Source organism: Sorex fumeus, unplaced genomic scaffold (genome assembly GCF_029834395.1).
Source record: "Sorex fumeus unplaced genomic scaffold, SorFum_2.1 ptg000131l, whole genome shotgun sequence".
Classification (NCBI taxonomy): Eukaryota; Metazoa; Chordata; class Mammalia; order Eulipotyphla; family Soricidae; genus Sorex; species Sorex fumeus.
This window is the reverse complement of record NW_026606188.1, coordinates 5,171,292-5,315,470: the sequence shown is the minus strand read 5'-3', so window position 1 is coordinate 5,315,470 and position 144,179 is coordinate 5,171,292. Positions and strand designations below refer to the sequence as shown.

General features: G+C 39.2%; 1 protein-coding gene across 1 annotated transcript; it reads left to right on the top strand.

Annotated features, from left to right (window-relative positions):
- Positions 1-38,902: 38,902 nt before the first annotated feature.
- Positions 38,903-139,159, top strand: LOC130046079 (solute carrier organic anion transporter family member 6A1-like). Its single transcript, XM_056138990.1, has 7 exons — positions 38,903-39,017; positions 40,007-40,092; positions 70,664-70,808; positions 80,526-80,721; positions 88,764-88,917; positions 102,685-102,872; positions 139,048-139,159. Exons 1-7 carry the CDS (start codon positions 38,903-38,905, stop codon positions 139,157-139,159), a joined length of 996 nt encoding a protein of 331 aa, XP_055994965.1.
- The last annotated feature ends 5,020 nt before the right edge of the window (positions 139,160-144,179 follow it).

Sequence of the window (144,179 nt, the reverse complement as noted above, 5' to 3'; positions counted from 1 at the left end):
GGGCTGGAGTGATAGCACAATGGTTAGGGCATTTGCCTTGTACGCGGCCAATTCTAGTTCTGTTTCCAGCATCCTATATTGTCCCCCGAGCACCACCAGGAATATGAGCCAGAAGTAACCCCTGTGCATCGCCGGTTGTGACCCACAAAAATTAATTAATTAATTAATTAATTAAACACACATCATAGAATATTCTATTTAGATACTCAATAAAATACATACAATAGGCTAATACAGATATTTTATAAGTTTGCATCTTTTAGATTGAAGAGATTGCTTGTGTTTGTCTTGATCAACTGTAAGCAGTCTTGATCAACTTTTACATTATATATCTTCTTTGCTTTTTAAAGTCAGAAGCTCAATTAAATCAATTCAACAAGAAAATAAAATTTATTGGCAAATAAAAATATTATCCTAAATATTCTGTAGGCCAATGCTGCTTTAGGATTTAACTCCATCTAGGAAATCTTTTTTTTTTCTTTATCTATTGACTCTGCTTTCCTCTGCCTTGGCCTCAAATGCACATTCTTAATGTGGCATCAGTGTTGACCTTGGAAGGAATAGATTTATAATCTGCTGGATCCCCACTCAAAAAGGGAACTCCTTTCATTCACAGTTTGTATTATTTCCAGAAGAAAATGGATTGGCTTTGCTTGCGTGAAGTATCTGTTCTTGAGTAAACCATTATTTTCAAAACATTTGGCTCTTGCTTGGCCTAACCGGGTTGGTTGGGATTGCCACATTGCTAGAAACATATGCAATAGGTGAAAGTTCTAAATTGCTAAAGGTTAAGTTACTAGAAGAGAAGAAGCAATATGGATCTACTGACAAGGCACATTCGCCTGAGATTCAAAAGTTTTCAGGCCCTTCCAGGTATTCTATGAGCATTACAATGATAATAGAAATATTATCTGTTTTCTTTTATCCAGAAAGCAATTTAATGAAGATGAATCAAGGAGATCCTGTTAATTATTCACTATGTCCATTTAAAAAGACAAACAGTAGTATTTTCTAATTATATCTGATGAATTCTAAATTGCTTCTAGTGATCAGTTAAGTATGCCATTTAGTTTTAAATTAAAATATTGTAATATAAAGTAGTTGTGGCATATATAATACTGAATATAAAACATACCTAATGAACTAGTAGACATGAAAAAATATTCACTGTCACTCATTATTATGGAAATGAAAATCAAAACGATGAGCCATCATCTCATACCAGTTAGAACAGCACATAGCAAAAAGGTCAGAAACAACCAATACAATAGTGAGAATGTAGAAACAATCCAAATGTTCAACTACAACGGAATGGATTAAAAAGTTGTGGTGTACAAATAGTGGGAACTGTAAGAGGAAATGAAGGTCCAGTTTGCAACAATCTGGATGGAATTGGAGGGTAACATGTTAAGTGAAATTAATCAGAGGGCAAAGGAAAAACACTTCCTGATCTCACTTGTTTGTGAACTACGGAAAGAAAAAAACCCAAGAAAATAGATGTACTAGACAATAACCCCTGGCCATTGGAATTAAGAAGCAATTACCAAACAGTTGTGGAAGAAGTTCAGACTAGTAGATATACAGGCATAATACTGGAGGGTCATGGGCATTTTGGTGGTGGAGGTGTCAAGTAGTTTTGCATATTATTAATACCATAAGCCTTAACATTATTGTCACTATCTACACTACAATGAATAGAATTACTTAAATAAAAATACTCCCCCCTTCTTAGTTATATGTAAACTCAACTCCTCCTCCAGGCTGATTTTTCATCTCCTTCAGTCTTACTTTATTCCTGTGGAAAAGTATTTGAAATTCCTCAGGTGTGCTCTTTTTCTATCCATTAGCATGCTTTTATTTCTGTTAACATATATTGGCCTTTGTCTGACATGTAAACACTTGATTGTAAGGCAATCTACCCAGGCTGCACTCTTTATATTGCCCTAACTTCGATTCCTTTTCCTCCACTACTGCTACAATAGCTTTGAGGCTAGGAAGGATGAATTTACCAATTAACACCTCTAGGATTGTTACCTTTAAACTATATTTGCAGAGAGCAAGTCAGTCAAGTAATGCAGAACTTGTAAATGATAATGTCAAAGCAGAAAATCTTAAAATATGCTTAATGAGTGAACGAATCTCTGAAAATCACTTTAAATATTATGCATGACTGTGTGTTTACTAAAGGACTGTGGTGCTCTATATCTCTCGCCACCCGTGTCTGGTGGTCTCCACCGCTTCCCCCACCCCAGGAAGGCCAATGACGATGGGCAGGCCAAGGAAGGAACGAGAGCCAGGCTGGTTGGTATCAGCTGCAGTTTATTCCAATCTCCTCTCTATTCTCCTCTGAATCTCCCTAGCATCCCCCCTCCACGATCCCCCTCATTCTCCTCTTGGATCCTGCTCCTTCATATTTATCCTTCCTGCTTCTGCCTCCCCATTCTACTTCATTCCCCTTTGGGATTCCCCTTCAATCTCCTTCTAGCTCCTCCAGCCCACTCTTATGGCCTAGTTAAATCCCAAAGCATGAAGGGTTGGGGCTTACACATAGGTGTGGTCATACTGATGTAGGCAGATAGATAGGGAAAGGCTCTCTGCAATGAAACAAAGTCTCATAGAAGAAGAATTCTAGAACCAACCCACCCTGTGGAGACAGAGAATAAGGACTTGATAAGACCATCCCCAGACCCTGAAGATATGGGCCTCCTCCCCATGAAATTCCTCCTTTCCGAGAACCCCCCTTTCAATCCGGTTGACTCCAGCGACCCAGCCCCAAGGAGATTCCAGAACATTCTGAGTCAGAAGGATCTATAAGAACCAGCTCGAGAGCCCACTTGGCGCTCTCTCCACCCTAGGAGAAGCCCGCGTTCCCTCTGGACGCGTTACCCCCTCTCTCTCTCTGCCCCGCTTATCTGCTTATCCCTTTCTCTCCCTCTCCAAAAGCCTCCAAATAAAACCTGTTACTTCACTGCTCGTCTACTCCTGAAATTCTTTTCTGCGAGCGAGACAAGAACCCCAGAAACCTCGGGTAAGGCTTGGGACTGGTCTCTCCTTTCCTGCAAAGAGCAAATTCTCGCCCCAGCTGGAGTCCGTGGCTCCCCGAGCAATCGGGTGGCGGGGATTAACTCCCGTGCTGAGAAGATCAAGCGGACTTCAGGTGTGGCTTGACGGCCACCTTGTGGGGCTGACGGGGCTTAGGCCCGTGCCGAGTAGGTGCTCACTGCAGACTTTACCGGTCCTAGCCTACCCAGGGTTCCGGGTGGCAGAGGTGGGTGGGGAGAAAGTGGCCGTCTTTCTCCTCCCCACTTCACATAAGTCACCCGTGGGGCCCACCGACATCAATACAATCAACAGAGGTAAAGTCCTTCCCTCCTGGGAAGCTTCTTCTAGGACAAATTCTCAATCAGCAGGACAACCCACCCAAAAGCGGAATCCCATGGGTGTGTTTCTCCTTTCCTTGTACAAAAAAAATATATATATATAAACATTCATAATATTAATCATTCTGTATGGCACAGTAAGAGATGCATTAAACTTATAGAATTGTTCTCCTGGAGTCATCTCGCTATAGATCTCAGACTGCGGTGCTCAGGCCAGATTAGTGTTGGAGTACAAGGAGTTTAGGCTTATCAGGTTGTACCCATCACATTGCTCCCGAGTCACTCCCATTGCTTTGTTTGTCTGTAACCACTTCTATGCTCTCCTCCTCAACTAGTTAATCAGCTTTTCCCCTAATCAGAATCTGTAAGGTCCCATCCTTCTAGAACACTGAATTTATATTGTAAGTTAATATTGCTTTTCTCCTCTCCTTATGTCTTTTTTTTCAATTTTTATTAGTGAGACATCATGAGGTACAGTTGTAGACTTACAAATTTTTGTGCTTGGATTTCAATTATACAATAATCAAATACCCATCCCTCCACTAGTGCCCATTTCCCACCACCACGGATCCCAGTATCCCTCCCACCCCCCCACCCTGCCTCTCTGGCAGGGCATTCCCTTTTGTTCTCTCTCTTTTATTGGGTGTTGTGGTTTTCAAAAGAGGCAATGGGTGACAATCATTTTTGGTCTAAAGGGTGTTGGGAGGGTCCTTATGTCTTTTTTTTTATAATTTCTTTTTGATGTCAGTGGACCCCACGGGTGGCTCACGTGAGTTGGGAGGAGAGAAAGATGGTCACTATCTCTCACTCTGCCTCTGCCATCCAAGAGTCCCTGGGTAGGCTAGGACCGGTAAAGTCTGCAGTGAGCACCTGCTTGGCATGGGCCTAAGTCCCGCCAGCCCCACAAGGTGGCCATCAAGCCACACCTGAAGTCCACTTGGTCTTCTCGGCACGATTGCTCGGGGAGCCATGGACTCAAGTTGGGGTGAGAATTTGCTTTTTGCAGGAAAAGTCCCAAGCCTTACCTGGGGTTTTTAGGGTTCTTGTCTTGCTCGCAGAAAAGAATTTCAGGAGCAGAAGAGGAATGAAGTAACAGATTTTATTTGGAGGCTTTTGGAGAGGGAGAGAAAAGGATAAGCAGATAAGCGGGGGAATGGAGAGTAAGAAAGAGAGAGTAACGCGTCCCGAGAGAATGCGGGCTTCTCTGAGGGTGGAGAGAGCCCCAAATGGGCTCTCTTGAGCTGGCTCTTACAGATCCTTCTGACTCGGAATGTTCTGGAATCTCCTTGGGGCTGGGTCGCTGGAGTTAACCAGATTGAAAAGGAGGTTCGAAAATTTTCGAAAAAGAGGAATTTCATGGGGAAGAGGCCCATATCTTCAGGGTCTGGGGATGGTCTTATCAGGCCTTTGTTTTCTGTATCCACAAGGTGGATCAGTCCTAGAATTCTTCTTCCATGAAACTTTGTTAATTCAAGTTTCATCACCAAGGGCCTTTCCCTATCAACCTCCCTACATCATTTTGAATAGTTTACTTTAATGCATTGTCCTTTTTGTATTGAAAGAATCCATATTAGGGCATCAAATTTTTGTGTACTTCAGCTAACTTGCAACATTGCTTTCTGTAAAACTGCTTGGCTGCTTTGCACCTGGGGGAGAGGGGACTTGGAAAGTGAACAGGGCTTAACTTCTTTCTAAACCAAGTGTGACAGGATTCAGGTGTATTTACTGTTCCTGAAATGTATTGTCTCAGTAAAGCACCCTGCAGATTTGGGTAAAGGATAACTCAGGATGCGGGTGGTCGGGGGAAATTGCCCTTTCCTGGAATGTATTGTCTCACTAAAGCACCCTGCAGACTTGGGTAACTCAAGAGGATGGTCAAGGGAGATTACCTAAGGCTTAATGATTCCAGCTATAACCTTGCTTGTGCTGACAATCGATGTACGTAAATGCTGATCTTTGAATCTATAGGCTAAGGATTGAGGTACTTTTAAATGGATTGGTTAAGAAAGTATATGTTGTTACAAATCTGTTGGCTATGAAATGTGCGGGCTTTGCTGTAACGGCCAGTGAAGGCCTATATAAGATCCCCTTTGAGGAAGTTCGGGGCTCTCTCAGCCACTGCCCATTTTTGGGGTATGCTGCGGAGCCCCAGCATGCTGGTCTAAATAAACCCCGTTTTTACTCCTGCAGGAATTGTGTCTATCTGGTCTCTCCGCGCCTCCCAGGGCTAAGGAACTCCCGATCCCAACAGTATAGGTACCGGAAGACAATTAATATTATACTTTATAACTTAGGAGTTAATTCGCTTTGAATATTATTCACTCCCAGGCATCTGCTTTCTCAGCTTAAGCCTCAGTTGCCCTCACTTCCTAGCGCCCCAAAAGCAGGGTCCCGATGAGGGATTGAATGGACCCAGGAAAAGCTGTGAGCTACCCTGGAATTGAAATGGGCCAGGCCAAAGTGCCACGATTCTTAACTATAGGTTAAGAGTTTGATCATAGGCAAATGCTGTCATGATCCAAAAGTAACAACGAGATTAGGACCCTGCTAAGAATAGGAAAGATATCTGGCCTGAGCACTGCAGTCTGAGATCAAGATAGCCCTAGGAGAGCAATTCTATAAGCTTAAAGTATTTCTTACTGTGTCCATACAAAATGATTTCTATTATGTATGCTTATATGTTGGTCGGACAAGGAGAGGAGAAACACACCCAGGGAATTCTGTTCTAGGGTGGGTTGATCTGCTAAATGAGAATCTGTCCTAGAAGCAGCTTTCCCGTGTGTCCTGACTAGCTTGGATGAGACTGAACATTTCTCCCCTTCAACTGCCTTCAGTAAATAATTTCAGTATATTGTAAGAGGCAGTTTCCCTTTTCTCACAGAAACCTAGCTGGTCTTAGATATGCAGATCTCAGGTGCTAGCCAGGCCTGATCTTTGGGATGTGGATTCCAGACTCTTGGCAGGCTAGTCTTTGGGATGCAAAACTCAGATACTTGTCTTTGGGATATAGATTCCAAGCTCTGGCAGACTGGACTTTGGGATGCAAATCCATGTAGCTTGTGAAAGTGCTTGTGAAAGGTTCCAGTCTTGGTTTTGTATCTTCTTTCCGGAGGCCAAGATTACTGGCCTGCAGATGTAAAGAAACAATGTATATTTTGCTGCCTCAATGTTCTTTCGGTAACTCCTTTTGATGACATCACTGTACAGCACCCTTTAGAGGTACCATGATCTATATAAGGGAGATTTCAGGGCTGTCTAGGGGACACGTGCCTGAGAAAACGGGGGTGATGTGCTGAGAGAACCGAAGAGACAGGTCTGAGAGAATGGGGACAGAAGCTGAGAGAACAAGGGAGCACAAGCTTGAGAGGTCTTGGGACCTCTATGACATACACTTCTTCCATGTAATAAACTGCTACTAAGACCAACCAGCCTGGCCCTCGTTTCTTTCCTTTGCCTGACCATCGCCATCCACCTCCCTTGAGTGGGGAAATGGCCTGAGACTACTGAACGCAGGCGACAGGAGAGATAGGCCGCTGCCGTCCCTTGGCCCATCCTTTTGTGTGTGTTTAAACAATTAGTCTTTCCTAACCTTAGCATGGTCCTAACCTCGTCATAACATTTTGGATCATGATAACATTTTTTATGACCATGCTCTTAACTTATGGTTAAGTATTCTGGCACTTTGGCCTGGCCCATTTTGATGCCAGGGTAGCTCACAATTTGCCCTGGGTCCATTCAGTCCCTCGTTGGGACCCTGTTTTTGGGGTGCTAGGAACTAAGGGCCACTAAGGCTTAAGTCGAGAAAGCAGATGCCTGGAGTGAAAATTAGTCGGAGTCGATTAACTCCCAAGTTGAAAAAGCATAATATTAACTATATTTCTGTGTCCAAACAAAAAAGGACATTGCTTTAAAGTAAACTATTCAAAAAACATAAGGAGAGGAGAAAGGCAATATATAAATACTGTCCTTAGAAGGATCTGATCTTATTGTTAGGGACGGGCCCAAAATGGACCATGACCAGAATTAATTTAGCTTAGCTTAATAGGAACCTGCATTGCAAAATAACTGGTTTTTCAAGGAACAGGTCTAGATAAGCTTTTTCAGATCCGCTTTACAGGAGCCTGCACTACAAAATAACTGGTTTTTCTGCCCCTGAGCAAGAAATTCAGATATAGGTACTGGAAGGGTGGGGGTCAGACCAGATAACCGGATGTCTCTCACAAGACCCGTGTTGCAAGACCCAGGACTGCCCTAAAAAACAGGATGTTCCTAAGCACTGACACAAATGCTGATCTTTAAACTATAGGCTAAGAAGTGATGTACCCTTAATTGGATTGGTTAGGAAAGTATCTGTTATTACAAATCTCTTGGCTATGAAACGCACGGGCTCTGCTGTAACAGTCGGTGAAGGCCTATATAAGATCTCCTTTGAAGAAGTTCGGGGTCTTTACCCAACCTACCAGACCTGTGTGTCTGTGTAGGCGGTGGGACCCTGGCTAGCCAGTCTTACAATAAACTCTGCTTGCTGTTTGCAGTCTCTTGAGTCTCTTTGTCGTTAAAGGGAGATTTCGATCCTTGCCCTAACACGTATAAGTTAACAGAGTCTGATTAGAAGACAAAGGTGATTAACTAGTTAGGGAGGAGAGTGCAGAGAAGAGGTTACAGATAAACACAGAGGATTGGGAGTGACTCAGGAGCACTGTGATGGGTGTAACTCGATAAACCTAAGCTCCCTGTGGCAAGGAAGAAAGGACAAACCAATGTTATCCTACACATGACTTCTTGGGAAAATTAAGAGATAAAATTTTATTTCTAACTATAATATATATACTAACATATAAAAACTTGTTATAGAGATGTGACATATACAAAAAATATATCAATAATTTATATATAATCTCAGCACATTAATTCACTTATTAAACAAAGCTGAGGGCTGGAGAGTGAGTAAGGTCAGGCAGGAGGGTCCGCGTTGATTGGCCTCCTTAATCTAGACCCACTAAAAGGTCACTTTGCGTAGAGCAGACCCAGTACCAGGGGCCAAACGTCCTTTACTCCGGTTCTATTATAAATTCCTCATCCACACTCAAAAGAATACTGTGTAGCCAGATCCTATAAGGAGAGTCCCGGCTCTGGTCCCTGTCCAAATGCTTGGTCCAGAATGCTTGGTCCAGAGGGAATCTGACCAAGAGTCAAGCTGGGTTCAATCCTTAGGGACCTGTGAGAACCACTAGGAAAGATCCCTGAGCACAGAATCATGGATAAGACCCAAGGCACATCCGATATGGCATAATCCTCTCACCCCCAAAGAAAAAGAAACCAGTAAGTTCTTAATTCATGAGCACAATGTCAATTGGTCAGAGACTTTAGAATAAAGGAAGGGTGTTTTTCAGGAAAAGATGTAAGTTTCTGGGATAGAAACGAAATGATCTATTTGAACCAGAGCAATGTATTCAAATCTGTGCATAGCCACATAAGCACCCTGCTCAATCTATGCATTTAACATTTAACTTTTTATTTGAGGCAGGAGTCAAATTTCTGAAAGCCTACATGCAGTTGAATCCTTTCTTTCCCAAAATGTCACATGATGTTGGTCCTTTATATTTCAGGAGCCAGGGCTTCTCACTGTGCTATTGCTAAGCTACTGTTTGCTTCTGTTAGAAATTCACACTGTGCTTAGTGAAGTTTGAAGCATATGCACTCATAGCTGGCAGTATGGGTGACTTTGGCTTGAATAACACTAATAATCAAAGCAAAGCTTGAAATGCATCCACCACAATAATATTCTAGAGAATGGAAATAAAGATTTAATATATTCACTCAAAAATAAAAGAAAATGTAAAATGGCTTTAATGTACTAGACTATTCTTAAGCCTTTGCTTCTGTATAAACCAACATCCTTATCTTCATAGTTAGAAATGTAGCCCCAGTTCTTGTGACTGCTCAGGAACAAGAAAATTGGTAGTACACTGCAAAGAATTGATAAGGTAGGAAACTCAGCTTCTATTCTTCCTTTCACAAAATAACAGTATTACTAACAAATAGTAATCCATCTACTTTAAACAACATGACCAAAAAGGTCCCTGCCTCTAGAGGAGAAAGTGCCCTACACAAACCAACTTCCTAATTAATTCTTCCATTGTGCATGTATTTTGTGTGTGTTGTGAATATAATACATATGGCATAAATACTTTGCCTATAGATTGCTAGTTGAGCCTAAGGATGATCTCCTGTCTTATTCACTATGTTCTTGTAGAATGGTTTAATACACACTTTTAATTTCTAACTAGAACACTGGCATTATCCTCTGCATTTTATAGGTAATGGAGCTAAGATTCAGATGTTAAATATTTCCAATGGCAGAACAATAATTTTGTGTTCAACAAGATGAATGCTTCCTGATGAAACAGAGTTTTGTATTGTTATAAACATAAAAAGGTACCAAATGAAATTCTGTAGAAAAGTAAAAATGCACTTAAATTGCCTCCAAACAAAAATATTTATTGAAATATTGGACATCTGGGTGATCAATCATATCAAATAGTATACTTCAAACCTAAAAGAAATTGTGTAGTGTTCCTATTCTATGTACAATATTTTAAACTTTAAATCATAATTTTCCCATTTTGGGCTAAAAAAATCATACTTTAATCTGGCTATCTTTTTCACTAGAGAAACACAAATTTGGATTAGGGCATTTGCCTTGCAAATGACTGATCTTGCTTGAGCCCTGGCACCTTGAATGGTTCCCCTGAGCCCTACCAGGAGTGATGCCTGAATGCTGAGACAGGAATAAACCCTGTGTACCACTGCTGTGGCCTGAAAACAAAATAAAAAGAATGAAATGAGCTAATATAGTGGTCGTGATCTCTAGACACTAGAGTGCTACCAACCACTTTTAAAAATAGGGAGAGTTTAAAAGAATCCTTTCTGAATTCTACACGCCATGTGTACTCTGCTTGAGAACACATGGCCAGTGAAAGACCGCAGCAGAGCAGGAGGGCCTATTTTCCACTTATTTTACAACTTTTATTTTCCACATTCCAAAATAAGCTACATGTCCTTCCCATCACAATATTACTATGCATAAAGTTCATTTAATTTATAAACATTCAAGTATCCATTGAAGAAACTTGAGAGAATAGATTTTATCAGAGTTGAGATTGTGAGTGACACTAGAAGGAAGATTTAATTAAGTTTTTAGTTTGTAAATTACCAGAAACAATAGGAATGATAAGGATGGAGAAGTTTTTTCCTCACTTATTTATATATATATATATATACATATATACACATATAAAACTTTTTTCACTTGTTATGTGACCTGGCTCATAGTTTCAAAAGTTATTTCAAATATATTTACACCTATAAAATATGTTTGCATTGCAATATATGGATTTATACTATCATATGTGATGAATTGAAGATCAGTAATATCAAATTACTTTATGATGAGTCTCAAAAGCAAAGAGCCATCACTGATTGCAGGCGCGAAGTCTTCCATCAAGCGGAAACTGCAGAGATATGGATTTCACCTCATGCTGTTTCATTGTAAGCAGAGATTTTGTGGGCTATATTTAGAGAAACTCTCTCTGAAAAACACAAAATTTACTTGCCATGCTGGATGAAGCCTATAGTGTGCTCAGGGCTTCCTCCTGTCTCTGCTCCAGGGTCACTCCTCGAGGTGCCTGAGGGAGTCATGTGCAGTGCTGAGGGCCAAACTGGGGTTATTGGGCAAGGCAAGTGACTTAACCTCAAAACTACCTCTTCAGCTCCTAGACCTTGCAGTTTTAAAATTTCAGATTCTATTTGTTTCTATAAATGAGGAAACTCAAACTTACCTTTGAGATCAGCTTTCTCTTTAGCTTCAGGAATGAAGTATAAATCACTTTCTCTAGCTATTTTCTTGTGGTAATACACTACCTATACTTAAATGAAGGGATCTAATATAGAAGGAGTAAAGTTACTCTTATTATTTTTTATAATTAAAATTTAATATAGTTAAACAATATTTTTAAAGAGAGAGAGAGAAGGAAAAAATGCCAACCATAGAGGTGGGAGTGAGGGTGGGAGAAGGGAAACTGGGGACAGTGGTGGTGGGAAATGTACACTGGTGAAGGGATGGGAATTTATATGACTGAAGTTCAATCATGAAAAACAAAGCAAAGCAAAACAAAACAAAGACAAAACCTTTATTCTACTCAGAAATGGAACCATATATCTGAAGTTTGTTTCTGAATGAATGAAAATTTGCCCCTTCTCTCCTTTTGAAGTGTTGTTCTTTAATTCTGAGTATGACTGGGACAGTCATGCTAAAGGATACTCAGGTGTGCCGGGGCTAAAGGCAATGTGGCAAAAAATAGGGAACTAAAAGTGGAGCTGGGTCCCATAAGGACACTGTCGTGGCTTGGTCCAGAGATCCTGGGATACTTCCATATAGTGTCCAGTTTTGAGTTCCCTGAGATAATCCTCTCTTCTAATCTCAAAATTTTGGGGTATAGGCTAGAGTGATGGTATAGTGGGTAGGTCATTTGCCTTGCACACCTCTGACCTGAGTTCGATCTTTGCTGGCACCCCATTTGGTCCTCCTGATCCTGCCATGAGTGATCCCTGAGTGTAGAACCAAGTGTAAGCCCTGAAAATCTCTGGCTAGCACACAAGCAAACAAACAAACAAACAATAAATAAAATAACCCAGAAACAACGGTGGGGGGAGTATGTTGAATTATATAGATTTTCCTTTTCTTTGTGAGTTGCTAATACTTGTGTTAGCATTAGCAACTTGTCCTCTTTGCCCACAATTTTTTGATTTAAGTAATGGAAGTTCCATGTCCCACGAAACCCACATATTCAGGCAAAACAAAATGAATACTTGCTGTCAGAAGAATCTATACTTGCTGTGAATCTGTTGAGAAAGTTGATGACAGCCTGGGATAGCGGATTACAGGTCCATAGAGACAATCTTCAGAAGGGATATGCTCTATAGTCTTTACATGAATCAGATAGCAGTTCAAATATGTTTTGGTACTACACTTTGGGATGCTAAGGGTCTATTACTGGCTCTGTTCTCAAGGGTCATTGTCTGTGGTGATCAGGGGATCACATGGCACAGGAAAAAACCTGGGTTTCTGGGTAAAGTCATTATTGTATCTGGATAGAATTATTATTTACTAAATCACGGTAAATCCTTTGATTTTCCAGTTACAATTTTACCTCAATATCTTACTGGTTTTCTCTTTTTTTCCCCCTGGATTGATTGATTTTTATTCGATTATACAGTATCCAACAAACTGCCTTACATATTTTATAGGCATATGAGATTTATTTATTTATTTATTTATTTTTAATAATTTATTTCTTTATTGAATCACTGTGGGAAAAGTTACAGAGCTTTCGGGTTTAGGTCTCAGTCATGTAAATATCAAACACATTTCCCTTTACCAATACTTATTTTTAACCGCGAACCCCAATAGAACCCCACCTCCCACCCCTCCCAATTCCTGTGAGGCAGGTGAGTTCTAGTTAATACTCTATCTACTTTGACTAGATACATTGTTTCGATAGAAGATGCACAATTATTGTTTAGAGTTTACGACCCCCCCCCAATCAGATATGCTGAAACAGCGTTGTGAAATGATTTGCTTTCTACAGCTGGGTTTAAGAATAAAATGATGTCGCGGCCGCGCGGTTTTGGATTTCTGCTATTTTACTTATTAACCCTGGAAGTATTTCTATTAAAAGTTAGATAGTTAAGAGATTGGTTTCTGTGCTCTGGAGTCATGGCCGTGCCGGAGAGTCGCTCGTGGGGGGCAGCTGGTGACCTCGGTCGGGCGTGAAGGACGGCCCAGAACGCCCCCCTTCCCATGAGGCCCCTGCCGCCCCCCACCCCCGGCTCAAACCTGCTGTCCACAAGGCTCCCGTGCGGCCGCCATCTTTCTTTCCAGGCATATGAGATTTAAATCACATTTTTTTTTTTTACTATTTTCTAATTTTATTTATTTATTTCGAATACCCATCCCTCCACCAGCACCCATTTCCCACCACCACGGATCTCAGTATCCCTCCCACCTTCCATCCCCCCCAATCCCACCCTACCTCTGTGGCAGGGCTTTCCCCTCTGTTCTCACTTTCCTTTTGGGTGTTGTGGTTTGCAAAAGAGTTAAGTTTGATTTTCAGGGAGAAACGTTGGATGATTTATTTTCCATTGATCACTTTGTATATAAGGAGATGTGCTTATATACAAAGGTTTGGAAAGAATGTCCTGGTGCCTACTTGCAGGCTCATGGTCATCGGGATTCTATCTGGAGAAGGTGGGATGCAGCACCTACCCCATCTGGGGCCTCTCGGTGATATCGGCTCTGTTTGGGACCTGGAGCATTCTCCGAGAGCTGTTGGCGCACCCCAGCCGGTTTTCTTCTTTGTTGCACTGTTACTGAACCTCTTTTTAATGAGACCCATGAATATGTGACATTGCTGATTGTATTTTTGTAAAAATGTTTTCATGCTTTTGAATATTTTTAATATTTATAGACTGTGTTATCATTCCTAAGGGTCATTTTAGAAATTCATTCATGAGAAAAGTGTGGATTTTCTATAATATTTTTCCTTATCAGAGTTGGAGAAAGAAACAATGAATAAGAAAATTGATTGAGCATTCCTAGAGTGAGGAAGCCCTTCTAACCCTTCATCTTTACTCTCAGGCTTTTATTCTGTTCTGTCTGCAGAATTCATCATCTTAACCAATGACACTGTGGTGGGTTGAAAGTGGACAGGATTTTCAGAGCACACGAGTAAAAGCATCTACTGATCAATCCGTCTCTTACCAACATGGAATTCCATTGTAGGCTTAATTATACCTCATTTTGATCCGGAAAGACTTTCTGTGATTTTCTTCAAAATACCAATGATGACTTCCTAGGAAGAAGTGGTTGATGGAGTACAATCGGATTATATGTGCACATATATGTATATGTTGTACAGTCTGTATTGATCACTTGATAACTTGACATCCCGTTACTCATCGATTTGCTCGAGCGGGCGCCAGTAATGTCTCCATTTGTCCATGTCACATGCTAGTATAGCTCAATGGCGTCTGCTCCTTCTAGGAAAACGAAGAGCCTCATACCGATCGTTCAGGGTCTTGACAAAGAAGTCTGACCATCTCGTAGGTTGGTGGCCATAAGATCTTTTGATATCCTGTGGAATCCAGTCAGTAATAGCTCTAGTCCAGTGGTCTTCTCCAAATCTCATTACATGTCCAGCCCATCTGATTTTTGACACCTTGGCAAACGAGACAGCATCCCTGATTCTCAATTGTTGATGGAGATTGGAACTCCAGATTTCTTCTCTCGCTTGAGTGAAGCGTGATACTCCAAGCATAGCTCTTTCGATTCCTCTTTGGAAGACCCGAATAGCATTATCATCCTGTTTTCGGAGGGCTCAGGTCTCTGAGGCATATGTTAATGCAGGAAGAACAGTAGAATCGAAGAGATGTGCCCAGAGCTGGAGGGTCTTCATCCTCTTAGCTATTTCTTCGACGCTCTTGAGGGCATTCCAAGACACTCTCTTCCTCCTGCGCAACTCAGGTGCCAGGTCATTCATCATGTTGACTTCTCGACCTAGGTACACATAACTGTTGCATTGGAAGATGGTCGTTCCATTGAGAGCGAATGGAACATCAGGAACAAGACCGTTTCTCATAAACATTGTCTTTGTGAGGTTCAGCTGGAGTCCGACCTTTCCACACTCACGGTCGAAGTCGGTCAGCATTTGTGCTGCTTGGCTAATGTTTGGTGTTATTAGAACAATGTCATCAGCAAAGTAGAGGTGGTGTCTCTCTAGAAAACAGAAACCAGACAGCATTCTATCATTTCCTTTCCAAACCAGGAATTGATAAAATAAGTAATGAAAACATAAATAAAATAAATGAAGGGAGAAAGAGGCACGTAAAGAGGATAGTTAGCAAAGCTAGAGGCTGCTCTCTTGCTTGCTGTACTGAAGTGGAAGAGTGAGAAGTCCAGGTTCTAGAAGCACCAGGCTAGTGTGTGGGGACAGAAACTAGGCTCAGAGAACTGATGACTTTGTGGCATGAGAAGCCAAAGAACAGAAAGAAGAAGCGAAATGCCCTTATTTATTTCTTTGTCCAACCTTCCCACTCACCAGATCTAGTACAAAGTCTGGCAACCACAGCTTGCAGTATCTACCCCATTTGAATCATGCACAGAACAACAGAAGGAGACAGAAGTAGCGCAAGGAAATAGGCCAACACCTGTGCATGACTTAGGGAAAAGCACAATAGGTCGGTCTATGTCAAATGATCACTTATTCCAATTTTAAGTATCAGCAGCCATTCATATTTGTTAATTACTAGAAAATGTAAAGAAAAGACTCATATATTATGCACCAATATCATGAATCCGATCAAAATATTTTAACCAAAGGCCTCTCCTACTTTGAATTTCTTGAAACAATCTCTAATTGAAAATAGATCATCTTCTTTTCTTTGAGTTCTGTTTTTAACATTTTAAAATTTGGGGTTTGAGGCCATATCCAACTATGTTGCTGGGGATTGAACCTGAATTGACTGCATGTAAGGCAAAAGCCCTACCTGCTGTAGTATCTCTCTAGCCCAATCTTTTTCCTTAAAAACTTTATTCAAGACTCACTTTCAATAAATAGACTCTTTGCTGGAGTGATAGCACAGCGGGTAGGGTGTTTGCCTTGCACATGGCCGACCCGGGTGTAATTCCTCCATCCTCTCAGAGAGCCCGGCAAGCTACCAAGATTACCCCTCCCACACAGCAGAGCCTGGCAAGCTACAGGTGGCATATTTGATATGCCATAAACAATAACAACAAGTCTCACAATGAAGACGTTACTGGTGCCTGCTCAAGCAAATCAATGAACAAGGGGACAACAGTGCAATGCAGTTATAAAATCCTAGAAGAATGAAAAACATTTAGTTGTACACTGAACATAATAAATTGCTTGATTTCTTATAAAGAATTAGAAACAGATCATTAAATAATTTTTGGCTATAAAAGTTTTAAATAAATTTCTGAAAAAAATGTAACTAACATGTCAGTAGCTCATGTAATCTATGGAAATAATAATATTTTCTCTGTATCACTGTCATTCTATTGTTCATTGATTTACTCAAGTGGATGAGAGTAATGTCTCCCTTCATCCCAGCCCTGAGATTTTAGCAGCCTCTCCTTACTCGTCTTTCCCAACTATTGGAGGCTCTTTCAGGGTCAGTGGAATGAGACCTGTTATTGTTATTGTTTTTTGGCATATTGAATGCACCACGGGGAGCTTACCAGGCTCAGCTGAATAATATTTTAAGTAATATAAATAATTTTCTAAATAATAAAACAATATTTAGAAAATATTGTATGTGCATATTGAAGTATGTCCACTATATGGTGACTATATTATCTTGACCTATATATATATATATATAGTAGGAGTCTATATATATATAGACTCCTACATATTTCTTGAATAGAGAGAAAAGGAAGTCACTGTTGGCAATTAACTAGCAACTGAGACAAGAACTAGTAACTAGCAACTGAGACAAGAACTAGTATTTGCAAATTCAGGTGCTGGCATAAGATAAACAGTTTTAGCCAAACTGAGCATAGTGATTTACATTGGTCAGAGTCAATTCTCTTGACACTAGTTATTTTTGACTCATAAGTTGTAAGATAATACTACAAAGTCATCTGACAGAAACTCCTCGGGGTCTCATGATTTTGGAAAATACAAGATGGCATATACTTGTCACAATGAGACAGAGATCTGTGTCAATTACAGACTCAGATTAGTCTTTGCCAAGTCCACCCAGTCACTAACTTCAGCAATCCAAATCCTTCCAGAACCCTAATATTCATTCTCTTGTCCTATAGTTAGCTCAGAGAGGTGCTTCTGGTGTTATTGGTTGGTGAGTTTTTAACACATCAAAGAAAAACTTTCTTTTTCAAATCTTTAGAGAATGTGTCTTCACAATTGTTTATAATATTTAAAGTTTTATTTTGGAAAATAAAAATAAAATTTTATCAATATCGCAGAGTCCAGTCACAAATATAAATACTGACTCTCCTTGAACGAACTTCAGATAAGTTCCTCTGAGCTTTTCTAGGTCCTCATTATGAAGTTTGTGACCCCTCATGGGTGTCAGGGAGGAGAGAGACAGTCAGTTTCTCTCAACTTGCCTCTCCCACCCCAAGACTGGCTGGGATGGCTGGGAAGGCTACGACTGATAAAGTATAAGTAAGGCCTCAAGTTTGTCAAAACTCTAAACACTTTCTGAGGATAATATCAGAATAATAATCTCCCAGGATTCCAGGTACTTTGTCCTGTATCACAGAAAAGAATTTCAGGAGCAGGCAAGCAATGAAGTAAAAACAGATTTTATCTGGAGGGTTTTAGCAAAGGGAAGGAAGGAAAGTGGGAAAGAGAATAAGATGCTCAAGTGAGAAAATGGGCTTCTACAAAGTTGGAGAGAGCTTCAGTACCATCTGAAGAGGGGAGATGTGGTGCCACATGTGCTCGGCCACATTGGTACGAGCAGCACATGAGCTCAGGCAGCATATGCATGCCCTTCCTCTGTTCAACCTATCCCTGGTGGGGCTTCTACCTAGATAAAGTTCCTTTGCTAGGGTAGTTGCCAAGGGGAGAGAGTTGGGAGTGGTAATGTTCTTCTTTGAAGTTCCTTTCCTGGGCTTTTGTTTCTGCTGGAGTTTCTCTAGAAGGAGATGGGGGTGGGGTAGCTTTCTCTGAGTCTGTTACTGGCACTAGGTGATGGTCTTATCAGGCCTTAGTTCCTGTGTTTACAAGCCTGATAGCCTTAGAGCTAGGTCGTTTTATTACATCCTAGGAATTCCATTGCCTGGGAACCCTTCCCTATCTACTTGCCTACATCATTTACAGCTGACCTTTTACCTTTGGGCTAGCCTTCAAACTGCTTAAAGTTAGGGCTAGTGAAGAATTCTGCTGAGTCAGCACCCTGACCTTGATAGCTAATTATTCTGGGTATCTAACCTACAGTTTAGAAAGTTATTATCTTTCCCCACTTTTCCTGTCTCTTCAGGTCCACATCCACACTCCAGATCCTACAACCATCTTCCAATAAGTGCAGCCTCCTGGCTCATAGGCCCAGGGCCTTTTTGGTCCTGGAAACATATTATCCTCCACTTGGGGCCAGCAGACCTATAGGGACCCAGACCCCTCTGCAGGCTACATTCACACCCAATTTGCACACCCACCCTCTGCTATCCACACCACACACTTAAACTTCTTGCTGGGAATTCACCTGTCTCTCTGTTTACCCAGACTACATTAGCAAATCCCCACCAGCAGAATTCACAATCTACCTCCAACCCTGCCTTCCCTGAGAAAAGCCCCTACAAAATAGTGCAATGGCCAGAAAGAAATAAGCAGTAGCAGGATATAGCAAACAGCATATGGATCACTGCTCAGACCATCTGCTGGAGTTTCTCTGGAAGTGGGTGGGTAAAAGAGAAGTTTCATCCCTAGCACATAGGAAGCATCAGAGTAGAGAGAAAAAAAAATCAGTGCCTTCAGCAGATGGAACAGAGGTCTAGGTAAGGCCTCCAGCTTATCAAAACTCTGTTTAAGGATAACATCAGAATAATAGTCTCCTTACTGGCAACTGAAATGCAAAACATGCAAAAGAGCTGGGTGAGAGAGTCACTAAGTTCAAAGAAAAATTGATGAAACATTGAAAAGTTATTCAATTAGGACTAAAGAAATCACAGAATGCAGTACAGGGTCACAACAGCAGTATTGAGGAAGCTGAAAATGGAATCAGAATTTTGAAGATGAAACAAAAGACATCATAAAATAAGGGAAGCTAGAGAAAGGAGGTGTGAAAAAGCTGATGACAATATGAAGTATTTGGTGAACAAAAGAATAACTGAGTCATAAGAATAGCTGAAGGAGTCAATAAAAGAGAAAGAGAAAGAAGGACTAGTTAGAGATAAGGGTTGAGAACTTTCCCAGACTGAGGAGAAAGACACACCATGTACAGATCCAGGGAACTCACTTAGAACCTAACCAGACAAACTCAGAACAGAACAACTCCAAGACACACTATGGTAAGAAGAAGAGAGACAGTTGACAGTCAGTGCAAGATAAAAACACTCAAGTACAAAGGAAATGACATAAATGTCACAACAAATCTTTCACATGAAACTACAGGCAAGAAGGGAATAGGATAATATATTCAAAGTACTGAGTGAAGAAAATTTTTCACCTAGATTTTGCTATTCCTCTAAGCAGTCATTGAGATTTGAGGGAGGGAAAAATTCTCAATTAAACAAAAACTGAAGACATTTGCTAATAAAACAACTCTAAGAGGAATTCTGAATGACTTCCTGTAAGTTCTTATCCCTTCAGATCAGAGGGAAAGACCAAAGGACTAATGTGCCTGCTTTGCATGCAAGAAGCCTGCGTCCTACTGCTGCACTGCATGGATATCCGAATACCATTGAACAGACCCCAGAGTCAATACTAAAAATAGACCCTAAACACCATCAAGAGTGGTCCAATAGCAGGAAAGAATTTTTATCTGTCCAGATCTCTGTGTTTCAGGGTTTGCTTCAGCTTTACCTCTCTATTCTGTTCACTGAGAAAATGGCAATATTTGTCAGATGGCTGCCATTTGGTTGGTGATGGACACTGAATGTGGACATAACCAATCTTATAATCAAAGGGAAACAATTCCTCTCTGCCTCATCTGAGCTAAAAGAAATATTTTCCATAGATACTGAATATGTGTAAAAGTGACAGATGTATATTCACATATAAATAAATGACAGAATATGATGCTACAGCATTTAAGAAGAGTAGATATATTTATCCAATAGAGTACTTCGAGTGACAGTGGACTAAACAGGTAAAATTCATACTCTGGTTGCAATACTGAAAATTCTATTCAATCACTGGATCTCAAGAATCCATAGGACTCAAAAAGAAGAAATTAACAACAATAAGTAACCTTTTTTAGTTTGAAGAGTTCTAGTGTCTATTAAAAGTGAAAACAATATTTTAATTTAAAAGAGTACAGTTTCCTGCCTCTAAAATCTCACTGCTCCTGTGACCAAAATTCTAGTCGATTTCAATGACTACATTGATTCCTTTACTCCTACCTACCCACCATCGTCTCCCTATCTGAAACCCTTGTTTTCTCCCATAGATGTCTGAGTTATTTTTGTTGTAATTGGTTAGTTTATTTAGTAGAACACTAAGACTTTTAACACAAGGATGTTGATGCTTTCAAAGAGCAAAATAATTGGCTATGAAATTCTTCTCTAGCACTATAACCATTGCTCACTTCAAAAGCTGTTTGCACAAAGCAAAACACATAACATATTGAAGGCTCTAATTCTTTATTATCTGTAATGTTTTCTTATTCGTGAATCTACACCTCTCTCCTCCAGACAACTGCAAATGGAGACTAGTGTTCCTTCTTCTCTTTGGTATTCTATTAAGACACAAATTTCCACCACTTTAGAGATGATGATAAAGATCTTTTAGTGTTTGTTTCCTTTCCCCTGTCTCTAGGACTAACAAGATTTAGTAGGGGTAAATAAGAGGCCAGAACAGGATCTGAGCAATAGGACTGAAGTCATTTTCAAAATTATTTCTGCTACCATGCCTGTGTTATTTTCCCAGGGGACTGATCTCCATGAACTTTCCCCAGAAGGCTTGTTTATTGCTTGAATGAAAAGATAATTTAGTGGGAACTTGAAAAAGGAGCTTTAGCACCAAATAAAGGGTGTTGGGAGGATCCTCCCGGGATGGGAGAAGCATGCTGAAAGTGGACTATAGACCAAACATGATTGCCACTCAATGCCTCTTTTGCAGACCACAACACCCAAAAGGAGAGGGAGAACAAAAGGGAATGCCCTGCCATAGAGGCAGGGTGAGATGTGGGGGGTCTGGGGGGTGGGTGGGATACTGGAATCCGTGGTGGTGGAGGATGGGCACTGGTGTAGGGATAGGTACTTGATTACTGTATAACTGAAACCCAAGCACAAAAATTTGTAAGTCTACAACTGTACCTCATGGTGTTTCACTAACAAAAAAAATGAAGAGATAACACACTTAAAATTGAAGCTGATCTGTTTGTCACAACTAAATACGGTTAAATAGTTCGATTTAAAGATAGCGTTTATTTTTATTATGACATGAGTCTTGAAATTTGACCAGGGCTTTCCAACTCTTACACGACACTTCGGACTGGCTCATCCTTTGTGCGGTAGCTCCTCTTGTGTTTTGTGTGATCTCTGACTCCTCATGCTTCATTTTGTGAAAAATATAAATGTCACTAGACTTTGTGGAATACTACATTGTACTAAGGGGTAGGGGACAAAATCACTCTGACTGGGGACTCTTGAATTAGCCCTAATAGAGAATTCCAAATTTCTTATTTATTATCTTAGGTAAGGGGCTTTACTTCCCTGAGGCCATGTTTGCAAGAATGAGGCCAACTGCTAAATAATTGTTAAGAAAGTGCTATACAACAAGTGACAATTCTCCTTCTTTGTTTCATACTCCTTTTCATGAATATTTTGAAAATTCAATAAGTCATTCTGCTCCCTCCTAACAGTGGAAACATAAAAAGACAGTTTACTTTATGTCTTCCTGTGGTAAATAATTAGACTTACTTTTTGGTACTCGAGATGCCTCAAACATGTGAGACATGTAGCTACGAACCCACAGCTGAGACTTCCTCTTTTGTTCTTGGGCCACAGTCGATGATACCCCTGGGAATGCTCAGAATTAACTCCTAGAGGGCTAGTAGGGCCTTCCTATGGGATGCTGAGTATCGAACCCAGGACTACCCTGTGCAAGTCAAGTGCCCTACCCACTGTACTGTAGTGGGAGTTATAACTCCACCCCTGAGATTTCCCTTGGCACAGATTATGGGGCAGATTTCGAAACCTTGAGCGCCACTAGGTGTCACTCCTGAGCACAGAGCCAGGAATAGCCATCAAATTCGTTGAAGAAAACTTAGGCTAAACACCCCACTATACTTGCTTCGTTTTCCGTCTGTATTGGGGAGAGATGGGGAGGAGGGGAAGAACGACACCCAGCAGTGCTCAGGGTTTCCTTTAGCGGTGCTTGGAAGACCACACACAGTGCTGGAGACTGAACGAACCAGTGTCGCCTTGCTCCTGTACTATTTCCAAACCTTCACTAGCTTTTGTGGGAACATTGGGGATATATTAGGGGAATTCGACCCTACAGTAAAGGGAAGCAGCAGCAGCACCACCCAAAAATTGGATTACATAAAACTAAAAAGCTTCTGAATAACAAGATATATTATCATTAAAAATATGACTTCCTGGTGAATGGAGAGAATATTTGCATACCATGCATCTTCCAAATGACTCATATTCACAACATCTAAAGAGCTAAAAGAAATAAAAAACTATTCTACTTTTTAAAAGCTTTCAGGAGTATTAGTGCCCTTGGGAAAGTAAATTACACATAGGTCCTATGCCCTCATTTAAGAAGAAAACTAATAATCCTTTTCATCGTTGGCTAAAAATAGAGACCCCAGGGCTGGAAAAATAGCACAGAGGGTAGGGTACTTGCCTTGTACCCTGCCAAGCCAGGTTTTATTTCCAGCATTCAATATGTTTTCCCCAGCCCAAACCAGGAATAATTCCTGAGTGCAGAGCCAGAAGTTACCACTGAGCACTGCTGGGTGTGGCCCAAAACTCAAATAATAATCACTGTTACTGTCCTCCTGTTGTTCATTGATTTTCTCAAGCGGGCCCAGTAACATCTCCATTGTGAGACTTCGTTGTTACTGTGTTTGGCATATCAAATACATCACAGGGAGCTTGCCAGGCTCTGCCGTGCAGGTGAGATATTCTCAGTAGCTTGCCGGGCTCTACGAGAGGGGCGGAGGAATCGAACTCGAATTGGCCCTGTTGGCTGTGTGCAAGGCAAATGCCCTACCCTCTGTGCTATTGTTCCAGCCCCCAAATAATAATAATAATAATAATAATAATAATAATAATTGTTCTCAGAATGATAATTTCTCTGCGTAAAACACTTCACTCATGAATATTCATGTGGATATGATTTTATTTCCTTTGTTAATTTCTCCAAGTAGTAGTCTTTAAAAAAAAACCAAACTAACCCATTTATTATAGTCTAGCAATGTTTCAGATGGCAGATCTACTGCTCTTTCAATGCCTCTAGCCTTGTGATGGCATATTTGACCATGAAAGCACATGTGCCATTGTAGTTTCAGGAGACTTCTCCTTCTCCAAAGATGATTTTTTCTGCAGGAACCACAGTGCCTTATGCCCATGGCCCATGTCTTCATCTTGATTTGAGTACTTAGTGCTGAATGCTTTCAATTTTCTTCACCATCTTCCAGAGGAGGGTGCATTAAGGCGGCCCATTGTTGAACCATAATTCCCACCTTTTTGATGCCTTTGACCATCTTGTCCCCCTACCAGCTCTGGATGTAGAAAGCAGAAGTCTTTCTTCTTATCTTCCAAATTTCTCTGGATCCTTCAAAAATATTCAAATTGCTTCTACTGAGATTATCTCTCCTCAATGAAGTTAAATATGGGGAAACTGGGGAATAGAATCACAATCAAATCACCTTTTACCTTTCCTGACTTCCTAGGGGAAAAAAGTCAAATTTCCCTGCTAGCTTTCAGCACCCAACTCCTGTGCAGAGGTCATTTCCAACTATCACTGATATAGAGCTGAAAGTAGGTAAAGGTATATATATATTATATATAATATAATATATAATAATCTGTCAGTACTGGCTCTGTAAACTATAATTCCAAGGGAGGGAGGGGGAGGGGAGACAGACAGACAGACAGACAATGACAGACAGAGACAGAAACAGAGACAGAGACAGAGACAGAGAGAGAAATGCCTATCACAGAGCAGACTCAGGGATGGCAGGGTGAGGGGACAAAAAGTGGGGACATTGGTGATGGGAAGTGTACACTGGTGAAGGAATAGGTTTCAATCATGAACAACTGTGTAACTGTATCTCATGGTGATTCAATAAAAAAAAATCGAATAAAAAATTTTAAATTAAAAGAGGAGTGGTGAAACACACACACACGCACACACACACACACACACACACACACACACACACACACACACCCACTTCCCTGCTCATATCATTTCCCTTTGCTGTATGATGGTAATTCCTGCCCTTGTGAGTTGTCCTCACAGGTGCCCCTGCGCGAAAGCAAAGAAGGATAGAACACTGGCAGCTCTCCTAGTTCAACTGTCAACGTCAGTCCCAGTGCAGAGAGAAAGGTTTGTCCTGGCGGCTGGGGCTCTGCCCCCCGCTCCCACAGCGTCCCTGTGTCCGCGCCAGGCTGCCTCTCAGATGCAGGTACCATCCACTGAGCTGCCTACCCTTGGCCCTGGGCTCCTGGCGGGCGCCCCGCCACAGCCAGGCCAGGCCGTGCAGGAGGAGCGCAGGCCAGCCGCCCCAGGCTCCCGAGAAAGGTCTGCTGACAGAGCCCTGAGCAGGAATAAAAAACCGTCGATTCTGCTGTCGACATTTCCAGATGAAATGCACGACCACAGCAGTATGCGGCAAGAGGGATATACCATAGAGTTCCCGCCTCTTGACCCCCACAACGAGGAAAAGAACCGTTTTTGTTGGGAGTCCGTCTGCAGCATGAACTGTATGAAAAGGTGTCTGCCTTTCAGCAACATAAACTCCTTTGTGCTTCTATACTGCATCCCCATGGTGTGCAAAGGTGGGTTTGAGGACCGAGGGCAGGGGCGGCAGGGAGCCACTGGCACTGACCCTCTGAGGTGAGGACGCCTGAACAGGGAGGGGTACGTGCAGGGTCCAGGCAGTTGTGCTGATTCCAGGAGGCTGTGCGCTCTGGGATTGCGCTCAGGGCACCTGAGCGGCTCCTCTGGGCTTCTCCACCTCATTAGGCCCCTGATTCACACAGGCCTCTTCACCATGTGGGTGATGGTGAACTGCACTCCAGATGGCCAGCAGGAGGGAAAAGGTCACTGCCAACCCTGAGAATGTTGCAGCCGAATCCCTTAGGACTGAATGTTGAGAAGGAGGTCCCCCACCTCCAGGTTTGAGTGGCCTCTGCCCACAGTTTGGAGGATCCCTGGCAGGTGAGTCCTCCAAACTGGATAGAAAAATGCTCCTTTCTATCCCCAGCTTTAAAAGGACTGTGATTTACAATGCTGTCAGTGGTAAGATTTAATACACACATGCAATGTGGCAACCCCAGACCCACTACCAGAATGCCCACTTCCCTCTGGCAATGTCTCAGGGGACACCACTGAACTCCTCCTGCGTCTCATCATGGTCCTCTGTTCTGTAGACCAGTTCTCAGACCCTGATGTTTTTTGCCATGTGTTATTCCTTCACTATCATTCTTTATTTCTCACATATAAGAGAGATCATTCATGTATGTTCCATACATGAGAGATCATTTGGGACAGACTCTGCCATCTAGTGCCAATACTTTGCTAGTCTTTAATAACCTTCTTTTCCTAGACAAGTTATTCTATACATCACAGATTAGTGAGAAAACCTGGTATTTGTCCTTGTCCTTCTCACTTACTAGGACATTTTTCACATTGCCATATGCCCCTCCCCTTCAGAAAATTAGAAATACACTACCATCAAATTAGGAATTCAGAAACCTACTCAAATGTTGCCAACTACTTCAATAAATACAAAAATATTTTTAAATGTCTTCTTTTATCTTTTGTCCCAAATTCTATCCAGAAACAAGTGTTAAATTTTTCTGGTTGTATTTTTTTTTACTTTTTAAAAATAGACAGCACTCTCTTATGTTGATCTATTTCTTTCACTGTAATTCTATCGATCTTTCAGTATGTCAAGAATCAACTTGGGTATGTTTTATATTTACTTATAACCAGAATCAGTCTGACTGCCTGCTTTCTTGTCGCTCCCAATCCATTCTGTTATTTATTTTTTCAAAAACAAATTTACCTATGAATGGTTTTTTAAAGGTTCTAGTTTTTATAAAGTCCCATTTACTCATTTTTATGGTTCATTATTTTTTATTTCCATAAAAGTTTTTCCAAAGTCTATGGCACGAACATTTTCTATTTTATTTTCTCAAAGATTTGCGTTTTAGATCTGATATACAGGTAGCTGATCCATTTCAAAGGCCTTCTTTTTTAAATTAGAGAAAGAGCAAGGATTCATTAAGTTTCAAGCTTTTATTCCAAAATTGTTGTTGACAATACTATCTTTTCTATTCCATCGCTATAATTTGTGTAGCCTTTTGTTTTTCCATAGAGATCACATCTTCTTTTACTTAAAAACATGATAGTTAAGGTAATAGTGTTAAAAGGTGTTAATGGTAAGTTAGAGTTCGGTAATAGGTTAACAATTTTAACAGTTTTATGGTGTTTCCATACAGTGTACACTCAACCACTGACAAGTCCATGACCCTCTGCCCCTGTCTCTGGAACAACTCAGATCTGACCTTCCACCACCATCCCCCCTCTCTGGCCCCTGCTCCCCCCCATCCCCGCTCCTTTTCTTTCATTCTCTGTCAATGGACCATCATGGTTTGGGCACAGTCTGTTGGCTCTTCATATCACCCTTGGTCCGGCAACCTGCTCATTCCTTCCTCCCTCCCTCAACCTGGCACTCTCAGGTTTTTAACACAGTGCTAAAAGCTTATTATTGATTGGTGTTGTCCAGACCCTTGATTTTTTTTCTCTACATACCACAGATGAGGGAGATCACCCTGCATTTGTCCTTCTTCCTGTGTCTCATTAGCAAATCAAGTGCAAATGTTGATAGTTTAACTTCTCCTTGCTTGACTATATACACATGTGTTATATAATGCTAGAAATCACTATGCTAAACTTTGTACTTAGAGGATATTGCTGAGCTAGTCTGTAGGAATGTTTGCTTATAAATTCCAGCCTGCTTGCTTAGAGAAACCCTGCACAGTGCATAGTTTTATCTGTTATACGCAGAAATAAGATACTACGATTTTTTTTCTTCTATTTACCTTCTGATGTTGATGGCGGCCAGGAGCACCAAAAGGCCAGCAAGTTCCCCTGCTATTCTCTGTGATGATATTCCCAGTACATACAAAGAGAGTCACCACAAGGCTCCCGTGTGTGAGTTTCCAGAAAGCTTTGCTAGCCAAGCACTGCACAGACGTTATAACTGTTCAGTAAGTCTAGGCTGTTCCTCCTTAAAAAGCTCAAGATACTGGATCTCAGCCCAGGGTAACTGACTGCTCTTTACATTGGCTATATTGATATTATGTAGCTTTATCTTCACTTCTGACTAGTTAATCCTTACTCTGATTCCATGGTAGAGTTGATAATTATTTATATTAAACCTTTCTTTTAAAGTGCTTAATTCTGCCAGGGCCGGAGTGATAGTACAGCGGGGAGGGTGTTTGCCTTGCACGTGGCAGACCCGAGTTTGATCCCGGCATCCAGTATGATTCCCCTAGCACTGCCAGGAGTAATTTCTGAGTGCAGAGCCAGAAGTAACCCATGAGCATCTCTGGGTGTGACCCAAAAATAAAAAATAAATAAATAAATAAATAAAAGTGCTAATTTTGTCAATGGGAAACAAGTAGTAATTTTTGACATGCAGTGGCATCATGATAAGTCAAACTTCTGTGATTGATGGGGATGAAGGGCCAATTGAAGTACAACCTTGGAACCCCCCGAGCCAGATACACTTGCCTTATGGTAGTAGTGATGAATATAAGTACTCTGGTATTGAATGAAATCAGTGCCCATAATTACTTCATGAAGATGTGAAAATGACAAACATAGGCTATTAACTTTCAAGACAAATTATGGTCTGAAAATTCAAGGGCTCCTATCAAAGCTCTAAAATGAGCTTTCATGTATCTTTAACTATAGAGCTGACATTTCTGGAAGTTAAGTCCCAAAGGTTTTTTTTTTTTTATATTTAGTTTATTTATTTATTTTTTCCTTTTTTTTTTTTTACAGTTGTAGATTTACAATTTTTTGTGCTTGGGTTTCGATTATACAATGATCAGATACCCATCCCTCCACCAGTGCCCATTTTCCACCACCATGGATAATATCCCCCCACCCCCATCCCCCCATCCCCCCCGTCTCTGTGGCAGGGCAATCCCCTGTGTTCTCTCTCTCCTTTTGGGTGTGTGGTCTGCAAAAGAGGCATTGAGTGGCAAACATGTTCAGTCCATAGTCTACTTTCGACATGCATCTCCCCTCCTGGGAGGATCCTCCAAACATCCTTTATTTGGTGCTCCCTTCTCTATCTGAACTGCCCTTTCCTCTAGGATACCCGGCTGGCCTCTAAGTTATGGAGTAATCCTCCTGGTGCTGATCTCAGCTATTCTTGGGTATTAATCTCATACTTTGTTACTTTATATCCCCCAGATGAATGCAATCTTTCTATGTCTATCCCTCTCTTTCTGACTCATTTCGCTTAGCATGATACTTTCCATATTGTACCACTTGTATGTAAATTTCATGACTTCATCTTTTCTAAGAGCTACATAGTACTCCATTGTGTAGATGTACCAAAGTTTCTTTAACCAGTCATCTGTTCTTGGGCATTCAGGTTTCTTCCAGTTTCTGGCTATTGTAAAGAGTGCTGCAATGAACAAACAAGTGCAGATGTCACTTCGACTACACATTTTTGCCTCTCTGGGATATATTCCCAGGAGTGGTATTGCTGGGTCAAATGGGAGCTCAATTTCTAATTTTTTGAGAATCGTCCATACTGTTTTTCAGAAGGGCTGAACCAGTGGACATTCCCACCAACAGTGAAGGAGTGTCCCTTTCTCGCCACATCCACGCCAGCATCGGTTACTTTTGCACTTTTGAATGTGGGCCAGTCTCTGAGGTGTGAGATGGTATCTCATTGTGGTTTTGATCTGCATCTCCCTGATGATTAATGATGTAGAGCATTTTCTCATGTGCTTTTTTGCCATTCGGATTTCTTCTTTGAGAAAGTTTCTGTTCATTTCATTGCCCCATTTTTGGATGGGGTTGGATGTTTTCTTCTTGTGGAGTTTAACCAGTATTTTGTATATCCTGGATATCAACCCCTTGTCAGATGTGTATTCAGTGAATATCCTTTCCCATTCTGTAGACTGTCTTTGTATTTTGGTCACTGTTTCTTTGGAGGTGCAGAAGCTTCTTAGTTTAAGATAGTCCCATTTATCTATCTCTGTTTTCACTTGCTCGGCCAGTGGCATGGCATCTTTGAAGATACCATTAGCTTTAATGTCATGGAGGGTTTTGCCAACTTTATCTTCAATGTACCTTATGGGTTCTGGTCTGATGTTGAGGTCTTTAATCCATTTTGATCTTACTTTTGTACATGGTGTTAGGCAGAGTTCTGAGCCTATTTTTTTGCATGTAGCCGTCCAGTGATGCCAACACAATTTATTAAAGAGGCTTTCCTTACTCCACTTCACATTACTTGCACCTTTATCAAAGATTAGATTATCATATGATTGAGGGGAGATGTCAGTGTATTCAACCCTGTTCCATTGGTCTGCAGTTCTGCCTTTGTTCCAGTACCATGCTGTTTTAATTATTACTGCTTTGTAGTACAGTTTGAAGTTAGGGAGGTTGATTCCTCCCATTTTCTTTTTCCCAAGAATTTCTTTAGCTATTCGTGGGGGCTTATTGTTCCATATAAATTTCAGGAGTGTTTGCTCCATTTCTTTGAAGAATGTCATGGGTATCCTTATAGGGATTGCATTGAATTTATACAATGCTTTCGGTAGTATTGCCATTTTGACAATGTTAAGTCTCCCGACCCATGAGCAAGGGATATCTTTCCATTTCCTCATGTCCTCTTTTATTTCCTGAAGTAGCGTTTTGTAGTTTTCTTTGTACAGGTCCTTTACTTCCTTAGTTAAGCTGATTCCTAGGTACTTGATTTTCTGGGGCACAATTGTGAACGGGATTGTTTTTTTCATGTTGCTTTCTTCTCTCTCACTGTTTGCGTATAGGAAAGCCATGGACTTTTGGGTATTGATTTTATAACCTGCAACTTTACTATATGAGTCTATTGCTTCTAGGAGTTTTTTGGTGGAGGTTATTGGGTTCTCTAAGTAGAGTATCATATCATCTGCGAATATTGAGAGCTTGATATCTTCCTTTCCTACCTGAATGCCCTTAATATCTTTTTCTTGCCTAATCGTTATTGCAAGCACTTCCAGTACTATATTGAACAGCAGTGGAGAGAGTGGGCATCCCTGTCTCGTCCCTGATCTTAGAGGGAAGGCTCTCAGTTTTTCCCCATTGAGGATGATGCTTGCTGTAGGCTTGTGGTAGATGGCTTTAATTATGTTGAGGAAGGTCCCCTCTATACCCATTTTGGCTAGGGTTTTCATCATAAAGGGGTGCTGGATCTTGTCAACTGCTTTCTCTGCATCTATTGGTATAATCATATACTTCCTATCTTTTCTTTTGATGATATGATGGATTATGTTGATTGATTTTCGAATGTTAAACCATCCTTGCATCCCTGGGATGAATCCTACTTGGTCATGGTGTATGATCTTTTTGATGAGTAGTTGGATTCTATTTGCTAGTAGTTTGTTGAGGATCTTTGCATCTGTGTTCATCAGGGATATCGGCCTGTAATTCTCTTTCTTTGTGGTATCTCTGTCTGCTTTTGGTATCAGTGTGATATTTGCTTCGTAGAAACTGTTCGGAAGTGTTTTTGATATTTCAATTTCGTAGAAAAGCTTAAAGAGCATTGGGAGTAAGTCCTCTGTAAAGATTTGGAAGAATTCACTAGTGAATCCATCCGGGCCAGGACTTTTGTGCTTGGGGAGTCTTTTTATTACCATTTCAATTTCCTTGATGGTGATATGTCTGTTCAGGTATTCCAGGTCTTCTTGGTTCAGCCTTGGGAGTCTGTAGGAGTCTAGGAATTTATCCATTTCCTCGAGGTTTTGATGTTCCGTGGCATAAAGCTTCTCAAAGTACTCCCTGAGGATCCTCTGAATTTCTGTGGTTTCTGTTGTAATGACCCCCTTTTCATTTCTGATTCGGTTTATTAGGGTTTTCTCTCTCCCTTTCTTTGTGAGTTTTGCTAGAGGCTTATCGATCTTGTTAATTTTCTCAAAGAACCAGCTTTTGGTTTCATTGATCTTTCAGATTGTTTTCTGGGTTTCCATCTCGTTAATCTCTGCTCTGAGTTTTATTATTTCCTTCCTCCTGTTCGGGTTGTGCTCCTTTTTTTGGTCCTCCTCCAAGCTGTTAAGCTGTGAGGTTAGGTTACTTATGTGTGCTCGCTCCTCCTTCCTGAAGAATGCTTGTAGAGCTATAAACTTTCCTCTTAACACAGCCTTTGCTGTGTCCCATAAATTTTGGTAACTCGTGTTCTCATTTTCATTCGTTTCTAGGAATCTTGATTTCCTCTTTGATTTCCTGTCTAATCCACTCGTTGTTCAATAGTGCACTGTTTAATTTCCAGGTGTTTGATTTAGTTTTCTGTTTTTGTGTGTGATTTACTTCTAATTTCAGCGCATTATGGTCTGAGAAGATTGTTGATAGAATCTCTATCTTCTTAATTTTATGGAGGTATGTTTTGTGGCTCAGCATGTGGTCTATCTTGGAGAATGTTCCATGTACGCTTGAGAAGAATGCGTATTCAGCTTTTTGTGGATGAAATGTCCTGTATATATCTACTAAGTCCCTTTCTTCCATTGTTTCCCTCAGATGAAGTATGGCCTTGCTAAGCTTGAGTCTGGTTGATCTATCAAGAGGTGACAAAGCAGTGTTGAAGTCTCCCACTAGTATTGTGTTGCTATTGATGTGTTTTTCCAAATCTATGAGTAGTTGTTTTAAGAACTTTGCTGGTCTCTCATTAGGTGCATATACATTTATTATTGTAAGTTCTTCCTGTTGTACAGATCCTTTGATCAATAAGAAATGGCCTTCACTGTCTCTTATGACCTTCCTCACTCTGAAATCGATGTGGTCTGATATAAGGATGGCTACCCCAGCTTTTTTATGGGAGCTGTTTGCCTGTAGGATTGTTTTCCAGCCTTTGACTCTGAGTCTGTGTTTGCTTTGACTATTGAGATGCGTTTCTTGCAGGCAGCAGAATGTTGGGTTCAATTTTCTAATCCATCCTGCCACTCTATGTCTTTTAATTGGTGCGTTTAGCCCATTGACATTGAGAGAGATTATTGTTATGGGATTTTGTCCCATTGTTCTGTTAAAATTTGGTGTATTTGAGGGGCCTTTCTTGCCTTAAAGTAGCCCATTTAGTTGTTCTTGTAACCATGGTTTTGAGTCTATGAAGTTCCTGAGCTGTTGTTTGTCTGTGAAACTGTGTGTTGTTCCTTCTATTATGAATGAGAGTCATGCTGGGAAAAGTATTTTTGGGGAGGCATTTATTTCATTGAGTTTTTTCACTATGTCCCACCACTTTTTTCGGGCCATGAGGGTTTCATCAGAAAAATCAGCTGTGAATTTTAAGGATGCTCCTTTGTAAGAGATTTCTTTCTTCGATCTTGCTGCTTTCAGAATTTTGTCTCTGTCTAAGGTTTTGGTCATTTTGATCAGAATGTGTCTTGGGGTATTTTTATTTGGATTTCTTCTAGCTGGTACCCTTCGGGCCTCCTGAATGTGGTCACAAGTTTTCTTCAGCTCTGGAAACGTTGTAGCAATGATGTCTTTGACAGTTTCTTCTTCATCAAGGTTTTCTTCCTGTCCCTCTGGGACTCCAATAATTCTTATGTTACCCCTCTTGGCTTCATCACGATCTTCTCTTGCCATCTGTTCCCGAATTTGAGTCTCTTTACCATTTTCTGCTCTTTTCTGGAGAGTCTCTGAACTTCATCTTCGAGCTCACTGAATCTGTTCTCAGCAGCTCTTACTCTGCTGCTGAGGCCTTCCACTGAGCTTTTCAATTCGCCTATGAGATTTTTCAGGTCTGACATTTCCGATTGCATTTTCCTCATTTCTGCCTTCAGATCCTCTTGTCTTCTATTGGCATTGCTTTCCATTGTTTCTTTTAATTCCCTAAGCATCCTAAGTAGCTCCCTTCTGAATTCCTTGTCAGAGAGGTTGTCTAACTCTACAGTACTGTTGGTGTCATCTGGGCTAGACTCTTCAATATGAAAGTTTGGTGGGCTTTTCCATTGCTTTACCATTGTGAGAGGTGTGGTTTAGTCCTTCACGTTCACTGTTACTATACTGCTTGATATGCAGTGTGAGTTAAGATAGGCTTATGAGTTATTGGCTACTGTGTTTCTAGTGGCTGAGCTAAACTAGAGAAGTTTCCATCTAAGAAGGTAGCTTATGGTTCCTATGGCATGTGTAATGGGAAAATATTTCGCGGCCGCGTTAGCGGCCGCAGCTCCGGAAAGAGTCCCTGGCACTGGGCGAGGAGTTGGGAACGTCTCCTGTTTGGAATTGGAGCCGTTCAGCTTTGTTGCCCAGAGCTGGGCCTCCGTGCCCATCCCGTGCAGATCAGGGGAGAAAAACGGCTTTCTAGGAGCTTGATCTAGCTGTGCATGCCCAGAGAGGGTCCCAGGCCCGTGGGGGTGGGCTGTACCTGTTTGGAATTGGAGCCATTCAGCTTTGTTGCCCAGAGCTGGGCCTCCATGCCCGTCCCGCGCAGATCAGGGGTTGAAAACCGGCTTTCTAGGAGCTGGATCTAGCTGCGCATGCCCAGAGAGGGTCCCAGGCCCTTGGGGGCGGGCTGTACCTGTTTGGAATTGGAGCCGTTCAGCTTTGTTGCCCAGAACTGGGCCTCCGTGCCCGTCCCGCACAGATCAGGGGTTGAAAACCGGCTTTCTAGGAACTGGATCTAGCTGTGCATGCCCAGAGAGGGTCCCAGGCCCTTGGGGGCGGGCTGTACCTGTTTGGAATTGGAGCCGTTCAAGTCCCAAAGCTTAATTGGTGAATTTTCATAGCATTGGAATTCAGGATCTTATCAAATTTTCCTTGTATCTCTCCCATTATTACATTTCCAAAAAATATATTAACATTTTCAGTTATAGTAAACTCAGTTATGTTCAGTTTTTTATTTCTTAGGGGAGAATGTTGACTTTCAAGTATCTTACATGTGAAACTGCATAAAATTTTCTGTGTAGAAACATAATTTTATTTCTCTTGGGCTTTATCTACGAGTTAGAATTTCTGACCATATTTTAAGTCTATGATTAACTTTTAAGATGCAACATTGGTTTCTACATACATTTTATTCATTTCATTAACTTCCTAGTTACTTTAATTTATGAAAGTATAATGAATTTTGTCATTTTAATATTATTATGCTTTATTATATGTATATGGAAAATTACATTAATTCATTTTCCTATATTGAAATATTAAGTAGGCCTATGTTTTTGCACATTTAAAATTGATGAAACATTAAAAATAATCAGAGACAATTCATTTGAGGAGTATTGTCCTGTAAAGCATTCATCAAATAATTCTCCGGGGTATTCTGCTGAAATAGAATTAAAAAACATCCTCTACTTAGTAGTGTTTAAACTCACTAGATACATAGTAAACTTAGCAAGGTGAAAAAGAACAGTGGTGAAACTCCAGCAAATAACAAACACAAGCTTTCACATGTTCTTTCCCAGTGGCATAGTATGGATATGCTTTAAAATCTCAGCATCAGTGTATAATGACATTTGAAGAGTTGCCAAGAAAGCTTACATGAACCTTGGTACTTGTACCCGGGATTGTTTATTTTGTGAGTTTCATCCATCTGTGAGTTTCATCCATCTCAATATCCATTGAGACTCCATATTCTCACTCATATGTGTGATATGATATTGAGACTCGGATAATGAGACTCCATATTCTCACTCATATGTACATACAACATAAGGGTACTCACCATAAATTATATTGTTAACATAAATCGTGCAAACAAATGATAAAGTCCCTGGCATGCAAAACATGGGTATTTATCAGACCAAAGGTATAAACTTTTTGATCAAAAGTAGTGCATGATCTGAGGCCTCAGGAGTATAAAAGCACTAACTTCAGGTATCCTATTCTAAGGCTCCAAGTCAATTCCAAGTAACCAATCAAAAACCATTCTAAAGGTAAAGCCATTTTTTAAGCAAACAAGTCTGGTTGATTTTACTCTTTATTTAAAAAGCAGAATAAGTGACTTTGACAAAACAGAGAACATTTTATTTTTAAAAAAGCACAATTACATATGGCAATAAGATAATATTAAAGATAATTTCTCCAGAAAAATCTGTAGCATTTTAGTAGAGAAATGTGGATAGCATTAGAAAAGTTAGTAAATGTATATTAAGAATATTATTCCTTGGTACTCAGTTCTAAAGGAAGTTGAAATTTTGCCTCTTGCAGCCGCTTAAATAGAATGGGAGGGCCATGCTAAATATGTTCCTTTAAAATCATTTTTGATATTTACAGCATTCAGCCGAAGAGAAGGATAATATGGAGGGCGGGATCCACAGATCCCGAAGGGAAAAAAAAAAAACAGGTTCCAAAAAGAGCCGAGATCATCGGGAAGCCCCAGATGGGGTAGGTACCGCATCCCGCCTCCCCCAGATGGAACCCCGGTGACCAGAAGCCTCTACAACCACAGCTCGAGTATGCGGGAACTAGGACTTTTTCTCTATAGGACTTCTCTCTATATACAAAGTGATCCATGGGAAGTAAACCACCCAACGTTTCTCTCTGAAAATCATAGTTAAGTTTGGAGCACGGCCACAGCCCCAGAAACTCAAGGACTTAATGCATAACCCAGCAGCTTGGAGCAGAAAAGTGAATGGGCTATGCGTTAATCCAGGCCATCATGACTGTCCGGAGGGGAAAGAGTGTTGCCCCATTTGCCCTCTCCTCTCTGGAAAGAAAGATGGCGGCCACATGGGAGCCTTGTGGACAGCAGGCATGAACCGGGGGAGTGGGGGCGACTAAAACCTCATGGGAAGGGGGGCGTTCCGGTCCGTCCTTCACACCCTACCGAGGTCACCAGTTGCCCCCCACGAGCGGCTCTCCAGCATGGCCACAGCCCCAGAAGCACAAGGACTTAATGCAGAACCCAGCAGCTTGGAGCAGAAAAGTGAACGGGCTATGCGTTAATCCAGGCCATCAGGTCTGTCCGGAGGGGAAGGGGTGTTGCCCCAGTCGCCTTCTCCTCTCTGGAAAGAAAGATGGCGGCTGCATGGGAGCCTTGTGGACAGCAGGTATGAGCCAGGGGAGGGGGGGGACTAAAACCTCATGGGAAGGGGGGCGTTTTGGTCCGCCCTTCACGCCCTACCGAGGTCACCAGTTGCCCCCCCATGAGCGGCTCTCCAGCACGGCCACAGCCCCAGAAGCACAAGGACTTAATGCAGAACCCAGCAGCTTGGAGCAGAAAAGTGAATGGACTATGCGTTAATCCAGGCCATCAGGTCTGTGCGGAGGGGAAAGGGTGTTGCCCCAGTCGCCTTCTCCTCTCTGGAAAGAAAGATGGCGGCCGCATGGGAGCCTTGTGGACAGCAGGTATGAGCCGGGGGACTGGGGGCGACTAAAACCTCATGGGAAGGGGGGCGTTTCGCTCTGCCCTTCACACCCTACCGAGGCCACCAGTTGCCCCCCACTAGCGGCTCTCCAGCATGGCCACGTCTCCAGAGCACAGAAACCAATTTCTTAACTATCTGACTTTCAGTAGAAATACTTCCAGGGTCAATAAGTAAAATAGCAGAAATCCAAAACCAACATATAATTCTTGAACCCAGCTGTAGAGAGCAAATCACTTCACAATGCTTTTTCAGCATGTCTGATTTGGGGGGGGGGGGGTAAACTCTAAATAATAGTGGTGAATCTTTTATTGAAACAATGAATCTAATCAAAGCAGATAGAGTGTTAACTAGAATTCATCTGCCCCACAGGGACTGGGAGGGGTGGGGTGAGGTTTTATTGAGGTTCTTCATGGTAAAAAATAAGTTTTGGTAAAGGGAAATGTGCTTGATATTTGCATGACTAAGACCTAAACCTGAAAGCTTTGTACCCTTTCCCACGGTGATTCAATAAATAAATAAAAAAAATTTAAATCATTTTCATTTTTTCAGGGCACATCTGCTCTGTGTCCTGGTAATGTTGGCTTCATAGAAATTCCATGGAAGATTTCTCCTTGATTCCATTTTTCTGGAGGAACTTAAAGATAAGCAGTCCTGAGAGCTTGGAAGAGCTAGAGACCCGAGGCCTGCAAACAGGCTTTGCTTGGGGGAGAAGCTTTGACAGCTTTCAAAATTTTTTTATTAGTAATTAAAACATGAACATGCAACTTTTTAAAAATCTGGGAAAAACTCAAAAATTGGGAGATTAAATAATATACTTTCGAATAACCATTGAGACAACAGCCTATCTATAGGGCAATAAAGAGAAGACAGGGTAAGTCGTAGAAATTTAGTTATCAATATGAACTGCAGTTTCAGAGACTATTTGGAGAAATAAAAATCTGGCAATTATCCATTATTTTTACATATTTAATTTGTACAAACACACTTTAACATTTGGGGGCATATGTTGTGTCTTACAGTTTTTTCTCTTTCCCTTAATGTTTGGTAAGAGTATGAAGGAGAGAACTTCACAAATTTGCTTCTTTGTTACATAATACTGATGAATTTGATTGGGGGGTGGGCGGGATTGATATTCTAAACTCAAAGATAGATACTTCACTGACAGCACATTTTCCCCTCTGAGCACATCTGCAGTTAGCATTGAAGAAAGTCTTCATGGATAGAGTAAAATCTCCAAATCTTCTTTCTTTTTCATCTTGGTATGGCAGAAATGTAATGGTGTTATTTGATTATGGTTTCTTTTTCTATATATAATTCCCCAAAAGTTTTGGTTGGGACTATGACTTACTATTTATATATTTACTAATGTAAATTTTTATGTTAAAGAAAATCCATTCTGGGTTGTCATTAAACTACTATGATTAGCATTACCTTAAAATATTATGTTGAGAGGCCAAGAGGTATTACAGGGATTAAGGCTTTGCCTTGCATGTGGCCAACCTCAGTTTGAACTCTGATGCCACATATGTTCCCTTGAAGAGTATTCTCACGTCCTTGTTTTCCTTTGACTATGCACCTGCTTGCTTGTCTTTATGTCTCTTTGCTTGCTCCTTTTTCTATCTGGAGAAGCCTGTGTTCTCTCTTTCTTCATGTTGTTTTGGTTGTCTAGAGGTAAAACCCTGGAATTTACTAGCACTGTTCCCTCTTATCGTGGGAAAGTATTCTGGATAAGGTTGGTCGATGGTGGTCACTCTTCTCCCATTCTAGTCTCACCTTCCTCTCAGGCTTGTTCTTTGGCTTACGATGGGCATCTAGTGAAGCTTTGGAGGAGGTGCTCTTTTAATATTGGGCTTGTACAGCTTCTCACGTACTGGTCTCTTGTTAGAATTGGAGTAGGCCAATGGATAATTGTTGTAGTTGAGGTGGCTAGGAATTTTTCCACAGAATTAGGTTATAAAGGCTGGGGTGAAAGTCAAGAGCGATGGGAGTGGGAAATGTAACTGCCGCTTTAGGAGGCCACATCCACTTTGAGGATGCCACTCCCCCTACAGTGGTGGCCACGCCCCCAGCCAGTCCAGATGCTAGTCCACAGACTTGTTGGAGAACAGCAGCGACTAGTTGGGCTGGCACTCGCTGTGGAAGTGGAGGCAGGTGCCCCAGGCCGGGGTCCTGGCGGTGTCTGGGTTTCGGGGTCCTGAGTTTTCCTGTGTTCTCTCTTGAACACGCATTTCCGCTCTTTCTAATCCCTTGCATCTTTCTAAATTTTGTTCAATAAGAATTATATTGCTTCACTAAAAAAATTGTGAAAAAATTATTTAAGAGTCTCAGAAATGGCAATCTTCAAATACAGAATACAGGTTATGGAGAGAGAGAGAGAAGATAGGGATACACTTTGGATTTCAACTATTTTAACAATGTTTTATTTTGCTCACTGTATCACTGTATCACTCTCATTCCATTGTTCATCGATTTCCTTGAGCAGGCACCAGTAACGTCTCCGTTCGTCCTAGCCCTGATATTTTAGCGAGTGCCACATTGGAGGCTCTTTCAGGTTCCGGGGAATGAGACCCAACATTTTATTTTGTAATAGATAGTAAATAAGCCCTCCCGTTGATCGTCGATTTGCTCGAGCGGGCCCAGTAACGTCTCCATTGAAGACTTTGTTGTTACTGTGTTTGGCATATCGAATACTCTCGGTAGCTTGCCGGGCTTATTTATTATTATGTATTTCTTTTTATAGTTCAAATAATAATGCATTAAAGTAAATATCCAGTTTTTAGTGATATGATTTAAAAGATCACTATTCCGTAGTATTTGCAAAATAGCTACAAAAATTTAGTTAGAAAATATTTCAAATCTTTAGGTCCATTAGATTTGAGAAAAAGAACTGTGTTCCTTTAGACAAGTATTTTAGAGAGTATTTTAGGAAAAGAACACAATTATCAGTGTATTCTAATAGATTTTAGGCATTCATAATTCAAAATAAGTTTAAATCGGTCAAATTGTTTTGCTTTGTAACAACCATCACAGTCCTGTATTTTGTCTGTTAAATGCATTCTATTTACAGTTTTTTTTTCTCTTTTAGGTATTTTGATTAGTCTTGTGGATGTGACTGTTGGCATTTTTTATCAGGAAGATAGTATAAGCATCTACACGGCTTCAATAATATCAGTATGTAAAGACCTTTCAAGTTTACTGGCATTCCCATTTATGTTCTACTTTTTAGAAAAAGAAAACATATCAAGGCTCATTGCAGTGTCATCCTTTTTAGTAGGGTTGGCATCACTTTTCTGTGGTATTCCATACTTTGAAATAGGAAGTAATCTATTATATAAAGAATATGAAGGTAAGATCCTGTCATATATCAAACCATTGTTTATATACATTAGTGAATAACGGAACTTGAAATAGAATGTGACATATCCATCTATTTGTGTTCACTCCCATGACTAAGTTTTTAAAGCTAATTATAGCAGGCTAGTAACATATATGTCATTCTTTCATTCTTCCTGCTCATACACCCTCCCATATAAGAGGAGGCCCAGGGTAAAGAAACCACGTTTGAGGCACATTTCAAAAATTGCTTATATAATGCAATATCTTGAGAACGTTGGTGATTGCTTGTGCCTCCCACAATTATTCTCTTTATTTTTGCCCCATTACACATTTACACATACAGTCACACACACACACACACACATACATGCACACACTTACACTCAAAAAAGAAAAGCACCCATTTTTAAGCATCCCCTGTGATAAGATAGAAGCTTATCTTCTTTGGGGAGGGGGTTTCCAGGCAAAGCTCAGGAGCACCAGAGGAGAGAAGGGGGCTTACTGGTAATTCTTGATTATCCAGTGCCAGCAATGCTGGGCCTCCAGCACAATACTCAGAGATACTTGGGGGACAAGGGCTGCACCAGATGCTCAGGGGACCATGTGGTACTGGAATTGAACTTTTGTGGGGCACATATGTGTTCAATCAATATCCTCTTTCCAGTCATTGGAGTTGATCTTTTTTAATTTTTAATTGAATAACCATAAGTTAGAGCATCACAAAATCATTCATAGTTGTGTTTAAGTCATGTAATGTTACAACACCTATCTCTCCCCGGTGTAATTTTCCAGCACCAGTGTTGCCAGCATCTCCCACCCTTCAAGCCATCACCCCAACCCCAGCCTACCTCTATTTTGTAGGTACCTATCCTCTCTCTCTCTTTCTCATTTTAGGCAGTATGGTTCATGGTGTAGATGCTGAAATGTTAGCATCTGTACCTTTTAACTGCTTTCTTTCAGCAAGAACCTTATCTTTAACGTGGAACTTTTACTGTAAAATAATTGATGACTGCATATATATATATATATATATATATATATATATATTGCTTTTTGGGTCACACCCGGTGATGCACAGGGGTTACTCCTGGCTCATGCACTCAGGAATTACTCCTGGAAGTGCTCGGGGTACCATATGGGATGCTGGGAATTGAACCCGAGTCGGCCGTATGCAAGCCAAATGCCCTACCCACTGTGCTATCTCTCCAGCCCCGAACATATTTTTTAAAAAAATTTTCTCACAACTGTAGGACCTATAATATATTGGTGTTTCACAGCACAGTCTGTGATCCTATCGTGCCAGGTAACTTAAATAAAGAATTATAAAAGTTTTAATACACTGTTATGAACTTTAGAAAATTTAAACTGGGCTGATGTTTTGTTATAAAAAGCATGAATTTTTTGTGTTCATATACATTTATGCACATACTTATACTTGAAATGTATGCTCATGTAGTGTTAGCAAATTAATATAAAGTTTATATATGAAATATTGTGACTTATATATTAATGTAATTAAGATGCTTACATACTTTATAATTCACCATAAACTATGCATTGAGTGCCTGTACTTATAATGTACTGTGGAGTATTTGATTTATAAATTTTTTTAAATTTTTAGGATATATTTGTAATATAGTCTTTGTTTTTGTATAAAGACAATCTGAGTGCACTTGAACATGCCTTAGGAAATGAAGAGAATGTAGAACACTTTACTCTTATTCCCTGAACCTATTTTGAGCAGGAAGGGCAGAGAATTAGGAAGCGTGACCGGACAAGTTACCAGAACAGACACAATTTAATCTTCCTTCCTTTGTGCCCTTTTTTGGGTAATAGCTATATTATAAATGTTTTATTTTCTGAGTATACGTATGCAGCTTAACAATACCTTTCTGGGTATTTATTGGCTAGTCGTATGACTTAGTATCAGAGGAGGAAAAGTAAGTTACCTTATACTTTACAGCAGAAATGTTTGTTTTGTTTAAATATTTTTATTTTGTTTAAATAAGTTATTTGTATATCCTATTTTGTCTCTGTTCATACTTCAGTTATACATATGTATATTTTGGATTTTGTATTCTTTTTTCACTTGTCATTATCTCTGTTTTTAGGTCACTCCTATTTAGTTCCCTTTCAATATTTCCTGTTGCTATTATGCTTTCCTCTGCAAAGAGTATTTAAATCTCTTTGAAGGAGTCTATTGTCCACCACCTTCCAATTCATTGACTATCAGTCCTGTACTTCAACCAACATTACATAATGTGCTCCACAAGACCCTTGAGAAGTTAAAACTGATTAAATTCACTACCTCTTGAAAACACCTGTGTGACACACTCTCCTATGTAGTTTATAGATAACTACATTAAATTGACCATCAACCACACTCAATTTTAGTACATTTTCACTGTACTGAAAACTTCCTAAATATATATTTTTGTACCCTTTGATTATACCCACTATTTTCCCAACTCACTTTATAACAAACATGCATTTCTTTCGTCTCTTTGGACACTTCAATATACCAACATGTACTTTTTGACACTTTGCCAGAGTCTCTTATTATTTAGTTCATCTGTAGTTTATTTTATACACCTTACTCTGAAGTATTAGAATATTGTAAACATATTCCTTTCTTATTTGAAAGTGTCTCTTTATTTTCCTTTCTTATTTCTTGCCTAAAACGTTTTGATTCCACCACATATTTTTCCTTTATATATAGAATATTGTTGAATATTTCAGGGGAAAATTCCATAGCAAAATACCTTAGACCCATTTGTTACTATCAATCTTTGTGCTCTCAAAATTAATTCGTTGCTCTAATAAGTCCACTGACTCATTTATGATAAGGACTGTGCATATGTTTATAAAAAATAACGTACTCATATACATATACTGTTGGTTATAGTTACATATTGTAATAGTTGGGTCATCTCTTCCAGCATAACGACACATTTTCTTTTTCATTGCATTTTTTTGAGAACATGGTACCTGATTGTAAAATTACTGCATTCAACGTAAGTAAAATGTTGACTGAAAGTTTAAAAAGGATAATAATGCCAGTATCTTATAAAAAAGTAATATGCTTTTTAAATCAAATAGTTTTTTCATTGTATGTGTAACTTTTATTAGTCTAACAAAATATAATTATATTTTCTAAAGATACTTGCATAGAAAAGGAGATTCATGATTCTTCCAGTAAATCCTCAACAAATTTAAAACCAAACTATGTCTTATCCCTCATACTTGGGAACATATTACAGGGAGTAGCAACAATATTTCTTTATGATTTTGGAGAAGTTTTACTCAATAACAGCATCAACATACACTCAGCTGGTGTTTACCTAGGCAAGTCTTATTCCCCTTTAATATGACTGTTTATTTTGAATGTTTATCTAGTTTTTATATTTTCATGCAATTATCAAAGTTTATATAATGTCAATAACTATTGACCCTTATAACACTATGATAACTTATAATTGGTCTACTGAACTTTCAATCTAATTCTGAAGTTAACAGCAAAGATACTGAGAGATACCAAAAATTATTTTCTAAGTAATAAAAATAATACTCTTACATATGAAATGTACTTGATAATTATATCATATGTTTAATATCCAAATATATTGGATTGTTTTTCTGGGAAAAAATTTAGATGGGGTTGCATAAGGTTGTTGTTTATTCATATTTAGGAGACACAGCTGGGAAGTTACTTCCATTATCACACTAAAAAGAGAGAAACACTGTTTCAATGCCTCCTTATTCATAGATGTGGTCCTATTTGTTTATTTCTGAGCTTTTTGTTTGTTTGTTTTTTCCTAGTGGGTTCATTTCGTTGAAAATTCCTCAGGTCTTGGAGAACTTAGAGATTCTTGCCTGTTTTCCAGAAACCAGTTTGATATCTGTCACTGTCACTATCCTGTTCATCGATTTGCTCAAGTGGGCCCAGTAACATCTCCATTGTGACAATTGTTACTGTGTTTAGCATATCGAATACATCACGGGTAGCTTGCCAGGCTTTGCTGTGCAGGCGAGACTTTGCTGTGCGGGCGAGATACTCTCAGTAGCTTGCCGGGCTCTCCAAGAGGGTGGAGGAATCACACTCCGCTCGGCCATGTTGGCTGCTTGCAAGGCAAACTCCCTACCCACTGTGCTATCACTCCAGCCCGGGTTTAATATCAAAGCCTTTAATTCATTTTGAACTAGCTTTGGGTAAGTTGTAAGAGAGGAGTTACATTTAGTTAATTTGTCTGTGATTATACAGTATTTTCAGCACCATTTATTGAAGGGGTTTTCCTTGCTCCACTTTTTGCACCTAACCCCTGTAATATATATTAAGTGCCCATTCTTTTGAGTGTTATTCTTTTGGTTCTCAGTTCTAATGGAGTGACCTGCCAGTCTGTCTGTTTTCCAGTGCCAGGCATATTTATTATGACTGTTTGTTTTATTTTGTTTTGTCTTGTCAGGGCTTACTTCTGACTCTGTGTTCAGGGATCACCTCTCGGCTTAGGGGGGGCCATATGGGTTGCTGTGTATCCAACTTAGATTGAATCCAACACGTGGTGCACAGAAAACATCCTGCCCCACTTTGCTGTTGCTCTGCCCTGAGTACAGCAGTTTCCAACCCTCCCCTTCCCTCCCCTCTCATCCCCTCCTCACCTCTCTTCTTCTCTTCCCCCCCCCCCTCTCTCCTTTTGGACATTATGGTCTGCAATAGAGATATTGAAAGGTTATCAGGTATATCTCTTTACCTACTTTAAACACTCAGTTCCTGTCCAAATTGATCATTTCTTACTCTTACTTTGATATTGGTCTCTTCTCTATCCTGTCTTTCACCACACGCCCACCCCACTACCATCACCACACTTGTGGCAAACTTCCAAGCATTGATCAGTCCTCCTGGCCCCTGTTTGTATGAAGGATCTTTGCATTCATGTTCATTTTCATCAAGAATATTGGTCTGAGATTTCTGTTTAGTAATGCCCCATCAGCCGTTCATATCATAGAAACTGGGAGAGCTCCTTTTCCTTCCAGTTCCTGAACAGTGTGAGGATTTGTAGTAAGTCCTCTTTTTTTTTTCTTTTCTTTTTTTTTTCTTTTTTTATTAGTGAAAAACCATGAGGTACAGTTATAGGCTTACAAATTTTGTGCTTGGGTTTCAGTTATACAATGATCAAGTGCCCATCCCTCCACCAGTGCCCGTCATCCATCCCCACGGGTCCCAGCATCCCCCCCAACCCTCATTCCCCTCCCCCCCCCGTCCCATCCTGCCTCTGTGGCAGGGTATTCCCCCTTGTTCTCTCTCTCTTCTTTTGGGTACTGTGTTTTGCAAGAGAGGCATTGAGTGGCAATCATGTTTGGTCTATAGACTACTTTCAGCGTGATTCTCCCACCCTGGGAGGGTCCTCACAACACCCTTTATTTGGTGCTCTCTTCTCTATCTGAGCTTCCTTTTCACCTAGAGCCTGTGGCTGGCCTTCCATTCATGGAGCAAAATTCCTGGTACTAATCTCAGCCATTCGTGGGTGTTACTCTCCCTTTTTGTTGCTTTATGTTCCCCAGATGAATGCAATCTTTCTGTGTCTATCCCGCTCTTTCTGACTCATTTCGCTTAACATGATACTTTCCATGTAGTACCACTTGTATGTAAATTTCATAACTTCATCTTTTCTAACAGCTACATAGTACTCCATTGTGTAAATGTACCAAAGTTTCTTTAACCAGTCATCTGTTCTTGGGCACTCAGGTTTTTTCCAGATTCTGGCTATTATAAAGAGTGCTGCAATGAACAAACAATTGCAGATGTCACTTCGACTATACCTTTTTGCCTCTCTGGGATATATTCCCAGGAGTGCTATAGCTGGGTCAAATGGCAGATCAAATTCTGATTTTTTGAGAGTCGTCCATACTGTTTTCCAAAAGGGTTGGACCAGCCGGCATTCCCACCAGCAGTGAAGGAGGGTCCCTTTCTCGCCGCATCCGCGCCAGCACCGATTGCTTTTGTTCTTGTGGATGTGGGACAGTCTCTGTGGTGTGAAATGATATCTCATTGTGGTTTTGATCTGCATCTCTCTGATGATTAGTGATGTAGAGCATTTTCTCATGTGCCTTTTTGCCATTCGAATTTCTTCTTTGCGAAAGTTTCTGTTCATTTCCTCACCCCATTTTTTGATGGGGTTGGGTGATTTCTTCTTGTGGAGTTTAACCAGTACCTTGTATATCCTTGATATCAACCCCTTGTCGGATGTGTACTTGGTGAATATCCTTTCCCATTCTGTAGGCTGTCTTTGTATTTTGGTCAATGTTTCTTTTGAGGTGCAGAAGCTTCTTAGTTTAAGATAGTCCCATTTGTCTATCTCTGTTTTCACTTGCTCGGCCAGTGGCGTGACATCTTTGAAGATACCATTAGCTTCAATATCATGGAGAGTTTTGCCGACTTTGTCTTCAATAAACATTATGGATTCTGGTCTGATATTGAGGTCATAAATCCATTTTGATCTTACTTTTGTGCATGGTGTTAGGCAGAGATCTGAGCCCACTTTTTTGCAAGTAGCCGTCCAATTTTGCCAGCACAGTTTATTGAAGAGGCTTTCCCTGCTCCATTTCACTTTTCTTGCCCCCTTATCAAAAATTAGATGATTATATGTTTGGGAGGAAATGTCAGTATATTCAACTCTGTTCCATTGGTCTGCAGCTCTGCTTTTGTTCCAGTACCATGCTGTTTTAATTATTACTGCCTTGTAGTAGAGTTTGAAGTTAGGGAGGTTGATTCCTCCCATTTTCTTTTTCCCAAGAATTGCTTTAGCTATTCGTGGGGGCTTATTGTTCCATATAAATTTCAGGAGTGTTTGTTCCATTTCTTTGAAGCATGTCATGGGTATCCTTATAGGGATTGCATTGAATTTGTACAGTGCTTTGGGAAGTATTGCCATTTTGATGATGTTGATTCTCCCCATCCATGAACAGGGGATATTTTTCCATTTCCTCATGTCCTCTTTTATTTCCTGAAGTAGCGTTTTGTAGTTTTCTTTGTATAGGTCCTTTACTTCCTTAGTTAAGCTGATTCCTAGATACTTGATTTTCTGGGGCACAATTGTGAATGGGATTGTTTTCTTGATGTTACTTGCTTCTCTTTCACTATTTGCGTATAGGAATGCCATGGATTTTTGGGTATTGATTTTATAGCCTGCCACTTTACTATACAAGCCTATTGTTTCCAGGACTTTCTTGGTAGAGGTTTTAGGGTTCTCTAAGTATAGTATCATGTCATCTGCGAATAGTGAGAGCTTAATTTCTTCTTTCCCTATCTTTTGGATGCCCTTAATATCTTTTTCTTGCCTAATCGCTATTGCAAGTACTTCCAGTACTATATTGAACAGTAGTGGAGAGAGTGGGCATCCTTGTCTCGTCCCTGACCTTAGGGGGAAGGGTCTCAGTTTTTCCCCATTGAGGATGATGTTTGCTGTAGGTTTGTGGTAGATGGCTTTAACTATATTGAGGAAAGTCCCCTCTATCCCCATTTTGGCAAGGGTTTTCATCATGAATGGGTGCTGGATCTTGTCAAAAGCTTTCTCTGCGTCTATTGATATGATCATATGATTTTTATCTTTTCTTTTGTTGATATGATGGATTATGTTGATTGATTTCCGAATGTTGAACCATCCTTGCATCCCTGGGATGAATCCCACTTGGTCATGATGTATGATCTTTTTGATGAGTTGTTGTATTCTATTGGCTAGTATTTTGTTGAGAATCTTCGCATCCGTGTTCATCAGGGATATTGGCCTGTAGTTTTCTTTTCTTGTGGTGTCTTTGTTTCCTTTTGGTATTAGAGAGATATGGGCCTCATAGAAGCTGTTTGGGAGAGTTTCTGTTTTTTCAATTTCCTGGAAAAGCTTGAGAAGAATTGGCAATAGTTCCTCTTTAAATGTTTGGAAAAATTCGCTAGTAAATCCGTCTGGTCCTGGGCTTTTGTTTTTGGGAAGACTTTTGATTACAGTTTCAATTTCCTTGATGTGAATAGGTCTATTCCGGTACTCTATATCTTCTTGATTCAGCTTTGGGAGATGGTAGGAATCCAGGAATTTATCCATTTCTTCCAGGTTCTCGTGTTTCGTGGCATAGAGACTTTCAAAGTAGTCTCTGATGATCTCTTGAATTTCTTTAGTTTCTGTTGTGATATCTCCATTCTTATTTCTGATTCGATTTATTAGGGTTCTCTCTCTCTGTTTCTTTGTGAGTGTTGCTAGTGGTTTATCTATCTTATTTATTTTCTCGAAGAACCAACTCTTGGTTTCATTGATCTTTCGGATTGTTTCTTTGTTTTCCATGTCATTGATTTCTGCTCTAAGTTTTATGATCTCTTTTCTTCTGCCTGATTTAGGCTCTTTCTGTTGATCCTTTTCTAAGGTCTTGAGCTGTGAGGTCAAATTGTTTATGTGCATCGTTTCTATTGACTTAAGATAGGCTTGCAGGGCTATAAATTTTCCCCTTAATACAGCTTTCGCTGCATCCCATAAGTTCTGGTAGTTAGTGTCTTCATTCTCATTTGTTTCCAGATATCTTTTGATTTTATCCTTGACTTCGTTCCTGACCCACTCATTGTTCAGCATCGAGTTGTTTAATTTCCAGGTGTTTGATTTAGTTCTCCGTGTCTGTGTGTGATTCACTTCTATCCTCAGTACATCATGGTCTGAAAAGATGGCTGATACTATTTCTATCTTCTTGATTCTGTTGAGGTATGTTTTGTGTCCTAGCACATGGTCTATTTTGGAAAATGTTCCGTGCACGCTGGAGAAGAATGTGTATTCTTTCTTTTTGGGGTGTAAAGCCCTGTATAAGTCCATAAGCCCTTTCTCTTCTATTACTTCTTTCAAAGCCAATAATTCCTTGCTGGGTTTTGTTCGTGTTGATCTATCCAGAGGTGATAAGGCGATGTTGAAGTCTCCAAGTACTATTGTGTTGGTAGTGATGTCCTCCTTAAAATCTGTTAGCAGTTGTTTTAAATATTTAGCTGTTCCCTCATTAGGTGCGTATACATTTAAGAGTGTGATTTCTTCCTGTTGTACTTATCCCTTGATGAAGAGAAAATAGCCTTCACTGTCCCTTCTAATCTTTTTCAAGGTGAAATTAATGTTGTCAGATACTAGTATGGCCACCCCAGCTTTTTTGACGGAGTTGTGTGCTTGCAGGATTGTTTTCCATCCTTTGACTTTGAGTCTGTGTTTGCTCTGGCTGTTGAGGTGAGTTTCTTGTAGGCAGCAGAATGTTGGGTTCTGTCTCTGTATCCATTTTGCCACTCTGTGTCTCTTAACTGGTGAATTTAGACCGTTGACATTGAGAGAGAGAATGGTTATGGGGTTTTGTGTCATGTTTCTGTGCGGGTGTGTTGTGGTTGTAGGGTTTGTCTTTTCTTATAGTAGCCCCTTTAGGCCTTGCTTCAGGTTTGGTTTTGAGTCTATGAAGTTCCTGAGCTGCTGTTTATCTATAAAATAGTGTACTGTTCCTTCGATTTTGAGGGAGAGTTTAGCCGGGTAGAGTATTCTTGGGGAAGCATTCATTTCCGTGAGTTTCTTGACTATATCTCGCCACTGCCTTCGGGCTTGTAGGGTTTCCTCTGATAGGTCTGCTGTGAATTTAAGGGATGCTCCTTTGTATGTGATTTCTTTCTTTGCTCTTGCTGCTTGCAGTATTGTGTCTCTATCGGCAGTATCGACCATTCTAAGTATGATATGTCTTGGAGTGTTTTTGTTGGGGTCTCTTTTAGCTGGCACCCTTCGGGCTCCTTGAACCTGAATGGCTGCATTGTGGAGCTCTGGGAAGTTTTCAGCAATGATTTGTTTGACGGTGTTTTTTTCGTTGGTATTTTTTCCCTGAGGTTCAGGTAGTCCCATGATTCTAATATTGTTCCTCCTGGAATCATCTGCTAGGACTCTGATTCTCTGTAGAGCCATTTTGAGGTCCCTTGCCACTGTTTGTTGTTGCGTGTTGGCTTGTTGCAGCTGATCTTTCAGGTCACTGATTCTCTCTTCAGCTGCGGTTATTCTATTTTTAAGAGAAGAAACTGAGTTTCTCATTTCATCTATGGAATCTTTTAATCGTGACATTTCTGCCCTCATTTCTTCTCGTAATTTGTCGATTTTTTCTGTGGTGTTACTGGCTGTCTGTCTGACTGTTTCATTGAGTTGATTGAACATCTTGATGACTTCGTACCTGAATTCTATGTCAGAAAGGTCCCTTAGGTGAGCTGTATTGATAGAATGATCTAGGTTGTTTTCGTTGTTCTCCCCTTGTGTTGGAGATTTTCTTTGTTTCTTCATGTTGCTGAGTAGGTTGGGTTACTAGATTCCTTGGGGACTAGGTTCCTTAGTGTGGGAAAACAACCTGCGGCCGCATCAGCGTTGGCCTGCCTGAAATTAAGCTACGCCCACTTTTGAGGCCACGCCCACTTTTGAGGAGGCCACGCCTCTACAGAACCCTGGGTTTGGGATGAGATGGGCGCCGCCGTCAGGTCAGGAGTGAAGAGGACAGGGCAGACGCTCAAAACTGCTTCTCTTCAGGCATCTCGGGGGACACCTGGGGTCCTGCAGGGAAAGATGGAGGTCCCAGGGTCGCGAGCCAGCAGCTGTTCTGACCTGGAATTAAGATGAGATGGGCGCCGCCATCAGGTCAGGAGTGAAGAGGAGTAAGTCCTCTTTGAAGGCTTAAAAAGCACTGGCCCTGGGCTTTTTTTCTTGGGAGATTTTTAATAAATTCTCTCAAAGTCCTTGATAGCAATAAGTCTACCTAGTTTTCTACTTCTTCCTGACTCAGTCTCAGGGAGTCTGTAGGATTCCAGAATGTATTAATTTAATTTGCTCGAGCTCGAGCGGGCCCAGTAACGTCTCCATTGGAGACTTTGTTGTTACTGTGTCTGGCATATTGAATACTCTCGGTATCTTGCCGGGCTCTCCGAGAGGGGTGGAGGAATCGAACTCGGGTCGGCCATGTTGGCCGCTTGTAAGGCGAACGCCCTACCCGCTGTGCTATCGCATTTTCCAATTTAGTGGTGGAATGCACTCTGACAGTAGCTGACTAGGCAGGAGTCACAAACATGCCTGCTTGTGTTCTTGGGGTTTCTTGGGGTTTCTTGGGGTTCAGATGGTTTTTATCCAGCAGAGTCTAGTTTGGTCAGGTGGATGAGCTCTATGTGCAGGAACACCGTAAGTGGGAGATTACCTGGGTGGCTGGACCAATATCAATTCTTTCTTGGATTCTTGACCTAAAAATGTGGACTTGCTAATTCCCATTATTGCACGAGTCTAAAACATTTTAGACTTTATAACTCTTTCAAATCTGTCTATTAAAATCTATCTCTCAAAGTTTTTATCTGTGTGTGTGTATCAAAATCTCTCTCAGTGTAATTTTCTGGTGAATTCTGAGTAATCTAACATGGCTTAATATTTTTATAACTTAACATTTTCAGAACTATTTTAGTGATTTTAATCATCTGTGATAAAGATGACTTATCTGCTGTTCAATATTCATGTAGGCCTTGTGGAATCTTCAGTCCTCTTCGGATATGCTATGGGATTTGCAGTATCAGCACACGTAGTTAATCCCCCAAAGGATGCTTCTTTAAAGTAAGCCTATTTATTTATTTATTTATTTTTAGTTTACATTGTGTTAAATAATTTTTTAAAGGCTACAATATTTAGTAAATATTCATATCCAATTTATTACATGCCTTATGTGTATCTATATGTACAGATGAGTACTTCCAAATGACACATTTTTACTGCTTGAAATATCATTTTAAAAGCACTATTTATGACAAACTTACAACTACTTTACATATCATTAAAATAGCCAAAAAAATATTAGGGACCAGAGAGCTAGTAAATGAGTTAAGATGCTTCTCTTCTATGTCATGTGATATCAGTTTGATTCCTGATACAGCAGGATAATGTATGCATACCTGATCACCATCTGGAATGATCCCTGAGCACCATCTGGAGTGATCCCTAAGCACAGAGCTAGGAGTAACGCTGAAGTACTGCAGAGCATGGCTTCTCCAAAGAGCAAAACAAAAATAACAAAGTATAAAATTTATCTCCCTAACAATTTATAAGAATACAGTACAGTAGAATGTAGAGTTACTATATGTATATTATTGCAGAATAGGGCTCTAGAATTTTCATCTGGCAAAACTAAAACTCTTAATCCATTGCAAAACCCATTTTCTTTCTTCCTTTTTCAGTCCCTAACAATCATCATTCTATTTTCTATTTTTCAGTCTTTGACTTGGTTTCTGTAGATACTTAATATGTGAAATTATAGAATATTTGTCTTCGGGAGCAGGGATATCTGTGTGCATTTCACTTAACATAATGTCTTCAAGGTTCTCCCTACACGGCAATATTATATTTTCTTCTTTATTTTAGGAAATGTACTTAAAAATGTGAGGGTATAATAAAAGAGAGAGCATGGGCTTCTCCAGGGGTGAAAAAAGCCTCAAATCTATTTTTAAATTTTAGAGTAATTTTTATATTGTTTCCCATAATTTCGTGCACGTGTGTGTATATCTCTGTGTATTTGAGAATAGCATTCATAAAAGTAACAGGAGTCAAGTGATGTTTTATTGTGTTTTTGAGTCTCATTTTTCAGTTAAGTATGTTGATGTTAAGCACTTTTTCATATCCTTGTTATTGGTGTCTCTTTGGAGAAATATATGTTCAGATTTACCCCCAACTTCAAGTGATGTTTTTTGTTGCACTTAAGAGAAACTTTTAATTTTGCATAATATGTTTTCTTATGCCCTTGCTTTTTAATACTGGGCTGGAGAGACAGTGCAGCTGGTCACAACCTCTGTCTACTGCTGTGTATGCATATACATATACGCATATATGTATGTATGTTATATGTGCTCTCTCTATATATATGTATACATATACATATATACACACATATATATGCCATTCTCACAGGGTTGAGGTAATATCTCAGAGTGGTTTTTACTTACATTTAGAAATTATAAGTGGCTTTCAGCACTTATTTATTTGCTGATTGCCATGTGTATGTCTTCTTTGGAGAAAATTCTACGCTGATCTTCTCCCCATTTAAAAATTAATTTTGTTTAATTAGATTGAAATCTTTATATATTTTGAATATTATCAGCTGATTTGGAGTATGATGTGCAATTATCTTCCAGGTTCTAGGCAGTTCGACCATTTTTGTGGTAGCCTTTTTTTGCTATACAAGTCTATTCATTTTTTTTTATAATTTTTATTAGTGAGACACCATGAGGTACAGTTGTAGACTTACAAGTCTATTCATTTAATGTCGGCCCACTTGTTTAGTTTAACTTTTGTTTTTCTATCTTTAGAGTCAAGTCTCCAAACATAGTTTGAATCTCAGTGTCTAAGAATGTATCTTTTTGTTCTATGCAATCTGTCATAACTTTAATTTTGAAGTTTTGTGTGATGCTAAATAATGATTCAATGGACTCTGTTTTGTCTACTGATTTTATACCCTGTCACTTTGCTGTGTTTATGTGTCATGCTGAATAGTTTGCTTTTCATGAAGTGTTTATGATTTTTAATGCATAATATATTATTGACAAATTGTGGTAGTCGTATTTTGTTTTCAACTTTGATTATATTATCTCTTTTTCTGTTTCATTATTCTAAAAGTTCCCAAACTCCTGAAAAAAAGTTAAGAAAGTGGACATCCCTGTTTTGCTTATGATAAAAGAGGAAAATCTTTCAGTTTTCACCATTGAGTATGTTGGTAGCTTTGGTTTTGTCATATATAATCTCTATTATTTTGGTTTATTTTCCTTTTATTCTTTATTACAAATTTTTACATTACCACCTCAGATTATTTACTTAGTCATTTCTGATTTAGATGTATTTATTCCCCCTAACTACTATGGTTGCTACTTCAAGAGATATATTGAATAGAATATCTTTTAATTTTTTATTATTTTTTAAAATTTTTATTAGTGAAACACCATGAGGTACAGTTGTAGACTTACAAATTTTTGTGCTTGGGTTTCAGTTATACAATGATTGAGTACCCATCCCTCCACCAGTGTCCATTCCCCACCTCCAATGCTCCCAGCATCCCTCTCACCCCCAAACCCCATCCCACCCCACCCCTGTGGCAGGGCATTCCCTTTTGTTCTCTCTTTCCTTTTGGGTGCTGTGGTTTGCAAAAGAGGTATTGTGTGGGGCAATCATGTTCGGTCTATAGTCTACTTTTAGCATATATCTCTCATCCTGGGAGGATCCATCCAACACCCTTTACTTGGAGCTCCCCTCTCTATCTGAGCTGACTTCTCCCCCAACATGTGTAGCTGGCCCCCAAGCCATGGAATGAACCTCCTGGTACTTATCTCAGCTATTCTTGGGTGTTAGTCTCCCATTTTGTTACTTTATATTACCCAGATGAATGCAATTTTTCTATGTCTGTCCTCTTTCATTTTTTTTATTAATTTTATTAGTGAAACATCATGAGGTACAATTGTAGACTTACAAATTTTTGTGCTTGGGTTTCAATTATACAATGATCAAATACCCATCCCTCCACCAGTGCCCATTTCCCACCACCATGGATCTCAGTATCCCTCCCACCCCCATCCCCCCATCCCAACATGCCTCTGTGGCAGGGTATTCCCTTTTGTTCTCTCTCTCCTTTTGGGTTTTGTGGTCTGCAAAAGAGGTTTGAAGTGGCAATCATGTTAGGTCCATAGTCTACTTTCAACTTGCATCTCCCATCCCATCCAACACCCTTTATTTGGTGCTCCCATCTCTGAGCTGCCCTTTCCCCTAGAATTCCCGGCTGGCCTCTAAGCCATGGAGTAATTCTCCTGGTACTGATTTCGGCTATTCTTGGATATTAATCTCCTATTTTGTTACTTTATGTGTCCCTCTCTTTCTGACTCGTTTCACTTAGCATGATATTTTCCATGTAGTACCACCTGTATGTAAATTTCATGATTTCATCTTTTCTAACAGCTTCATAGTACTCCATTGTGTAGATGTACCAAAGTTTCTTTGACCAGTCATCTGTTCTCGGGCATTCGGGTTTTTTCCAGATTTTGACTATTGTGAATAGTTCAGCAATGAACATAGAAGTGCAGATGTCATTTCGACTGTACTTTTTTGTCTCTCTGGGATATATTCCCAGAGGTGATATTGCTGGGTCAAATGGGAGCTCAATTTCTAATTTTTTGAGAATTGTCCATACTGTTTTCCAAAAGGGCTAGACCAGTCGTCATTCCCACCAGCAGTGAAGGAGAGTCCCTTTCTCACCACATCTGTGCCAACACCGGTTGCTTTTGTTCTTTTGGATGTGGGCCAGTTTCTCTGGTGTAAGATGATATCCCATTGTTGTTTTGATCTGCATCTCTCTGATGATTAGTGATGTAGAGCATTTTCTCATGTGCCTTTTAGCCATTTTGATTTCTTCTTTGAGAATTTTTCTGTTCGTTTTATCACCCCATTTTTTTGATGGGGTTGAATGTTTTCTTCTTGTAGAGTTCAACCAGTGTTTTGTTTATCCTTGATATCAACACTTTATCAGATGGGTATTGGGTAAATATCCTTTCCCATTCTGTACATTGTCTTTGTATTCTGATTACTGTATCTTTTGAGGAGCAGAAGCTTCTTAATTTACGATAGTCCCACTTGTTTATCTCTGTTTCCACTTTGTTGGTCAGTGGAGTGTCGTCTTTGTTTTTTTTTTCTTATGTAGGAGTACTGCTATTGATTCAGCCACTGATTAGCTGATTGAATTGTGCATCAACTCCACCTTACTTTTTTTCCATTTTTTATAATTTTATTTATTGAATCACTGTGAGAGCAGTTGTAAAGCTTTCAGGTCTAAGTCTCCGTCATACAATGAAACACCTGTAGCTTCACCAGTGCCCATTCTCCACCTCCAACAAGCCTAGTATACCCCCATCCCAAAACCTCCCCCTACCTGTGGGGCAGACAATTTCCACATTACTCTCTCTCTCTACTTTGATCACATTCAATATTTTGACACCAGACCCACCATTATTATTTGAAATTTTACCCCAACACTAAGATCTGCTGAAAAGGTAACAGTAGACAATTTGTTTTCTATCACTGGTTATGAATAACATATGATGTCGCGTGGCTGCGATAGTGGCAGCGCAATTTTGAAATTCCGAAATTTTAGCACTTAAATCTGGAGGGATTTCTGCCAAAAGCCACTGGGTTTTGAGATTTGCTCCTGAGTCTCTGGGATCATGGCCGTTAAGCAGCTTGATCAGGAGCCAGAGAGGCCGTTTGTGGGTGATGACTTGGGGTCTCATTGGAATGGGGTGGACAGGCACGGCTCCACCCCATCCCATGAGACCCAACAAGTTTCGTCACTGCGGGCCCAATCCTGACTGTCCAATTACCTCTGGAGGATGGCGGCCACTGGGCCGCCAGGGGGAACAGGCCAAGGCATGAAACCTATTCTCACCTTGGTTTGCCCAGCACCGATAACATACTGCAGGGACTGGACGCATTTCTGCCAAAAGCCGCTAGGTTTCGAGATTTGTTTCTGAGTCTCTGGGATCATGGCCATTAAGCAGTTCAATCAGGAACCAGAAGAGGCCATGCCTCCAATTATATAGCTGAGTCAGAGGAGGTTTGTGGGTGTGTTTTCCACATACCTAACTTTTGGCCGTTTACTTTCTTGGTAAACTTTGCCCCAAGTTTTTGGGGTTTGGCCATAGGCACAGCAGCAATTTTGGGGTTTCTGGAAGTCTGAAGGCGCCATCAGGCTGCTGATGCACTCACCTCAAGGTACAGATGAACCTGTTTGTGGCACCAATACCCCCAGGAGTGTTGTCTTTGAAGACACCATTAGGCTCAATAATGTGGAGGGTTTTGTCGACCTTGTTTTCAAATGAATCTTAAGGATTTGGGCCTGATGTTGAGATCTTTAATCCATTTTGATCTGACTTTTGTGTGTGGTGTTAGGTCGAGGTGTTAACCCATTATTTTGCATGTTGTTGTCCAGTTATGCCAGCACCATTTGTTGAAGAGGCTTTCCTTGTTCCACTTCATATATCTTGCTCCCTTATCAAAGATTAGATGTTCATACATTTGGGGTTGTGTGTACAGATATTCCACCCTATTCCATTGGTTTGCGGCACTGGCTTTGTTTCAGTACCATGCTGTTTTAATTATTACCGCTTTGTAGTAGAGTTTGAGGTTAGGGAGGGTAGTGCTTCCCCAAGTCTTTTTCCCTAGAATTGCTTTAGCTATTCGTGAGCATTTGTTGTTCCATATGAATTTCAGGAGTGCTTGATATATTTCTTTGAAGAATTTCATGGGCATCCTTATAGAGATCGCGTTGAATCTGTATAATGTTTACGGGAGTATTGCCATTTTGACGATGTTGATTCTTCCTACCCATGAGCAGGGGATATGTTTCTATTTCCCGTGTCCTCTTTTATTTCATGGAGTAGCATTTTGTAGTTTTCATTGTAGACGTCCTTTACCCCTTTAGTTAGGCTGATATGATGGATTATGTTGATTGATTTCCAAATATTAAGCTATTTTTGCATTCTGGGGACAAATCCAACTTGGTCGTGCTGTATGATCTTTTTGATGAGTTGTTGGGTTCTGTTTGGTAATATTTTGTTGAGTATCTTTGCATACGCGTTCATCAGGGATATTGGCCTAAAGTTTTCTTTGTTGGTGGTGTCCTTGTCTGCTTTAGGTATTAGGGAGATATGTGCCTCATAGAAGCTGTTTGGGAGAGTTACTGTTTTTTGAGTTTCCTAGAAAAGCTTGATGAGAACTGGTAAAAGATCTTCTTTGAATGTTTAAAAGAATTCACTAGAGAATCTGTCTGGGCCTGGGCTTTTGTTTTTGGGAAGACTTTTGATCACTGCTTCAGTTTCCTTGATATGAATAGATCTATTCAGGTATCCCAAGTCTGCCTGTTCAATATTGGGAGATTATAGGAATCCAGAAATTTATACATTTCTTCTAGATTCTCTTATTTCTTGGCATACAGACTCTCAAAGTAGTCTCTGATGATCTTTTGAATTTCATTGGGTTCTGTTGTGATGTCCCCTTTTTCATTTCTGATTTGTTTTATTAGGGTTCCTCTCTTTCTTTCTTTGTGAGTCTTGCTAATGATTTATCAATCTTATTTATTTTTTCAAAGAACCAGCTATTAGTTTCATTGACCTTCAGATTGTGTTTTTGATTTGCATGTCATTAATTTCCACTCTAAGTTTTATTATTTCTTTCCTTCAGCCATTTTTGGGTTCAATGTTGGTCTTTTTCTAATATCTTGAGCTGTGTGGTTAGGTTATCCAGAGCCCAGCAGCTCACAGCAGAAAAGTGAATGGACCATGCGTAAGCTATGGCGCCATGCCTCCCCGGGAGGGAAAGGGTGTTGCTTCCTTTCATCTTTGCCCCTCCCCCCCACCCTCGGCCAATTTTGGCCGTGTATGCGGTCCAGATGCATTTCTGCAAAAGCTGCTGGGTTTCGAGATTTATTTCTGAGTGTCTGGGATCATGTCCATTAATCAGATTGATCAAGAGCCAGAGAGGTGGTGATTTGAGGTCTTGCAGGGTTGGGGAGGAAAGGGCCAGTTCCACCCCCATCTGGTGAGGCCCTACGTGTCTTATTACTGCAGGCCCAAACTCGACTGTTCAGTGGCCTCTGGAGGATTACAATCACCAGGCCGCCAAGGGGAACAAACCAAGGCACGAAATCTATTCCCACCTGGAGTGGCCCAGCCCCAGTAACCTACTGCAGGAACAGGACGCATTTCTGCCAAGAGCCTTTGGGTTCCAAGATTTGTTTCTGAGTCTCTGGGATCATGGCCATCAAGCAGTTCGATTAGGAACCAGAGAGGCCATGCCTCCAATTAATTATATAGCTGAGCTGGAGGTGGTCTGTAGGTGTGTCTACCACATACCTAACTTTTGGCTGTTTACTTTCTTGGTAAACTTTGCCCCAAGTTTTTGGGGTCTGACCAAAGGCACAGCAGCAATTTTGGGGTATCTGAAAGTCTGATGGTGCCATCAGGCTGCTGATGCACTCGCCTCACAGGTACAGATTGACCTGCTGGCTACACCATACCCCTGTGACACTTCTTTTTGTAACTTTTTTATTCTTCTCTATGTCTTCCTGTATTTCCTCAATTATTTGTTCTACTGTTTCTTTCATTTCTTCCTTTAGTTTTCTGGATATCTCCTCCATTGATGCTTTGAGTAGATCCTTGAAAATCCTCTGCATTTTGTCTCGGAATTTTTTATCAGAGAGAGCATATTTGTGGATAACTCTGGTTGAGGATTTGGGACTCTTTTCTTCATCCTCTCATTGTAGTGGAGATTTGTGCTGTTTCTTCATGTTGTTTTGGTTGTCTCGTGGCAAAACTCTGGAATTCACTAGTACTGTTCCCTCTTATTGTGGGAAAGGATTCTGGATAAGGCCGGTTGATGGTAGTCACAGTCCTCCCTTTCTAGAATCTGGCCTTCCTCTCAGGCATTATTCTTTGACTTATGATGGGTATCTAGTGAAGCTTTGGAGGAGGTTCTCTTTAATATTGGGCTTGTACAGCTTCTTGCATACTGGTCTTTTGTTAGAATTGGAGTAGATCAGTGGATTATTGTTGTATTGTAGATGAGGTGGCCAGAATTTTTTCCACAGAATTAGGTGATAAAGGCTGGGATGAAATTCCAGAGTGCTAGGAGTGGGAAATATAGTTGTGGCCACCTCTGAGAAGGCCTCACCCACTTTTGAGTAAGCCCCCTTAAATGGTGGCCACACCCTAGCCGGTCCAGATGCCAGTCTAGTCCACAGACCTGTTGGGGCAGCGACAACTTGGGCTAGCGTTCTCTGCAGAAGTGGAGGCAGGTGCCCCAGGCTGGAGTTCTGGCAGCGGTTGGTTTTCAAGATCACAAGTTTAGGTGTGGGGGCGGGGCAACCCTATCTCCTGGCGGGTACCTGGATGAGTGAGCAGAGGAAGGTGAAACGGCTCAGCTTTGGGCTCACGTGGTGTGCCTCAATTCCCCACAGACCATGGATGAAAACTGGCCGTTTTCAGGGGATTTAGTTAGACATGTGGCCCCAGGAAGGGGCCCTGCCACTGGGCAGGTACCTGGATGAGTGAGCTTAGAATATCTTTTTAAATTTTTTCTGACTGTGATAATAATTGAACACAGGGCCTCATGCATGCAAGGCAAGTGCTCTACTGCTGAGCCATATCCACAATCAATATTCTTAGTAATATAGAAGAATATATTGGACATCATTTTCTTATGTCTTTTTCCTTCAAGAGGAAAGCTTTTAACTTTTCAAAGTTGAGTAGGATGTTATCTATCGGCATATAAATGAGTATCTTTATCATAAAAAAGAGGTTTTGTTTTACTGTATTTATTTTAAAAATTAATTATCATGATCATATTATCTTTCCCTTCCATTCTGAGATATATATATATATATATATACAGTTACACATATATGCATATACATATGTGTGTATATGTATATCTTTGTTAGAGAAAAATGGTACAAAAATTTATAAAGTATCCACTCATGGCCTTCAGAATAGACAGAGTAAAAGAAAGAAAGGATGTAAATTTAGAATTCAGTGGCTCAAAAGAACTACAAAATATGAAAAATTCATAATCACTCGCAGCAGAACAGTAGGAAAATTAAAAAAACTGTTTCTGTGATATCATGGTTTTGTTTCTAATTAAAAAATGAAGCTGACATTTTTTATTTCTCTCTATTAAAGCTCTGAAGAGAGTGATCTACCACAATTCTGGCATCAGACTTGGTGGAGGTATTTTCTTGGTCTCTCAATTATATCATGGTCTACAGTAATGCTACTGTTATGTTTTCAACCAAAAAGGCAAGGTGATTAAAAATATAATCTGCTAAAACAAAATGCTATTTCTGACTATCACCTCCTTACATTTCATTCTCATAATATGGTTGAAATAAGTTCTTTCTGTCTTGAGGATATGGTGCCATGAATATCATTATTAGAATAACTGAGCCTGTTTAAAGCACTTATTATTTTAAGTGCTACCATTTTAATAGTACATTTATTTTGCTACTTTCAAAAAATATTTTCTACCTAGTATTCATGAGCTATTTTAATAATAAAAAAAAAGTTCTCTTTTAAAACCAGGTGTTGTTTAAAAACAACTCTATGTCACAGAACTGAAGTAAGATAAAACAATAACCACTAAATTTCTTTGGGGGTTGGAGCTATAGTACAGTGAGTAGGATATTTGCCTTGCATGCAGTTGACCTTGATTCTATCCCTGGCATCCCAGAGGGTACCCGGAGCACCTCTAGGAGTAATCCCTGAATGCAGAACTAAGAGTAACCACTGAGCATCACTTGGTGTGATCCCAAAATGGCCTAAAATAAATAAATAAAAATTTTGGTATCTAAAAAACTACATGTAACATTAGTAGAGAATTGAATATTCCCCTAATGAACTTGCTTTCCACAAGGCTGATCAAGGTTCATCTCCTGCATTGCAAATGGTCCTCCAAACCCTTCAAGGAAATTTTCCTGAGCTCTGAATCAGGAGTAAACACTGAGCTCAAAAACTGTGTGTGGTCAAAATTTTCATTCACTGTGTGTGGCTCAAAAACTGATACCAAACCAAAACAACAATTACTTTCTTAATGTAGAACATTTTGTTGACACAAAATATTTAATTTATTTTTATTGAATCACCCTGACATACACAGTTATAAAGCTATTCATGATCTGGTTTCAGTCATATAATGTTCCAACCAACACCCACTGTATATTTCCCACCACAAATAACCCCAGTGTCCCTCCCCCCAGCCCTTACTCTCCCAGCCTGCCTCTATGAAAGGCACTTCTCTCCTCTTCTCTCTCTCTCTCTCTCTCTCTCTCTCTCTCTTTCTCGCTCTCTTTTTCTCGTGCTTTTGTGGTTTACAATACAGGTACTGAGATATTATCATGTTTGTTCTTTACATACTTTCAGCACGCAGTTCTTATCCAGAGTGATCATTTCCAATTATCATTATCATAGTGTATATAGAAAGGACCACTATGACACAAAGTATTTTAACAATACTAATGATGACCCTTCCTTTTTGCATTTCAGTGCAGTTCAATCAAATGTTGCGATGATTTGTCATATGTTAGTCTTGAATTTTAAATTAAATTAAAATGTATAGATTTGATCATAGTAGCTTGATTCAAGCATTTGAGCCATAACTATCTGATAACTACAGTATTTGGATAGTTCAGGCATGAAAAATTTTCATTATTGCAGAATGATCTTTAGGATGGTATTGATTTAGAATAACTGGTTTTATTAGGATATAAACACACATAATGTTTAGGTATGTGAACATGTTAAAAGATCCATTTTTGTTGTTGTTAATGTATAGGTAAATCAAAGACAAAATCTTGGAAAAATAGGCATTCTCTTTCTGAAAATAAGTCTACAGAAAAGGACTTGAGAAGTAACATCAAGGATTTATTTACTTCTACTTTGGTAAAGTAAAATCTTTCACACTTATAAGTCAACTAAGTTATCCTGTAAAGTTTATAAATATTCAATTAAAAGAATAACCATAAAGTATTTAACCTAATTTTGTGTGTCTCAATGAACCTATTCCTTTTACAAGTAACAAAAAATAGCACTCACCTTTTAATCTTGAAATAACTAGCTCAAACGTAACTCTGATATAGTAGTAGTAATGACTGAGTATTATACACAACCTTGATCATTATCATAAGTTGAGCTGCATACTTTAAATAAAATGAGTGAAAGTCAATAAAGAACATGTATAAAGAACATGTGCCAAGAAAATTCTATTCTGACTGGAAATTCTGATTCATAAATTATGTAATATTTCACTTGTATGACTTGTCACTTGTCATCCCATCGCTCATCAATTTGTTTGAGTGGGTGCCAGTAATGTCTCCATTCATCCCTGTCATGTGCTAGTGTAGCCCAAAGGCATCTGCTCGCTCCAGGAACAAGAAGAGCCTCAAGCCATTCGTTCAGGGTCTTGATGAAGAATGTAATTTTTAAGCATCAAATTTTAAAAATGTGTGTTTTGTTTTGGGGGCAAACACTGCTTTCTTATAAGAACTTAATCCTGGCTCTGTGCTGAGATAATAATTATTCATGGCAATGCTGAATTTAGTACATATGATGCCGGGGGTCAACCCTGGTGAGTACCATGCAAGACATGCACCTTACCTGCTGTACTCTCTCCAGACCCGGTGATACACAATTCTGATCTTAGTACAGAAAATATTTGCTGCTGGGTGAATATAATTATCTCCATATTTTCTTGCAAAGTAGCATCCAATTATTTTCTGTGACTTAAAGGATTTCCACAAGAATAGACAGCTTTATTCTTATATTGAGATACTTGCAAAATACCACATTTGTCTTCACAACTGAGTCATAAAAAATTAAACACTCTTTCCTTATAGTGTAACATATTTCATGAGCTGGCCAGAGTTACATCTTCATAGCATAAGGATTCCCTTAAATCTTTGTATCATAACATAAATGGCAGTGCCTTTTTTTTAGTGATGCAAAGAATAAAGATGCCTAGTAATTTGGGGCATGTTAGAGCCAATGAAATACTATATATTAGACTTAGTATGTTTTATAAAATTTATATGTTCTATATTTTACTTCTAAGGGCTAAGAATTTGCTATTATACTGGACCTTCCTAAAAAAAAGTAAGGTCTAATGGTCGAAGTGATAGTACTGTGGATAGGGCATGTAGCCAATTTGGGTTCAATATCTGGCACTTATATGGTTCCCTTAGCTCACCAGGAGTTATCCCTGAGGTCAGAGCCAGGAGTAAACCCTGAACACCACTGGGTATGGTCCAAAAACAAACAAAAATATTGGGAAAAAAATAAGGTGTGTAGGTAAGGGTACAACTGGTAGTAAGAAGTCAATAAATACAAAAGCAACATGAATACCTACTTGAGATATTTTGGATTTTAAATTAGAGAGAAAAAAGCTCAAAACTACTAGGAAGAAAACTTCTTAACAGGGTACTCCTTATATCTTAGAAAGAACAGGTCATAACTTGCAAGATTTTAAAAAATCACAAGGCTGGAAAGACAATATGAGGATTAAGATATTTATCTTACATGTGACCAACATCAGCTGGGTCCATGCACAGCATATGATTCTCTCAAGCACCATCCAGAGCGGTTCCTATGCCCAAAGTAGGATTGAGCATTGCCAATTATAGCCCAACTACCAACACATCCCACAGAAAGTCGTCGAATAAAAGTCTGCTGTCCTCCTCCACAATTTTATGGTTCAATACAGGTGGTTTCTAACATTTAGTTGGTATTTCTTTATTGGATGAGACGGACTGTGTAGAAGCTCCTACTATAAAGATGGATGGGAATTGCTCCAAGAAGAAAGAATTCCAACCAACAATATGTACCACTATTATCATAAAACAGTGACTAAGAACTATCTGAACTCCACATCTCTTGATATTCTAAGCAATTTTTTTCAAAATGAAACTTTACATGTCCTGAATTTTATTAAAGGGAACCACAACAATTCTATTTAAGACATGTTTTCTCTAATAAAAGGTAAAGACCCTCCCGTTGATCGTCGATTTGCTCGAGCGGGCCCAGTAACGTCTCCATTGGAGACTTTGTTGTTACTGTGTCTGGCATATCGAATACTCTCGGTAGCTTGCCGGGCTCTCCGAGAGGGGCGGAGGAATCGAACGCGGGTCGGCCATGTTGGCTACGTGCAAGGCAGACGCCCTACCCGCTGTGCTATCGCTCCAGCGTATGTTTTCAAACATATCTTCACACTGAAATATTTGCATATCAGCAGTCATGCTATAAACTACTAGAAAGGAATCTGGATGGATATTCGGAAGATAACAGTTAACTGAATTTGATAATTTTAATAAATTTTCATAAGCCATGTAAATATCACAAAACCAAAACCCCCAATCAAAACAAGATATATGTTAGCACACTGAACTTTCAATAGCAACATCCCTGCCATAGCCCTCTGATATCTCTCTTCTTCCTGGATCAGCCTTACCCATCATTAGGAATCTTAGTTCTGCGGTCTGAGTTCAAAGGTTTATTTTCATTTGGGCTTTATCCACATCTTTATCTTTGCTTTGCAGCTTTATATCTTGCTAATGAGTGAGATCACCTATTTATCATCTTGCTTCTGACTTGTTTTATTATTATGTCCTCTAATTTCATCCCTGAACTTGCAAAAGGCAAGAATTCATCTTTTCTTGTTGATAAGTTGTATTCTGCTTTGCATATATACACAGCTTTTTTTTTTTATCAATTTATCTTTTCCACATTTGGGTTTCAAAATCCATTTCTGGCCATGTTTCTAGATTCTGGTTGTTGCAAATCATACTATAAGAGTTAGAGGACTACACGTACATAATGTCAAATTAGAGATTTTGTTTTCATAGGTGCTGAATCAGTTTGTATCACTAACAATATTGAATGTCACTTCCTTTTCACCACACCTTTTCCAAAGCTATTTTTTTCTAGATTTTTTGACATAGGATATTCTTACTTGTAGGAGGTAATATTGCATAGTTATTTTAACGTAAACTTACTGATAATACATGAAAAAGAGTATTTTTTTATGTGTCTCTTTGCCATCTGTATGATTTTCTTGGTGGTTGAAGCGTCTATTCAGATTTTCTCTCACTTATTGACAGTGTTGTTAATTTTCTTGTTTTGGAGTTTTGTGAGTTCCTTATGTATTTTGAAAATTAGCCATTTGCTAATCGTGATCGTGATCGTAGTTGGTGAATGTTTTCTTCCATTATGTAAAATATCTGTTGAGAGTTTATTTCTCTGTATGGAAAACTTTTTAATTTGATTAAATAATGTGTATTTTTTTTAATTTTCTAAAAAAAATTTGTAGATAAAGATTAGTCTTAGAATCCAGTGTCCCTCATCTCCTTTTTTAATCAGGACTGTTTTTGACTATTCTGAGCGTTTTATGCTTCCATACAAATTTTAGAAGTAGTTTTCTATGTCCTTAAAAAATGCCCTGTGAATATTCATGGGAATTACTTTTCATCTGTAAAGTGTTTTATTTATGATAGTCATTTCAATAACGTCAATTCTTTTAGTGCTTGGACATGGGATATTTTTCTATTTTCTTTTAACTTTTATTCATAAGCGATTAATAGTCTTTTCAAAATAAGCCTTTAACTTCCTTTTTTTGAAATTAATTCCTAGCTATTTGAGAAATTTTTGACACAATTGTGAAGAGAAACAATTAAAAATGTCTCTTCTATGTTATTTTTAGCATATAAGAATACAACAAATCTCTGATCATGTAGTTTACTACCTTCTATACAAGTTTATTGTTTCTAGGAGTATTTTTAGTAGAATCTTTAGAATTTTTTTTATGTACAACATCATGTCATTTGTATAATTTTCTTCCACAATTGCTAAGACAAGTACTTCCAACACTATGTTGAAAATATGGGATAACTGTATATCCTTGCACCCAACTGTAAAAAGTCTTTCGGTTTTTCCTCATTAAGTTTATTGAATGTATTGTGTGAAGTATTTGCAATATTGAGATAACTTCATTCAACCCTCATATCTATGGAGACTATGAATTGCTTTTTGTCTTTCTTCTTGATGTTGTATCTCATTAATTAATTTACATATTTTGAACTATGCTGTATCACTGAAATAAATCCCACTTGACCGTCTTGTATGATGTTTTTAATGACTTTAATACTTAATACAAAGCTATATTAATTAAAACTGCTTTGCACTGGAACACAGATTGAATAGAATTGGGAGACAGGATATATAGGTACCCTCAGAATTGGGAACCCTCATATATAAGGACAGTTAATTTATAACAAAGGAACTAGATGCATGAAGTAAAACAAGAAGAGTCTCTTCAACAAATGGGTGGTGCTGAGAAAACTGTATAGCTAAATGTAAAAAAAAAGATGAAATTAGACCCCTACCTCACACCTTTAACAAAGGTTAACTCAGAATAAAGACCTTGATATTAAATTTTTTTAACTTTTTGAAAAAATTTCTTTAAAATAATGGAGAGAAACATGGGTGAGAGTCTACAAGATCTTTTTAGGGGGGTTAGGGGGACACCCAGCTGTGTTTAGTGCTTACTCCTGGTCCATGCTAAGGAATCACTCCAGGAGGTGCTCATGAAGCCATAGAAGTGCTAGTAATTGAAACCAGGTCAGCTGCGAGCAAGACAAATGCCGGACCTTCTGTACCGGCCCATCCCTATATGTTTACTTCAGAGGATCTTCTATGAGATGACCACATTGTCAAAGAAAATAAAAATAAAAGCAGGAACAAACAAATGGGACCTCAAACTAAAAGAGATTCTGCCTTGAGGAAGAAATGAGGCCTGATTAAAAACACACACACTCACACAAATAACTGGGAGAGAATATCTGCACATCACACATCAGGCCGAGGGCTGGGTGGTAGCAGCGAGCCTTCTGTGTTGTTTTCACTCAGAGGACTGGGTGGGATTCTGCCTTCCCTGCTGCACCTTCTGTGCTCCTGCCGCGCTGAGGGTGAACTTTCTTTGGAAGTGTCCTCCAGTAGTCTCTAAGGAATCAGGTGGAGAGTTACTCTTTTCCTCCCCTGCTTTTCTTCATCTGGTAGCACTGTAGCACTATCCTCCCATTGTTCATCAATTTGCTTGAGCGGGCACCAGTAATGTCTTCATTGTGATACTTTTTATTACTGTTTTTGGCATACCAAATACACCACGGGGAGCTCGCCAGGCTCTGCTGTGCAGGCGGGATATTCTCGGTAGCTTGCCGGCTCTCCGAGAGGGACGGAGGACTCGAACCCGGGTCGGCTACGTGCAAGGGGATCGCCCTACCCGCTGTGCTATCGCTCCAGGCCTCCCTTCTAGTGACAGAAAGTATAACTTTAAGCTGTATGAAATTTGATGAGTAGAGCTTTCTGCATACCTGGTCATGTGCATCAGGCAGGAGATGTGGAGTCGGACCCATTGTTAAAGCAAGATCAGGCTGCTGGGGACATAGGGACAAAGCTGTAAGGGAGGGTTATTCATCTTCAATTACAAAAAGGCCCTGGGAATATCAGCTGAGAGATTAACTTTACCTGAAAGGGTGAGCAAGAAGAGGACAGGAGATGCAGAGCTGAGTCTGTCGATATGGTCAGGCCATGGAGGGCCTAGCTGGAAGAGAGAGGAAGCTGCTTCCAGTTCCCAAAACACCTCTGGAGATGTCATCCAGGAGATTAATATCTCCTGGAAGAGTAGAGGAGCAAGTAGAAAATCTACATATTAGTTTTGCACATCAGTTAATTTATAGATCCCCTAAAGTTTCCTTCTCCAACTGGCCTGAGCTTTTTACAATTGGAAGCGAAATTTCAATGCCTCAGTCCTGAGAGTGAGAGGCATTATCAGAAGTCATCTTGCTACTTTGTAATAATGTATCATTACTTGCATTGTTGAAGGCATCTTGAAGGCCTTTACAAGTTCAATTGTTTTTAATGGGAGAATTTCAAAGTTTCGGGAGATATGTAGAACAGGAAATGTGCTCAAAGAATTTGAGAAAGTATAACCACCTGTCCTCCTGGGTGTGTGTGTGTGTGTGTGTGTGTGTGTGTGTGTGTGTGTGTGTGTGAGAGAGAGAGAGAGAGAGAGAGAGAGAGAGAGAGAGAGAGAGAGAGGAGGGAGTCCCACATTATGGAAGCAGTGTGACTGATAAAACTTGGAGGAAAAAATTAGAGAAATAATTCAATGATGTATATCAAGCTTAAGGACCTATGAGGATTCATAGGTCCTTAAGAATATATTGCTTGTGACGAGAGAGTTGAAATCAGCCTAAGTAATTCTCTGGGAATAAATAAATGTTACAGAATTGCATATGTAAGGTATTCAGAAGACAGATATAGATCTGGGCGTTTGCCTTGCACACAGCCAACACGGCCGACCCGAGTTCGATTCCTCCGCCCCTGTCGGAGAGCCCGGCAAGCTACCGAGAGTATCTCACCCGAGCGGCAGAGCCTGGCAAGCTCCCCGTGACGTATTCGATATGCCAAACACAGTAACAACAAAGTCTCCAATGGAGACGTTACTGGGCCCGCTTGAGCAAATCTAATGATATTAGATTTTAAAATTAATGTAAGACTGGGAAAATAATATTTAAGTTAATTAAAACTGTTAAAACATAAAATGCTACTACATATTTTCAAAGATTTATATTAAATATAAAAATTAATTTGAAAGTAATTAATTTTTATCTATAATTTTTATTTCATAACTAATTTATTTTATAATTTTAATTTACTTATAATTTATAGTAATTAAATTTAGTAAAATTTACCATGATATAAATGGTTTCACATAGAGTATTAGTACAATGGAAAATTTAAAGTCATCACTATGTATCCTTCTAGGCTCCTGATTAAATTAAACATTTTTTAAAATTGCTAATAGAACCATGAACATAGCTATTAGCCAGGAGCACATTCCTTGCATAAGCAAGATCCATGTCCCTCCAAACAGTGTTGAATGTAAACCTGGGAGTCTGCTACCATTCCCATGATAGCTCCTGGTACCATTGGGTTCAATAGTGCTACATTTCTAGCCCCTGGTGTTAAGTGCTGAAAATCTGGCTTACTTGGTTGAATATTACCTGGAGTGACCTTGGGCCCATTAAATACTGCTCGGGAAGCCCCACATCTCAAGTTACCAAAACATAGAACTTAAATGACTTTCCTCTTTACGTATGTGGAATTCCAAGGAAAAATATTTTAGAATTATGGCTCAAATTCTAGTGATTTCTCTTTGAGTGTAGCTTAACTTTTCTTTATAAAAAATCATCTAATTTTTTTTGCTTTTTTAGTCATAACCAGCAATGCACAGGGGTTACTCCTGGCTCTGCACTTAGGAATTACTCCTGGAGGTGCGCAGGGGAACCATACGGCATGTTGGGAATAGAATGGGTCTGCCACGTGCTAGGCAAATGCTGTCCCTCCGAGCCCAAATTATCTAATTTCTTAAGCAAAAATAAACGAAAACAATTTGAAATCCCAGATGCATGGTTATTGATATGTATTTTTCTTTATCAAACAGATCAATAAATACTGTTGGTGGTAATTTTTTAATTATTAAAATTTATAGTTTAATAGGGAATCAAATTAGACAATACTATGATTAGACAACTAATGATTCAAACATTATGAACTTTCATATATTGGCAATTGTAAAATTGTTTATATATGTATGTGTGAGTTTCAAATTTTGGTTGGAAAAGGTAAAATATTTGTGGATTTGTGATGTGTGGTTTATATACTGGGTATATTTCTTCTTTCTAGTGAATTAAAATAATTTATATGTAACATTTATTTCAGGATCTGATAAAGAATCGAATTTTTATACTCCTATCACTAGGTAAAGCTATGGAATATTTACACACTATTGGAGCGTCTGGATTTGTACCTACATTTATAGAACATCAGTTTCTATTATCAAAGAAGACTGCAACTTTTATTTCTGGTTGTACTATGCTTATCTGTTAGTTATACTCATTTTTAATGAAAAGTTTTCTTATATGTATTTATGTTTAAGAATAAAGTAGTAGTATTCGTAACTTCTGCACAAAATATAAATATATAAACACTGCATGTTTGAATTAAAAATATATAAGTACTTTGCCTTTTATTTCTTTTTGGATCACACGTAGTGGTACTCAGGGCTTACTTCTAACTCTGCATTCAGGAGTTACGCCTGGTATAGCTCTGGAGCCATAAGGGATGCTGGTGATCAAATATTGGCTGACTTCATGCCAGGAAAGCATACTACCCACTATGCTATCACTCCAGCTCATTTTTATCAATAGTTTTAAACACTAAAATCCTCATTAGTATATATATATATATCCCTTATATCATTATTTTCTTCCTCTATATAAGCAATCACTTGTGTAAAGTTATAGTCCTTCCTACAATTTGTTTATATTTTATGGTTTGTGTGCCAATCTACACATAACCTACATTTGATATCACGGTCACGGTTCTCCCGTTGTTCATCGATTTGCTTGAGCGAGTCCAGTAACATCTCCATCATGAGACTTTGTTGTTACTGTGTTTGGCATATCGAATACATCACGGGTAGCTTGCCAGGCTCTGCCGTGCGGGCGAGATGCTCTCGGTAGCTTGCCGGGCTCTCCAAGAGGGGCAGAGGAGCGATAGCACAGCGGTAGGGCGTTTGACTTGCACATTTGATATATGGTTTTTTAATTTTTTTATGGATATGAAACACTACTTTATTTTTTTTTAGACTTACAAACTTTCGTGTTTGGGTTTCAGTTATACAATGATCAAGTACCCATCTCTCCACCAGTGCCCATTCTCCACCACCAATGAAACCAGTTGCCCTCCCACCCCAACATTCCCTCCCACCCCACCCCACCTCTATGGCAGGGCATTCCCTTTGCTCTCTCTTTCCTTTAGGGTGTTCTGATTTGCAACAGAGGTATTGAGTGGCCATCATGTTCGGTCTATAGTCTACTTTCAGCACAAGTCTCACATCCCAAGCGAGTCCTCCAAACACCCTTTACTTGGGGTTCCCTTCTCTATCTGAGCTGCATTTTCCTCCAGCATGTGAGTCCAGCTTCCAAGCAGTGGAGCAGATCTCCTTGTACTTATCTCAACTATTCTTGGCTGTTCACCTCCCATTCTGTTAAATTTATATTGCCCAGATGTGTGCAGTCTTTCTATATCTGTCCCTTTCTTTCTGACTCATTTCACTTAGCATGATACTTTCCATGTAGAACCACTTGTTTGCAAATTTCATGACTTCATCCTTTCTAACTGCTGCATAATATTCCATTGTGTAGATGTACCAAAGTTTCTTTAACCAGTCATCTGGTCTCAAGCTTTCAGGTTTTTTCCAGATTTTGGCTATTGTGAATAGTTCAGCAATGAACATAGAAGTGCAGATGTCATTTCGACAATACCTTTTTGCCTCTCTTCGATATATTCTCAGGAGTGGTATTGCTAGGTCAAATGGGAGCTCAATTTCTAATTTTTTGACAATCGACCATACTGTTTTTCAAAAGGGCTGAATCAGTCAGCATTCCCACCAGCAGTGAAGGAGGGTCCCTTTCTTGCCACATCCTCTCCAACACCAGTTGCTTTTGTTCTTTTGGATGTGGGCCAGTCCCTGTGGTGTGAGGTGATATGTCATTGTTCTTTTGATCTGCATCTCCCTGATGATTAGTGATGTAGAGCATTTTCTCTTGTGCCTTTTAGTCATTCGGATTTCTTCTGAGAAAGCTTCTGTTCATTTCATCACCCATCACCCCATTTTTTGATGGGGTTGGATGTTTTCTTCTTGTGGAGTCCAACCAGTACTTTGTATATCCTTGATATCAACCCCTTATCGGATGGGTATTGGGTGAATAACCTTTCCCATTCTATAGATTGTCTTTGTAATTTTGTCACTATCTTTTGTGGTGCAGAAGCTTCTTAGGTTAATATAGTCCAGTTTGTTTATCTCTGTTTCCACTTGGTTGGTCAGTGGCATGTCATTTTTGAAGATACCATTAATCTCAACATTGTGGAGGATTTTGCCAACTTTGTCTTCAATGAACTTTATGGATTCTGGTCTGATGTTGAGATCTTTAATCCATTTTGATCTGACTTTTTTGCATGGTATTTAAGTCGAGGTCTAAGCCAATTTTTTTGCATGTGGTTGTCCAGTTATGCCAGCTCCATTTGCTAACAGATTTTAAGGAGGACATTGCCAGCAATACAATAGTAGTCAGAGATATATGGTTTTTAATATCTTTTGTCACTTTTACCTTAGCTTAGTTTTTTTTTCTTGAATTTTTATTAGTGAAACACCATGAGGTACAGTTGTAGACTTACAAATTTTTGTGCTTGGGTTTCAGTTATACAATGATAGAATACCCATTCCTCCACCAGTGCCCATTCTCCACCACCACCAGTCCCAGTATCCCTCCCACCCCTCCCCATCCTCCCATCCCACCCTACCTCTGTGGCAGGGCATTCCCTTTTGTTATCTCTCTCCTTTTGAGTGCTGTGGTTTGCAAAAGAGACATTGAGTGGCAATCTTGTTCGGTCTATAGTCTACTCTCATCAAACATTTCCCATCCTGAGAGGAACCTTACAACACCCTTTATTTGGTGCTCCCTTTCTATCTGAGCTGCCTTTCCCCCTAGCGTGTGTGGCTGTCCTCAATTAGCTTAGTTTTTATCATTCATTTTGATCTGTGATTTATCGTTTATCATTTTATGGGATCCTCTAGGATCCTATTTTGTGAATATGACCATATTTATCCAATACTGTGTTAATGGACATGAGATGGCCTCCATGCAGCAATACATTGGCTTAGCCATGTTTCCTTCCATATCATTGTAGTACTATAGCACTGTCCTCCCATTGTTCATCGATTTGCTCGAGTGGGCATCAGTAAAGTCTCTATTGTGAGACTTGTTGTTATTGCTTTTGTCATATCGAATATATCATGGGTAGTTTGCCAGACTTTGCCGTGCGGGTGGGATACTCTCAGTAGCTTGCTGGGCTCTCTCAGAGGGACGAAGGAATTGAACCTGGGCTAGCTGCGTGCAAGGCAAATGCCCTACTAGCTGTGCTATCCTCCTGCTCGTCACCTTCCATATCATATATTGGCCCTCCCGTTGATCGTCGATTTGCTCGAGCGGGCCCAGTAACGTCTCCATTGGAGACTTTGTTGTTACTGTGTCTGGCATATCGAATACTCTCGGTAGCTTGCCGGGCTCTCCGAGAGGGGCGGAGGAATCGAACTCGGGTCGGCCATGTTGGCCGCTTGTAAGGCGTCACCTTCCATATGACTATAAAAATTAAATCTATGTATGGACATTAAAGATGAATTTCTATTGTCTTCATCTTTATTTGATTTTTAAAGCTATTTTTTCATTGAGGTACCAGGCTTAATACTACTGTTAATCATGCTTTTCATGCTTACCTCATTCCAATGCCACATCTACCTCTAGAGGGCCTGCTTCTCTCAGTCAGTATCCCATGGGTCTTTATTCCTTCCCCACCTAGACTCAGTAGGTAGGAAAGACAAAATATTCACTGACTATGCGGATTGGTTGCTCTCTCTATGTTTTATCTTTTTCCTCACATATATATCTCTTTTCTGTGTTATTTTTTGTGTGTGGAGGTAGTGACACCTAGACACATATAAATGAACATATCCAACATCAAAATTGTTAATGACATTTTATTTCAAGAACTAAATCTTTTTTGTTATATAAATTTCAATAATTTTTCCTTTTCATTAAGAATCTGTGGTTTACAATGTAATTAATAATGAGGTATGTATATGCAATGGATTACATGCTCAAAGAACACATTTTAAAGAGTATTATGGATAATTCTGTGCTGATACATTATAGAGTTTACATGAGATAGGTAAGTAAAAGTAAAGTAAAGGCCCTCCCGTTGATCATCGATTTGCTCGAGCGGGCCCAGTAACGTCTCCATTGGAGACTTTGTTGTTACTGTGTCTGGCATATCGAATACTCTCGGTAGCTTGCCGGGCTCTCCAAGAGGGGCGGAGGAATCGAACTCGGGTCGGCCATGTTGGCTGCATGCAAGGCAGACGCCCTACCCGCTGTGCTATCGCTCCAGCCCACATGAGATATGAGATAGGTAAACCCTACAAATAAAAAATTTAGTAAGTGAAGAGAATTAAGAAAATTTAAAGGGAAAAACCTAAATAGGCCTATAAAAGTACACATTGTGTTTTATCATAATGAAGGAAATATTGGTTTTATATTAGAAACAATTATAAATTGTGCTTAAGTGTCTGCATTAAAAAATAAAAAGTTGCTGGGCCTGGAGTGATAGCACTCTAGGTAGGGCATTTGCCTTGCACGTGGCGGACCCAGGTTTGATTCCCAGCATCCCATATGGTCCCCTGAGAACAGCCAGGAGTAATTCCTGAGTGCAGAGCCAGAAGTAACCCTGTGCATCGCCAGCTGTGACTGAAAAAGCAAAATAATAATTAATAATAATAATTAAAAATAATTAAAGGTTGCAGTAAAGACCTCTATGGGTATTTTAAAAACCTCTTAAGATATAGAACATTCAACATAAATCAAATATTAATTCATTACTGAAAATGTATATAATCCCTTAGCAAGCTAAGGTAAATATACCTTTATTAATCTAGTAGCAGGTAACCATAAGCACCATGAGTGCCAGACTCAAGGCCATGTGCTGAACAGTTGGCCCAGTTCTTTAAAGAACTCCTTTAATGCTTCTTGCAAAACTGGTTTCAAGATCATGAATTCCCTGAGCTCTTGCCTGCCTATGGAGCTCTGTATTGCTTTTTCATATATGAAAGAAAATCCAGCTGGATAGTGTGTCTTGGTAAGGTTTTCTTTTCCTTGATTGTTTTGCACATCTCTCTCCATTCTCTTCTGGCTCATAGAATCTCTTCTGAAAGATATGTAGTGACTCAAAAGCTTTCTTTTGTATTTTTTTATTTTTTATTATTTATTTATTTATTTTAAATTTTGGTTTTTATTTTTATTTTTAAATTTTGCTGCTTTCAATATTTTGACTCTGTCATTGGTTTTTGTCATTCTGAGTACAATGTGTTCTGGAGGTTTTTTTTTTTTTTGGTGGGGGGAGGGGTGAGTCCCTTTGGGCCTCTTATCTTTTCTCAACTATGAGAAGTTTTTAACTATTTTTTTTAACTATTAGTCACTCACCAAACACTTAGATGAATCCTTGATAGTTCCTCTTATGCACATAAGACAGTCTTCTGATGTGTTGTTTATTTCTTTTTGGACTTTCCCCCTACCTTCTATTTTTTTCTAGAAGTTTCCTCTATCTTATATTGGAGCTACTCGATCATTTCCTCAGCCAATATTATTCTGCTCAGAGCTTCTAAAGATTCTTAATATCATATACCTGACTTTTCATTTCTCTCATTTCTCCTTACGGTTTTCTCATTCGGGCTCACATACTTTCTTGTGCTTTTCTGACCATCTGTGTCATCATTTCTTTGGGTTCACTAAACATCCTTACCATGTTGTCAATAAACTCATTTTCTAAAGATTTTCAGAGCTGGTTGGTGTTGGTTAAATATTCCTTTTTATTGTTTTGCCCATTGAAACTGGTGGGTTTCTACACATTTTCCCCATTGGTTTTTCAGTATTTCTGCTGTGTTGAGGGTGAATTTTGTAGTTAAATCTCCTGGGGAACTCTGAAATAATATGCTGTGAGTTGCTCTTTTCCTTCTCTGCCTGTCTTCACCCGCTGGTATAAAGACTAATTGTGAGCACTGTAAATTTGTTCCTGTGTGCGATAGCACAGCGGGTAGGGCATCTGCCTTGCATGCAGCCAACATGGCCGACCCGAGTTCGATTCCTCCGCCCCTCTCGGAGAGCCTGGCAAGCTACCGAGAGTATTCGATATGCCAGACACAGTAACAACAAAGTCTCCAATGGAGACGTTACTGGACCCGCTCGAGCAAATCGATGATCAACGGGAGGGCCTTTACTTTTTACTTACTTACTCGAGTACGCTTCAGGAGCTGTGGCAGGGGCTCATTAACATGGTTGAGGTAAAGAATGAAGATGCTGGAACCTAATGGGAAGCCAGCAAATCTGACTTATGTTCTGAGTAGGCCAGTGATCTCAGCCAGAGATGAATCTCATCTGGAAGTTGGAGCAGCAAGTCAAGATTCTGTATATATTTTTACTTTTTCTAAGATACTGGAAGGACTAGTGGGGGGGGAGTGAGAATGGATTTTGGGAGAAGATTATACTTGCACAAATTGTTGTGGCCTGAAATTCTGTGCATACATTTTAAAAAATTCATTTTATTCCCAGTGGTTGGTGTCAGAGATTGATAGTTAATGTTTCAGTGATGTTTTCTCTCCCTCACTCCTTCACTCAGGATTGGGTGTGTCTGTATTTGTGACATGTTTTGTCTAGGTATTAATTCTATCTTTAAAAAATAAGGCTGTAATTGTGATTCTTTTAATATGCTATCTTGTAGCTTTCATCATTTTTGTCTAGCATTGACATTATGAAATTTCCCTAAAGTTTGCTGCTTAATTTTGAATCTTTTCCAGTCAGGACCAATGTTGAATTCATTGCAGAAATTTTCTATCCCCAAGATTACTTCTCTGATATTTCTTTTGTAATAGTTTTTACAAATTATACAAAATATTCTGTGAAACTTCATATTCCCTTACTACTACTTTTCCCTATTTTTAAATATTATGTTTAAAGTGGTCTTAGACTGACAGAGAAAGTATTAAGAGTACAGTGAGTTTTCATATATTATACATCTAACATCTCCTTTTGTTAATATTTTATATTAGTATGGTTGGTTTGTTAAAATGGATGACATAATATTTGAACATTAAAATTAGCTAAAATACTGATTTTGCTTTCCTTATTTTCTACATAATTTCTTTTTCTTCTCTAGTATCTCATTCAGGATACCAAATTATAATTATTGGTCATGTTCTATCAATTCCTCTTGGCCTCAGTATTCCCTTACTTTGCTCGAGCGGGCCCAGTAACGTCTCCATTGGAGACTTTGGTGTTACTGTGTCTGGCATATCGAATACTCTCGGTAGCTTGCCGGGCTCTCCGAGAGGGGCGGAGGAATCAAACTCGGATCGGCCATGTTGGCTGTGTGCAAGGCAGACGCCCTACCGCTGTGCTAATGGCCTAAAGTTGAGGAATGCTGGTCCAGTATATTTAGAATATTCCTCAGTTGGGAATTGATGGTTTTTCATGATTACTCAAGGATTATGAGCTTTAGGAGAAAACAACAACAGAGATACAATTCCATTTCATCATAGGCCATCAATAGGTGCCTATTACCAATGGGACTTAGGACTTTGACTTTAATCATCTAGGGAGGTAGAATTTATCAGATTTCTCCAAGGTACTCTTATTTAGTGTATGCTTGTTTTAGTTATACTATTTCACTCTTTTTACCTTTTTATTTTTTATTTTTGTCAGACTTCAAAACTTATGGCTTTATTGGCCTACATTCCAGTTCTGTTTCTGTTTTGTTTTATTGGCCTACATTCCAGTTCTGTTTTTCTAATAGAGTTTTAAAAAACACAAATCTATCAACATTCCATATTGTCTGATAAAGATCAGAGGAAATTATGTAATATGTTTATTGAACATTTAAAATATAATATGCATAAAATTGTTAGAGAGCTAGGCAAGCTACCGAGAGTATCCTGCCCACATGGCAGAGCCTGGCAAGCTACCCATGGTGTATTCAATATGCCAAAAACAGTAAAAAATAACGGAACACATTCCCCTGACCCTGAAAGAGCCTCCAATATGGCAGCGTTAGGAAAGACGAGTAAGGAAAGGCTGCTAAAATCTCAGGGCTGGGACGAATGGCAACATTACTGGTGCCTGCTCAAGTAAATTGAACAATGGGATGACAGTGATGCAGTGAAAGAGTACCTAGAAATTTCATTCATAAAATTCTGAGTAATTCGAGAGCTTGAATGCATAACAGTCAAGGTGCTAGTGACACAACGATTCAAGTGTTTGACCCTCATCAGCACAACTATATTGAAGTGCTAGACCAAATCAATTCTTCCAAGAAAAATAAGGGGACAGAGCAATTTTACAGCAGGCAGGGAACCTACCTTGCATGTAGCCACCTAGCTTTGATCCTCTGAACTCAATATGGTCCTCAGAGAACCATCAGTAGTGATTCCTAAGCACAAAGCCAGGAGTAAGACCTCAGCACTGCTGGGTGTGACCTCCAAATCTTCTTACCATTTTAATATAAGCTGAATTAATAACAAAATAATATCCAGGGCTTTCCATATGTATATTTAAATGGGACTTCTTTTGCTCCAGATATCTCTTTCTTTCCTCCTATTTAAATCTACTCTGTGTATAATGTAGAAAAATTTCTAGAAGAGAATATCAATGCATGGATTTTCTGTGCTATTTCATACCTATAATTAATTTATAATTATGCTATTTTATACTACTTTTTCTCATCCTTCAGCTTGTCTTTTTCTAATTGCTTATACTTGATTAAAATAAAATTATGGACAATACTAGCTATTCTGGAGTCTTATGTTGTTGGGAATTAATTGATACTGCAGATCTATTTACAGAACTGATGAACTGCTTGCTTTCATTATTAGTAATGAACTTCTGTGTGCACCTTTATCAATTAGAATACCTCTACAATCACCTAAATCCAAGCAACTATGCAATAGTGTGTCTTAAATATTGCTTATGTTTTGTATAGATTAGGTTTTAGGATTGTCTTAGTTGTTATTGCGCAGACTTCATTATTGCCTTAGAGTCCATTCATCTGTGGCTGCCAGCCAACTTAAAAATTTTGTCTTTTCATAGAAGGACTGCACTCATTTGTGGAGTAAAAAACAATATAACATGAGGTTGACACCTAAGGACAGTAGATACATGGGACAGATAGATATATTGCTCCACAGTTGGAAGCCTGACTCATGAGCAAAGAGGAGAAGGCAGCTGGAATAGAGAAGGGATCACTAAGAAAATGATGGCTGGAGGAATCAGTCGGGATGGGAGATGTGTGCAGAAAGTAGATAAAGGACCAAATATGATAACCTTTCAGGGTCTATATTGCAAACCATAATGCCCAAAAGTAGAGAGAGCGATTATGGGGAATCATGTCTGCCATGGAGGCAGAGGGAGGGTGGGAAAGGGGGAGTATACAGGGGATATTGGTGGTGGAAAATGTACACTGGTGGAGGGATGAGTGTTTGATCATTGTGTGATTGTAACCCAAACATGAAAGCTTATAACTATCACACAGTGATTCAATAAAATTTAAAAAAACAACTTTTTCTTTCATACATTGATGAGGTAGCGAAGAATTAGAGAACACTGGTGGAGGGATTGGTCTTGAATTACTGTAGGACTAAATTGCAACGATCAGTAACTTTGTAAATCATAGCTCCTTAAGAACTAAAAAAAAGAAAAACAATTCCCACTTTGTCTTCTAAAGTTTAGATTTGTTGAGACATCTATCATGCCTCTACATTTTTACTCTATCTTCTTATTTAAATTTATTTATTAGATGTTAGAGCAGGGAGAATTGCATAAATGTCTGATATTTTTACTATATTTGCTGATTTATTTGAGAACTATCTTAGCTGGTTATATTTTAACTGTGTATTTTCCTTTCCTTCTCTATCTCTCAGGAATTATTATAATTCCAGCAAGTGCAATTGGTTATATTCTAGGAGGTTTCATTGCTTCCAGTTTAAAATTGTCTAGTAGAGGTCTTATGAGACTTATAATGATTTCATCTGCTGTGTCATTTATACTGTTTGCAGTTATAATGATCTTAAACTGTGACCCGATACCATTTGCTGGACTCAATGAAGATTATGATGGGTAAATATTAATTTTACATCAGATTTTTACATCAAACACAATAAGGTATTTCTCAGAAAAATAATGATTATTTTTCCAGGAATACATTTATGTAATTTATGTAGATATTTTATTGGAATTATTAAGTATGTAAAAGTAAAAGATCACCTTTTTACTATTTCGATTAAGGGTAAAAATATGATGATATAACTATGTATTCTTAAATAAAACTTTGAGAACTTTCAGAAAGTATCATCAGAATTCTTTTGTTTATTTTTAAATTTTAGACACCTGATTTACAAGGCCTTTAATAGGGGAGTTTGGGACATTAAATGTTCCACTTCCAAACTCACCATCAATGTCTTCATTGCCACCAATGAACCAGTATTCCTTCCCTCTCTTTGCCCCACCTCCTTAAAAATGTCTTTATTTTTGCTAGAGTGGGCAGTGGGAACGCCTGGCAGAACTCATTACTTACTCCTGGTCCTGTGTTTAGGTGTTATTCGTGGTAGGCTTGGGGGACTTTATTGGGTGCCAGGGATCAGACTCAGATTGGCCATATACAAGGCAAGCACCCTACCCATATGGCTCTAGTCCCAGAAAACTTTTCTTAAAAAATACTTATTACAATAAATTTATCACATATTTGCAATAGTGTCGACTCTTGTGGTTTTAATCTAGAGTCAATTCATATCTAAGCTTTCAAAATGTCCAGGAACCTTGACTATCTATTTGTTTATTCCCTCTCTCTACCTCATCCTCCTTCCAAGGAGCTCTCATTTCTATAATCCAGAACCAAGGGGTTGCCATCGTATGATAACTTCCATTCCCTTTTCTTATTCTTCTATTTACACAGATATGTGAGAATATGTGGCATTGTTCCTTCTCTCTCTGACTTACTTAACACAAAAATACCCTCCAGTTGCATCCAAGTTGATGTTAACTACATCTTTTCCTACAGTTGCACAGTGTACTACTGTGTATATAGATCACAACTTCTTTACCCATTTGTATGTTGTTGGCCATTTGGAGATTCCTATTACCTGGTTATTTTCCTGAGCACTACAATAAACATGTGTGCATTAATTAATGGGTTTGGGGGGAGGACATAGATAGAAGTGAATTCTATATTGCAGTGGCTAGACATAACTAGGAGATACTATTAATTGGTTGTACCAATTCAGTCTTTCTTGGGTTCCTGAACTGGCATATCTCGGATCTAAAAACATTAAACAATGGAACTGAGGTACAACAACAAAGTGCATATGAGTCAGGTCTTCTTTAAACTAAATGTGGGGGAACAAAAAACCTCAAAGAACTGGTCAGTGTTAGATAGACATCAAATATAGGGCAACAGACTGGGGTCAGGAAGAAAAAAACTGAGCTAATAAACTAAACCGATAAACTAAATAAAGAAAGCATCTCCACTTGCAATACAGTGAAGAAACTTTTAAACACACTAAGAACAGCTCAAGGAACTGAATAAAGTTTTAAAAATGTGTCTGAAGACAGCAAATTTTTGTTTGAACAAGTTTAAAGGTCAATTATCCTGAGAAAGACAAATCCTTAAGAGGAGAAATAACTTTCTGTAGTTACAGAGTTTCACTGAGGATATTTGTGATTCTTCAAACCAACTAGAAGAAAAATTTGGAGAGGGGAGAAGTTATCTCATAAAGGGCTGGGAGATCGCTCAATAGATTTGAGCACAGGCTATGCATGCAGGAAGTAGACCTGGGTTCATCATCGGTACCATACTGGAGCAACCTCACAGCTGGTCTAATCTGGGGCACAGCAAGAAGAGGAGCCCTCCTAACTCCAGGGTTCACCAGAACAAGAACAAACCAAAATTTATCTGCTAGTTAGGTCTTTTAAAAATCACAGAAGCCCGAATAGGTAAAAATTAGGTCATGAATGAGGCATTATATCATAGAAAGAGAGAGACTAAAGATACAAATCAAACAAATATTATAAAAAGTAGAAAAAATGTTGTCATTGTGACATTTTTAAGCAAAAGTTAGAGATTACCTAAAGTATTATATCCTAGCCATAAAATGGTATGGTTTCTGATAGGATTTATATAACCAGCCTGTATTCTGTCTAGCAGCAGAAAGACAGACCAACATGTAAAATGCATTTTTGTATATTGAATCAACTCAAAGTTCTTCACTGTAAAGAGCATATCCAACCAAACTAGGAATGTGCTTCAAAACTATGAGTCTGGGCCAGAGAAATAGAACAACTAGTAAGGTGCTTACCTTGCACAGAGTCAACCTTAATTAGAGCCTGAGAACCACCAAGCCTCACCAAGAATGAGCTCTGAGTAGAATCAGGAGTACACCCTGAGTAGAGTCAGGAGTACGCCCTGAGAACAGCTGGGTGTGGTCCTAACCCCAAAAACAAACAACAGAAACAAAAATCCTAAAACAGAAAGGAAAAACAACAGAAATGAACTGTGTCAAAATATGACACAGACCCATTAGGAACTTAGATATTGGTGTTATCAAATAAGAACGCTAAATTTGAGACCTGAGAAACAGAGCAATGCTTAAGGTACTTGCCTTGCATGCAAATGCTGGTATTATCCTTATTTGAATCCCAGCACCACATATACTCCCCTAAGCACCACCATGTATGACTGAGGCAAGTGTGACTCCTGAACACAGACCTAGGTGTGACTCCTGAATACCACCAGGAGTGGCTCCTGAATACTACGCTGTTGGCTCAGGGTAGAAACCTAGATGTGGGCCCCAGAACACACACGTGAATGGCCTCTGAGCACTGCCTAGTGTAGTCCCTCTCTAAAAACAGTGCTAAATTATATTGAGAGGAGCAGTAAGTACAAATTCTCAGAAAGAAATGGGGTTTCAGAAAACAGTAGAATATCTTAGGAATGTTGAAAGATATACATTGTCAACTTAAAATTTCTTGTCTAATATATATTTTTAAGAATGAATATAAAATATTTTATCAAGTGAAGGATAACTAATATAATTTGTTGCTAACCCCAAAAGAAACAATCACTCTGTCAGTTTAAGTGATACAAAAAGGAATACCTGAAGCATAAAAGAAGGGTAAAAAATGATTAATAAGTATTAAATAGACACATTTATTTTACATTTTAAATATATATGACTGTTGCAAACAAAAATTTAACATTGTCTTGTGCGTTTTTTGAGGAAATGTATGTAATATATGTAATATATTTGAGAAATATAAATCCAAAGAGAGAGGGTCTTAATATATATGTATTTTTAATTTTTAAAATTTTTTGGCCACATCCAGCGATGCACAGGGCTTGCTTCTGTCCCATGCACTCAGGAATTACTCCTGGCAGTGCTCAGGGGATCATATGGGATGTTGGGAATCAAACTCGGGTCAGCTGCGTGCAAGGCAAACGCCCTGTCCACTGTGCTATTGCTCCAGCCCCTATGCACATATTTTTTAGGGGGGTAAAATATCAATTCAAAATATAGTGGCAAATTTGTTCATACATAAAACTATATATAAATATACAGTTTGAATTTATAAATAACCTAGATATGTAAAGAACTTAGATATCTACACATGCATATATGATTGCACCTTATTTTTATATCTCTGAGACTGTAAAAACAATAAAGAATAGGACTTCTAGATTCTATTACACATATAAAGAGCTTGTAAATAACCCATCATGTTCTCACACCAAGAAAATATTTGAATAAATTTAAAATCAATAACTCCTTAAATTCATCAGAGATTATCATAATGGAAAGATGAGAAAACAGTATTATTAGCAGAAGCCGCTGAAGCCAAACACTAAATATATTTGTAATTTACTAATTGCTAGTTGTAGCGCAGGTATTAATTTGAAACTTTAAAAAATTCTGGAGAGTACAATATTTGAGGGAACCCCATATACTTTCATTATTCATATACAGGTGCCTATCAGATTCTAAGTGTGAAATCTGGAGAAAATAGATTTTTTTTTTTGGTCAGATTGAGAAGGAAAGTGACCATTTTGAAATATGTGCTAAAGAAGACTGTTCTCTGTGACAAATTCTGCCCACTAGGTGCTGCCTTACCAGATTTTCACCCATCAAAGTTTATGGAAGCGTCTTTAGACAAGCCAACAGTTCTTTTCCCCTCCTGACTTATATGAGAGAAGGGAAAAACGACTTTCTTATTAAAGTTCACAGCCGAGAGGATCCAAGCATACTGAAAAGATCGCATAAAATCTGGATTTTATCATGACATTACACATCAACCCCCTACAAAGCATTACCACTTCTTGAAATTTTAAAATCTGATCTAATAACAGAACTTAAATAGAAAGAGTGCTAAGTTGAAGTGAGTTTAGTAATGAGTATCTAAAGGTAGAGAAGATAGCTCAAAGCACTAAGTGGAAACATAGGCAGAATCCTTTATCGTATTAAATCTAAAGGTGTCTTCAATGAATCAGTGCCATTGGCTAAGTAAATAGAAGAAAACAATAAACAAAAGGGACTACATGAAATTAAGAAGCTTTAGCATTGCAAGAGAAATGTTGACAAAAAGAAAATTTAAAAATAATTACAATAAAAGCAAAACAAAAGAAATAATGCCTAGTACAAAAAGACACCATTTACAAAAAGGTCTGTAGCACTGTCCTCCCATTGTTCATTGATTTGCTCGAGTGAGCACCAGTAATGTCTCCATTGTGATAATTGTTACTGTTTTTGGCTTATCAAATATGTCACAGTTAGCTTGCCAGGCTTTGCCTTGCCAACGCGGTACTCTCGGTAGCTTGCTGGGAACTCTGAGAAGGGCGGAGGAATTGAACCAGGGTCCGCCCAGGTTGGCTGCTTGCAAGACAAGCATCCTACACACTGTGCTATCGCTCTAGCCTTACAAAAAGGTCATAAGAAATTATTTGTTCACCACTCATATGACAATGGGTTAATATATAAAATATCTAAAGTCCTTTTAAAATGTAATACCAACAAATAATCCCATCAAAAAATAGAAAGTAATTATGGACACTTTTATCTTAAAGAAGGTATACAGATGATCAATAGGAGAAATTCTCTGGGAAATTGAATCTACAGATGTCCTCAATGGTTTGACACCAGAGGCAGACAATAAATTCAACATTAAGAAATGGAACCATATCAAATAAAAAAAAGGTTCTGCACAGCAAAATAAACTTGAGCTAAGTGTAAAAAGACATTCATACTAATTGGGAGAAAATATTTGCATATATATAATGGGTTAATCACCAATGTTTATATATCACTCACAAAACTCAATAAAACTTCTAATAAAATAACATCGAAAAATGTGGAAAGAACAGATCCTACCCCAAATCTAATATTCAGATGGCTAGTAGACATTTTCACTTATCAGGAAAATATCAATCAAGACTACAATGAAATATTGTCTCACACCAGTGAGAATGGTACATATGAAAAAACTAAAAACAAATATTGGAGGGGATGTGGAGGGAGAGGAACTTCCATTCACTGCTGGTAGGAATGTTCTCCGATTTAGCTTTAATGGAAAGCATTATGGAGATTTTCCAAAAGTGGAAAACTAGAAATCCTGTACAGCACAGTGATTCTTGACACCCCTCTGCAACACCAAACACATTAATTAGAAAAGATATAGGCACACCATTACTCATTGTTGTGCTTAGTACAACAGCTAGGGCATGGATTCAATGCAAATGTTCAACAACAAACAAGTGAACCAAGCTGAGGCATATATGCACAATGGAGTTCTGAGTAAGAAAAGATGAACTCATGCAAAACATAGATGGAATTGGAAGGAAACAGGGGAACTGAAATAAATCAGATGAAATACAAAAGCTGGATTATTTCACTCATCAGAGGAATAGGGAGAGACAAAAAAAAAGAGGATAGGTAGTAGGCATGAAAAACTTTTGGAATTAAAATGAAAAGCCAGTTACCAAACAGTTGAATGTGGGGTGGGGTATAATAAGAAAGACCAGATTAAAAATGACAGAGGGGCAGGGTTATGACCCCTTGAGTGGTGGTTTGATATAGAAATTTTACATATTGCTACCCGAGTTCGATTCCTCCGCCCCTCTCAGAGAGCCCGGCAAGCTACCGAGAGTATTCGATATGCCAGACACAGTAACAACAAAGTCTCCAATGGAGACGTTACTGGGCCCACTCGAGCAAATCGACGATCAACAGGAGGGCCTTTACCTTTACCTTTACATATTGCTACCATAAATTTTAATGCTATTGTGACTTGACTACTGAAAACAGAATAAAAGGACATTTTAAAATTCATTTAATACAGAATCAAGTAAATTATGTGGAAGAGAAAGAGGAAAGTCTTATTATTTAAAAATAAATAAAATAAAAATAAATCAAGAGACCAGAGCAATTGTACAGCAGATAGGTAGTTTGCCTTCTAAGTGGTTGACCATTTAGTCAATAAAATTAAAATATTAAAATAAATCAAAATAAAGTTGGTGTATAATAGCTGATGTGGTAAATTTAATAGTAGTCCAAATCCTTCAAACAACATTAGCAATATAAATATATAATTTAAATAAAAAGTGGTCACTTAAAATTCACAATAATCCAGAATCTTTATAGATCTAATGAACACTTTAAAATATGGGGGGAAATGTGCAAAGAAAACTTAGAATTCCACAACTATAATTGGTATTATGAAGCTCATCTCTTGGTTAATGACACATAGCCCAAAAAAAGAGTCAATAATGATAGTTAAATAGTACAATAATGACATTTAAATAGTACTTCCAACAAACTTTAAGTGACATTTGACCATCATACACCATAACTTTTCTATTTTTTTTTCCCCACCTTCCTCCCTTTTCTATTCTTTTTAAGGACAAATGAGACATTTAATAGAACATACCTCGAAATGTAAAACAAGTCTAAGATAATTTAAAGAATTAAGTCACATAATGGAATTAAATCTTCTGATCATTAGAAATGTTAGTAACAATTTGGGGGTTTATCTCTAAATACCTCCTAAATGGGTAACAAACTTTCAAATAACCTGTGGGTTAAAAATTATTCAAAATGGAAATCGAAATGACCAGAGTTATAGATCAACTTAAGCTGTGTGCTTTACACATGGAAGAGCCTAGATTAGGTTCTGGGCACTACAAAAAAAATTAAAAAAAGAAAGAAAAATAAAAATAATATGGAAGTCACATTCCCTGAATGCTACAAAACCTCGTTGAGGGAAGTCAGAGACCTAAATGAATTCTGGGGGTGGTGCCTCCTAAGTGGTGCTCAGGAGGCCTGGGGGCAGGGGCTGGTGTCTTAGTGAATATCAGCCCATTGGACTGGTGGTTCAGTGCAAAGGACCAAGAATGCAGAGCTACGCCACCCTGGGAATTACCTTGACACTCCAGCAGTGCTTGGGGACCAGGTAAAGTCTGGGATCCAGAATTCAACAGTTCCTTAGAAAGAGAGACACACATCTCCCATATATATCTTCCGAGCATTCTACATCTTAGTATGCTCATAAAAGACGGGGAAGCAACTGATAATAGAAAGTCAAAGTAAAATCAAGTTTTATTAGAGAAATAAGATAAGGGAAAGTATTCCTGCTATGATTCCATTTCCTCAAAAGGTATGAAATTTAAATAATCAATAGTGACAGAAAGTAAACCATTAAATGTTAAGGGCAATCAATTGGAAGGAGTTTTAAAGAAACTAAAGAAACTTTTTGTGTTGATGATCCTTAGTATGGTTTCTGATAGTCACAAAAAGTATGCGCATTATAGAACATTTAAACTATATCTCTTTATTTCTGTGAAATAAAGCTGTCAAAATTATTTCAGTTCTGGGCAGGGACAAAGCACAGGTGATAGGCACAGCCCTTGCATGAAGCCGACCTGGTTCAATACATGGAACAGACAGGAGTGATCCTTGAGTACAATGTGAGGAGTAATCCAAGGCCATTGCTGGGTTAATATGCCCCTAAAAGAAACCATGTATTTAAATTACTATTTTATGTGTAATAAATAGTTTTGTATAGATAAATAAGCATAATAGAGTAGCATTTTAATTACATAAAACCTATTTTTTTTACAGGACAGGGCTGTTTTTCAATCTGACAGCTCCTTGCAATTCTCGTTGTCATTGCCCAACTTCATTTTATTCTCCTATATGTGGAAGAAATGGTGTGAGCTACTTTTCTTCATGCTTTGCAGGCTGCATGAGATCTAAAATAACAAATAAAATAAAGGTAGACATTCTTTTTAATACTTTCTTTTGATTAATATTTTAAGCTTATAGGTGATATATGCTTTTTACTTCTGGCTTCTTTCCTTATTTCCCATATTTATAAAATTTCAAAAACAAGGACAAAATACTTGATTTGAAGAACTTATAATAGAATGGTTTATGGAAATAGGTAAGTCCTATATTCACACCGTGATTTACAAAGCCATTACTAGTAGACTTTCTGGCATGCAATGTTCCAAGTGCTACCCCACCACCGGTATTAACTCCCCTCTACCCATGTCCCCAGCCCACTCCCAGGCTGTCTCCTTGGAAGGCATAGTTTTAAGTATGGGAATTTTGGTTTGGTTCTCATGCTTACAGACTTGTTGGCTCTATGTTTAGATTCATTAATGTAACTCCCTCTACACCACCAACATGCCTGAGATCCCTTGATCTCTGCCTCTATTATCACCCATCCACCTCTTTTTACTCCCCCTTTTGATTTTTTCCCTTTCTTGTCATTGCAATTTCCATACTCCAGGGTCGGGAGTAATCTAGGTATTCACCCTTTGATGTCTTGCATTCCCTTGTCTTGGTTTTTTGTTTGTTTGTCTTGGAGGATTTTTTTCTGAGTTTTTTTTTTCATGACCGTGAGTGACCTTTGAACCCAGAGCCAGGAAGTCCAGAGCACAAATAAATGTGGCCCAAATATAACTAAAAATAAATATATAAAAATAGAGAAACCTTCTAATACATATACATAATATATAATATTTTGGATAGAAACCGGCATATTGCATACTTTTTAATAGACTTTAACATTTATTTAATGATATTTTGGAGAATAAGAAAAATAATTTAAAGTAAAATGAGCCTTTGGGAATTTGACTTTTTAAAAAAATAAGTTAATATTTTCGGGGCTGGAGCAATAGCACAGCAGGTAGGACATTTGCCTCTCACGCGGCTGACCCAGGTTCAATTCCCAGCATCCCACTTGGTCACCCGAGAACTGCCAGGAGTGATTCCTGAGTGCAAAGCCAGGAGTAACCCCTGAGCATCGCCAGGTGTGACACAAAAAGAAAAAAAATCAGTATTTTCTAAATATTTTCATGGTCATAGATAAGATAAAGATAAAGGCCCTCCTGTTGATCATCGATTTGCTCGAGCGGGCCCAGTAACATTTCCATTGGAGACTTTGTTGTTACTGTGTTTGGCATATCGAATACATCACCGGGAGCTTGCCAGGCTCTGCCGTGGGGGCGAGATACTCTCGGTAGCTTGCCGGGCTCTCTGAGAGGGGCGGAGAAATCGAACTTGGGTCGGCCATGTTGGCTGTGTGCAAGGCAAACGCACTACCGCTGTGCTATCGCTCCAGCCCATGGTCATATTATATTGAAAGTACATTTGAAATTATTGGTGTAGTATATTGCACTGCACTGCACTGCATTGTCTTCCCATTGTTCATCGATTTGCTCGAGCGGGCCCAGTAAAGTCTCCATTTTGAGACTTGTTTCTACTGTGCTTGGCATTTTAAATACATCACGGGTAGCTTGCCAGGCTTTGTGGGCGAGATACTCTTTTTTTTTATTTTAATTAATTAATTTATTTATTTATTGAATCACTGTGGGAAAGGTTACAAAGCTTTCAGGTTTATGTCTCAGTCATGCAAATATCAAACACATTTCCCTTTACCAATACTTATTTTTTACCATGAAGAATCCCAATAAAGCCCCACCCCCCACCCCTCCCCGTCCCTGTGAGGCAGATGAATTCTAGTTAACACTCTATCTGCTTTGATTAGATTCATTGTTTCAATAAAAGATTCACCACTATTTTTTAGAGTTTACCCCCCCCCCCAAATCAGACATGCTGAAAAAGCATTGTGAAGTGATTTGCTTTCTACAGCTGCGTTCAAGAATTAAATGTAGGTTTTGGATTTCTGCTATTTTACCTATTGACCCCGGAGGTATTTCTACTGAAAGTCAGATAGTTAAGAAATTGGTTTCTGTGTTCTGGAGTCGTGGCCGTGCTGGAGAGCCGCTCGCGGGGGGCAACCGGTGGCCTCTGTAGGGTGTGAAGGGCGGAGCGAAACGCCCCCCTTCCCATGAGGTTTTAGTCGCCCCCACACTCCCGGCTCATACCTGCTGTCCACAAGGCTACCATGTGGCCGCCATCTTTCTTTCCAGAGAGGAGAGGGCGAATGGGGCAACACCCTTTCCCCTCTGGGCAGAAATGATTGCCTGGATTAACGCATAGTCCTTTCACTTTTCTGCTCCAAGCTGCTGGGTTCTGCATTAAGTCCTTGTGCTTCTGGGGCTGTGGCTGTGCTGGAGAGCTGCTCATGGGGGGCAACTGGTGACCTCGGTAGGGCGTGAAGGACGGACCGGAAAGCCCCCCTTCCCATGAGGTTTTAGTCGCCCCCACACCCCCGGCTCATACCTGCTGTCCACAAGACTCCCATGCGGCCACCATCCTTCTTTCCAGAGAAGAGAGGGCGAATGGGGCAACACCCTTTCCCCTCCGGCAGACTTGATGGCCTGGATTAACACATAGTCCTTTCACTTTTCTGCTCCGAGCTGCCAGGTTCTGCATTAAGTCCTTGTGCTTCTGGGACTGTGGCCATGCTGGGGAGCCGCTCGTGGGGGGCAACTGGTGACCTCGGTAGGGCGTGAAGGACGGACCGGAACGCCCCCCTTCTTGTGAGGTTTTAGTCGCCCCCTCACCCCCGGATCATACCTGCTGTCCACAAGGCTCCCATGCGGCCGCCATCCTTCTTTCCAGAGAAGAGAGGGCGAATGGGGCAACACCCTTTCCCCTCTGGGCAGAAATGATGGCCTAGGTTAACGCATCGTCCATTCACTTTTCTGCTCTAAGCTGCTGGGTTCTGCATTAAGTCCTTGTGTTTCTGGGGCTGTGGCCGTGCTCCAAACTTAACTCTGATTTTCAGGGAGAAAGATTGGGTGGTTTACTTCTCATTGATCACTTTGTATATAGAGAGATGGCTTATGCGGCCATGCGGTTTTGAGAAAAAGTCCTCGTTCCCGCATACTCGAGCTGTATTTGTAGAGGATTCTGGTCACCGGGGTTCCATTTGGGGGAGGCGGGATGCGGCACCTACTCCATCTGGAAATTGCCGGTGATCTCGGCTCTTTTTGGAACCTGTTTTTTTTTTTTTCCCCCTCCGGGATCTGTGATTCCTGCACCCTCCATGTGGTCCTTCTCTTAGACTGAACGCTTCAAAGATGGCGCTGGGGGGCGGGCTGTGGGCGTGACTTCCGGAATCAGAGGTTACCTGGGAGGTGTAGTCCGGCAGATTTGAGAAAAAGTCCTCGTTCCCGCATACTCGAGCTGTGTTTGTAGAGGCTTCTGGTCACCGGGGTTCCATTTGGGGGAGGCGGGATGCGGCACCTACTCCATCTGGAACTTGCCGGTGATCTCGGCTCTTTTTGGAACCTGTTTTTTTTTTTTTCCTCCGGGATCTGTGGTTCCCGCACCCTCCATGTGGTCCTTCTCTTAGACTGAACGCTTCAAAGATGGCGCTGGGGGGCGGGCTGTGGGCGTGACTTCCGGAATCAGAGGTTACCTGGGAGGTGTAGTCCGGCAGATTTGAGAAAAAGTCCTCGTTCCCACATACTCGAGCTGTGTTTGTAGAGGCTTCTGGTCACCGGGGTTCCATTTGGGGGAGGCGGGATGCGGCACCTACTCCATCTGGAACTTGCTGGTCATCTCGGCTCTTTTTGGAACCTTTTTTTTTTTTTTTCGCTCCGGGATCTGTGATTCCCACACCCTCCATGTGGTCCTTCTCTTAGACTGAACGCTTCAAAGATGGCGCTGGGGGGCGGGCTGTGGGCGTGACTTCCGGAATCAGAGGTTACCTGGGAGGTGCATTCCGGCAGATTTGAGAAAAAGTCCTCGTTCCCGCATACTCGAGCTGTGTTTGTAGAGGCTTCTGGTCACCGGGGTTCCATTTGGGGGAGGCGGGATGCGGCACCTACTCCATCTGGAACTTGCCGGTGATCTCGGCTCTTTTTGGAACCTGTTTTTTTTTTTTTTCCTCCGGGATCTGTGGTTCCCGCACCCTCCATGTGGTCCTTCTCTTAGACTGAACGCTTCAAAGATGGCGCTGGGGGGCGGGCTGTGGGCGTGACTTCTGGAATCAGAGGTTACCTGGGAGGTGCATTCCGGCAGATTTGAGAAAAAGTCCTCGTTCCCGCATACTCGAGCTGTGTTTGTAGAGGCTTCTGGTCACCGGGGTTCCATTTGGGGGAGGCGGGATGCGGCACCTTCTCCATCTGGAACTTGCCGGTGATCTCGGCTCTTTTTGGAACCAGTTTTTTTTTTTTCCTCCGGGATCTGTGGTTCCCGCACCCTCCATGTGGTCCTTCTCTTAGACTGAACGCTTCAAAGATGGCGCTGGGGGGCGGGCTGTGGGCCTGACTTCCGGAATCAGAGGTTACCTGGGAGGTGTAGTCCGGCAGATTTGAGAAAAAGTCCTCGTTCCCGCATACTCCAGCTGTGTTTGTAGAGGCTTCTGGTCACTGGGGTTCCATTTGGGGGAGGCAGGATGCGGCACCTACTCCATCTGGAACTTGCCGGTGATCTCGGCTCTTTTTGGAACTTGTTTTTTTTTTTTCCTCCGGGATCTGTGGTTCCCACACCCTCCATGTGGTCCTTCTCTTAGACTGAACGCTTCAAAGATGGCGCTGGGGGGCGGGCTGTGGGCGTGACTTCCGGAATCAGAGGTTACCTTGGAGGTGTAGTCCGGCAGATTTGAGAAAAAGTCCTCGTTCCCGCATACTCGAGCTGTGTTTGTAGAGGCTTCTGGTCACCGGGGTTCCATTTGGGGGAGGCGGGATGTGGCACCTACTCCATCTGGAACTTGCCGGTGATCTCGGCTCTTTTTGGAACCTGTTTTTTTTTTTTTTTCCTCCGGGATCTGTGGTTCCCGCACCCTCCATGTGGTCCTTCTCTTAGACTGAACGCTTCAAAGATGGCGCTGGGGGGCGGGCTGTGGGCATGACTTCCGGAATCAGAGGTTACCTGGTAGGTGTAGTCCAGCAGATTTGAGAAAAAGTCCTCGTTCCCGCATACTCCAGCTGTGTTTGTAGAGGCTTCTGGTCACCGGGATTCCATCTGGGGGAGGCGGGATGCGGCACCTACTCCATCTGGAACTTGCCGGCGATCTCGGCTCTTTTTGGAACCTTTTTTTTTTTTTTTCCTCCGGGATCTGTGGTTCCCGCACCCTCCGTGTGGTCCTTCTCTTAGACTGAACGCTTCAAAGATGGCGCTGGGGGGCGGGCTGTGGGCGTGACTTCCGAAATCAGAGGTTACCTGGGAGGTGTAGTCCGGCAGATTTGAGAAAAAGTCCTCGTTCCCGCATACTCGAGCTGTGTTTGTAGAGGCTTCTGGTCACCGGGGTTCCATTTGGGGGAGGCGGGATGCGGCACCTACTCCATCTGGAACTTGCCGGTGATCTCGCTCTTTTTGGAACCTGTTTTTTTTTTTTTTTCCTCCGGGATCTGTGGTTCCTGCACCCTCCATGTGGTCCTTCTCTTAGACTGAACGCTTCAAAGATGGCGCTGGGGGGCGGGCTGTGGGCCTGACTTCCGTAATCATCGGTTACCTGGGAGGTGTAGTCCGGCAGATTTGGGAAAAAGTCCTCGTTCCCGCATACTCGAGCTGTGTTTGTAGAGGCTTCTGGTCACCGGGGTTCCATCTGGGGGAGGCGGGATGCCACACCTACTCCATCTGGAACTTGCCGGTGATCTCGGCTCTTTTTGGAACCTGTTTTTTTTTTTTTTTCCTCCGGGATCTGTGGTTCCCGCACCCTCCATGTGGTCCTTCTCTTAGACTGAACCGAGATACTCTTGATAGCTTTCCAGAGTCTCCTAATACTATTACAAAAGAACACTATAGTTTACAGGAATATTTAATAACATTTAATACAGGTCTTGAAAATATTTTCTCCATGTATGAAAAATATATATCACAGTACATGACTCAGATTTAAAGCACATACCTTGCATGTGTGAGGCCTTAGGCTTTAACCCAATCACTACAAGTATACTAGGTGTATGATACTAGGGTAGGAAAAATGCCAGGAGAAAGTCCTACACAGAAGGTAATTTTGAGAGAGGCAAGCTTTAGTCAAGGAAATTTGGTCCATACCAAGAGTAAGAATCAAGAAAATAAACTCAATGAATTTAAATGACAAAAATGTCATTCTAACTTTTTTTGTTCATTTGAACAAGCCATATTCGGCAATATTCAGGGGTTACTCCTGGTTCTGAACTCAGGAATTACTCCTGGCTGTGCTTCGGGGAAACATAAGGGGTGCCTAGGATCGAACCTGGGTCCACTGCATACAGGGCAAACACCCTATCTACTACTATCACTCTGACCCATGACTCTTATAATGAAAAATAACAAACCTTAAATATAATACCACTTCTCATGACAATTGTTTTGTTCCTGTAACTGAAAGGAGACTATTCATATGTTATCTGTAAGGTAGAGAAACAATCATTGTAAAGTGGCAAAGTCTTTAATTTTTTAAAAATTGAATTCTTGGTGACTGTAATTTAAAACAAAGTATTGTCCATCATCACATTGTATCTCATATTTATTTAGGCAACAAGTGTGATAATCAAGATACAAATTTATGCATCAAAACTTAGGAATATTTTAATTTAGTAGACAAATTACAGTATTAAATATCTGTGCATCATTCTGTTTATTTTCGTACAAAATGAGTTATGAAAATTGTGTTATTCATAGAATCTTTGAATTTAAAACTGGTAAGCATGGGATTTTAGAACTATTTATGCTTATGAACAAACAATTTTTATAAAATAGCTTTCAAAATACTTTAAAATTCTGCAATAATCTTCTGAATTTGAAAGGGAAAAAAGTGATTATGTTTCAGTATCTGGTAGCTTAAAAATATATTTATTATTTCATTGAGATACAATATCTATTTTCCTGAAAATAAACAAGTCTAGTAATCATTTATAAGCAACTATAAACATTCATAGGTAAATGTAATTTAAATATATTTTATTTTATTTTATTATTTTATTTTTTTATTAGTGAAACACCATAAGGTACAGTTGTAGACTTACAAATTTTTGTGCTTGGGTTTCATCAAAAAGATCATACACCATGACCAAGTGGAATTCATCCCGGGGATGCAAGGATGGTTTAACATTCAGAAATCAATCAACATAATCCATCATATCAACAAAGGAAAAGATAAAATCATATGATAATATCAATAGATGCAGAGAAAGCATTTGACAAGATCCAGCACCCATTTATGATGAAAACCCTCGCCAAATTGGGGATAGAGGGGACTTTCCTCAATATAGTTAAAGTCATCTACCACAAGCCTACAACAAGCATCATCCTCGATGGGAAATAACTAAGAGCCTTCCCCTTAAGTTCAGGGATGAGAACAGGATGCCCACTCTCTCCACTACTGTTCAATATAGTACTTAAAGTACCTGCAATAGCGATCAGGCAAGAAAAAGACATTAAGGGCATCCAAGTAGGAAAGGAAGAAATCAAGCTCTCACTATTCGCAGATGATATGATACTATACTTAGAGAACCCTAAAACCTCAAACAAGAAATTCCTAGGAACAATAGATCTGTATAGTAAAGTTGCAGGCTATAAAATCAATACCCAAAAGTCCATGGCTTTCCTATACGCAAATAGTGAGAGAGAAGAAAATAATGAAGAAAACAATCCCATTCACAACTGTGTCCCAGAAATTCAACTACCTTAGGAATTAGCTTAACTAAAGAAGTAAAGGACCTATACAAAGAAAACTACAAAACGCTGCTTCAGGAAATTAAATATATTTTAAAATAAAATGTGTTGTTATTTTTTCTTTTCTAATATTTAATATATTAGTTTGTTCCTGGGCGGACGGAGGGAAGAGGTGGGGGATGATCGGTAGCCTGCAGGACAGGGACTGGCCCCTCCAGACCCCAGCCTCCAGAAGCTTGCTACTCTCTATTATCTGCTTATTGTTTTAAAACTATTTTAATTCCCCCAAAATTTTATAAACTTTTCCTTAGTAGCCTAAGTCTACAACCATTTTCTACATGAGGTATTCTTTTGTCTGACATTCACATCTATATTTCACCTTTTTCTACCTTCATCACTTTACCCTGAGAGAGAGCCATAGGATGAGAGCTCCTTAGTCCAGTGGCTTCGGCCATTTAAATAAAACAAGCAGTCCTTGTAGAAAATAAGATATGCAGGAAATGTAAAGTCATTGTGTTTATTTCCTTGATTCTTTCTTTCTCTCTCTTTTTTCATTTTACTTTCTTGATTCTTTATCTTGATATTGACTGACTTTCCTTGACTAAAGCTTGCTTTCCTTCACAAAGACTCTCTACTGGTGTTTTTCCTACTCTAATATACTAGAGCAGTAATTTAAAATCTACTTTCAATGTAAATAGCAGATTTGACTATTTTCATAATTTCCTCTCATCACATTGACTTCAGTTAACATTATCTTGAACTATTATCTCAATAACTTTATTATTAGTATTGCTTTGAGACAACACCAAGCAGTGTGTTGTCCTGACTCAGGGCTCACTCATGGCAGTGCTCAGGTCACCGTATAGGGTGTTCTGTACCCAACTCCGTTGGGTCCTTATAAGGAAACACCCTGCCTGTTGTACTATCTATTGGGCCCAGTTTCCCTATTTTAGACTTGTAAATTTTGCTTAATTATTTTATTATACATAGATCCTTACTTGGTTGAAACTCAGTTTTCCATCAGGTGGCGTTAGATTAGATTGGAGGAAGCTAAAGGGCCTCCTTTGGAAACTAGGGAAAATACTGACTCCTTTTTCTTCTTTCCTCTTTTATTTCCCGATATAGCGTTTTGTAGTTTTCTTTGTACAGGTCCTTTACTTCCTTAGTTAAACTGATTCCTAGGTACTTGATTTTCTGGGGCACAATTGTGAACAGGATTATTTTCTTCATGTCACTTTCTTCTCTCTCACTATTTGCATATAAGAAAACCATGGACTTTTGGGTATTGATTTTATAGCCTGCAACTTTACTATACAAGTCTATTGTTTATAGGAGTTTCTTCGTAGAAATTTTAAGGTTCTCTAAGTATAGTATCATATCATCTGCAAATAGGGAGAGCTTGATTTCTTCCTTTCCGCTCTGAATGCCCTTAATATCTTTTTCTTGCTTAACCTCTATTGCAAGTACTTCCAGTACTATATTGAACAGCAGTGGAGAGAGTGGGCATCCTTGTCTCATCCCTGATCTTAGAGGAAAGACGCTCAGTTTTTTGCCATTGAGGATGATGCTTGCTGTAGGCTTGTGGTAGATGGCTTTAACTATATTGAGGAAAGTTCCCTCTATCCCCAATTTGGCGAGGGTTTTCATCATAAACGGGTGCTGGATCTTGTCAAATGCTTTCTCTGCTCTATTGATATGATCATTGGGTTTTTAACTTTTCTTTTGTTGATATGATGAATTATGTTGATTGATTTCTGAATGTTAAACCATCCTTGCATCCCCGGAATGAATCCCACTTGGTCATGGTGTATGATCCTTTTGATGAGTTGTTGGATTCTATTTGCTAATAGTTTGTTGAGGATCTTTGCGTCTGTGTTCATCAGGGATAACAGCCTGTAATTCTCTTTCTTTGTTGCATCTCTGTCTGCTTTTGGCATCAGGGTGATATTTGCTTTATAGAAACTGTTTGGAAGTGTTTTTGATATCTTAATTTTGTGGAAAAGCTTAAAGAGGATTGGCAGTAAGTACTCTTTAAAGATTTGTAAGAATTCACTAGTGAATCCATCTGGGTCAGGACTTTTGTTCTTGGGGAGACTTTTTAATACCGTTTCAATTTCCTTGATGGTTGTAGGTCTCTTCAGGTATTCCAGATCTTCTTGGTTCAGTCTTGGGACGCTATAGGAATCTAGGAATTTATTCATTTCCTCAAGGATTTCAAGTTCCATGGCATAAAGTTTCTCAAAGACTTTCTGGGGATCCTTTGAGTATCTGTAGTTTCTGTTGCAATGACCCCCTTTTCATTTCTGATTCAGTTTATTAGGGTTTCTTTCTCTACCTTTCTTTGTGAGTTTTGCTAGAGACTTATAAATCTTCTTTATTTTCTGGAAGAACCATCTCTTGGTTCCATTGATCTTTTGGATTGTTTCTTGGGTTTCCATCTCATTAATCTGTGCTCTGAGTTTTTTTTTTTAATTTCCTTCCTCCTGTTCGGACTGGGTTCCTTTTGTTGGTCATTCTCCAAGCTCTTAAGCTGTGAGGTTAGGTTACTGATTTGGGCTCGCTCCTCCTTCTTGTGCAATGATTGTAGAGCTATAAACTTTCCTCAAATGGAAAGATATCCCCTGCTCCTGGATCGGGAGATTTAACATTGTCAAAATGGCAATACTTCCCAAAGCATTGTACAAATTCAATGCGATCCCTATAAAGATGCCCATAGCATTCTTCAAAGAAATGGGGCAGGCACTCCTGAAATTCATGTGGAACAATAAACCCCAAGAATAGCTAAAGAAATTCTTGGGAAAAAGAAAATGGGAAGAATCAAGCTCCCTAACTTCAAACGCTATTACAAAGCAGTAATAATTAAAACAGCATGGTACTGGAACAAAGGCAGAGCTGCAGACCAATAGAACAGGGTTGAATATACTAATATCTCCCCTGAAACATATGATCATCTAATCTTTGATAAGGGAGCAAGAAATGTGAAGTGGAGCAAGGAAAGCCTCTTCAGCAAATTGTGCTGGCTACATGCAAAAAAAAATGGGCTCAGATCTCTGCCTAACACCATACACAAAAGTAAGATCAAAATGGATTAAAGACCTCAACATCAGACTGGAATCCATAAGGTACATTGAAGACAAAGTTAACGAAACCCTCCATGACATTGAAGCTAATGGTATCTTCAAAGATGTCTCACCACTGACCAAGCAAGTGAAAACAGAGATAGAGAAATGGGACTATCTTAAACTAAAAAGCTTCTGCACCTCAAAAGAAACAGTGACCAAAATACAAAGACAGTCTACATAATGGGAAAGGATATTCGCCTAATACACATCTGACAAGGGGTTGATATCAAGGATATAAAAAGTACTGGTTGGACTCCACAAGAAGAAAACATCCAATCCCATCAAAAAATGGGGCGATGAAATGAACAGAAACTGTCTCAAAGAAGAAACCCGAATGGCTCAAAGGCACATGAGAAAATGCTCTACATCATTAATCATCAGGGAGATGTAGATCAAAACAACAATGACATACCATCTCACACCACAGAGACTGGCACACATCCAAAAGAACAAAAGCAACCGGTGTTGACGCAGATGTGGTGAGAAAGGGACTTTCTTTCACTGCCGGTGGGAATGTTGACCGGTTCAACCCTTTTGGAAAACAGTATGGACGATTCTCAAAAAATTAGAAATTGAGCTCCCATTTGACCCAGCAATACCTCTCCTGGGAATATATCCTGGAGATCAAAAAATATAGTTGATGTGACATCTGTATTTGTTTGTTCACTACAGCATTGTTTACAATAGCTAGAATCTGGACAAAACCTGAGTGCCTGAGAACAGATGACTGGTTAAAGAAACTTTGGTACATCTACACAATGGAGTACTAAGTAGCTGTTAGAAAGAATGAAGTCATGAAATTTACATACAAGTGGTACTACAGGGAAAGTATCATGCTAAGCGAAATGAGTCAGAAAGAGAGGGACAGACATAGAAAGATTGCATTCATCTGGGGAACATAAAGTAACAAAATAGGAACCTAACACCCAAGAATAGCCGAAATAAGTACCAGGAGTTTTACTCCATGGCTTGGAGGCCAGCCGCACACTCTAGGGGAAAGGGCAGCTCAGATAGAGAAGGGAGCACTAAGTAAAGGGTGTTGGGAAGATCTGCTCAGGATGGGAAATGCATGCTAAAAGTAGACTATAGACCGAACATAATTGCCACTCAATTCCTCTTTTGCAAAGCACAGCACCCAAAAGGAGAGAGATTACAAAAGGGAGTGCCCTGCTACAGAGGCAGTGTGGGATGGGGGGATGGGATGTGGGAGGGATACTGGGATTAGTGATGGAGGAGAATGGGCACTGGTGGAGGAATGGGTACTGGATCATTGTATAACTGAAACCCACGCACAAAATTTGTAAGTCTACAACTGTACCTCATGGTGTTTCTCTAATAAAATTTTTTTTAAAGTATAAGCAGTAATAGAATTTTATAAATGTGTACCAAACTTGAATACTTCAATTAAAAATTATTTTGCAAAAAATTAACAAAATAGGTTGACTAACACCCAAGAATAGAGGAGATAAGTACCAGGAGGTTCACTGGGATCAGTGGTGGTGAAAATGGGCACTGGTGGAGGGATGGGTACTCGATCATTGTATAATTGAAACCCAAGCACAAAAATTTGTAAGTCTACAATTGTACCTCATGGTGTTTCACTAATACAAATTTTATAAAATCCTGACTCCTGTAAATGAGATGTTGTTTTCTGCAGTTGCTCTTGCCTGCGGTATCAGGGAGGGGACTGAATGGGGTGTCCAGTCTCTGCTTAGATCTTGTGTGGTGCAGGTTTATTTCAGATGAGTAATTGATTATTATCTCTTCTTTCTGGGCTCATCTGAAAGCGAATCTTGGAGCAACCAACACAACTTAGTAAGTGTACAGTAATCACCAAATACTGGGGATGCATTGCAGACAAGATCATTTTTATTGTTGTTCTCTTTGCCTAGAATTTGGCCTGCAACTCAGCATCTCTGAAAAACAAGTGTCCTTCCACACCATTTTCACCATCTGCTCACTAAGTCTTGTGGACAGTTTTCCTGTTCCTTTTCCACTCACACTGTAGCCTGCAGGCTTCCACCTACTTTCTCTGAAATAAAAGGCATTGTAGTATTGGTTGGTATCTGAAGTACAAAGGGTGCTTCTGTTTCATACCAGGCTTTGTCTACTTCTTACTTAACTCCTGGTTGTTCTTCAGAGCACAGAAAAGAATCTCCTCTGTTACTACCTTTGTGTGAAACACAGACACATACACACACATACACACACAGAACAATTATTTGTGTAGCTGTAAGCAAACTATTTTGGTGAACTTTTTTAGATTAAGAACATTTTTGTGGAGTAATGTTAATTATACCTAATTATTTTTTATTCAAAATACCTTAGTTGTCATTAATACTTCATATTCCAAATATGAATGTAAAGTTTAACGTAAAGATATATGTAATAGACATATATTCCCAATAAGAGAGAGAGAACAAAAGGGAATGCCCTGCCACAGAGGCAGGGTGGGATGAAGGGTATGAGGGTGGGAGGGATACTGGGATCCGTGGTGGTGGGAAATGGGCACTGGTGGAGGGATGGGTATTCGATCACTGTATAATTGAAACCCAAGCACAAAAATGTGTAAGTCTACAACTGTACCTCATGATGTGTCATTAATAAAAATTTTAAAGAAAGGTATATGTAATAGACATATATTTATATTTTACTGTGCTTGGGGAACCATAAGAAATGCCGAGGAACTAACTCAGGTTAACTGCATGTAAGTCAAATGCCCTACCAACTGTACATTGCTCCGGCAGAATATCTAAAAATTAAACTACCTGTTCTCCCGTTCTCCCTGATGTTACTGATTATTCTATGGAAATTTATTTTGCTTTCTCACTGTATTTCTAAAAGGTTGTTTACTTTTATTATTTATTTATTTATTTTTATTTATTTCTTTTTCACAGACATACTACAATTGTTCTTGCATTAATGTAGGATTAGTAACTGTAGATAAAGATAATGAATTTATTGATGCTATTGATGGACAGTGTGACTCAAACTGCGACAAATTGCATTTCTCTATTGCTATTTTCTTTTCTGTGATTGTATTTTCTGGGCTTTCTGGCATACCAGGAGAACTGCTCATTCTCAGGTATGTATCTATTATTCATAATTGTTATCCATTTATTACATACAAAAGGGATTTTTAGAATATTGAAGCAAATGATTTGCTCTTTTGTTCCAAAAGGAAACTGATGGGGGTAAAAAAATGTCATTTTGTCAAAATTCACATATATGCCTCATTACATATTTTAACTAATTTACTTACATGAATTATCTGTTATTTTTAATTATGATTTAAGATAAAATTGAATAAATCTGGAAAATTTACAACTACAGGAAAAGTTAAAATAATAATAAAGGTAAGATCATGATATTTCACTGGTTATTAATGTTAATTGATAATTTACTTTTGTTATTAATCAATTTGACTATAAGAAAACATTGATGTCATCAACAAAGGAGCATAAACTTTAGAATTTTTTTTTTTTTGCTTTTTGGGTCACAACCGGCGATGCTCAGGGGTTACTCCTGGCTCATGCACTCAGGAATTACTCCTGGCGGTGCTCAGGGGACCATATGGGTTGCTGGGAATCGAACCTGGGTCCACCATGTTGGCTGCGTGCAAGACAAACACCCTACCCACTGTGCTCACTGTGCTATCGCTCCAGCCCCAAGCTTTAGAATTTTATACCTTAAACTATATAATCATCTTAAATTAAACCATTTTATTTAAATGTTCCTGAATTTGTGAAATACATATGTTAATCTTAACCATGGTGGTTTATAATTTATTAATTGTAATAGGTAACATAACCTCTTTATTTATGAAGAAGAATTTATTACCTCAAAGAAATCAGTTTGGCAAATGAATAAATATATGAAAAACAATCCCCAGATTAGGAAAATGCTGTCTTCTCATTCAGGAAATTTGCAGTTTAGTTGAAAGATAAAACGTGGACATTACAATACAAATTGGAAGCTCAGCGATTACTCCTGGTTCTACACCCAGAATTATTCTTGGCAGGGATTGGTGGACCAGATAACGTGCAAGTGAGGAATTCCAGTTCTGCTCTAGTTCTGCAGCACAGAAAGCAAGAGTTCTGCCAGATGTAGCATATCTCCAACCCTAACGGTGCCTTTTGTTAGCCACTACTTTGTGCTTGACATTGAAACTGTTAGAAATAATGAAACTTGACTTCAAATTGATTAGAATTTAATAGGGGTACAAAAGATCACATGAAAAGAAATACAGTGATATTTTGATACCTCTTGATTGAAGCATGCCCCAAGAACCAGGAAGAAAAGTGACAATTTCTAAAATAATTTGGTAGAACTTATAGGATGTATTGCCCTTGAGATAAGTTACAAAAGTTAGTGATTTGCAGTGATACTGACAATCTGGGCTCAAGTTCTTAACTTGAAAAGTGTTGACTGAAAATAGACATAAACGTATGAACATTCTTGCAAGCAGTTTGTTATGACAGGAAATTCAGAAAACTTCATGATGATAACAGAACAGGAGATTTTAACTTCATTAGGGCTGATCTGCAGAGATTTTCTTCGCCATGTTAATATTAATGCTGGTCTCTGTACAATGAAAAGCCATTTAACACAGTCAAGCTCAGAACTAGCAATGGTCAAATATCTTTATTTGTATTTATTTGTATTTGGGGTTATATATATAAATAAGTAGTAATAGAATTTTATAAATGTGAACCAAACTTTAATAATTCAATTAAAAAATTATTTTGCCAAAAAAAAAAAGGAACAAAATAGGAGACTAACCCAAGAATAGAGGAGACAAGTACCACTAAAAAAAAATGTTTGTTTTTATTATTTGCTTGGCCAGTGGTGTGACATCTTTGAAGATACTATTAGCTTCAATGTCATGGAGGGTTTTGTCAACTTTGTCTTCAATGTACCTTATGGATTCCAGTCTGATGTTGAGGTCTTTAATCCATTTTGATCTTACTTTTGTGCATGGTGTGAGGCAGAGATCTGAGCCCAGTTTTTTTGCATGTAGCCGTCCAGTTTTGCCAGCACAATTTGTTGAAGAGGCTTTCCTTGCTCCATTTCACATTTCTTGCTCCCTTATCAAAGATTAGATGATCATATGTTTCAGGGGAGATCTCAGTATATTCAACCCTGTTCTATTAGTCTGCAGCTCTGCCTTTGTTCCAGTACCATGCTGTTTTAATTATTACTACTTTGTAGTAGAGTGTGAAGCTGGGGAAGACAACAATAAAAACGATCTAGTCTGCAATGCATCCCCAGTGATTAGTGTACACTTACTAAGGTGTGTTGGTTTCTCCAAGGTCTGCTTTCAGACGAGCCCAGAAAGAAGGGATAATAGTCACTTATCTGAAATAAACCTGCACCCCACAACTCCTCAGCATATTTATATTTGTATATCTAGAGCACTTTGAGGATTATATATAAGATAAAAAAGGACATTAGAAAAATGTTTTGTGCACCACAGTGCAAAACATATAAATATATAAATGTAGGCATTCATAAATATATATAAACTAAACACATATATTTGCATGTATAAAACTCCTGTCATAGAATCTGACTGGTTGGAGGGATACTGGTGGAGGAAAGTAAACACTGGTGAAGGGGTCTGTGTTGAAATGCCATATGCTTGAATCCCAGTCATGAATAATTTTGTAAATTCAAGGTGACTAAATTTAAAGAAAATTGAAAAAAGTAAATAGAAAAGAAAAAATTCTTTAGGCATTGCTTCTTAATTTCATGGTTGTATTAAAGATAGAATACGGTAAATCTGAAAAAATATTTTGTTTGGAAAGAAGAGCAAGGTGATAGTATGATATCCATGGTATGAAATAAAAAAAAATATACAGGACACTACATCCTCAAAAAGCTGAATGCACATTCTTCTCAAGCGTGCATAGAACATTCTCCAAGATAGACCACATGCTGAGCCACAAAACATACTTCCATAAAATTAAGAAGATAGAGATTGTATCAAACATATTTTCAGACCACAATGCACTGAAATTAGAAGTAAATTGCACACAAAAACAGAAAACTAAATCAAACACCTGGAAATTAAACAGCTCACTATTGGACGAGTGACTTAGAAAGGAAATCAAAAAGGAAATCAAAAGATTCCTGGAAACAAACGAAAAGGAGGACACGAGTTACCAAAACTTATGGGACACAGCAAAAGCTTATGTTAAGGGGAAAATTTATAGCTCTACAAGCATTCCTCAAGAAGGAGAAGCGAGCCCAAACCTCACAGTTTAAGAGCTTGGAGAATGACCAACAAAAGGAGCCCAGCCCAAACAGGAGGAAGGGGAATAATAAAACTCAGAGCAGAAATTAACGAGATGGAAACCCCCCCCACCCCACCCCCCCCCCCCCCCGCAAATCTGAAAGATCAATGAAACCAAGAACTGGTTCTTTGAGAAAATAAACAAGATCAATAAGCCTCTAGCAAAACTCACAAAGAAAGGGAGAGAGAAAACCCTAACAAACCAAATTAGAAATGAAAAGGGGGTCATTACAACAGAAACTACAGAAATTCAAAGGATCCTCAGGGAGTACTTTAAAAAACTTTATGACACGGAACACAAAAACCTCGAGGAAATGGATAAATTTCTAGATTCCTATAGCATCCCAAGGCTGAACCAAGAAGACCTGGAATACCTGAAGAGACCTATCACCATCAAGAGAATTGAAACGGTAATAAAAAGTCTCCCCAAGTCCTGCCCCAGCTGGAGTCACTAGTAATTTTTTTTCCTTTTTTTGGGTCACACCCGGCAATGCACAGGATTCACTCATGGTTCATGCACTCAGGAATCACTCCTGATGGTGCTCAGGAGACCATATGGGATGCTGGGAATCAAATCTGGATCAGTAGCATGCAATGTAAACACCCTACCCGCTTTGCTATTGCTCCAGTCCCACACTAGTGAATTCTTCCAAATCTTTAAAGAAGACTTACTCCCAATCCTCTTTAAGCTTTTCTACAAAACTGAAGTATCAAAAACACTTCCAAACAGTTGCTATAAAACAAATATCACCCTGATGCCAAAAGAAGACAGAGATACCACAAAGAAAGAGAATTACAGGCCAATATCCCTGATGAACACAGATGCAAAGATCCTCAACAAACTATTAGCAAAAAGAATCTAACGACTCATCAATAAGATTATACACAAAGACCAAGTAGGATTCATCCCTGGGATGCAAGGATGGTTTAACATTTGGAAATCATCAACATAATCCATCATATCAACAAATGAAAAGATAAAAACACAAGGATAATATCAATAGATGCAGAGAAAGCATTTGACAAGATCCAGCACCCGTTTATGATGAAAACTCTCATCAAAATGGGCATCGAAGAAACTTTCCTCAATATAGTCAAAGCCATCTACCACAAGCACACAGCAAGTATCATTCTCAATGGGAAAAACTAAAACCTCTAAGATTGGGCACAAGACAAGGTTCCCCACTTTCACCAGTCCTATTTAGTATAGTACTGGAAGTCCTAGCTATTGCAGTTAGGCAAGAGAAAGATATGAAGGGAATATAGATAGGAAAGGAAGGGGTCAAGCTATCACTATATGCAGATGACATGATACTATACTAAGAGAACCCTAAAGACTATACAGAAAAGCTCCTAGAAACAATAGGTCGGTTTAGTAAAGTGGCAGTCTACAAAATAAACACCCAAAAATCCATGGGTTTCTTGTATACAAATAACAAAAGAGAAGAAAGAGATATTTTTAAAAAATCCCATTCACAATAGTCCCTAAGAAAATCAAGTACCTTGGAATCAGCTTAACCAAAGAGGTGAAGGACCTATACAAGGAAAATTACAAAATGCTACTATAAGAAATAAAAAAGGACACTAGGAAATGGAGACACATACCCTGCTCATGAATAGGGAGGATTAACATTATCAAAATGGCAATACTGACCAAAGCACTATACAAATTTAATGTGGTCCCTATCAGGATACCCATGACATTTTTCAAGTAGACAAAAACACTCCTGAAATTCATATAGAAAAATAAACCCCCACAAATAGCTAAAACAATCCTTGGGAAAAATAAGATGGGTGGCATCTCACACCTCAGAGACTGGCCCACATTCAAAAGAACAAAAGCAACCGATGCTGGCGCGGATGTGGCGAGAAAGGGACACTCCTTCACTGTTGGTGGGAATGTCGACTGGTTCAGCCCTTCTGGAAAACAGTATGGACGATTCTCAAAAAATTAGAAATTGAGCTCCCATTTGACCCATAAATACCACTCCTGGGAATATATCCCAGAGAGGCAAAAATGTATAGTCGAAGTGACATCTGCACTTGTTTGTTCATTGCAGCACTCTTTACAATAGCCAGAAACTGGAAGAAACCTGAATGCCCAAGAACAGATGACTGGTTAAAGAAACTTTGGTACATCTACACAATGGAGTACTATGTAGCTCTTAGAAAAGATGAGGTCATGAAATTTACATACAAGTGGTACAACATGGAAAGTATCATGCTAAGCGAAATGAGTCAGAAAGAGAGGGATAGACATAGAAAGATTGCATTCATCTGGGGGATATAAAGTAACAAAATATGAGATTAATACCCAAGAATAGCTGAGATCAGCACCAGGAGGATTACTCCATATCTTAGTGGCCAGTTGGGCATTCTAGAGGAAAGGGCAGCTCAGATAGAGAAGGGAACACCAAATAAAGGGTGTTTGGAGGTCCCTTCCAGGAGGGAGGGGAGATGCATGTCGAAAGTGGACTATGGACTGAACATGTTTGCCACTCAATGCATCTTTTGCAGACCACAACACCCAAAAGGAGAGAGAGAACACAGGGGATTGCCCTGCCACAGAGGCAGGGGGGATAGGGGGATGGGGGTGGGGGGGATATTATCCATGGTGGTGGAAAATGGGCACTGGTGGAGGGATGTGTATCTGATTATTGTATAATCAAACCCAAGCACAAAAAATTGTAAATCTACAACTGTACCTCATGGTGTTTCACAAAAAAAAAAAATACAGTGTAAAAAAAAAATAAGATGGGTGGCATCAACTTCCCCAACTTCAAACTCTACTACAAAGCAGTAGTAATTAAGACAGCATGGTACTGGGCTAGAAACAGACCTGCAGACCAATAGAACAGAGTTGAATATTCTGTCACAGACCTCCAAATGTATGACCACTTAATCTTTGAGAAAGGAGCAATAAATGTGAAGTGGAATAAGGAAAACCTCTTCAACAAGTGGTGCTGGGAAAACTGGATACCTACCTGCAAAATAATAAACTCTGACCTCGGTCTGATGCCAGGCACAAAAGTCAGATCAAAGTGGATTAAAGACCTCAATATCAGACATGAATCCATAAGGTACATAGAGGAAAATGTAGGCAGAACTCTCCAAGACATTGAAGCTAAAAGCATGGAACATATAAGGATGGAACAGAACTGACCATGCAAGTGGAAGCAAACATAAACAAATGAGACTACATCAAACTAAGGAGCTTCTGCGCTTCAAAAGAAACAGTGACCAAAATACAGAAAGAGCCCACAGAATGGGAAAGAATATTTACCCAATCCCCTTCTGATAAGGGATTAATATCCAGGATATACAAAACACTAGTAGAATTGAACAAGGAAAAAACCTCCAACCCCATCAAAAAATGGGGAGAAGAAATGAGCAGAAGTATCCTCAAAGAAGAAATACAAATGGCCAAAAGGCACATGAAAAAATCTCCACATCGCTAGCCATCAGAGAGATGCAAATCAAAACAACAATGTGATATCATCTCACACCACAGGGAATGGCACACATTAAAAAGAAAAAAAAGCAATCAGTGCTGTTGTGGATGTGGGGAAAAAGGGACACTCTTTCACTGTTGGTGGGAATGCCCACTGGTCCAGCCTTTCTGGAAAACCATATGGAAAGTACTTCAAAAACTAGAAATTGGGCTTCTATATAAACCCACATACCATTTCTGGGAATATATTCCCAGGATGCAAAAAAGCACAGTAGAATTGACATCTGTAACTATATGTTCATTGCAGCACTGTTCACAATAGCCAAAAGTCTGGAAACAACCCAGTTGCCCTAGAACAGATGACTGGTTAAAGAATCTTTGGTACATTTACACAATGGAATACTATGCAGCTGTCAGGAGAGAGGAAGTCATGAACTTTGCTTAAAAATGGATAGACATGGAAAGTATCATACTAAGTGAAATGAATCAGAAAGAGAAGGACAGATAAAGAAGGTCTGCACTCATTTGTGGAGAATAAAACAACATAACATGAGGATGACACCTAAGGATAGTAGATACACGGGACAGGTATATTGCTCCATAGCTGGAAGCCTGCCTCATGAGCAAAGGGAAGAAGGCAGCTGGAATAGAGAAGGGATCACTAAGAAAATGATGGCTGGAGGAGGAATTGGTTGGGATGGGAGATGTGTGCAGAAAGTAGATAAAGAACCAAACATGATAACCTCTCAGTGTCTGTATTGCAAACCATAATGCCCAAAAGTAGAGAGAGATTATGGAGAATATTGTCTGCCATGGAGGCAGGGGGAGGGTGGAAAAAGGGGCGTATACAGGGTATATTAGTGGTGGGGTGTAAAATCTTATCACGCCGAAGGTTGTGTGTTCACGGGCTCACTGGATGGCTCTTTCTCACTGCCTGCTTTCGGTGCTCTTGAGTCCTGTGTGTGGCCTGGATCAGGACGGCTGTTCTTTCTGTCAAGCTCGAGTCTCTCTCGCTCTGAGTCCCCTCTTCAAGCTTACCATCTTAGTTTATATAGCAGTCACATAAGGCGGTGACATAAAGGTGGGTTGAATAGTGACGAATCAACAAAGAGAGGGAAGATCACTCCTCCAGGAGATTAATTCAAGGATAAAATCTCATCTACAGAGATTACTCCAGGTTACTAGGAGATCCTCTGAAGGGTGGGATCCCAACAAGGGTGTGTTCTTCCCTCAGTAATCTACTTAAATAGTTGTAATAAATCTACTTCTAATATTTCTAGCAATGTCATTCTGTATGAACACAGTAAGAGATGTAAACTTAGTTTGGTTCTTCCTGAAAACATCTCACTATACATTCCGCAGTCCTCAGGCCAGGTTAATCTTACTAGTTCCAGCAGGGTCCTAGTCTCGTCGTTACTTACTTTTGGATCATGACAGCATTTGTCATGCCCTCAACTTATAGTTGAGTATTGTGGCTCTTTGGCCTGGCCCATTTCGATGCCAGGGTAGCTCACTGCTTGCCCTGGGTCCATTCAGTCCCTCATTGGGACCCTGCTTTTAGGGTGCTAGGAACTAAGGGCAACTGAGTCAAGAAATCAGATGCCCAGGAGTAAATTTTATTCGGAGTCAATCAACTCCCAAGTTACAAAGCATAATATTAACTGTCTTCCTCTGTCCACACAGAAAGGACATTGCTTACAATACAAGTTCAGTGTCCTTAGATGGGTGTGACCTGACAAACCTAAGCTACCTGAGGAAGGACAAAAGAGTGTTATCCTACAGTGGGGAATGTGCACTGGTGGTGGGATGAGTGTTCATTGTGTGATTGAAACCCAAACATGAAAGTTTGCAACTATCACATGGTGATTCAATAAAATTAAAAAGAAACATAAAAATATTAATAACTATCAGCATTTAGAAGAAAGCAGTTGAACACTTGACTGGAATAATAAGTGAATGTTTTAATAATAAGTGAATGGATGTTTTACTGAATGGATGGTTTTACTAAAAAAAAAAAAAGGGTGGGAGGGATACTGGGATCCGTGGTGGTGGGAAATGGGCACTGGTGGAGGGACGGGTATTTGATGATTGTATAATTGAAACCCAAGCACAAAAATTTGTAAGTCTACAACTGTACTTCATGGTGTCTCACTAATAAAATATATACATATGCATATATATACATATATATACATATATACATATACATACATTATACATATATACATATATATACATATATGTATATAAAAGAGCATGGTCATGGTCAAACTCTGCCATGATCCCAAAAGAGGTAACTGAATAAGGTGAATAAGGATCCTGCTGGGATTAGGAAAGGCTAACCTGACCTGAAGACTGTGGTCTAGAATATATAGTAGATGTTCCCAGGAAGAGCCAAACTTTAAGTTTAATATATATTTTACTGTGCTCATACAAAATGATATTGCCAGAAATATTATAAGAAGTAAATTTACTATAACTGTTTAAATGGATTAGTAGTTGAGAAAAGGAGAAAGCAATATACCATGGATGGAATCCCACCCTTGGGCAAATCTCCCAGTAATCTTGAGTAATCTCCTTAGATGATTTTCTCCTTTGAGTTAATCTCCTGAAGGAGGGGCCTTTACCTCGCTTTGTTGTTATGGTAATGTTCAACCCCACCTTTGTATACCCACCCTACATGATTCATATATAACTATACTGTAAGGGATAAGGAACAGAACTATGCTGGCAGACTTGTGGCTGGCAGAGAGACTTGGGTTTGGCAGAGAGACTTTGTAGGAGGTAGACTAGACTCTGGGAAGAAGATGAAGACTAGATGTTGAACTCTAGACACTGAGGATTAGATTTGAGGACTAGACGTTGAAGATGAGAAGTTCGAGACAAGATGTTTAAGATGAGAAGGAGAACTGAGACTTTGGAGACATTGAGGTCTATGAGGAGACAAGGATGATGGAATTCTGATGACAGGGACTATGGCCCAAATGATAACCATGACTGCGCCATATTGGGACAACTGCTGAGCTTTGAGTATAAGCTGTATATTCACAATAAAAAGTAGGGTGGGAAAAAGGGAGAGATCCGACGATGCCTGGGAAGAGCGAGAAATAAGTCAAACGCTGACCAGCCTGGGGCTCGGTTCCTGTTCCTCTGTCTGTCAACCGTCCTTCGCCAGCCTGGCGAGGTGACTCTCAGCCACTGAATGCTTGAGTGCTTCGTGACCAGCCTGTTTGGGCCCACTGTTTTTCTTGTATTTGAAAACTTACAGCAGACCACTAAACCAGTCAGGCATATGAATAATAACTCCACTAATGATCAGCATGACCAGTAGTTCCACATATACCAAAAATGGCATACTAAAGTGTGGTCTCAAAGGTGTCTTAGGGGCCAAGAATATGGCACAATTGGTAAAGCCATGCATGCATGCTGCAAAGCCGAGTCTGCTACCGGGAGGGGCCAAGCACACAGAATGGCCCCTTATTACCGTTAGACCAGCTAGCCTGAGGCGAGCCTGCAGAGTTCTCATTCTAAGCTGGAAAAGACCCCAAAGAAAAATAAATATGCAAATTAAATAAAATGTAAACTTTTGTTTCTTTTGTTCACTTGAATGTATCTGCTCATTGAAAAAAACTGGGGTTGAGGCAGAGCCATAGTGCATTGCTGACCTGACTTTGTTCCCTGCCCCTCCCCCCCCCCATAGTCCCCTGAATGCAACCAGAAGCGATCCTTGAGGGCAAAGCCAGGAGTTTGTCCTAAACACTGTCAGGTATGGCCCAAAACCCAAAAATAGTTCTTTATTTTTGGATTTTGGGCCACAGTCCAAGTTTTTTTTCTCTCTAGCCCCAAATCTGCTCATTTTAAAATTTAAAATATCATTAAATAAAAAGGCCCTCCCGTTGATCATCGATTTGCTCGAGCGGGCCCAGTAACGTCTCCATTGGAGACTTTGTTACTGTGTTTGGCATATCGAATACGCCACGGGGAGCTTGCCAGGCCCAGCCGTGCGGGGGAGATACTCTCGGTAGCTTGCTGGGCTCTCCGAGAGGGACAGAGGAATCGAACTCGGGTCGGCCATGTTGGCTGCGTGCAAGGCAAACACCCTACCGCTGTGCTATCGCTCCAGCCCCAAAATATCATTATTCTATATGAAATAAGTCAAAGTATTATCTTGTTTATATGTGTCATCTTCAAACAAGGGCTGAAACAGTAGCTCAGCAGGTAGGGCGTTTGCCTTGTACCCGGCCAACCCAGGTGACCTGGGTTCGATTCCTTCGCCCCTCTTGGAGAGCCTGGCAAGGTACTGAGCGTATCTTGCCATCTTGCCTGCACAGCAAAGCCTGGCAAGCTCCCTCTGACATATTCGATATGCCAAACACAGTAACAACAAGTCTCACAAAAGAGAGGTTACTGTGCCTGCCAGAGCAATCAATGAACAAAGGGATGACAGTGCTACAGTGCTATCTTCAAACAACAACAGCAACAAAACAAGCTTATAGTAGTTTCCAGAGAAAGAGATTCAGGAAAGGCAAAAAGGATAACAGGGATCAAAAGATATAAACCTCCAGTTAAAAAACAAACAGGTCCGTGGGATATAATATATAACATAGAAATAGTACTGTGCTGAATATTTGAAATTCAGTTACTGAAAGAAAAAATCTTAAAAGTTCTTAGCACAAGAAAAAAGTAGTCTTAACTAAGTATGTGGCTGGAGCGATAGCACAGCGGTAGGGTGTTTGCCTTGCACGCAGCCAACATGGCCGACCAGAGTTCGATTCCTCCGCCCCTCTCAGAGAGCCCGGCAAGCTACCGAGAGTATCTCGCCCCCACGGCAGAGCCTGGCAAGCTTCCCGTGACGTATTTGATATGCCAGACACAGTAACAACAAAGTCTCCAATGGAGACGTTACTGGGCCCGCTCGAGCAAATCGATGATCAACGGGAGGGCCTTTACTTACTTCTACTTTTACTTTAACTAAGTATGATGGTGATAGTTTTGTTATACACACAAACAAAAAAATTTTTATGTTGTACATCTGAACCTACTTTGTGTCAATTAAAATGCTTCATTAAAACAATAAAAATACCAATACATTTGAGAATAAGTTTCTTTGTTTTTATTTTTCTAGAAGTAAGAGTTTAAGGAAGACATACTTTGCCAAACTCATATGGGTGAAATAAATTTTTATAGAAGGTCACAAAATCCTATGTGTATGTTATGTTTTAATAAACTGAGTCATTCTAAATGAACATAGTGAAAGTATAAGTTTAATTTTTCAAATTCTAGAACAAGGAGACTAAAAGTAAGCTTACAATGTACATGCCACTTAAAATCTAGCTCTTAATTTTGACCATTGAAAATTTTTATTTTATTTTTATGGTTATTTCTATTATCTTTCAAGTTGTTAATATGTGTTATGCTTCATTTTTTTATTTTAGGGAGATACATAATTATCAATGGGGACTACAAAAATTTTTCCTTTATCTTTGTGGGGTTTTTAAAATTCATTTTAGTTTCTGAATACAGAAGTTAATAGAGTTCCGAGAGGAAAGAAATGGTACCCAATTAAGGAAAATTCAAGTAAATCCAAATAAAATGCTATTTACATTGTAGACTGAGGGTTCTGGAGCAATATAGAACAGTGGTGGGACACTTTCTTGCACAGACCAACCCAGGTCCAATCCCTGTTACACCATATGGTCTCCAGAGCTCTGCCAGGAGTTACTCCTGAGTGCAGAGCTGGGAATAAACCCTAAACTCAGCAAGGGGTGGCACCAAAACAAAAATAAATAAATAAATAAATGTGGACTGAGGGGGTGGGGTAAGTCAGAAGCAAAACAATTGCCTTGCATGTGTGAGATTCTGGGTTTAATCCTGTGCACCACAAAAAGAATAAAAATTAATGTGGGTAGAGTGTATGGGGTCCTCATATTCGTATATTACAAATATCTCTTGTCTATTAATAAACAAGGCCCAGTTAGATGCAAGATTAGGGGAGAGAGAGAGAGAGAGAGAGAGAGAGAGAGAGAGAGATGGGTAGACTTCTTTACTCCGGAATCCGATCAGCTTGGTGTAAGTCTGCAGAGAGGATCATGAGACGAAAAGAACTGGCTCTCACTTTCATTCATTTCTGGAGACTCCCACTGACAGAGTTTCATAAGGCAAATGCCTACTGATGTAGAGCATTTTGATCTTTCCAAAGGCAAAGAGCAAGGCAAAGAAAAATAGAAATGAATCCCTCAGGAGGGAGAGAAGAAATTTGAAACAATGGGTATGCACAGGTAAATGGGGGGAGGGAAGAAAGGTGATAAGCTAATATTCAGTATTTTTAACAGAAGATAGAAAAGGAGGAAGAAAAGGGTGAAAAGAGGATAGAAAAAAAAAGAAGAAAGAAGACTGAGTCAGACTGTTAGCCATAAATGCTTCCTCTTTAAGAGTAGGAAGCCTTGGAATTCATTAATTCATTGGCAAGGGACAGATAGAAGCAGGAGTTGCAGTTTTGTGTGTGTGTGTGTGTGTGTGTATATATGTATATACACACATATATATATATATATATATATATATATATATATATAGTCACTGTCCTCCCATTGTCCATTGATTTTTCTAGAGTGGGCCCAATAACATCTCCATCATGAGACTTGTTGTTACTGGGTTTGGCTTTGCCGTGCGGGTGAGATACTCTAGGTAGCTTGCCGGGCTCTCTGAGAGGGGTGGAGGAATCGAACCCAGCTTGGCCAGGCCGGCTGCGTGCAAGACAAATGCCCTACCACTGTGCTATATATATATATATACATATATATATATACATATATATAAATATATACATATATATATTTAATTCAACCAGAATGGGCTCTGACAACTGACTAAAAGGAGTCTGTGTATAATGATACACAAGAAAAATATTAACTTTCAATCTAGAAAAACTTTTTAATTAATAATAATGATATGTTGATATTATTACTGTCTGCTTGCAGGATTGTTCCTGAAGAAAAACGTTTGCTAACTTTCGGTTTGAGTTTGGAGGTTGCGAGACTATTTGGTATGAATTTTGGCAAAGTTGTATTAAATTGCTTCACTCCTTGATATGTATATCTATACTTAAAATATCAAATATATAATAATGGTAAACTGACATAGAACAAATAAATGAGGGGACTAATTTTTCAAAATGCTGTCTCCCAAATATTTTGTGAAAAATGAATGAATAAAAATTATAGTGCTTTTGAAGAATCAGCTAAATAACAATAAGCACAATGTATTTCTGCTCTTGGGGGGGCCACACTTGACAGTGCTCAAGGATTACTCCTGGCTCTGTGCTTGAAGATTACACATGATAGGCTTGGGGACCATATGTGGTACAGGGTACCAAATCAGGGTCAGTTTGCTTGCAAAGTATGTGCCCTTTCTGCTGTACTATCTCTTCAGTCCAAGCTGAAAATTCTTTGGACTGAAAATAACATTCTTTGAAGATAATTCTAGGGTTGGAGAGATAGAACACGGTTAAAATCATTTTCTTAGTATACAGCTGATTCTGATTTTTAATCCCAGAACCACGTATGGTCCTCTGAGCACTACTGGAAGTGATGCCTAAAGAGACAGGATTAAGTACTGAATACTACTGTGTGTGGCCTACTTCCCAGATTAAAGATAAAATTCTACTTATATTTTATACCTACAAGGATAAGAGACTGCCAAACGCCTTGACCCAAATATTTACATAAATGCTTTACTACTTAAATCTTGAAAATATTTTCTATATATATAACATGCTTCTTTAATTACCAAATATCAGTGACTCCCAGTCATTTCCAGTTATTGCAATCACAGCCAAAAATAAATTATTAGTTAAGTTTCACATACTTATAGCCATAATGATTAAATGTACAAGTGTAAGTTTAATTTTAGGAAAAGGATAATGATTTCCATCTGTGTTTTTATGGATAATTTACAAAAACTGCATTTACTTCACAGGGACTATACCAGGAACAATAATTATTAAATCAGTAGCAGAACTATCTTGTATATTTCGTAATGTTGAAACCTCTGAAACTGCGGGAAATTGTTGGCTGTATAACACAAGAGATATGTCTCATCAGTTGCTAACACTATGTAAGTGATATCTACTGAGGAAATACAGAGAAGTAAATTGCTTCTGATTGCTTACAATAGTACACAGTAATAAGAAATGATTTGAATAGAGACATTACTGGCGCCTACTTGAGCAAATCGATGATCAGCAGGATGCCAAGTGATACAAGTGAAGTGATACAAGTAGCACAGCATTTATGTAAATATTTGGGTCAAGGAGGTGGGCAGCCTCCCCTCACTCTCATATTTCCTGAAACCCTGACAGCCATCCCCTTCATATTTACTTCATATTGCTTGTTACAACACAATAACAAATGGAACTATCATAAAATAAATCAGTAAAAGTAAATTTGTGGTCATTGGGCTGGAGCAATAGCACTGTGGGTAGGGCATTTGACTTGCATGCAGCCAACTGGGGTTTGATTCCTCCGTCCCTCTCGGAGAGCTGGCAAGCTACTGAGAGTATCCCGCCCGCATGGCAAAACCTGGCAAGCTACCCATGATGTATTTAATATGCCAAAACAGTAACAACAAGTCTCACAATGGAGACGTTACTGGTGCCCGCTTGAGCAAAACGATGAACAATGGGAGGACAGTACTACGGTGCTACAGTGCTATATCTCCTAATGATATTACTGAAGTCATAGATTATTCACTGAGCTGGTTGATGTTGGCTGAGCCTTCCATATTACTGTTTTTGCTCACTGAGCTTGGGGAGCTTCCATGCAACTCTATTATCCAACTTGCTGTGCTTCCACTGGACTGTCTACTAGGAAATTGGAGGGGCTGTGGAGATGGGCTTGTTTAGATGCAGAGGAGGGTGGGTGTGGAGGCTGCTGGTTCTATTGGAAAGGAACAGAAACCTAAAAGCACCCATTCCTAGAAGGGCAGAGTTTGTTTTTTAATTTTTTTTATGGGTCACACCCGGTAATGCTCAAGGGTTACTCCTGGCTCTGAATTCAGGAATTACTTCTGGCAGTGCTAGCTGTCCATATGGATGATGGGGATCAAACCCTGGTCCAGCATGCAAGGCAAACACCCTACCTGCCATGCTATCACTCAGGCCTGAAGAACAAAGTTTTTAGCCTGGAGATGGATCTACCTGGGATGATTTGTTGGCATGGCTACTTGTTGTTAATATTTTTTTTAAATGAGCCATTAAGAAATATCAAGCTGTTTTACTCCACTTAAATGCAAATTTCACTTTTTTTTGCTCAATGATACGTCATTGTGTGGTATGTGAATCCTTTATTTCATTCCTCATATGTGAGGCTTTGCTTCTCTCTTGCTTCTTTAAGTAGTATGTCTCTGTCTTTGGTTCTTGACATTTTGGTTATATGTGTATTGGTATATGTGCATTGATAATGTTTTAATTGGGTTTCCTTTGATACTTATTGGGACTCTTGGATCAGTGCTCCCACTCTATACTTAGAATTGGGGGAGTTCTCACCTATTACTTCATCAATTAGCTTTTCTTCCCCTTCTATCCCTCTTTCTTCTTCTTTAATTCCTATGATTCTGAGGTTATTTATCTTGGGATTGTCAATAATATCCATTGAATTCACTCTGTTCTTTCTTCTTCAATTTTCATTACCTTATCTTTCTTGATGGAGCTGTCACCATCTCTTTAAGTTCATTGACTTGTCTTTCAGTTTTATCCATTCTGTTGCTATACTTTCTACTGTATTCATAAGCTCCTTTAATTCTATTTCTCTTTTAATATTTTTTGTTTTTTGAGAGTCACACCTGGAGGCACTCAGGGCTTACTCCTGACTCAGAGATTACTCTTGAAGGGGCTCAAGGGACCATTTGGGGTCAGGGAGTTCAAACCCAATTCATCCACATGAAAGGCAAGAGCCTTACCCACTGTACTATTGCTCTGGCACCCTTTATTTCTATTTCCGTGAATTCTTTCATTCTTCACCACCAGTTCTCTTCAAGTTTATTGTTTCTTTGTTCAAATGAGCTTTTCACATCATTGATCATTGACCAAAATTGTTGTCCTAAAGTCTTCAGAAAGATTAAAAAGGTCTAATGTCAGGGAAATCTTCCTTGACTTTTGTCACCTGTTGATAATTCTGAGTTCTTTGGTTTCTATTTTATGGTGTTCCCCTCCACCTCCCATTATTCTTGGTGCTTTATTAACAGGAATGGGATGCTAGCCGTTTGCTATTGAGGGCATCTTCTCACCAGTGAGTGTGGTTCCATAGCTCCCCTAGATCTCTTACTGCTGTGACTGCTTGCAAGGACTGAGGATAGACCTGGGCTTGGATTGCCAGAATGCACCTCAATTCTGGTGCTTTGCCAGGTAGGCATGCAGCAGCAGCACATGGGACTGTGCTATATCTGTGGATGCTTGTGGGCTGACCCTGAGACTTCTTCCATGCCTAGTGATTTTTATTGTATAGACAATATTTTTGCCACTGCAGTGTCCCTTTCATCATAAATCAGCTAATAATGCATACATATGCTTGCTTCTTGGTTTGCCACTCTGTTTCATTGGTCATTGTGATGATATTTTCTTTACTAACCTATCCGGTCATTCCTAGAGTTTATTACTCAATTTTCTTATCAATGTCATATCACTTACAATGTTCTTTTTCAAGAAACTCTTGAATAATTGATATTGATCATATTTGACCTTTTAAACATCCATATGAGTTTTAATTCCCCTTTCAATTTCAGAGGAAACATTTTAGAAGAAATAACATCTTAATATTTTGTTTGAGATCACATATGTACCACAAAATAACCTAAGAAAAATGGTATTTTTAAATTTTTCTATCTAGAAGTGTGATCATTTTCTCAAATACCTACAACTTAATCTTTATAATTAAATAAACTTTATAGTTCACAATGTAAAGGTTCATGTAATTTTCAATAGTGTTCTCTTGGTATTTGATTTCTTTATATTACTGCATTTGCTTTATTATTCAATAAGATAATATTCGGATACAATACATCAGATAAAAAATGAATAACCAAAAATCTATAGAGCATTCACAAAGCTCAACAACAATAAAACAACACAAAGAAACCATCAAACAAAGAGGACAGAGAGGAAATAAATACTTTCCCAAAGGAAACATATGAATAACTAGTAGGCATATGAAAAAATGTTTTCACTTACTGTCATGGAAATAAAAAAATAACAATGAGATACCATTTCACTGTAGTTAGAATGGCATATATCCAAAGGACTTGAAATAGCCGGCATTGCTGGGAATATAGTGAGAATGTGACCCTCATTCACTGTTGGTGGGAATGTCACATGATCTTACCTCTGTGGAAAGCAATACAAAAGCCTCTCAAAATAGTAAGAATAGATCTCCTGTATGACACAGCAATTCTGTCTTGGTTTGCCTCCCAAATACAAAAACATTCACTTGAAAAGATACATGCATACCTGTGTATGTGCTGCAGAGCTTAGTACAATAGCCAGGATATGAAGGAACTGAGTGCAGAATATGGGAACAACTTAGTGCAATAGCCGGGTTTGGAGACAACTTAGTGTACTAGGGTATGAATATCCAACAATGAATGAAGGATAAAGACGTTGAGAGGGACATATACAGTGGAACTCTATGAAAATGTAAGAAAAGATGAAATCATGTTTTCTTTCTGCAACATGGATGGAAATGAATGGTATCATGTTAAGCAAAATAAGAAAAAGAAGGAAATATACTAGATGATCTTACTCATACCTTACTCATACCTTAGTATGACAAAAAGAAAATCAACAGTAGTGAAAAGTGGTAATTCTTTGGCATTAAAATATAAAGTAAAGTAGTGGGAGGAGCAGCAGGCAGAAAGACCAGACTAGAGTTTATGTGGGACCACGGTGGAGGGATGCACGTAGGCACTTTGGTGGGCCTGGGGTGCAATATTTTATATACAGGTACCCTAAACCTTAGCACTATTATAACTACCTAAACTGTAATACATTTCTAAAAATGAATAAGTCAGGAGTCTATATATATTTACATATCCTATTTCTTGATCCCTTCACATAAAAATTAGTTCTGGATTTCAAAGTTTTATAGATAATTAAGTCAGTGAGAAAACTGGGAAAACGTATTTGTAACTTTGGAAGTGATAGCCCAACAGAACGCAAAAAGCAGTAGCTACTAAAAAACAGGCTATATTAAACTTAATCACTCTAATTTGCTTGAGCGGGTACCAGTAATGTCTCCATTGTGAGACTTGTTGTTACTGTTTTTGGCATAAATAATTTAGAAATAAAAATTTAGCCACAATGTAGAAGACAGTGAAAGATAAAAAAAACTAATATAAAAATATGCATAAAGAACTCCCACAATTCAATAATGACCGGTGAATTGATAAATTAATAGAAAAGTAGACAGATAACCTGAAAAAAACTTTATAAAAGCAGAAACTTTATAAAATAGCAAATAAACAATGAAATATATAAATTTATAAATATATAAAAGGAATACTATAAAACCACAAAAGTGAAATGCACATATCTACATAAAACAGAGAAGAGTTACACAAGCACAAACAATGCTGGCAGTAAGAAACCAAACAAAGATATGCATACATGAAGTTCACCTCCACATACAGGATTAAGTCCACATAAATGATGTCCACATATATTACATGAAGTTTATCTCCCAGTCAGTATTAAAACACAACCAAAGCAGTCCTTCTGAGTAAATGATTTTGATCATGAGAAACATGAGGAGGACTCTCCTGGAGTGCTCACAAGGTTTTTCTTGATCAAGATGCTGGCCACACTTCAAAGCAGTTTCAAACAGTAATCATAAGAATTGGGGCTGAGAAGCCAAGCTAAAACTTTCTCAGGAGGGGACCCTGTGGAAACAATTGAATGCTAGTGGAAAGCCTCTAAATCTGGACCTTCAATCGCCCAGGGCAGGGACCTGAGGAGGGACGAAGTAGGAACAGAAAAGAGACAGAAAGGGTTGCTCAGGCCAACTGCAATTTGCTGGACAGAAGGGTAGAGCTGCGGAGAATCCATAAGAGGCTGCAGCAAAGAGACGTGGGAGGGGAGCCCAGGGTGTAGTGTGCGGGTGACTCAGAGTGCTACCCAGGGGCGGGCGGGGGGGGCGGGTGGAGGGGGAAGGGGCAAACAGCACTGCAAAGACAGTTCCCTCGGAGGGATGGCCAGGAGTCCTCAGCGGGGGATCCTCTGTGGGAACAACCACCATACTGGATTTGAAGCCCAACTATTAGATCATCTTGAAAGCAAAAGTCTGACAAAACAACATGGTATTTAATTGAACTTGATGATGCAGACCTTCACAGCCACTATGCCTTTCTAAAGCATTGAGACTTGAACAAAGACCCACACCTCAGGCCCACACCATTAATAACACACTGTTGTCGCCCAACTATGGTGCTACAGAGCCTCTATCTGCCCCTCAGAACTTCCCAATATGAGCTGGCACTTTGGAGGTTACGGATCTGAAGCCTCCTCCCTCAAAGTTGAATAAATTTGGTAAGTTATCCTTGACCTCTCACCAGTCTGAAAGACGTATGTAATGTCCAGAAAACCGTACATGAGGCAGCCCTCCACACCTTTGAACTCCACACAAACCTATCACAATAGTAGAAACTGTGTCCTCCTGGTCATCTTTCAGAGTTATTTAAACATAATCTTCAGGTTTCTCATAAACAATGTTTATGAGAAACAGCCTCATTCCTGATGCCCCATTCGCTCTCAACGGAACGACCATCTCCGAATGCAACAGCTATGTGTACCTAGGTCGAGAAGTCAACATGGCAAATGTCCTGGCACCCGAGCTGCGCAGGAGGAAGAGAGCGGCTTGGAATGCCTTCAAGAGCGTTGAAGAAATAGCTAAGAGGACAAAGAACCTCCGGCTCTGGGCACATCTCTTTGATTTCACTGTTCTTCCTGCATTATATGCCTCAGAGACCAGGGCCCTACGCAAACAGGATGAGAACGCTATTCAGGTCTCCCAAAGAAGAATAGAAAGAGCTATGCTTGGAATATCACGTTTCACTCAAATGAGAGAAAAAATCTGGAGTTCCGACATCCGTCGACGATCAAGAATCAGGGACGCTGTCTCGTTTGCCAAGGTGTCAAAAATCAGATGGGCTGGTCACGTAATGAGATTTAAAGACGACCGCTGGACTAGAGCTGTTACTGACTGGATTCCACGGGATGTCAAAAGACCGCGTGGCTGCCCACCTACCAGATGGTCAGACTTCTTCATCAAGATCATGAACGATCGGTTTGAGGCTCTTCATGTTCCCAGAGTGAACAGATGCCATTGGGCTACACTAGCACGCGACAGGGACAAATGGAGATGTTACTGGCGCCCGCTCGAGCAAATCGACGGCTAACAGGAAGTTAAGTGATTAAGTGATTAATCTTCAGGTATAAGGAGACACATTTGAATCAGTCCATCCTGATTCAGAGCCTTCTCCAACTTCCTGTCACAGGCCTATTCAAACCATTGCAGCATCACCACGGTAGCCAAAGAGATCTGCTAAACTTTGACTCTATAATTTTAATCACTACGAACAAATATATTCCCACCCCCTAGAGAACAACACAAAAATTAGCTGGACAGTTGGGAGTAAGTATTCATGACCACTCTCCTTGGTCGCTGCTTAGGCCACTAGATGGCCCCAATCAGTTGTCAGACACTAGGAACCTTGAAACTGAACCCTGACAAAACCAAACTAAAGTGATCATGAAGTCTCATACAAGCACAGAACTACAGGTACCAGATCAATTTTGCAAACACGAGTCCTTGATGAGTGCTCTCAGATCTGCTTGCGCTACGATACTCACCCCAATTCTCATGTAACACCAGGCACAATTGGGGACGGGGGTGGGGGGTGAAGGAGGAAGGGGAAGAAATCAGTTTCATTGATGGATGGGAGAACAAAATAAAAAACAGGAAGGTAATCTTCAACTTAGATATGTTAAAGCATTAATATTAGTGATATTCAAAAAATGAAGAAACCATTGAAAGAAACTAGCAATAAGCTTGAAAAGTATTTGAAGAAAGATATGAAAAGACACAATTTAAGCAAAAAGAAAAAGTGGTGTGTAGTTGGGCTAAAAAAAAATCCTCATTTGTGACTCATCAGCAGAATGGAAGAAGCCAAAATTCAAATTTGTGACCTAGAGAACAAAGTACCCAGCATGAATAAAGAAAAGAAAAAAGAAGGAATCAGAATGCATGAAGGGAAGAACATGAAAAATATCTTGTGCATTATTGAAAGAAATAACATCTCTTAGGAGTTAGAGAAGGTGAAAAGATAAGGGGAAAAACTGGTGATGAAATAAATAGTAATCAAGAAATTCTCCCAGTTCCAGAAGGGGTATCGAAATGAATCCCAAGCAAAATAAACACCAATAAAAGAATGCCAAGACACTTTGCACATAAGATGGCAAGATCATGTTAGAAAGACATCTAGAAGCATCAAGAGAGAAGACTTAAATATAAAGTAATCTGCATTATATATCTCCAGTGACATTCTACAGGCCAAAAAGGAATAGCATGATATGTTAAAAATCCTGAAGGAAAAGGATCCTAAACAAGAATCCTCTATTTGGACAGCTATCACTTAGATGCAAAGACATGATAAAAAATATTTCAGACAAACAATAGCTAACTTAGTTTAAGAACATTGATTGTCTTCAGACCAGCTTCTTAAGAAAAACAACATGGACTTCTATAAGAGGCAATGAAATGTCATGAAAAATGGAAAAATATTTAAAAGGAATTAGATGGGGGAAGGAAATGAAGGAGAGTAATAAAGGAGTCTCCCAGAATGGTCACTAGATCTAATTCTTTCAAATATAAAAAAGGAAAGAAGTTTTGGAGTTCAGATATAACTTCAAAGTAAAAATACTTAGACGAAGCAAGAAACGTCAATTGAAATAAAAAATATATATACAAAATATCAGAATCTAACGGAAGTGCAAGAAATAATGACAGAACAAAGAAATAAAATAAAACTTTAAAAACAGTCAAAATCCTCATGAAATATGGCACTAAAATTCCTTTTCGTGACAAATTTTTCAAATGTCAATAGATTAAATTACTCTATAAAAAGATACAGACATGTCTGTTGGATTAGAAAACAAAATCCAATCTTCTGCTGCTTAAAAGAGACACAGAAATATCCCAATAAGCATATAAAAATTCAAAGTAAAAAGCTGGAAAACAATTATATTGACAAATGTTAATAAAAAACAATGCAGGGTTGACCAATTGTAGCACTGTAGCACTGTCCTCCTGTTGTGCATCTATTTGCTGGAGTGGGCCCGGTAAAGTCTCCATTGTGAGACTTGTTACTGTGTTTGGCATATCGAATACGTCACGGGTAGCTTGCCAGGCTTTTGCAGTGTGGATGCGATACTCTCGGTAGCTTAGGGACGATCACATTTGTATCAAACAAAATAGTGTTTTAAAAACAAATTTTAAAAAATGCAGCAAGAGATGAATATTATATACTGATTTAGGAATCTATCAATTTCAAAAATCCTAATTTAACATATAAGCACTGAAGTGAAAGGCAAAAAAGTTTGTAAAATTACTAGGGAAGCTGGTGATACACGGATGGCAGGATATTAATAGTGGGACATTTAACCCTACTCTTTTTACTGATCAGATCAACCAGACCAAATCAGAAAGGGAACAAAATCTATGTGAATAAATCAAAGAGTTAATAGCTACATATCTATCTCTCACAAAAGCTGATTATACATTCTTTTCAAGCGAGAATGGAATTTCTCCACCATTGATCACAAGCTGGGACACAAAATAAGTGTCCATAAAATTGCTAAAATAGAAATCATGGGGCTGGAGCAATAGTATAGCAGGTAGGGAGTTTGCCTTGCATGCAGCTGACCCAGATTCGATTCCCATGATCCCATATGGTCCCCCGAACATTGCTAGTAGTAATTCCTGAGTGTAGAACCAGGAGTAACCCTTAAGCATCGTCGCTGGGTGTGACCCAAAGAGCAAGAAATAAATAAATAATAGAAATCATATATTTCTATGAAAGTAAAACGTGACAATAAAAAAAAAGAAGGAGAAATCAAAACATTTGGAGATTTAAAAAAAATGCTCTTGAACAATCAAGGGTCAAAATGAAGATCAAAGAAGAAATTGAAGGATTTTTCAAAATGAGAATTCTTAAAGCTATTAGAATGTATGGGACATAGTAAAAACAATGCTACAAAGGGAAGTTTATAGTAATACAGAATTATAAGATACAAGAAAGATCTGAGCTTATTATCTTAATCTTAGGTTCTGAGAAACTAGGAAAAGAACAATAAGAAAATAGGTAAAAATGAAAGATCACTTGATCACTTGATCACTTGACTTCCGTTAATCATCGATTGGCTAGAGCGGGCGCCAGTAACATCTCCATTTGTCCCTGTCACGTGCTAGTGTAGCCCAATGGCGTCTGTTCTCTCTAGGAACACGAAGAGCCTCAAACCGATCGTTCATGATCTTGATGATGAAGTCTGACCATCTGGTAGGTAGGCGGCCACGCGGTCTTTTGACATCCCGTGGAATCTAGTAGGTAACAGCTCTAGTCCAGCAGTCATCTTTAAATCTCATTATGTGACCAACCCATCTGATTTTTGACACCTTGGCAAACGAGACAGCATCTCTGATTCTTGATCGTCGATGTAGGTCGGAACTTTGAATTCTTTCTCTCATTTGAGTGAAACGTGACATTCCAAGCATATCTTTCAATTCCTCTTTGGGAAACCCGAAAAGTGTTCTCATCCTGTTTTCATAGGGTCCAGGTCTCTGAGGCATATGTTAATGCAGGAAGAACAGTGGAATCAAAGAGATGTGCCTGGAGCCAGAGATTCTTCGTCCTCTTAGCTATTTCTTCAATGCTCTTGAAGGCGTTCCAAGCTGCTCTCTTCCTCCTGCACAGCTCGGGTGCCAGGTCATTTGTCATGTTGACTTCTCGACCTAGGTACACATAGCTGTGGCATTCGGAGATGGTCATTCCATTGAGAGCAAATGGAGCATCAGGAACTAGGCTGTTTCTCATAAACATTGTCTTCATAAGATTCAGCTGTAGTCCGACATTTCCACATTCACAGTCGAAGTCGGCCAGCATTTGTGCCGCTTGGCTAATGTTTGGTGTTATTAAAACAATGTCATCAGCAAAGCAGAGGTGGTGTAGTTGCCGACCATCTATCTTCACTCCCATTCCTTCCCATTCAATTCGTCGCATGATGTTCTCGAGGGTGGCACTGAAGAGTTTCGGTGAAATGGTATCACCCTGCCGAACCCCTCTCTTGACATCAATGATTACTTCTTTGTAGAATGGTGAGATCCTGGTAGTGAATCCATAATACAGCTCATGGAGGATCTTGATGTATTGAGCTTGAATGCCCTGATTGACTAGGGCTTCAATGACTGCTTCCGTCTCAACAGAATCAAAGGCCTTCTTTAAATCAATGAACGTTAGACAGAGTGGCATCTTGAACTCTTGAGAAACCTCAACGAGCATGGTTATCGTGTGGATATGGTCGATGGTGCTGAATCCTTTGCGGAACCTGGCTTGCTCACATGGTTGTCCTTCATCTAGTGTTCTGTCAATCCTATTCAGGATGACTCAAGTGAACAACTTGTAGATGACAGACAATAGGCAGTTGACAGACAATAGTTGCCAATGTCATGGATGTCTCCCTTCTTGAATAGTAGTACAGTCCTGCTGGTTTTCCATTGGGATGGAACCTTGCATTCAGAGGTAGCGTGTGAAGAGTCGAGCTAGCGTATTGATAAGTACTGACGGCAGGTTCTTCAGGTGTTCAGGTCTGACCTTGTCTGGGCCGGGTGCTGTTTGTTTCTTTACTGACGAAATGGTGTGTTGGATTTCAGAAGGGAGAACATTGGGAACGACATATCCATCCTGTGGAATTTGGTATGTCGGCAAGTGGACATGGCTATTGAAGAGATTTGATTAGAAGTCATGGATAATCTTCTCCATTGCCATTCTGGAGGATGTGATAGATCCATCAGGACGTCAGAGGGCAGTCATCTTGGTCTTGTAGTTGGTGAAGGACAGGTGGGCGTTATGGATACTTTTTCCAGCTTCTGCTGCATCTCCCAGCACTTCTGCTCTTTCCCTCTCGGAAAGCCTGGCAAGCTACCAAGAGTATTCCTCCCGCACGGTAGAGCCTCGCAAGCTATCCGTTGTGTATTCTATATGCCAAAACCAGTAATTACAATGGGTCTCATTCCCCTGACCCTGAAAGCTTCACCAATCTGGCAGCATTGAGAAGGATGAGAAAGAAGAGATGGATAAAATCTCAAGGCCGAACTAGGCTGCCACAACAAAGGAATACAAAAATGATCGTCTGTACTTTCAATGCACGTACGCTAGCATCAGATGCATCCATTGAGGACCTGATGGTACAAGCGCGAAAGATCAAGTTCTCCATCATTGGTCTGACCGAGACAAAAAGGCACCAATCTCATCATGCCGTTTTCGACAGTGGAGAAGTATTGTTCCTCGGAACATGCGATAAAAGAGGTGTCGGACTATGCGTTAATCCACGCCACCATGTCTGCCCGGAGGGGAAAGTGTGTTGGTCCCTTCTGCCTTCTTCCCTCTGGAAAGAAAGATGGCAGCTGCTTGGGGGCCAGAGCACAGAAACCAATCTCTTAATTACCTGACTCTCAGCAGAAATACTTCCAGGGTTAATAAGTAAAATAGAAATCCAAAACTGTGCAGCTGCGCAACATCATTTAATTCTTGAACCCAGCTGTAGAAAGCAAATCATTTCACAATGCCTTTTCAGCATGTCTGATTTGGCGGTGTAAACTCTAAATAATAATGGTGAATCTTTTATCGAAACTATGAATCTAGTCAAAGTAGAGAGAGTGTTAACTAGAATTCATCTGCCTCACAGGCATTGGGAGGGTTGGGGGGATGGGGGTTTATTGGGGTTCTTCATGGTGAAAAATAAGTATTGATAAAGGGAAATGTGTTTGATATTTATATGACCGAGACCTAAACCTGAAAGCTTTGTAACCTTTCCCACAGTGATTCAATAAATAAATAAATAAAGTTTCAAAAAAAAAAAAAGAGGTGTTGGAGGCGTTGGTGTCCTTATCAACACAAACTTGGCCATGAGCATTGATTCATTCGAATGTCTAACAACCTGAATTGGACGTTTACATTTGAATAGATGTGGCTCACTGCCAGCAGTTTCTATCTTCGTTGTCTACGCACCAACATCTAATTATGATGAAGGAGAAATTGAGAAGTTCTACATGGAGCTGGAGAAATTCTATAAAGAAGACCACACCTTTTACAAGATCATTGTGGGTGATTTTATTGCCAAGATAGGACCGAGAAGATCAGTCCAAGAACTTCACATGGGGACCCATGGCCTAGAATGGAACGAACAGGGTGAGAGACTGTCTGAGTTCATCATGTTGACCAAGATCATCCATGGTAACTCACAGTTCCAGAAGGCAGAATCTAAACGTTGGACATGGGAGTCTCTCGGTGGACAGTTCCACAACGAAATAGACCACATCATATTCAATCGACAGTTTTGCCTGACTGAAGTCGCTGTTGTCCCAAAATTCCAAACGGGATCAGACCACCTTCTCCTTCATGCAAAATTCTACTTCACAGAGTGGGGAGAAAGGGCTGCAAAGTTTACAAAGAGGACTCCCAGAACGACCACCAACTGGGAGCTCTTTGGCACTATTGCAGCAACATGGGAAGATGCCATTGTTGACAACATTGACGAGGAATACGATAGACTGGTTCAGCACCTCCATGATTGTGCGAGGAATGCCAAGAGAAAGATAGCCACAAAGAAACGCCTGTCTTTGAAAACTCTTGAGCTTATTTGCCAACGTGGTTTGGCGCATGCCTCAGGCAACCACACGCGAACATCCGAGCTCGCAAAGCAGTGCAGAGATGCGATCAAGGAAGACCTCAAAGAGAGAAGAAAAAAATGAAAGAAATAAGAAAAATTAAAACAGCTATCAATAATATGGAAATTAAGAAAAAATTAAAATATCAATTAAAAACAAGTTTTCCAAAATGACAAGGTTGTCAAATCATTGACTTCATTCACAAAGAAACAGAGAAAATGGGCAGAAGAGATAGTAGAGGGGTTAAGGTATTTGTATTTCAATTAGCTGACTCCAGTTCAACCCCCGGTACAGCATTTGGGCACTGCCAGGAGTGGTTCCTTAGGAGAGAACCAAGAGCAAGCCCTGAGTTCTACTGAAGGTGGCCCCAAAACAAACACATAAAAATTTTAAAAAGACAAAATTTACAATTTATATCATAAATGAAGGTGAAAAATTAGATCAGTTACTACATAAATACCAAAAAGAAACATGTAGGGTGCGAGGGATTGAACCTAGACTGGTTACATGCAAGACAAGGACCCTACCCACTTTGCTATTATTCAGGCCCCTAATTTCATTTTTTACACGTGGTTCTCCAGTTTACCCATATCATTTATTAAAGAGATTTTCTTTGTTCCTTTTTTATACATTTACTCATTTGTTTTAATGTAGATTAACTATCTTTTTTATATGGGCACTTAGCTAAGAACTCTCAATTCTGTTCCATTGGTTTGCAGTTCTGCTTTTATTCCAATATTTATCTTTATAAAACTTCTATTTTTATAATTTTGTAGTATAGTTCAAATTTGGGAAATACAATGCCTCCCATCTTCTATTTTTTCTTTTCTTAGATTGCTTCGGCTATTTTGGGAGTATTATGATCCCATACAAAATTTAGTTCAAAGAAAACTCAGTGCCCATACTCCTCAATATCTTTCAAATCACTGAGGAAACTGAAAACTGTCCTAATAGCTTTTATAAAGCCAGTATTACACTGATGGCTAAAACTGACAAAGGAACTGCTAAATATATATATGTGTATATATATATTTATATAGCTCTATAAATGTATTCCTAAAATATAAATACACACACATATGTATATATATGTATATATGTATATATATGTGTATATATGTATATATGTATATATATGTGTATATATGTATATATATATAGGCCAGTATCCCTGATGAACATCAACGCAAAATTGTTCAACAAAATCCGAGTAAACACAATAGAGCAATATATCAAAAGAACTATACACAGTGAACAAGTGGGGTTCATCCCAGGAATGCAAAAATGCTTTAATATATAGACATCAATTAATGGAATACACCATATCACCAAAAAGAAAGATAAAAACCAGGGCTGGAGCGATAGCACAGCGGGAAGGGCATTTGCCTTGCACGCGGCCGACCCGGGTTCGATTCCCAGCATTTTATATGGTCCCCTGAGCAGTACCAGTGGTATTTCCTGAGTGCATGAGCCAGGAGTAAACCCTATTCATCGCTGGGTGTGACTCAAAAAGGAAAACAAACAAACAAAAAAAGATAAAAGCCATTCTGATAAATGAATTGACATGGTGTAAACTTTTAACAAGACTCAATGTTCATTAATAACTAAAAATCCTCTGAAAAATAGCAATAGAAGAATCCTACCCTAAGATAGTAATGACCAACTACACGAAATCCAAAGCTAATATACTTGTAGTGAAAAACTGAAAGCCTTTCCCCTGAGATCAGGTAAAAGGCAAGATTGTTCCCACTCTTATTCAACATAGGAAGTTTTTAATATAAGAAGTTCTCACTGTGGCAATCAGACAGAGAAAAAGATATAAAAGTGATCCATATTGGAAACAGAGAAGTCAAACCATCACTATTTGTAAATGTGATACTATATGTTAAAATTCATAAAGGGCGCACACACACAAAACCTGTTGAAAATAATAAATCAATACAGTAAGGTAGCAGGTTACAAAATTAATACACAAAAATGTCATGGCAGTACTGTACACAAATAATGAGTTGGAAAGGAAAGAAATTTAAAAGACTATCTCTTTCGAAATGTCAACTGAAAACATCAACTAACTAGAGATAAATGTAACAGTGGAACAGAAAGACTTATGCAGTGAAAACTATAAATCACTGCTAAGAGAAATAGAAAAGGAAAGCAGAAATTGAAAGATATTCTCTGTTCATTAATTGCAAGAATCAGCATTGTCAAAATGACTGTCTTGCCTAAAGTCTTATACAGATTCAATGCAATGCCCATTCAAACCCAGTGGTATTTTGGAAAGATTTTATTATATTGTTAATGCTTTAAAATTAGTGCAGACTATAAAGTAATAGCACACCTAGAATTTTTCTTGGTTTATATGTTTAATAAATTTAAAGAATTTTTTAAACATTTGATAAATTTTAAGTAATTTAACATATTTATGACAATGATTGCATTCTAAAATTGAGAAATTGTTAAGTATAGAAAAGAACTATACGTATCTATTTTTTAAGTGACATTCTTTCAATAAATGTTATTGCCGCAAATAAATGACTGCATGTAATGATTGTATTTTCTTTTAATTCAGGTTGCTTTTGCAAAATTTTGACATTTTTCTTCACTTTATTTTCAAATTATTGGTACAAACCTTTACCGCAGGATCACAATAAAAATTCAACACCTAAGGAACTTCGAAAAACTAAGAGGAAAAACAAGTAACCAAAAGGGATCATTACTGTGTAAGATTTGTAAATTACCAATCAACTAGTTATTAATAAAATTTATGACTATAAAGTAGTTATAATGAAGTTTAATCTAAACAAATGAACATCATTAAAGTTTTCCTGTTTGGGGTATATACATAATAATATTGCCTCTGTCTTATATTTTGTAAAAATTATTTTAATATACCTAAATGTATTTAAACACTTTTTATTTGCAAAGTTAGTCATAATCCAATTGTTATAAGCATTCAATGTTCCAACACCAATCACATCACCTTTTTTTTCCTCCACCATTGCCCCCAGTTTCCCACCTACTCCTCAAGCCTTCCCCCTTAAAAGGCACAAAAGAATTTTATATTGCTTGTTACAACAAAATGTCTGAGGGTTTACTGAGCTGTTTGCTGTTAATTGTTAGATGAGCCTTCTCTGTTATTGTTATTGTTTATTGAACTTAGTCGACTTCTATGCTACTTTTCCATCTAATTTGCTGTCCTCCTACTGGGCTGTATTGTGGAATTTGGAGGTGTCTCATGGCCATATACGAGGTCATGTGTGCTAAGAACTCTAGGATCTGTAGAATTTGGTGGGTTCACATGCCAGCAGCTGTGCGATGTTGGTGTGGCTTCTGGGTGTCCCAGCAGTGGAGAGGGTGTGGGGGAAAACTGAAGCCTCCACTCTCAGAAGACCACAGAATTCTCTGTCTGAAAAACTGGTGTATCTGGAATTTTTATTGGTTTGGTTTCTTTGCAGATATTAGTCCTAAAGCAGTAAAGTTGTGTTGTTGGCATGACAACAGCTGGGGGGCCTGGGTGTGGCTCTCAGGGGTTCAACAGAGTGGGGACTTAGTCTGCCCCTTTCTCAAGAGTATTCCAGAGTTTTCAGCAGAAGTTTGGTGTAGCCGTGAATTTTAGGAGTTTGTCGTGCATCTCTTCAGAGATTAGTCATGAATCTGGGAAGCTGGGCAGATGAGTTTAAATGGTGGTGGTTGAGTAGGATCTATGTTAATACACTTTAGATAGAAATAAAACACTTTGAAAGAAGAAAAGGGTGAAATAAAAATGAGAAAATTGATATGCTATTTATGAGTACAATGATAAATGAAATGAAAAATGTCAAAATTTTGCAAAAGCAACCTGAATTAAACTTATTGACTTTGGTTACATAGATTACTTAGGTTTCATATAGCTTATTCTTGTTACATTTCTATAGTAGCTATCAATTTTCTTCAATTTTTTAAAAAATAAAATTAGATTTGCTATTTCAGTTTACTGTCACTGTCACTGTCACTGTTCTTCCATTGTTCATCTATTTGCTTGAGCGGGCCCAGTAACATTGTGAGATTTGTTACTGTGTTTGGCATATCGGACACGTCACAGGTAGCTTGCCAGGCTTTGCTGTGCAGGCGAGATACTCTCAGTAGTTTGCTGGGCTCTCTGAGAGGGACAGAAAAATCGAACTCGAGTCAGCCGTGTCAGCCACATGCAAGGCAAACGCCCTACCCACTCTGCTATTGCTTCAATTCATATCATAAAATTTTAATGTCAAATTTATTATGTAAAGGAATATTTAAAACCTTTTAAAATTAACATTTTGACATTCATTTGATCCTGGAGTGATTTATCATTATCTTTTTCTCGCCAATTGGCCATCTTGGATTACATATATTTTTTATGAATCTCTAAATTTCGGTGGGCTGGAGCGATAGCACAGCAGGTAATAAGTTTGCCTTCCATGAGACTGACAAGGGTTCGATTCCTCCATCCCTCGATTCCTCCATCCCTCTTGGCAATGCCTGGTAAGCTCCACGTGGCTTATTCAATATGCTAAAAAGAGTAACAACAGGTCTCACAATGGAGACATTACTGGTGCCCGCTTGAGCAAATTGATGAACAATGGGAGGACAGTGGACAGTGCTACAGTGCTCTAAATTTCAGTAGACATAAAATTCATTATGCATATATATCTCTCTAGTCGTTATCCTGGCTTGAATTTTATTTATTAAAACTAAATCATAAATTATTTGATAGCCATTTTTGTGCTTTTATATTTTATTTTATTATCAATCACAATGAATGTAAAAAAATTAAAATTTGAATGTAAAAAAATGTGTCAGCATTTGTGGAATTAAGCTTAAGCGTTTTAAGAATTTAAGCTTAAATGTGTTTCTAGAGGAGGGTTAGTCAAAAGTATTTCACGAACCATTTTATATCCATCCAAATTATGTGGTAATTTTTCAAATTCTGTTGCACAATAGATCAGATAATAATAAAGCTAAGATTCTACAATGTTTCTCTGAGAAGAGAATAATTAACTGATAAAAATTTTCCTTTGATATTCACATTATTCAATGTGGTAAGAATAATGTGTGATAAGACAATGCCCAGTGCATGGTCATGGCTGGTAGAGGAGACGTGAAGCAGGGAGTATTCATAGATTATTATATATTTACCTTCCTTAATTTAACCATATATGAAAATCTATAAAATTTCTTCACATAAAACTCATCTTCATTGCTTGATTCTTCTCTGCTTGGTTTAGTAAGAATGCAGAAACTTTGAGGATGTAAAATTTAAAATATTTTCTCTCTTGAAGATTCTACACAAGCTTTTAAAGTATCTATCCTCTATTCAGAAAAAGGAAAATCACACATGAATTACTCAAATACTATAAATCTATCTATGATGATCCATATTTTCATATTAAAATAATTCTGTGAAGCATTTATAATTTTCTGAGTATGTGGGAATTCACACACCACTGTGTACCGCAGTTTCTTACTAGAAGAATCAAAATTTTATTAATTTACTTTTATCCTTTCATAATGCTCTGCTACCTAAAAAAATTACAATTAAGAATTAAGATAACACAATAATATTCAAATGCATTTTGAAAGTTCTTTTCAAAACCTTTTAATGTATATTAAAACTTCACATTTTAACATGTATATTAATATATGGGCTGGAGTGATAGCATAGCGGGTAGGGCGTTTGCCTTGCACGCGACCGACCTAGGTTCAATTCCTCCACTCCTCTGGGAGAGCCGGCAAGCTACCGAGTGTCCCACCTGACCGGCAAAGCCTGGCAAGCTCCCCATGACCTATTTGATATGCCAAAAACAGTAAAACAAGTCTCACAATGGAGATGTTACTGGTACCCGTTCGAGAAAAATCAATGAACAAAGGGAAGACAGTGATACAATGCTATATTAATATATATAATATGTTATATATGTTAATATATATAACTATGTATATAGCTGTTTTTTAAAAAACCCTAGGAAATATGGGAGCATATTTAGATTTTAGACTTTACACTTAAATATAGGCTCTAGCTATAGCAGAACATGTGTTTATGTTAAAAACTGGTTTTGTAGTTGATTGGTAAATAGAGGATGAAGCATAACACAGAAGGTCCATTGACTAATATCAATTTTTCTTCTCTTGAAACAATCAGAGAAGTTTTCTCACAATTAAAGATAAGACCTTGGCAGTAAATGAAGTCAAGAAAAGACAGCTAAAATAGGGTGTTGGGAGGATCCTCCCAGGATGGGAGAAGCATGCTAAAAGTAGACTACAGACCAAACATGATTGCCACTCAATGTCTCTTTTGCAGACCACAACACCCAAAAGGAGAGAGAGAACAAAATGGAATGCCCTGCCACAGAGGCAGGGTGAGATGGGGGGGGATGGGGGGTGGGAGGGATACTGGGACCTGTGGTGGTGGAGGATGGGCACTGGTGGAAGGATGGTGACTTGATCATTGTATAACTGAAACCCAAGCACAAAAATTTGTAAGTCTACAACTGTATACCTCATGGTGTTTCACTAATAAAAATTAAAAAAAAATAAAGTGAACAAATACAGAGCACCAAAAATAAATAAATAAATAAAATAAAAACACAGAAGTACTCTTTTGTAATCTTTTTTTTGAATGATTTACTGCTTTTTAGGATTGTCATGTTTTCTACCATGAAGCAACTGAAGAATGTATTTCTAATGATCAGATTTCTCCTTCTCCTCCTCCTCCTCCTCTTTGTTTTTGAGTCACAACTGGTTCTGTTTAGGGCTTATTCCTGGTTCCGCACTCATGGATCACTCCTGGGTCGAGGACCATATCTGGTACTGGGGATTGAACCTAGGTTGCTGCATGCAAAGAAAGCATCAGAACAGTTGCTTTATGTCTCTTGTCCCAGCTGTAATCATTCTTACTAGGATTCGGTTATAAATTTCCACACGTTTTTAGTGGTCAACCTCAGCATTATTTTCTTCTCATGCACGGTTATTTCTCGTGCTCAGGTTTTCCTAAAAGAGCACTGCAGTCTCCCCGAAACAAACAAATAGAAAGGACTTATTTGTTTACACTAAAGGCAGTGAAAGGAAGGATGGTCATAATCACAGAAAATATTCTAGGATTAGTGACTTGAGAATTTCTGAAGCCTGTGATTTTTTGGATGGCTTTTATTTTTCTTTATGTCTCATAGTCATTTCTTCATGATCCAGTTCTAAGAACCTAAGTTCTATCATATAATTGGTTTGATACAACTCTGTGTTTTTCTTCACCTCTTCTTTTTCTAATAGAGTGTTTTTTCCCTCCTGTGAAAATCTTTTATAAATCTTTCCAAAATGCCAATCTGATCATATTTTGCAGTGTGTTGTAAACTTTCGCCTCCTTGGATTTTTTTTCCAGATTATGGGTTTTTGAAACAAATGCTGTGCTGTTCACTTATCACTCTGTTCCATTTTTTCCAAAGTATTAGATGATCACAAAATATTGGTAGAATAAATGAGTGACTAGCTACTTTATTGTTAAAGTCACTGGCCTCAAAGTCTCAACTTTTAATAGTTTCACAAAATAAACTCCAAAAAACAAGTATAAAAATTATCTGGGGATTAAAGAATTTAGAAGATCCTTTTGAAAGCACTTCTCAACTTGTTTCAGCTGCCTGACTTGCATATGCTGTTTCCTCAGAGCATATTGAATTGTGCCCTTCAGCAAAATCTGTTCAAGTCCTAACCCCAAGAACTTGTGACTGTAACTTAGTTGGAAACAAGATATTTGAAGATGAAATAAAGTCAAGGTGAAACCTAAAGCATGTTCTTTTCAGAAGAAGAAGATTTAAATCACAGAATATAAGAAAGAATACCAAGAGAAGACTGAATGAGGAAACAGTCACACGTCTATGAACCAAGGAACAATGAGGAGCATTTCCAGGAAGAGGGAATGAAGGGAACTTCCTTACACTGTCCATCTGTGTTTGGACTTGGCTTCAAACTAGACTTTGCCCTTCTAGTCCCCCTGTGAGAAAATAAAGTCATGGTGCTTCAAGCCACGCAGTTTATTTTATATATTTCACCAGACATACAAAGCTATTATACTATCTTAACTCCCTCTTTTTTCCCTATAGATAAGTAATCTTATGAAACTTGCAGCTATATAAATCTCAGATTTTTTGGGGGTGGGGGCATGATATTGGTGGAATCACACACCTGGCAATGTTCAGGGCTCTCTCCTGATGGGCTCAGAGGACCATATTAGGTGCCAGGAATCAAACCCAGGTCAGTCTACACACAATGCAAGCACCCGACCTGCTGGACTATTGCACTGGCCCCAATCCCAGCTTTTTAATGAAAAAAAATCTCATTTAGCCAAGCAACAAGCTATTCTACCCACTCACCACATACAATTAAAATTATAAACCTCTCCTTTATTATCTTCAGAACAGGACTGCACTTACTGCACACAGTTGTTTGCTTTTCATTTCTTTTATTTATTTTAGGTTCCACAATAGTGCAATTTCGCAATGTGCTTGCGGTATACTTGCAGTGCTGACATACTCAATCACAGTGTGCCAAGATTTGCTTCTGATTTTCTTGACAACTTTTCCCCCTTCTTCACTCGAATGTTATTTGACACTACGGGAAAAGATTCTGAATGACACGAATGCGTTTAATCTGACAGAAAGTGGCACCAAGAAAATAACAGGGACTAAGCAAATGGCAGGAAAAATTTACTGCAAGTCACAAACTTCAAGTCAGACTTATCACGTGGGAAAAGTCTCAGTGCTCAAGTAATCTCGGGAGGATCCCAAACTGGTTCTAAAAGCAAATGTTGTCAGTCAAGTGCTTCAGTATCAACATTGTGCTATTCAGGAGTTTGTTTTCAACATACCAAGGTGGACTTCTTTGTTTTTTTTAATCCCCTTTCATTTATCACTGTTGCAATTGCCAAGAGGTCACCTGGGGTCACCTGCCATAGCTGGAGTGCTGGTACACCCATGTGCTGGCTGGCGTACCCACTCCTGGACCCCTCGTCTCAGCTGCAGTGCCCACAAACACCCCACTGCAGTGCACTATCATCACTGGGATCACATTCTGTCCTAGCACCAGGGGTTCCAGAAAACAGAGCTGTAAAATTATTTTTGATTTTTTATTTCAAATTATTTTTTAATTTTTTAAATTTGATGTATACATTTTTTTAGAGCCGAGTTGCAGGCATACAATGTTTCAACACCAATCCTACCATCAGTGTCAACTTCCCTCCACTAATGTCCCCATGCCCTCACCCCCAACCTCCCCCCAACTGCACATTTTCAAATTTGATTATTGCAGTTTAGATCTCATCATTTCCATTCCGTTGGTTCTGTGATTCAAATATAGACTTGTATCTCACCTCTACATTACCAAAGTGTCCAAAACCGCTGACCTCTGCCCTTGTTACCTCCTGTCTGCCTCTTCTTAGTTCCCTTCCTCAGTTTTCTTCCTTTCCAGTCCTTATTAGTTTTATAATATAGGGACCAGAGTCATCTAGGTGTCCCTCCACGGCTCTTGCCTTGATGCCTTGAGTACTCTTATCCTGGTAAATACATTTATCATCAACTTGAAAGCTAGTACAGTAGGGAAGATGCTTATCTTATGCATTGCAAACCTGTGTTTGATTCCCAGCACAGCATATGGACACTGAAGCACCACCACGAATGATCCCTAAAATCAGAGGCAGGTGTAAGTCCTGAGCAAAGCCTGGTGTAGCCTCAAAGAAAACATAAATTAAAAATAAATGCATTCATCACCTTTAAAGTCAGTGAGAATGCAATTTTTGTGGCAAATATTTAGGATGGTATTATGTCAAACAATATAGTTTTAAAACTAGATTAAGAAAAATTGTTTCAAAAGACTATACATTAAACATCTCTGTTAAAGTTTAATTTATACTACAAAACATGAACCAAAAACTGTAGATGATTAAAAATAATAAGTATGACATTATTTTCTTATTTCATTGTCCATATTGCAAAAAGATCATTTTCTTACTTTTTATCTAACCTAGACTTTCAGTATGATTGTGAGTTTTCTAACTTGGCTATTGCCACGCAGCTACATTTAATAAGTAGTTCAGCTTTGCATTCATAAAGGAAATGCAGGGCTCAAGGGGATTCAGATACATCAGTGGTACTAAGAAATGATAGAGCTAAATATCCAGACCACAGAATCAACAACACTGAAGTCATGAGACTGAAACTTGAACAACCTTTCATAGGATAGGGAAAAGAGATGGCAGGGCCAGAGAGATAGTACAACAGACCTTGTACTTAGCCAATCTAGTTTTGGTTCCTGGTACCTTATATATTTCTCTGAGACCCTCCAGGAGTGATTACTAAATATAGAGCCAGGAAAAGCCCTGAGCAGAACTGGGTATGCATCCCTATCCCCAAAAAGGGAGAAACATTTCTGTAAGTCACTTTGGAAAATGAAATGTTAATGGCTTCATTGTAGCTGAGAACCTCATTTGATCCCTCAAACCAACAAATAAAAAAAATTCTGCTGATATAATGAAATTTTCTTTTATAATTCAAAATTTAAAAAATTAATTTTAGAATTAAATCTTAGATCTACTTAGATACAATGGTTGTGCTAGTAATTAGACACAGGTAAAAACTTGTCTCACCTAGAAATCAGATGAACTAAGGTCTAAACATTATCTATGAATTTGGTGATTAATGAAATGAGCTTTGCCAGGTGTTGACCTCAGATGGCGGTGGCACTTGATCTTAGTGGCCACAGGGGTTACCCTGGAAGAAGAAGGACATGGCTGGGACAAGAAGGACCTTCCACCCAGCCAAGCATTGCACCATCCATCCCCACTGGCAGAACACCACCAGGAACTGTCCCTGGGTGCCCCGAGTACTGGTTGATAACTCTCCAAACAATAACAATAAGATTAATATTATTGCATGCATTATATAGCATTATACACACCAATTATGAAAGATTATATTACACAATACAAGCCCATACATATATTGTTCTCATTTAAACAAGGGAGCTCATTATTTAATTTACTGTACTGAATGCATGAATTAGAAAAGAAAAACCAGAGATATATCACCTAAACCTCCAATGATGTAAGTTATAGATATAAAAACACATTAAATCCAAAATGGTAGAAAATAAATAATGATCTTATTTATTGATTGACTTTTGAGCCAATATCACGAATTGGAAGATTGCTGAGGCCCACTCGGGTGGTGCAGGGGGTGGGTTAAGGGAGACTACTGTCTCAGGCTTATTCCTGGCTCTGCTCTTAGAGGTGCATAGATGGTGCCAGGGATCAAACCCAGTTTGGTCATGTGCGAGGCAAGAGCTATGCTCTCTCAAGAGCTGTATGATCCCTGCACGCTGCTGCCTCTTTTCTAGGGCTGTTTCTCCAGCACCAGAAAAGAAAGGATGTTTCTGAGAACTTTTTGAAATGATGTTTTGAAGAAATCAAAATTAAATTGAAAAGTCAAAACAAGAATCGGAAATCAAGAAGATCAATGATACCAAACTGTATCTCATTTTAGAGGTAAAAGTCCTGGCTTTTCTCAGAATGAAACTGGCATTTGTCTTCCTTAAAACCCCTTTATGTGCCCAATTAGTTGTCATGTGGTTCCTGAAAAAGGAACCTCTGAATATTTGAACTTCATGCATCAGACTGACCTTGCTAAAGCCTAGAAAACACTTTCTCATGAGACGAAAAAGAAAAGATGTTGTCACTTTGCACACCAGGACAAGTAGTCAAAGGTACATTAGCTAGGACCACAACTTAGAAGTGTCTAAGGCCTGGGCACCTTGGTGGAACAGGACCACCTCTCTGAGGGTTACTGGGACAGTGGTCTCCCTCACCCCACCCCCTACACCACCGCTGTGGGCCTCAGAAAACCTCCAGTTCATGATAAAGTCATTTCCACTTACCTTAGAGGCTTTTAACAGCCAGTCTGGAAAAACAAAAATAGAAGTTGGGGCCAAAGAAAATGCTGGAACTTACGTTTTGCGTGTGGAAGCTGTGGGTTCAACCCCAGGCATCACAAAGATTTCATGCCATCTTTGTAATTTACCTAAAAGTACATTCCATCCTTCTATTTCCTTAAATCTTCTAGTCACAATCAATCAATCGATCACAACCATCCTGTTATTCGTCGATTGCCTCGAGCAGGCCCCAGTAACGTCTCTTCGTCCTAGCCCTGAAATTTTTTTTTTTAAAAAAAGTGCCATATTCAAGGCTCTTTCAGAGTTAGGAGAATGAGACCCTTCATTGTTGCTGGTATTTGGCATATTGGGTACGCCACGGGGAGTTTGCCAGACTCTGCCGTGTGGGCAGGTTACATTCGGTAACATTCTTCTAGTAATCCTGTTAAATTTATCATTTAAAACATAAAAGAGTTTGTTTGAACCCTCTTTTCTTTGTAATAAAAATGTATAAAAATAAAAATAAATCCTTGTTCTTTGGAAAGTCCAATAGCATCAGCATCTGGGCTGGAGAGATAGTTCAATGGATGAGCACAAGCTTTCCAGGCGGAGTCCTGGGTTTGGTCCAAAGAAGCACATGTATGGTTCCTTCATCTAATACACTACCAAGAGTGAACCCCAAGCACAAAGGCAGAAATAGCACTGAAAAACCAAAACCAAATCTCTCTTGTCAGAATAATGATAAAAAAGGGAGAGGGAGAGGGAACATCAATTACTAAATACCGCAAAATGATATACTACTGCAGTTCCAATGAGTATATAAAAAAAATTCTTGCAAACTCTATATCCATAATTTTGGTCACACAGTGAAATAGATTAATTTCATGAAAGACACAAGTATAGACATATCTATTTTTTAAAATTGAGTCAATAATTAATAATGTTCTAAAATAGAAAGCAAAGTCCCAGATGGACCCCCTAGTGATTTCTAATCAAACAACTAAGAAATTAGGAGTAGGAAAAATACTTGCTATTCATTCATTTCATTCATTTCTTTTAATGAAATTTCAAATTAATGTAACATCAAAACCACGGAAAGTTATTACAAAAAGTTAAAAGACATCAATATTTCTCACATACATAGATATAAAAGGACTCAACAAATTATTAACAAATTGAATTCAGAAATGTATAAAAAGAATTCTGCACCATGACTAAGTGCGTTGTAGCCCAGATATACAAGACTGATTTAATTTTCAAAAATTAATGCAATTCATCATATGAAATAAAAATCATAGTGTTAATAGATGCATAAAATCATAAAATCATATTGTTAATAGATGCATAAAAACATTTCAGAGGCTGGGGCAATAGCACAGAGATTAGGGTGCTTGCCTTGCATGCGGTCAACCTGGGTATGATTCCCAGCATCCCATATGGTCCCCTGAGCACCACTAGGGGTAATTCCTGAGTGCAGAGCCAGGAGTAATCCCTGTGCATCGCCAGGTGTGACCCAAAAAGACAAAAATAAATAAATAAATAAAACATTTCATAAAAAAGAACACCCGACAGCCCCGAGACAGCCGATTTTCAACCCCTGATCCGCGTGGGACGGGCACAGAGGCCCAGCTCTGGGCAACAAAGCTGAACGGCTCCAATTCCAACAGGTACAGCCCGCCCCCAAGGGCCTGGGTTCCTCTCTGGGCACGCGCAGCTAGAAACAGCCCCGAGACA

Excerpts from the sequence above, each read along its gene's own strand:
- LOC130046079 (XM_056138990.1), top strand. The coding sequence starts at position 38,903 with ATGGGAGTGGGAAATGTAACTGCCGCTTTAGGAGGCCACATCCACTTT. Across the intron at positions 88,918-102,684 it reads AAATAACAAATAAAATAAAG|ACATACTACAATTGTTCTTG; the intron begins GTAGACATTCTT and ends TCTTTTTCACAG. Across the intron at positions 102,873-139,047 it reads GGAGAACTGCTCATTCTCAG|TGCTGACATACTCAATCACA; the intron begins GTATGTATCTAT and ends GTATACTTGCAG.